The sequence below is a fragment of the Gobio gobio genome (assembly GCF_949357685.1).
Source record: "Gobio gobio genome assembly, chromosome: 9".
NCBI lineage: Eukaryota > Metazoa > Chordata > Actinopteri > Cypriniformes > Gobionidae > Gobio > Gobio gobio.
In genome coordinates this window covers 42983840-43103090 of record NC_137115.1, presented here as the reverse complement: position 1 = coordinate 43103090, position 119251 = coordinate 42983840, and the positions used below count along the sequence as shown (strand labels likewise).

Genomic DNA, 119251 nt, shown 5'->3' with positions numbered 1-119251 from the left:
ATACAGAACATTTATATAATATCCAGCGAGATGTTATTATTTAGATGATATACTATATTATAGTGTTTTAGAAGGATTTTTTTTTGTCCTGTGACATCTATGGTGGCCATTTCTATAAAACCAAAAAAGAACATTTAGCAGAATTCAGTGAAGCTTGGATAAAAACGGAAAAATAATCCCAAACCTCTACGCACTGATAGAAATAAACGTTTCCCTTTATATTTTTATAGCCTTTATTAGATAATTTTCCCCTTAAAATGATTTCCATGGGGTATTTTTTTAACCTATAAAAGGGTAACATTTCTAACCTTATTAAATGTAGAACTAGTATGCTTTTTATGCTCTTTCGTTCAAATTCCTAATTTTATTGCAATTAGAATAATAAGATACTATAGGGCTGATACCAATCACATACATTTCAGTATCAACAAAATCCATCTTTCCACTGCAGAAACGGCACAGCATCTGAAGTGGCATTTGGAAGTATTTACACTGACTGTTTAATGCCGCTGGGAGACAGAATAAATGCATTAACACTGCAGTTACAGTTGCATAATAATGTTATGAGATTATTGTTTTAAATATATTGGTAACACTTTTTAAGGTTTCATTTGAACTAAGAATGAACAATACTTCTACAGCATTGTTTTAAAAACTTAGTTGATGTTAATTTCAGCATTTACTAATACATTATTAAAAATTAATCTTTTATAATTTTTTCAAAATTATATTGTATTTGTTAACATTAGTTAAAGCTACACTATGTAACTTTTCCGTCCACTAGAGGTCGCCTGTTCAAAACAAAGGCGTAGTTTGATGACGCCACGTTTGAGCGCAGAATCTTGGGACATGTGGTCTTCACCTCACAGCCGGTGGAAAAGAGTCAGGATAGGACTCTGGCAGAAATCATGTTCATGGATGCGATTATTAACATTACTGTAATATGAAGCAGAGCAGGACCGAGTGTTGTGGAGCTGAGCAAGGCCGCAGGAGCGATTGAAGAGCGGGACTGTTATTATGGCATTGTCGCCACTTCCTCTTTTCCAGTCATGAGTATGAGGTAACGCAACACTGTTTATCGTATTAGATATATCTGAGTGTGTTGAAAAGGAAGTTATGATGTTCGCTCGGCGGCTGCTATGACACACTGCAGTGAGAGTACAGCGTTTCTTCTAAATAAAACCGGAAACTGAGGGTAACGCAGATATGGCGCAATCGACAGGCGACTCCCTCAAACGCATAGCTAGCTCACACGCCACGGTTCCTTGGTTAAAATAGCAATTTCTCACGATTTACAAACAGTTGGAAACATTTGGGATATTCTAAGTACTCAACTGAACAAAATATATAACACTGGCCTAGTGGTTTTTGGATATTTTACTGCAAAAATCTTATATAGTTCACCTTTAGTTAATGCACTGTGAACCACTAACATGGATAAACAATGAACAGTTGTATTTTGATTAACTAATGTTAACAAAGATGAAAAAAATACTGCAACAAATGTATTGGTCATCATTAGTAAATGTAAGTTAATACATTATTGTAAAGTGTTAGCAATTTACACAACAATGAAATAACACTTTAAATAATATGAAGCCGCCAGTAGGTGGCGTCAAATCACTTATAATGAAACAGTCATTGACTACGTTTACATGGACAGCAGTAATCTAATTATTGAGCTTATTCTGAATAAGAGAATAATTCTGATTAAGGCGTTTACATGAGATGCTTTTAGAATATTCCGTTCATGTTCCCATTTTACATGTTATAGAACATACCTCTATTAATGGTACGTCATTACGTCCCCATGCCACGCTACGCTGTCCGACGTCCAATCATACTTGGCGACTTTCGTGGGTCTGTTCAAATCAATAGGCTCAGGCAACCCGCTGTAACTTTACCTGCGGGTGTCGCTGTTGGACAGTGTTACTTTATAAAAACGAGTGATTTTTATACTTTTTAATGTAATTTATATATATATATATATATATATATATTTACGTTGTTTTATTTTTGTAATATTATATATTGTGTCTTTCAGGTTTTTGTTTTGAAGAGACACTACCCATCTTGCCTCCTTCTTGACAGCCTACATTTCGAATAATAGCTATGATTAATGATGAAAATTAAGGCTTCAAAATCGTGATTGTTTAGATTATTTTTTTCTGCCGTCGAATCATAGGCGTTCACTGAATGACCCTCGCGAGCCTAGAGGTTCCCGGCCGCTGTTGTAAGCAAACAATTATGAATCCGGGATTACAGATACAAACTTATTGTATTTTACTTTTACAATGAGCAGAATTATTACAACACAAAGAAAATAAATATAGAGGAGGCCGTGTCAGAATGAGCAGTCAAGCAACACACGCACCATTGCAACACGTCATGGCAACGACATTTCACAGAGACTGACAGATACGTAAAAGATAAATGGGAATTTGAGAATTTGAGCGCTTTGTTACTGTTTTGTACGCACTGTTATATTAATTATAATTCAAATTCTGTTTTATTTCTCACAATATTATTGATGATTGTTGAGAGGGACACTTTTGATACATTTTTAAAAAGGGCAGGGGCTTGAGCTCCCAAAGCCCTCCCCTCTGCACTTGCCTGGTCTGTGTGTGTGTGTGTGTCCTGTCACAAAATGCGGCGAAAACTCCTACACGACGTTAATAGTTAGATTAAGGTGTGTACATGTCTACAATGCTCTCCGATAATGCGACTAAAATAGGCATACTCCACATGTCTTAATTAGATTTTTGTTTAATTCGAGTATGGCTTTAACCGGATTAAGGTAATTAGAAATCGCTGTTTACATGGGAGCTTCTTAATCAGAGTATTGTCTTAATCAGATTAATATCGGAGTATTGTTGTCCATGTAAACATACTGAGTGATTGGTTTATTCAACCGAGTCATTCAAAACGGCTGATTCATTCAGGAATGAAACTGTAAACACCACTGTGTTAATCGGAAATGCTATGGTTCTGCTGTGGCTTTGGATAGGCCTTGTGTACAGTACATTTTTGTCCATAACAAATTGTTTTATTTGATTGTTAAACTGCCCATGTTTGTACTTAAAGGGGACATATTATGCAAAATTCACTTTATATTGTTTTTGAACAAATTTGTGACCGCAGTGTGTGCACAGAACCACTAGACTGGGTGAACCCAGCCTGATCTGCCGGCGATTTGATTTCGCCCTGCAACTCAATCTGGAAACCTGTACATTCATTTCTACTGCTTCTGTTACACTTTTGCGGGAACCAATCACAGAGACTGGCTTATCCACCTGGCGCGCTATTGGCGGGTTTAACACGATGACAGATAGAGAAGCGATGGGTCGTTGCCCGTTTATCACGCCTCTTGTGGTCTGATTGGTTGAAGGACTATCCAATTGCATACAGAGTCATTTAATTTATGCTCGTTTATCACACCTTTTGAGCAGTAGAAAATACTGTGCAGACTCCCCAGACCAATGTTCAATCTTAAATTGAGCTTGGTCTGGTGATAGCCAGACAATAGAACCACCCTATTGTGGTAAAAATGTGTTTTCAGACGGACCATTAAAGAACACAACACACACCTCTCGCGGACATTCTGTAGAATTCAACCAATCAGTTGACGAATCAGTTCAAACCTCCTGAAGTGTTTTCGGAAAAGTGTGCCATATGCATCAGGAATTTCAGCCAATGGTCCGTGGGCGTGATAATAACAGCATATAAAGCAGTAGCCTGGCTCCACCCTCCTATGTACTTCCGCTCAATTTTCATTTTCAGTTTTTAATGAGCTCTTAATCATACATTATGACTATTGAAGCTTGTTTACGCACCACAGAATAAAAAATAAAAAAGGTAATTGAGACTTTTTAATCGCGCTATTCTGACTTTTTTTCTAAAGTTATAAATTCAGAAGTGTGAGATATAAACTCGCAATTCTGAGAAAAAAAGTCAGCCTTTTTTTCCTCAGAATTGGACTCTATAACTCGCAATTGCGAGTTTATATCTCACACTTCTGAGAAAAGAAGCAATAATTGCAAGATATAGGCTAAACTCGCAATTGGTAGAAAAAAAGTCAGAATTCGCAACTTTGACTTTATTACACACAATTGCGAGTTTAAATCACGCAACTTTCCTTTTGGGCCAGTATTAAACTCTTTATTAACTTTTTAATCTTTTTTGTTTTTGTCCTGTTTTCCATGACATTTTACATTTTCTTTAATTTTACATGCGTTTTTGTAAATATGACATACATTTTCCAGGTTTTCCAGGACGAGTGGGAAACCTGGTGGTAGTGGAACTAAACTGAATAAAATTACAATTAAATGTCATTTCTTTAGTAGCAAAATACGTATTGTGATTCTGTAAACACATTTCATGCTCAATAAAAAAAACATTCGTCATTAAATTATTAAGACAGAATACTCTTCCTGTATGCAATATGCATTGCACTCCTTGCTTTGAAACACTTACATTATATAAAATAGTTAAAAAATAATTATTTAACGTCTGTCTTATATCATCCACTAACCTGCAGTCATTTTTGTATTATGCTCAGTTCATTTTTAGCCCCTTTTCTGCTGGGGACAGATGTTTATTTTTGCTGATATCTCTGTGAGGTATAAAACGGACTTTGGTCCTTGGAGAACCATCCAGTTCACCTTTTCAGCAAAAAAAAAAAAAAAAGGTTGTCAGAAGTGGGATTCGAACCCACGCCTCCAGAGGAGACTGCGACCTGAACGCAGCGCCTTAGACCGCTCGGCCATCCTGACACACAGACTTGTGGGTAATCTTTGGCCCTCTAGTGGTGGTGACTTTATTTTTCTTACTTATATTTTCAGTTTCCTTGATCTAAGTCAAAATCAACCATACAGAACATTTATATAATATCCAGCGAGATGTTATTATTTAGATGATATATTATAGTGTTTTAGAAGGATTTTTTTGTCCTGTGACATCTAGGGTGGCCATTTCTATAAAACCAAAAAAGAACATTTTGCAGAAGCTAGGATAAAAACGGAAAAATAATCCCAAACCTCTACGCACTGACAGAAATAAACTTTTCATTTTATATTTTTATAGCCTATATTAGATACTTTTCCCCTTAAAATTATTTCCTGGGGTATTTTTTACCTATAAAAGGGTAACTTTTGCTCTATGCTTTTTATGCTCTTTCGTTCAAATTCCTAATTTTATTGCAATTAGAATAATAAGATACTATAGGGCTGATACCAATCACATACTTTTCAGTATCAACAAAATCCATATTTGCACTGCAGAAACGGCACAGCATCTGAAGTGGCATTTGGAAGTATTTACACAGACTGTTTAATGCTGCTGAGAGGCAGATTAAATGCATTTACACTGCAGTTACAGTTGCATAATAATGTTATGAGATTAATGTTTTAAATATATTGGTAATATCTCCCGTGATTTCTATGGCCCAAACCTCATTATATGAGTACGTTAATCACATCAATGTATTATTCCAGCGGACACATTTTCTCTACACACACTGCAACGGTCAGAATATGACGTCACACTCTAATCGTATGCTTTAAAAAAACATAATGCTGCCTTCACATGCTTTCCTAATTCCCACTTTAGAAGTCGTGATTACGAGCTTGTTGCATTCAAGTGCTTTGTTGTCGGAGTGAACAGGAATCATGGTGGACACCAGGTTATTCTTGCCTATTTATTGGGGAAATCTTATTAAAACCAACATCATGTAGTCTCCCATGCACCGACAACCATATAAACATTCCAGATTGTCCGCTTTCTGCTGATTCTGTAATTTCAGTCAAATGCAGGTTATTTTCGCTGTGTACCAAACATACAATACGCTTCATATGATTACTCTTACATGAAAATATGTACTACATTAATGTCAAGACAAGACGACCTAGCTGTTTTGGGAAAAAAAATAAAAATAAAACCACACCTGCCACAGCTGTCTAGTTCTCCCCGCCACCATGTTTAAAGTTTATGACACGCCCATTTCGGGAATTGGGGTATCAATTATTTCCGAAGTCCGAACTTCCCAGTGGTAAACACGACATCAGAGGGCGTTCATGTGCAATTTTTACCTAGGAAACTCGTACTTACGATAATTCCGATAGCACGTGAAGGCAGCATTAATTCAACATATAAATAACGGTTTTATTACAAAATCAATTACTAAATGATAAAAATTAATAAATGTGAACGAAAAAAAACGGCACCCCAACTTCACGTGATTACTTTACTTGCGGTTTATGTTCGAATTACTTGCGGTTTATCTTAGAAAACATAACGTTAACAACTGTGTTTATGTGAACTTTGTGTGTTTTTGACAAAACCGTGTGTGTATTTGACAGTTTAACCGCGATAATACGTGAAAGAGAAATAATACTCACAGGACGCGTCGTCTTGCATCCAGCTTTCCGTGCAGTGTCCACGTGCTTCGTGTGCGCTAAGAAATCATATATCAGAAGTTTAGACGGATATGGCTTTAAAACGCATGAAGATAGTAAACTTTCTTGATGATGAAGAGCTGTAATGTCACCTGACCATGACCTCCATAGAGATGATAATCAAAACCAAATTTTATATATTTATGATATTTTGTTTTCGGCAGAATATCTGAAGCACAAAGCTTCGCCCTCTTCTGGAAAGCGGGATGGGGGAGCACCAGCTCATTTGCATTTAAAGATACATGCACGAACACAGCATGTGTTTTCTTTCACTCAAAAATTGGCATTTTTACAGCACGGTATAATAATAAAAGATATCTGGGGTATTTTGAGCTGAAATTTTACATACACATCCTGGAGACACCTAAAACTTATATTACATCTTGTAAAAAGGGGCATTTAGTTCACCTTTAATACTTATGAGTTTGTACTTATGCTGCCTTCACGTGCCATCGGAAATTTGGTCATTCCGACTTCTGAAGTCGTGGTTACGAGCTCATTTCATTCAAGTTTCAAAATGTGAGGGCGTTCATGTGCAATTTTTACCTCGGAAACTCATATTTACGATAATTCCGAGAGCATGTGAAGGCAGCACGAATACATCAAGAGTTATGCTTTAAAGATAAAACCCATTTAGAATTGAAAAATACAATTCTAATAGGAAAACTACAGAAAAAACATTCTTTAAAAAAACACGTCTTACGTCAATGGCAAAAGATAGTAGGTCTAATGACGTTTACTGTAAGTGGGACATTGCAGGAAGTTTTTTAAACAAGGTTTTAGCAATCATTTTTACATATATAAAAATATTTATCACTGTGTCTCACCTACTTTTCAGATCCGTTCCGATACGTCTGCAGTAAAAATGCTTCTGTAGACAAGAGGTCTGACAAATTACACTACCTAGCTAGACTATGCGAGTTGAACCTCTGAACTTTCCTCTCACTTTACATTCATTCATTTAGCAGACGCTTTTATCCAAAGAGTTACTAGTATGTTCCTCACTTGCATGACGATAACTCTTTGATGATAAATCGGAGAGTAATGTGAAAGTCAACAAAAATCGGTGTTCATGATCTGTGTGCTTGTTTTGTGGAAGAGGTGGTGTGGGTCTATTTCCTGAAAACTACCCTTTCCAGCATTCCTCATCTCAGTGTCACATGCACAAATAATGTTTTTTCTCCATGTGTAGGTGTGGCATGGTGTAGCTTCCCATCATATAAGCAAGACAGAGATCCTTCTGTGTGCCTGTGTGATCCAAAAGCACCGTAGTAATGTCACAGCATGGTGAGAAGCCACTGCCGGAGAGGTCATTGTTCTTCCAGACAATACAGCAGACACATGACTTTATTTTGGGAAAGAGAATTCTAATGATCTATGTGACTCCCAGTTGTTAAAAGTTTAATGCTGTCATAACATCAGTGAGGGAGCTTAATGGAATTTAATTAACTCCACAAATAGTAGGGAAATTTCTCACAAAATTATGTCAGAAGTTTTAGTTGCTTCCACAATATGACTCTTTGACCTCCATCTGACACCAGACATTTGAATGTGCATTACACTTTACACATTATAGATAATATATGGTCAACTGCTAAATCATGTGTTACTCAATGCATGTTTTACATTCAGTTGTACAGAGAAGTTTTGTAAAGGAAATACTTTATTTTGAGTACATTTAGTCTCTGAACATGCTGTTGAACTTGGAAAAAGAACTGAACAAAAGTCTAATGCCTGATTTTCATTTTTTTATGCCAGGAAAAAGTGTAGCCTTATAAAATCCAACATTTGAGGCCGAATTCACCTTACCCGGAACTTGTGTTAATTTGGTTTGTCTTTTCTCCCATTGCTTATAGGACACTTACAGAGAAATTAAAAATAGAAAATAACTGAGGGAAATAGAGGTGGAGTAGATCTAGGGAATAATATGTGTTACCCAACCATCAGAACCTCTCTTTTTTAACAAAGGGCCCTGTGTGTGACCCTGGCCCTTTTGCAAAAGAGAGCGTTTCCAGCAATGACGTGATTCAAAAAATTACGCAAGTTGTAGTAAATTCCCTAGCCTTGTTCCTTTTTCCACAGAGGCAGAGGTAGAGCTTACACACAGATCACTCTCTGTACACACTTAGCACTTCTGGCTGCTTGAGGATCTTGTATGTGTGTGTGTGATGTCAGAGGTCATAAAGGCCACGGAGAAGATGTGTGAGTCAGGGTGTGTCTTATGCAGAAAGGAGGACAGTCAACGATAGAGACGGTGGGGCGTCAAGGGGCGTGGGCGCCCTTCGCTATAAAACGGATCCTAAAAAAGCAAAGGTTACAGCGAAGACAGTTGTCTTGGACTGGACTACGGAAATTTACAGAAAACGTCAAGAGCAGGATTTTACAAAAGAAGTGTCAGGCTAAATCCATCAATGGCTAGGCATAATGGTAAGAAAGTCACTTTAATAATATAATATATTTATATTATTAAGCTCAAAGTCAGAATTAAGTGTATTCATATGATTGAGAGCTAAAATACAGTGTGCTATTTGGCATAAGCACCTGTTACACATACTTGCATTATAAATGAAGTATGTTTTGTTTACTAAATAATTTCTGTAAAGATTGTTTTGTAACGTATTGTGAAGTTTATAAATGTAAAGTTTGTAAGTGAATTCAAATATATTACATACACACAGAAAAAAAGGTGTCAAAATTGTACCTTTAGGAATACAACAGCTTGTCGCTGGGGCAGCACCCTTAAAAAGTCATCTTTGTACCTTTTTTACTCCTAAAAGGTGCATATTAGTACATTAGAGTACATGAACGTATCTTAAGGTACTACTATGAACCTTTTTGTGGTAAAAAAGGTACAAATATGTCCTTTTAAGTGTGCTGCCCCAGCGACAAGCTGTTGTATTCCTAAAGGTACAATTTTGACACCTTTTTTTCTCTCTGTGTAAAGCAGTCTGATGGAGTTTCGCCAAGAGGGCTGGCATGATACTTTTCCATTAGTGGAGAAAACTGCAGGTTTGCACTCCAAAGCACTTTTTAATTTATGTTCCACTAATGTGTTGTTCACCCTGGTTCAAATGAAAAATATATTACCCCTTTTCAATAAATTATTTTATTTCTCAAACAGCAAAATTATAAGATGCTAAAAGTCCAAGTGAAATATTTCTGGTGGTAAAACTTCAGTTGGCTGTGTTTCCTGTTATGCAGGTGGGTTAGAAATGCGCTGCATTGTTAAAATAAATATGGAAACGGACCACTGACTTGTTGGCAGACTGTGATATTTTATTTGGTCGATAATCGGATCGCTTTGTGAGGTCTGAGCTTTAGCCTCATCTTGGAAAGCAAAAAAGAAAGTAACATGCTTGTAACATTAAAAGTAAATGTAGCATCAAGAAGCAATAAGGAGGATCCAAAGTGATTAGATAGAAATGCGTTACCACACACATTAGACATGTGATGTTTTTTATGTTTTTTGAGAAAAACAGTTTACACCCTTGCAACCAAAAAATTTGAAACTTCACACACATCATCAGTTTATTGTCTTCCTTCCTAAAAACTGGCCTCATCTCATATGCAGACTAAACATTTTGAGAATAAGAAGGTTTGAAAATATCCATAACTTGTTCTTCAGTGGAAGCAAGAACATTTGACTTTCTGTAGAAGTTTTTGCTTGCCTTTGATTAGAGCCAATGAGAGCTTTAAATCTTTAAAAAAGTCTTATTTGTTTTATTTTGTCATAACTTTTCTGTCTCAGACTTTTAGACACCACTGTACGTATACAAAGATAATGTATGCAAATATAATGCAAGACAATACTGCAGTTAATAAGAAAATTATTTAAGATGATAGCTCACCCGAAAGACAAAGGAATAGGTCATGAAACACTTCTTGAGTGTGAAATTTCCAGTGCATATCTCAAACTTGTCAGCAAGACTGGAAAACAAAAGTTTCTATAGGCAACCACATCACTTATCTATCCCATAATTAAAATAAGTTTAGCCACCCCCAAAAATTGCATGCAATATTCATTAACAGAGCATTTAGAGGCTCAATACAAACAAATTATTATTTAAAATATTGGATATTTCTTTTGTGCCCAGCCATGCGGAGTGATATCGATCTGCAGTGTTCTGAGAATAACCATGCTCACCGCACAGAGGAGATGGACGTGGAGCGTCTGCTGGTGCGCAGAGGTCAGCCCTTCTCTGTAGTCCTGCAGTGTACTGAGCACATCTCACAGATCCCAGACCACCAGCTCAACCTCATACTACACCTGGGTGAGTAATTTGATGGAGAGAATAACATATTAAGCAGTGAGAAAGACAAATAGATGGCTTAAAGGTTTTGGACAGTAAACTTGAATATGTAATAATCTTAGATTGATCGGTATAGTTGGAGTATAAGACTTAGCTAAATTTAGTGGTCTTTTAACCACAGAACTTTTCAAGATAAAGAAACATGTTTTTAAATCTTATAAAGCCATATTTATCATCTAATGTATATGTTTGTGTGTTACAGGTAAGAATAATGAGGTGGTCTTGAAGGTTACTGACTCAGAGCAGGATCATGGGAAATGGTGGTTCAGTCAGCGTAATGCTCAGGGTGAGGTGATGCTAACTGTCCACAGCCCAGCTGATGCTCCTGTGGGTCTGTACAGCATGACTGTGGTTTTGCTCTCAGCTGATGGGCAGATCCTGGAGCAAACCAAGCCTCAGACCTTCCACCTGCTTTTCAATCCCTGGTGCAAAGGTGAGCATTTAAAGGGATCGCTCACCTGACTTTGTTTCTTCTTCCATACAACGTTTTTGGTTTATTTCTCACACAACGCTATTGTATAACCTGAAAGACTTGGAATATGGTGCTAAAATTGCATTGATCGCTGCTTTTTGTTATTTTGGAGCTTGACAGTAGGCTATATTGTTGGTGTACCTTGTAAGACAGAATGACAATTATATATATATATATATATATATATATATATATATATATATATATATATATATATATATATATATATATATATATATATATATATATATATATATATATATATATAATGATAATGAGACAGATAAATGGTATCATTGGAATTACATTCAGAATGTTTCCTTTCCAGTTGATGAACAATAAATTGACAGGCAATCAGAAGCCACCCGAGCTTGGGCATTTAAAGCGGAAGATATTAAACGCTGTTTTGGACTTCCCTATTCTCATAAAATAAGTATAGTTCTCATTATAATTATAACCCCCTTGATGTGAACTGGCCTTAAAATGCACCAGTTCTTTAAAGCCGGGTGGTACTTACAACAGTTAAAGGGTTAGTTCACCCAAAAATGAAATTTGACCGTTCGCAAAGACCCACCCCCTTTAGTTGCTGTTGCACACACGTTCTCATGTAAGTTAGAGAAAATATCGCTGACACTGACACCAGTGGCGTCGCACCCGAGGAGGATGTGGGTGTTTTAACACCCACTTTTCCCGGTGAGAACCTGTTCAACACCCACACTTTTTCTGCAGTTTTCCCGCAGTTTTGCACAAACGCTTTAAGGATGCCACAATTCTCATTATAATATTAAACCGTTTGGTACGGCATTCACGGTTCAATAAGCGCTTGCGAATTGCGTTGTTTTTTTTCCAGTGTGCCTGTGAGTCTATGCGCTGATATGAGCAAATATCCAATCACTATACAGTGCTAGACACGCTTGCAATGCTGGTGTCAGAGAGTTATACTCACAGAACACTATAGTTATTCGTAATCACGAAAGTTCATTATTTGCATGCGTTTTAAAGCCTTGCCGGTTATTCGCGTGCTTATGCACCGTTTTAACGCGCAGAGCGCGCGCACTAAACGCCTGTCAAACACGTGATTACTGGACTAAGTAGTCTTACTGCGCTAATACTGTCAAATACACACAAGTTTAACATAAACACAGTCGGTTATGTGTAAATTGAAAGTAAAATCGGTGTGTGTCAGTGTGGTCTGTATGCACAGATCACGTCTTAAATTGACAGCAGCAGTAGTGAACACGCTGTCCTTAAAGGGACAGTTCACCTCTAAAATTCTGTCATTATTTGCTCACTCTAATATTGTTCCAAACCTGTATTCATTTCATCTGTTGAACACAGACAGCTGATGGTAGCCATTGACTTCCATGTTATTTCCTACTATGGGGACTTTAATGTTAATACAACTACAAAAGACATAGAAAAGCACTCTCTGTTCTTGACTGAAAAATATTAATACAGTAGCTTTAATAAGAATCAATTTATTTTATAGTGAAGTCTATGTAGTGTTTCATTTTTACATGTATTCATTACATTTCATACTTAAATGCTGCTGTACAGCTGAGGTGCCAGTTTAAATCTTTATATATATATTTATTTTATATTATACTATATACTAGGAATGTGCACAAGGTTTTTTTAAGTAAAGTTTTAAGTTTAAGTAAGTTTTTTCAAGTCTTTTATTAGCATTTTTATGCTGCGTTCACACCAAACGCGAATTGAGCGTCAAAATCGCGTCTACCGCGTCTAGTTTCACGCGCGTACATTTTGAATGCATTCGCGCGTCAGCAGAGAATTGGACGCGCGTAGAAATCGAGCGCTGGAAGCGAAACTGACGCGCGTTCAAGGCACTCCAGGAGAAATATGTCATAAAACACCACTCTGCCTCTTTTCATTTTCATTAAACATATATATTAAACATTAATAGCCATACAAATGTGGTCCAGGCAACTCCTACATTATCTTCACTGCATGTATGTTTAAATATCCTTAAAATATAAAGTTAAGAAACTTCTCTTTGCCCTCAGTCAAAACGATTTGGCAGACAACAAATTATATATTCATGAGAGCAAAGATCGCCCGTTAGATCCACACAAGACGAACCACTACAGGACATCAGAGCCAGCGGCAGACGCCAGAAGGACTGGCCGAGGAAAGGCTGCCTTCGCTGGGGTTATGAGCAGTGATTGCCCGGTGATCGCCTGGATCTCACAACTCCAAAAACACAAGATTATTTTTTTTAAATAGGCGCTCTCTTTATAAATAAACCACAGATTTGAGCTTTAAACAACTACATTCCCACCTGAAAACGTCTTAAAACTACATTTTGTGACACAATAGTACTGTTTTTAATTTATGCAGGGTTTCTCATACACGTCACTTTACCACGTGACAGCAGCGAGCAGGCTCCTGATTGGTTAACGCGGCGCGAATTGACGCCAAAGTTCAAATTTTTCAACTCGGGCGTCAGACGCGAATTCGCTTCAAACGCGTGAATGCACAAAAGCACCATTCGCGTGTAACGCGCGTATCGCGCAAGACGCTCAATTCGCGTCCAATTCGCGCCATTCGCGCGAACTGGACGCGCGAATGAGGCGGATTCGCGTCCTTCGCGCCGCGCGTAACGCGCCTTCCGCGCCGCGGGACCTCCAGACGCGCGTCAACGCGCCTTTCCATTGACTTAACATTGAAATCACTCGCGCCTGACGCTCAATTCGCGTTTGGTGTGAACGCAGCATTAGAATAGAATAGCAAAAAACTGATGTGACTAGCCATCAGAACCCAACCGAACACCGTGGTTAAAAAAAACCGAGGTATGTATAATATATATATTATATATCTTGTATGTTACACATTTTGTACCCTTCTGTCATTGTATTCATCGTTTTTATTGTTAACAAACAAACCACATCCATCCCCCACACTTTTGAAAAGCTTGCTACGCCTCTCCTGACAACACGCCGACAGACAGGACAGAGCAAGTTACTTTTGATATGAAACAAAGTCTCAACTTTGAAATGGTATTTTTTTAAAGATATTTAAACAATAAATACCGTTTTGTGGCTCTTTAATGTGTCGTGATCGCTGTAGAGCCTCAGTTAAAGCTGCTCGTGAACCGATTATCTCTTCCTTCTAGTTCATTGATAAGCATGAAATAAACATGAATGAACACTAAAATAAATGTTGTTTCAACCGCGGAAAGACGTTAGTATACACCGTTTTTCCACGTTCAAGTCCACCGACGTTAATCTACTCTCCTGACTGAGCACTTTGTAGGACAAAACGGCAGATTCGGCGACGTGATTGGTCAGATTACCTGTCAATCAAACTTGCGGCGAAGGGGGAAAAACGCACCCTCATGTCGTTCCAAACTCGTAATACCTTTGTTCATCTTCAGAACACAACTGAAGATGTTTTTGATGAAATCCGAGAGTGTCAAGGCCCAGAAAGTTACCACTTTCAAGGCCCAGAAAGGTAATTTAGTAAAGATATTGTTGAAATAGTCCATGTGAATACAGTGGTTCAACCTTAGTTTTATGAAGCAACGAGAATACTTTTATTGTGCGCAAAACCCCCCCAAAAATAACGACTTTCTTCAACAATTTCCGTCAGTGCTTCCGGGACATTAAATCTGTATTTCGCATAGATTCTTTATGCACTAGCTACACAAATTGGGATTAAAAAGGTAATCTGAATGTTATCATGTTTTGTCAAAACAAGAATAGTTAAGTGAAAGGCTATTGAAAAAATAATAATAATTCACACCAGCGAGAGTGCTGTTATACCAAATTCAAAAGAATGTAACATGATCATTGTGGCCTTACACACAAAGCTCAATTCTATTTCTTCCTGTAGATGACTCTGTGTACCTTCCCAGTGAGGAACTGCTGCAGGAGTACATTATAAATGAAAACGGGATCTTGTACCAGGGCTCATGGGATGATATCACCACTGTGCCCTGGAACTTCGGACAGGTAACCTATAAATTATTTCACATGTGCTCACCAAAGATATAAGATCCAAATTTATACAGTCCCTATATATGTAGACAGTCTTGTGGTCAGTGCCCTCTCTGAGAAAGTGTCATGGCCTGAGATGACTGACACACAGTCAGGATTTATGGGTGATGTTGCATGGTGGTGGAATTCAGATGAGGCAGAGTGTGAATTGTGGCAGATCGGTGGCAGGAGAACCGCAAAGGGCTTGTCTGCTGGTTAATCACTTACTGTGGATGTCAAACATTTCGGCAACAATGTCTGTCTCACAAACTAGAGGCTGTCCCCTTTCAGACTGGGGGGGGGGGGGGGGGGTCAAGAAAGAAAAACTTGATTCACCAGATTAGGTGGGGTAACTATAAGTGCTTAGCTTTCTCTGTAAAATACAAGTCAGGCAGCATTTACCACAATAATCTCAATCATACAAACAAAATATGTGCTGTTATGTGTAACCGGTCCTACTGGACCCTCTCCGAGTGGGATTCGAAACTGGGATCTCCAGCGTGGGAGGCAACAAGGACACTAAAGACCGCAGCTGCTAGTGTACCTCTTGAGGCCAGGAGAGTGAGGTTTAAACGCACAGCTCTTACTGGCCTATGTCTGTTACACCCACCCCCCTAAACCTTACTCCCATCCGGGTCCAAGTGGGTTTCGAACCGGGGTCTCTAGCGTGGGAGGTGGGCTAACATGGAGACTAAGGACCGCAGCCTCTAGTGTCAGTCGCTAACACGCCTCTTGAGGCTAGGGGAGTGAGGTTTACACACACAGCTCTCTAGCCTACATCCGCTACACATTTTAAAGGGTTAGTTCAAGCAAAAATGAAAATAATGTAATTTATTTCTCACCCTCATGCTGTTCCACACCCGTAAGACATCCGTTCATCTTCAGAACACAAATTAAGATATTTTTGTTGAAATCCAAAGGCTTAGTGAGGCCTGCATAGCCAGCAATGACATTTCCTCTCTCAAGACCCATTAATGTACTAAAAATATATTTAAATCAGTTCATGTGAGTACAGTGGTTCAATATTAATATTATAAAGTGACGAGAATATTTTTGGTTCTATATATTGTTGGAAAGTCTTTGTTATTACTGAGTCAAAATTATGTTATGTGATAATCAACAGCATGTCACTGCTTACTTTAACAGTATTTAATTCTGAATATTAATCTAAGAAAAACTCTATACCCCTCCGTAAGCATACTTATACTAATGCAAGCAAAACAAGATGTTCAAATCCTTTGCATTCTCTTTTTCAAACAGTTTGAGAAAGATGTGGTGGATATTTGCTTTGAAGTGCTTGATAATTCGCCTGCCGCCATGAAAAACTCAGAGATGGACATTGTCAACAGAGCAAGCCCTGTTTATGTTAGCAGGACTATTACTGCCATGGTAAGGCATTTATTAACATGGCCATTCACTGTCTCCACCTCTTATTATAATGCTAGCCTAATCATATTTGCTCAGGCATACATTTAAATACACATAATCTGCGTTAACAGGTGAATGCTAATGATGACCGGGGGGTGATATCTGGGCGCTGGGATGGAAAGTACAGTGATGGGGTGGCACCCACACATTGGACTGGCAGTGTGCCCATCCTGAGGCGCTGGAGTGAGGGTGGAGCACAGAAAGTACGTTATGGACAGTGCTGGGTGTTCACAGGAGTGGCATGCACAGGTGAGAAAAAAATAATCTGTGTCATTGTTTCCTGTACCACTTTTCAGCCTGCATGCATACAGTGTGGCCAGTGTTGTCTGATTCACGAACAAATGACTCGCCGGTTCTTCACATTCACAGTGAACCAAAAGTGCCTAACGCGATCAGGGCAGCCCAATTTATGAATAGACTATGAGCTGGTTCTTTATAATGAATCAAATTATACACTACCAGTTCGATTCATGACTGTTATGAGACGGTTCTTTATGGTGAACCAAAACATACACGACCAGCAGTCCGATTCATGAAGTGACTCTTATGAGTCCTTTTAATGAATCAAAAACAGTGCAACCACTGTAGTCTGATTTCCGAATGAATGAGTAGTTTTAATGAATAGTTCGGGTTAGTTTGAAAAATTCTTCTCTGAACAGAACTACAAGAATACTCTACTAGGCTACTATTTTTTTTGTCTATGCCTCACACATGATCTGTAACGTTGCCTTTCCACAGTCCTCCGCTGCCTTGGCATTCCAACCAGATGCATCACTAATTACTCATCTGCTCATGACACCAATGCAAACATTTGTGTGGATTACCTTTTCAATGATCAACTTGAAAGTGTGTCTGAAGGCAGGAAGGACTCCATCTGGTAAGTTACGATATCCATATAAAATAACCCTTTCTGTATGACAACAGTTGTTTCATTTCTATCTAATTGTATTTCTCCTAAGCGTTTTTAGGAGACAGAGTTGATACTTAAGGCATATATACTCGAGTATATAGACATGATACTTAAAGTAGAACTCCATAAAGCTGTCTCTTTACTGAACTCAAACCCCCGTTGATCCACTCCCCTCATATACTGATAACTCTCCTACCTCACATCCGCCTTCACTTTGTTATTTGCACTACCGACTGTTTATTACAGTCACAACTGTTTACTTATTCATTTTGCACTACCATACCTTAACTGTATTATGCTCATTTGCACTGCTGACTGTTATTTACAGTACCTACTGTTTACATTTGCATTTTGCACTGTACTTCTAACTGTAATATGCAATCACTTTCCACTGCACTTTTACACTTTTTTTTTTTCGGATAGCTTCTGTCCATAATTTATTGCACTACCTTAATCCACTGCCATATTCCTCATTTTAGCCTAACATATCATTGTATACCTCTATCTGTAAAATTCTGTTTATAGTAATAGCCATCTGTATATTATATTACATATCCACCTGTAAATTCTGTTTATAGTAATAACCATCTGTATATTATTCACTGTACATATTCACCTGTAAATTCTGTTTATAGTAATAACCATCTCTCTATTTATAGATATATTTATATATACTCAGTACATATCCATGTCCTGCACTTATGCAAACGTTGTATATCCTGCACTTGCTGCTATTGTACTTCTGGTTAGACCTAAACTGCATTTCGTTGCCTTGTACTTGTACTAGTGTAATGACAATAAAGTTGAATCTAATCTAATCTAATAAAGTTATAAAAGTATAACTCTGAGCAAAAACATTCTCCACTGTAGTCCCTGATAGGCATCATCCTTTTTTTCAGGAATTACCACTGTTGGGTTGAGTCCTGGATGAAACGCGATGACCTCCCAGAAGGTTACAATGGATGGCAGGTGCTAGATCCAACACCTCAAGAAAGGAGTGATGGTAATCATTCTTATTAGTAAGCTGTATAGAAAACAAGAAAATCAAGACAACATCTTATTTCCCCCATCTCCTAGCATAAAGCTGGTATATTAGCTTGTTTGCCTACATCCTCTTCTTCCATGTTCTTACAGGAGTTTTCTGCTGTGGGCCTTGTCCAGTCCGCGCAGTCAAGGAAGGAGATGTGGGGTTGAAGTACGACACCCCATTTGTGTTTTCTGAGGTGAACGCAGATCTGATTTTCTGGATTGTTCATCCAGATGGGGAACGATCTCAAGTGTCCCAAAACAGTAAAATTATTGGACGGAGCATTAGCACTAAGAGTGTGTATGGAGATTTCAGAGAGGACATTACTGCTAATTACAAATATCCTGAAGGTAATGTTGAGTTTACACTTTATTGAAATACTTTATAATGAACTAAACAAATTTTTGATATGTGAAAGTTGTTCTGATATTAAATTCTGCATGAAACGGAAGTTGCAATAGTCGTTTCTTTCTCATTATGCCGTATCTCAGAGGGAAACGGCTTCTTGTACACGAAAAAATGTAGGGTGGGACTTGATTTTTGTCCACCGGGAATTGATTGGATCATTGTGGTTGGCTATTGCGGTGATGTCAAATGAGTGACAAGCTGTCCCGCTCTCGCGCCAGTAAACATGTTAGAGAAGAGAAGAGATGTCACTGCAAAAGGGAGGGGAAGTTATTTTGATTAAAGATTACGAGGTACATTAATAATAAATAAAAAAAAACAATGATGTGCATGGATAAATCATATTAAATACTGTAATTTTCAATAGAAAAACCGGAATTGTCCATTTTGATTTCATGGTGACTTTAAGTCTCATATTCTATTGTACCTGAAACATGTATTACTTTATTCATTTATATTATAAAATGTATTATAATAAATTTGATTAAAATTGTCTTGATGATGCTGGCATAAAATGGAAAGATATTTCACTGGTGAATTATTCACAATAAGACTTATTGTTAAGAAAATCATTTTATTTATGTCTATGGCAACTGATTCTGAAATTTTGGCATGTGATATTAATCAAATTCAAATGCTTTTCCCCACCACAGGTTCAATGAAGGAGCGAGAGGTTTATAAAAAGGCAGGAAGACAAGTGGGCCAAAAGAACGAAGTCCCAGGACAGCTTGAGCTTTTCATCAAGCATGCTCCAGCTATCCACGGGACAGACTTTGACGTGATTATAGAGGTGCATAATGCTGGTAGGGAGGATACAGATGCACAACTCACAGTCATGTCGAACGCAATAACCTACAATAGTATCCACCGTGGAGAGTGCCAGAGAAAGACAACCTCTCTCAAAGTGCCAGCTTACAAAGGTAAGACTGATTAGGTACCCTGAATTATGTTGCACATAGTGGCATCTGCAAACAAATTTCACCTCTCATTTAGGGCACTTTGACAATAATTACTAAAATATCTTTGCATATTTTTTTAGCTCATAAAGAAGTATTGCGACTTCAGTATGACCATTATGGGGCGTGTGTGTCTGAACATCACATGATAAGGGTCACAGCCCTTCTCCAACCCACTGATCAAGACAACATCATCCTGCAAGAAATCAACATCCCCTTGAAAATGCCAGCACTTCTTATCAAGGTAATAAAAGGGATAGCTTATACGCAAAAAAAAAAAAACTCGTGCCATCCCCGATGTATAAGACTTTCTATCTTCGTATTCAGATAAACATAATCAAAGATTTTTAGGAAAATAATCCATCTCTGTAAGTCAATATAATGCCAGTAAATGGGTGCTGCTCGACTTACATTTGAAAAAACACACAGCAGTCATGACGGTAATCCATAAGATCTGCTCATAACATAAACACAAGTGCATTATGAAGTTTGCATGAGAAGTAACGCGGAAGCACAGAGGACAGCACTTACATCACGTCATAACATCCCTCTCATGAACACCCAGCAGGCACACAATATCATAAGACGTTGATATTTGGTTGCGACGTCAGGTGACCAAAATTCAATGTCAGCTCAATGTCTAATGCCAACGCTATCTCGAAGTCCAAAACCGTTGACGTTGATATTTAGTTTTTTTTAGGTTGTGTTGTAAAGTAACCAAAATCCAACGTCGAGCCAACATCTCAAACCAACGTCGTAATGACGTCAGATACTGACATTTAGTCGTGAGGTATAGTGACCAAAACCCAACGTCTCCTTGACGTCATAATGGTAATGTCCACACAACGTCAAATTGTAACATCATTAGACATTGTTGGTTATAGGTTGTGTTGTTAACTAACCAAAATCCAACGTTGAGCCAACGTCTCAAGCCAACGTCATATTGGAGGATGACGTCAATATGATTTTGGGTTCTGACGTACACCCGATTTTCATTTTCAACCACAATGCAGTCTGTCCGACATTGGGGGTGTCATATTGACGTCCGGTGCCTGCTGGGCATATGACAGTAGAGCAGAGCAATGATTTATAAATAAAAAAGTTAAAAATCTTCGTATTTTTCTTACACACACCTATCATTTAGCTTCAGAAGACATTGATTCATCCACTGGGGTCGTAGGATCACTGTGTATGGGTTTTCAAGCGTCAACTGAGAGGCAACCATATGGATTCACAGAGATGGATTATTTTCCTAAAATGTTTTATTTGTGTTTATCTGAAGAAAGAAAGTTATATACATTGGGGATGGCATGAGTCAATGAGAGAGGCTCTACTGGCCACGTTTACTAATAACCGACATTTGTTCTACATTTCAGATTATTGGAAATGCGATTGTATCACGTAAACTGACAGCGCACATCTCCTTCACCAATCCTTTGCCGGTTAGTCTTCACCGAGGCGTGTTTACCGTGGAGGGAGCAGGACTAACAGAGGCCAGAGAAATAAAAACACAGTATGTACTAGTTTTAGAAAATACTCAAGTAAGAATTCAAGGATACAAGTGCATCAGATATGATCTTGACTGTTAATGTCTATACTGTATGTCTCTCTTTCTCTAGTGGTAAGATTGAACCTGGTCAGGCTGTGACAGTTAAATTCTCCTTTAAACCCACCCGTGCTGGCATGAGGAAACTGCTTGTCGACTTTGACTCAGACAGACTGAGAGATGTCAAGGGAGAAGCCTCGATCATTGTTCGGACAAAAATGCGTAATATGAATGCTGTCCCAGAAATCTAGGCAACATGTACAATTCAGAGAACCAAAAATCATTTAGTGTGCTGTAAATGATACAGTTAATGGGCTCATTATACTTGGCTTGCTGACAGCAGTTTTGCTTGTTACATTTTGTTTGCTATTTGTTTATATAAAGAGCATGCAACGTTTCCTTTATAACTGCTTTATGATTATAATGATATCTTTGTATGCTTTCAAACAGACATTGAATATAAGATATTTTTCTACACATAAAATGCCCAGAAACAATTGTTTATTGTACACTCTGTATTATGCTGTTGTTGTGTTTGAAATAAAAGTTATGTAATAATAATAAAATATATCTGCATGTAAAAATGACTGCTAGATATATATTTTATATTTGTCCATCTTTTTGTTTAGCACTGTTTATCAATGTTATTTTAGGTTTGGCTATATTATAATGTATGCTTGTTCACTTGAACTTGCATTTGTAGCATTTGACAAATGGAACTATAGACTTGAGAAGTAAATGTGACTTATACGATGATAGCTAAAGAGTAACCTTACCAGCGAGCAGGTGACATTTATTACAGGTACATTTCTGAGTAAATAATAACGCCATTATTGTTGTGTGAATAATCAACTCTCTCATATGGGATACGGCTTAACTCATATCTACACTATATTGCCAAAAGTTTTGAGAAAAGCAGCTGCTCAGCCATGGAAACCCATTCTATGAAGCTCTACGCACTGCTCTTGAGCTAATCTGAAGGCCACATGAAGTTTGGATGTCTGTAGCTATTGACTCTGAAGAAAGTTGGTGACTTTGCGCACTGTGCACCTCAGCATGCACTGACCCCGCTCTGTGATTTTACGTGGCCTTCCACTTCATGGCTGAGTTGCTGTTGTTCCCAATTGCTTCCACTTTGTTATAATACCACTAACAGTTGACCGTGGAATATTTAGTAGTGAGGAAATTTCAGGAATGGACTTATTGCACAGGTGGCAACCTATCACAATACCATTCTTGAATTCACTGAGCTCCTGAGAGCGACCCATTCTTTCACAAATGTTTGCAGAAGCGTCTGCATGCCTAGGTGCATGATTTTATACACCTTTGGCCCTGGGAAGTGATTGGAACATCTGAATTCAATGATTTGGAGGGGTGTCCCAATACTTTTAGCAATGTAGGCCCGGTTTCACAGACAGGGCTTAGACTAAGCCAGGATTAGGCCTTAGTTCAATTAGGACATTTAAGTAACTTTTATAAACGTGCCCAAGAAAAAAACATTACTGGTGTGCATCTTGAGACAAAACAACGCCACTGACATATTTTAAGATTTGTCAGTGCAAGATTCTTTCAGTTAAAACAGCTCAAACATGCATTTTAGTCTAGGACTAGCTTAAGCATTGTCTGTGAAACCGGGGGATAGTGTATTTCTTCCTACTAATCCTGACCCCTTAGCTTAGAAGAATATGGGGTTGTTTGTACATAAACAAGATCTTGATCGCCACCTGCTGTGAGGAAATACTTACTGTAATATACTTTTGGTTTTAACTTAATTTTATTTATTTTTTGCATTATTTACGTTAAACGTTTACATTGCAAACATTGTGAAAGATTGAAGGATCATAGTTTTTGGATAATTTTTGATCATAGATTATCATAGTTAATGCTGCATCTGTTAGAATGCTTGTACTATAGCCTAATAATAATAATAATTATAATAATAATAATACGAAGAAGAAGAAGAAGAAGAAGAAGAAGAAGAAGAAGAAGAAGAAGAAGAAGAAGAAGAAGAAATATACTATTAGATTACCATACATAATAATCTATTTAAACAAATAAAATATTGCATTATTCGAGCAATGGCGTACGCCATTGATTCTAGAAGAACCTAGCAGAAATTCCTATAAACCAGGAGAAAAAAAGCAGATTGTAAATCACGATTGTATGACAAAATAAAGATAATATGAACGCAAATATCACTGCACTGTTACTTTATCATTGCATCATCCAGTTCCGTCCTTTGCACAGTTGACATATCCAGTCCCGTCTTTGTCTTGATCGACAGCATCCTAAACCAATAGAAACCACGTACACTGAAACATTGCTCTTCCTGAACCAATCATCTATGTTGTGGGCGGTACTTCGCAGACTCTCTTTTGGTTTCACCCGGCGTGGGAAGTAGTGTGACTGGCTTCTGAAGCGGTTATACGATTATTATTCGTAAGTTTCATTAACTTTATATTTGTTTCATGACGTCATATGTAAATCGTTTTACTATATGTCTTTACGGACTGTATCATGAGACTATGAATCCAGTTATATGTTGTTTTAGTGAATGACTGGATTGTCAGCTTAGCTTTGTCTCGTGCTTAGAGGAAGCATGCTAGTGTAAAATGAATTTGAAAAGACTTTACTATTCACCGCGTTGTGTATGTTACCTTGACATAATGACTGGGTTACTTGTCTAATACAGAATCCCGGTAATGCAAATCATGATGGAGATGTTGATGGTGCATAAATCACACTAGCTTGCATCATACTGTGGTCTATAGGGGTTTGGCCTATGTCAGTGCACTGGTTAACCCAGCAAAAAATCTGATTAATTTATAAATGTCTGAAGACTACTATAATGTCATTTGCGTTTATATGGTTCTGTATTTATGTGAATGAGGTTTTGCAGATATTCTTATTGTAGTAAATTGGGTTATACTTCCTCTAGGATCATAGAGCATCATTATCTATGGCTCTTCATCTCACATTTTTATGTGCCAAAGCTTTCTTCTGTTGTCAGGTGAACCTCACTGTGTGTAGGTCATGGTTTGTTGACTTGTTTTGCTCACTAATGTTGGTGCATCATGTTATGTGCCTATTTCTCGTGTCCTTAACAAAGCATTGTTAGATGCATTTTACACTGTATTGTTAATTTTTTTTTTATCCAGGACTCAACAATAAGGATGTCCCACAAGGACAGTATTTTCTTCTGAATTTTTTTTTTTGCCAGGTCTTTTCTTTAAGATGCATTTAATCTCAGTAAGAATTGTATTAGTATATTAATAAAAGGCTACTTAATATGTTCCACTTCACAGCCCTGTGCTTTGTATCACCACTACATTTACATTTATTAGTTTTTAGCCGACACTCCTATTCAAAATAACTTGAGGGAGTAAAATAAAAGCCATTTATGTATTTACAGTATATGAATCTATAGGTGTCATTAAGTTACATTATTATTATTATTATTATTATTATTATTATTATAGTTAATATAGATTAAATTTTTCTAACAGTTGACGAATTATGGTATTCAAGGAAATGTTATAAATTGTGATGGTCTTGGAAGCATAATGATAATGATATATAAATATCAGTATTTATCCCCCAGGAAGTGTTCATCGGAATCTACAGCTAAAGTTTTATTTATTGTTATTTTGCAAAGAAAATTTAATTAAAACATAAAATATATATTCTGACACACATAAAAATATAATTTCACAATTGCAATGTGCCCATTAAAAACATTGACAGGACAAGTTAAAATGTGTTCCATATTGTTGAGCTCTTGTATAGATTGTAAATTAGGTTCTATATTTTAAAATAACTATTTTTAAGTCCACGTCACATAGCTAGGAAATTCTGCTTCTCAGTGTGCAGATGTTGAAGCAGTTTATTGTTCACAATGTATGCGGTTTCTGGCATGCATGGCTGGGGGGGATTATGTAATTGTCATTTGGAAAAAGATGTCTTTATGTTTTGGATAAGTTGTTATGGGAGTGGTGCTGTAATTACTTCAGGGATGTCTGTTGTTTGCTGCATACTGGCTCCACCTGCTGAGGAGCTTCCTTTAATAGTCCAGTGAGGAAGATTCAAGTCCACTATCTCGACATTCACATGCAATTGTCACATTTGGTAGTTGCACAGAACTTTCAAATTGGTTATGAAACAGCCGTTACCATCCACTTATTCACCATTGTAAAAATTAATGATTTTGAATGAAAATAATTCATGTAATAGCCTATATATTGCCAAAAGTATTGGGACACCCCTCCAAATCATTTAATCATTCAGGTGTTCCAATCACTTCCATGGCCACAGGTGTATAAAATCAAGCATCTAGTCATGCAGACGCTTCTACAAAAAATTGTGAAAGAATGGGTCGCTCTCAGGAGCTCAGTGAATTCAAGCGTGGTATTGTGATAGGTTGCCACCTGTGCAATAATTCCATTTGTGAAATTTCCTCACTACTAAATATTCCACGGTCAACTGTTAGTGGTATTATAACAAAGTGGAAGTAATTGACCCTTCGCTAAGCTCTGCCCTCCTTAGTTACTGTTGCTACGCCTGACAAGCTTTTGCGCCTGGCACGTCTATTTCAGTAGGTATACGCCGATGTCAGACATTCCCAAGGAGATAATTCGTAATTTTTGGCGAACAGGTAAAATATCTGAGAGAGCAAGACTAAAGGGACTGCAGTATGCATTCGAGGGATATATCCACAACATATTATGCGACCGATTAGAGAATAATTTAATCAAAATTTAAGCTAAAGCTTGTAGGTCCCAGCGCAAACAACAACCGCCTCATATGCTGACCATTCAAATGGGAAACACAAATTGAGGAACAGTTATGTTCATGCACAGCAAGGTAAGTGAAATTAGAAAATAATCTAATAATTATAAATCAAACAGCTTATCCATAAATCTTGTGGTATAAAAACAAGACATTAGCCTGACCACTTTGCAATGATAACATTCTCCCGCTTATATTTTATATATAAGTTATATATTCTCCACCACTGCTTGATCCACAACAATCTGATGGGGTATTTTGCACTGTAAAATCGTTTTCCCCAATAAGAATACTCATTAAAGTTACACTGAATTATTTCACAAGTCACAAGGATTTTTCGATGCGGTAGCATGGATCGATAGATATAGCTATAATTTTTGCGCTACGGTAGGAAAATCTGACAAGGTAGGACAAATCGACAAAAAAAAATTCCACCCCCATTACGCTTCTCTGTCTGGCAATCAGATGGACGAGTCTGGGCCAAGAGAACGGTACTTGCCTGACTGCATTGTGCCAAGTGTAAAGTTTGTTGGAGGGGGGATTATGGTGTGGGGGTTGTTTTTCAGGGGTTGGGCTTGGCCCCTTAGTTCCAGTGAAAGGAACTCTTAATGCTTCAGCATACCAAGACATTTTGGACAATTTCATGCTCCCAACTTTGTGCTGGGAACAGTTTGGGGATGGCCCCTTCCTGTTCCAACATGACTGCGCACCAGTGCACAAAGCAAGGTCCATAAAGACATGGATGAGCGAGTTTGGTGTGGAGGAACTTGACTGGCCTGCACAGAGTCCTGACCTCAACCCGATAGAACACCTTTAGGATGAATTAGAGCGGAGACTGAGCCAGGCCTTCTCGTCCAACATTAATGCTTGACTTCATTTATGCGCTTCTAAGAATGGTAAAAAATTCCCATTAACACACTCCTAAACCTTGTGGAAGGCCTTCCCAGAAGAGTTGAAGCTGTTATAGATGCAAAGGGTGGGCCAACTCCATATTAAACCCTACGGATAAAGAATGGGATGTCATTAAAGTTCATGTGCATGTAAAGGCAGACTTTCCAAAACTTTTGGCAATATAGAGTATATTCACAGATGACCCCAATACATCTGAAAGAAAAACATTAGTAGGTTTTTAAGGGCTAATCAACATAAATAATTATTAAATATGATTTAAAGGTAACTTCAGGTATGTGTTTTCCACTGGCATAATTTCTCTGCATGTCTTTGCCTAGCAAAGAGGATTTTGTCTGTTTGGCGGGTTTGCAAGCTTTGCTTCCTCATGAACTGGGTTCATCTTTTGAAAGTCCCGGTATGAATGCAGTGATTGTGAGGTGTGCAGATGTCCATAACAGATTCTTGATTGTAGACGGTTTACAGCACTACAAAGGAGCTGCATGTTTACTCCACCCACTGTTTTTGTAAAACTGGTTTCTGACTCACTCTGTATTTGTATATATACCCTAGTCCCCTGAGAAAAACACAACCAGCATGGACTCTTCGCTTACTGCTGCACAGATCCGTGAGAAGTTCATTGACTTCTTCCGCCGCCATGAGCACCAGTATGTCCACTCATCAGCCACCATTCCGCTAGATGACCCCACTCTGCTCTTTGCCAATGCCGGGATGAACCAGGTAAGGAGATTTTAACCTAGTTACATAAATGGGTGTCTAATTTGTTATAGAAAATTAATAGTCACCTCCATCTTCTTAATAGTTCAAGCCCATCTTCCTCAACACCATCGACCCATCCCACCCTATGGCCAGACTTCGGCGTGCTGCAAACACACAGAAGTGCATTCGTGCCGGCGGCAAACACAACGATCTTGATGATGTTGGCAAAGACGTGTACCATCACACTTTCTTTGAGATGTTGGGCTCTTGGTCCTTTGGAGATTATTTCAAAGTAAGAGATGGAGAGAAAGGTGTTGTGTATTGTAAAACCATGTTGTATCTCGTCATAGTACCGATGCTCTTTTTTTGTTGTTGTAATTATGTGCTGCAAAAATGATAATGGAATCCCTTATCCCTCTTTGCATCCCTTTATTTCTTTCTGGCCCATTCTATTTCTAGCACCTGGCCTGCAAGATGGCACTGGAGCTGCTGACGCAGGAGTTTGGCATACCTATTGAGCGCCTCTATGTGACTTATTTTGGTGGTCATGCTGATGCTGGCCTGGAGCCTGACCTGGAGTGCAAGCAGATCTGGTTGGATTTGGGGTGAGTACAAAATATGCACAAGGTGTAAAAGGTTTTTGATGTGAAATAGTAAGATATTTCTAATTTGTCTCAACTTGTCCTAGAATGGAGGAGAGCCGTATTCTGCCTGGCAGTATGAAAGATAATTTCTGGGAGATGGGTGACACTGGTCCATGTGGACCGTGCAGTGAGATCCACTATGATCGCATTGGAGGCAGAGATGCCTCCCACTTGGTCAACATGGATGACCCAAATGTGCTTGAAATCTGGAACCTGGTGTTCATCCAGTTTAACAGGTAAACTACTGCTCCTTGTTAACTACAACTAACAATAATAAACACTTTAACTTTTTATTATAAGTTCATACATGCTTATTAGAGATACTATTTTTAGAGACACTTCTTATGTAATACACATTTTTATTTATTTATCAGTATCAGCCTATATTGGATATTTAATATTAAGTAGATTAATCTTCCAAAAATTATTTGAATGTTTGATTCTTTCAATGAATATATGTTAAATGATTGTTTTTGGTTTAGTATGAATTTTATCCATTTGGTTCTCACTTGAAAAGTTATATCTAAATATAATTTATAAATAACATATCAGGGATGGAAATTAACTTTTTTGTCCACCGGCCACTGTGGCTGGTGGATTTCAAAATCTACCAGCCACTCAATGTTTTTACCAGCCACTTTCTTGTTTTTAACCGATTAGTAATTAATACTACAAGCTCTACAATACTTAAGCAGTTTATTTAATCTCAAGTCTCAATTAAATACTGACATTTTCTCTTCCTCTCTTATACACACACAAACCATGAACTGATATACATTTCATTAAATGAGTAGGGCAGATTAATGGATGTGGCATTTGGATGATTCGTGGTCTTTTATGGCTTCCAGTTTTAGGTTTTTAGTCCCAACAATGAAACTATTAGTTTTGGCATCTTCTGAAGCGTGTTGACGACACACTAGGGTTGCCACCTTCAGTGTGGCAAAATAAGGGACACCCATTCACGACAATATAAAATGTTATATTATTTTACATTTGATAATTTAATTTATTCAAAAAGAACTCTTTAGTAGCCTATTTGGTGCACTTTAAAGGGATAGTTCACCCAAAACTAAAACATTCTGTCATCATTTACTCTCCCTCATGAGGTTTCAAACCTGTATGAGTTTCTATGTTCTGCTGAACACAAAAGAAGATATTTTGCAGAAAGTTTGTACCCAGGCTGCTTTGGGGGCACCATTGACTTCCATAGTAATCTTCCTGTGTGTTCAACATAACAACGAAATGTATACATGTTTGGAACAACTTGAGGGTGAGTAAAATAATGACATCATTTTCATTTTTGAGTGAACTGTCCCTTTAAGCAGTCATTCTGAACCACTAATCACTTTTTTGACAATTCTGACAATTCTATTTTTTTATTAATTTACTTAAATTATGACTATATTATTATGCAATTATTTGTCCCACTTTTATCTAAATATTATTTTAATAAATGTCAAACTTTATATGGCAGGATTATTTATTATGTATGATTAAAATTATACATTAATAATAACATTAATTAGGCTATAATCTATTAATTTTAACAAGTCTAAAATATATATAATAATTCTGTCTGCCAAGCTCTGATAATGTATGGAATTAATATTATATAAATATATTATCCATTTAACATTAGGCCTATACCTTTAGAAGCACGGATGTGTCTGTCACATAGACCGGTCTGTCAGCGCTGCTGCTTTAAGTCAGACAGTCTGAGCTACTGAAATGCTTCACTGCAAAGTGTGTAGTTCGCCTGAGGTTCATCACGAGTTACTGGACAGACCCATTGATACCTTTTTTCTATTCAGGACGCGACGCGAGCTCGATATGTTTTTAAAAAACCGCGCAAGTTTACAGCTCATGTTCTCGAGACTCCGCCGCTATGGCAACAAAGCCGCTAAAACGCAACCACGCGCAAATTAACTTCTCTACTACTTATTGGGAATTTGATTTGTAACGCCGCATTTTTTTGAAGGTGTGCCTCCTCTAACAGTAGGCTATGCTATTTTTATTTACCCGCCACGGTGGCCGGTAGGTGAAGCGAGTTTACCCGCAACAACACAAAATCACCCGCATTTGGCTGGTGGCGGGTGCTAATTTCCATCCCTGTAACATATATAGATAACATATAATATATGTATTCATGGAATTGCATTAAATTGATTAAAATAGATGTTTAGGGAGGTTTTTGAGCACAAAATCAGCATATTAGAATCATCTCTGAAGGATCATGTGACACTGAAGACTGGAGTAATGTTGCTGAAAATTCAGCTTTGCCATCACAGGAATAAATTACATTTTAATATCTCATGCTTTTGGTCAAATAAATGCAGCCTTGTGCTCAGTGGTCTCTTATGCTCAATTATAACGTCCCTGAACTTTTGAACGGTAGTGTAATTTCATTATTGGCTAGAATTTTAACATTGGTGCTATAGTGCAACCTCTAATTCTATACACAGATACTGTAAGTATTCACATATTGTTCTAAACACATGGCTTGGCCTTTCCATCAAGGGAGTCGGAGACCGTGCTAAAGCCTCTGCCGAAGAAGAGCATTGACACTGGGATGGGATTGGAGCGCTTGGTGTCTGTACTGCAAAACAAGATGTCCAACTATGACACTGACCTGTTCATCCCTTATTTTGAAGCCATTCAGAAGGTACAAGCATAGAAAAGCATGTGAAGCATTACCAAACTCTCTCTTTGCATGTAATTGAAAAAAACGTCTTGGTTCTCAGGGCACAGGTGCCAGGGCATACACAGGAAAGGTTGGCGCAGAAGACACAGATGGTATTGACATGGCATACCGTGTCCTGGCTGATCATGCCCGAACCATTACTATTGCCTTGTCTGATGGCGGCAGACCTGACAACACAGGCAGAGGGTAAGATGATGGTGTTATTGTATGCCGTGTACTTGATGTATACTCAATGTATGTATATGTGACCCTGTTTTTGTGTTTGCAGCTACGTGCTGAGGAGAATTCTACGTCGTGCAGTGCGATACTCTCACGAGAAGCTGGGAGCACAGAGGGGCTTCTTCGCCTCCTTAGTAGATGTAGTGGTTGGGTCCCTGGTAAGGCTTCTACCCTCATTACTTTGTTCATTAGGAACCCCCTATTTGCTACTTTGACAGTTATTCTAAGTGGCAGCCGCTGCACTACTGAAATGCACTTTCATTAAATACAGTTTCAGTTCTATTTTTGATGGCATTTAATGGTTCATGGCTCTCTACAGGGTGATGCTTTCCCAGAGTTGCGGAAAGATCCTGATATGGTAAAGGACATTATCAATGAGGAAGAGACACAGTTCCTCAAAACCCTTAGCAGAGGACGCCGTATCCTGGACCGCAAGATTCAGAGTCTTGGAGACAGCAAGACTATACCAGGTAAAGCACACACTACCACAAAGAGTTTCTCTTAGGGCGTTTTCAGACCTGTAGATCATTTGCTTTGATCCGAAACAGGGACTTAATTTGTTACAATCTAGCTTTTTCTTCTTGGTTCAGTTCGCTTTTCAAAGCATTTCAAAGCGTACCAAAATGTGTTCATGTCAGTCATGTGAGTAAAACTGCCCTCTTATTGGTCAGATATTCTTATTGGCCCTCTGCGTTATCCTTCAAGATAGACTGATAAGTTTGCCCCGCAAGCTTATTGTGGTTTTATCTGTAGCTGTCATGCTGCTTTATTACCACTTGGTTCATTGGTCCTTTGGTTCGGATTGCTTTCTCACCTCAACCAAACCACCCCAGAGTTTGTTTTCAATCAGGCTGAGACCACCTCATTCAAGCAATCTTGGAGCAATCGTTTTTGTGCGGATCCGAGTCTGATTGCCATGTTCATACATGCCTAAACCAAACTAAGGATGGAAACACACCAGGTTCCCTAACCAATGCTTCAGATGAGCCAGGTGCCAAACCAAACACCCTTAGATGAGGTGCAGGGATGTCACCTTTTGGCGAAAATCAGTTTTAAATCAAGAATAGGTCATTTAAGTTTTTGAAATTGGAGGGAAGGAGTTTGGGTCATTCTCATTACAATTTTGGAAATGTTTATAAATTTGTTGTCAACAGAAGAGAGGCTTTAGGATTTGTGTTTTTCTGCATGTGGCCTGAGACTGAATTAGAGCGTTTTTTTTTTTTTTAACTCTAAAACTATGTGGAGTCTAGGATCTAGTGAACCCACCCATGTCATCGTGCTAAATCAACTGTAAATCCACATTCTAAAGCTGATATTTACATTTTTATTCATTCATAATAAATGTCATTGTTTTGTGTAGGTGACACAGCCTGGCTGCTGTACGACACATATGGTTTTCCTCTGGACCTCACGGCCCTGATCGCTGAGGAAAGGGGAATGGGGGTGGACAGGCATGCCTTTGAGGAGGAGAAGAAAGCTGCTCAGGTGGAAATCAGTTTATATTTTTATGCAGTGCAATTTCCATTAAGCACAGAATTATTTCATAGTTATAAAACACAGAGGACTGAAAACCCATGTTTTATACTTTCAATTGTAAAGTTTTGGCTCAAATTCACTTGTAGCATTTGATAGATTTGTTTATTTTCACTGTGTTTTATTCATAATGACAGCAAAGCTAATCTAAATGTAAAATAGACAGAAATGAGCATTCACAATTAAAAATCCTGTATTAGCGAAGATATATCCAATGTTAACTGATTAACAATAAGTGTTTTGTTTATGTAAATGGGTCTAATTAAAAACGTGTGTACACAGTTGAAGTCTCAGGGCAAAGGCTCCGGGGGCGAGGACCACATCATGCTGGACATCTACGCCATTGAAGAGCTCAGAAACAAAGGTGTCGCTGCCACTGACGACAGCCCCAAGTACAAGTACACTTCAAATGAGAAGGGCAACTATGGTATGAATTACACCTTAGCTATTCCTGTTGGGTTTTACGGTTTGATAATGTGTAGGTTTTCATGCCTGTGACATTGTGTGTCCCTCTCAGAGTTTGAACAGACAGTGGGCACAGTGTTGGGTCTCAGGAGGGAGCGTGCATTTGTTGATGAAGTGACCACAGGTCAAGAGTGTGGTGTGCTGCTCGACAAGACCTCTTTCTACGCCGAGCAGGGTGGGCAGAGCTTTGATGAAGGCTACATGCTCCGAGAAAACGACTCTGCTGAGGATGTAAGAAAGAGAGCTGTTGTGGAAAGAACACCTGAACTGTTTATTTATGCTTCATTTGCTGTCATGTTTTATTTTGCTGTTTCAGAGGATGGAGTTCACTGTGAAGAATACTCAGGTGCGTGGTGGATATGTGCTGCATATCGGTACAGTATACGGCACTCTAAAGGTTGGAGACCACCTAACTCTGCATGTGGATGAGGTATGTAAAATGTTTTTACAGCATTTGGTTCAGACAAAAAAATGATGGATAGGATGGAACATAATGTGGATTGAGAGAGCACAGAATGCAACTATTTTTTTCTTTTTCTTCTTTCTCAGGCTCGTCGTAGGCCCATCATGAGTAACCATACCGCCACACACATCCTTAACTTTGCTTTGCGTTCAGTTTTGGGAGAGGCAGATCAGCGGGGCTCTTTGGTTGCTCCGGACAGACTGCGCTTTGACTTCACAGCTAAAGGTGCAATGAGCACAGATGAAGTGCGGCGCACAGAAGAGATCGCCTCCAACGTGATTCGCGACGCTAAGGTCAGGGCCATTCAACAGACTTTTAAAGACACTTTTCAATGAAACATTCATATTCATACCACTTGAAACTTTCTCCACATGTATTCACAGTCTGGAAACAAAACGATAACCTATTGTAAGTTATCCTGTTGTAAGCAGAAATATAGTTTACGTGTCCCTGAGAACACTTGTATTCTTTTATATTTTCTCTTACAATTTGAAATGCTCTCTCTTTCTTCAGGCCGTCTACGCTCTGGATGCTCCCCTTGCAGCAGCTAAAGCCATCCAGGGTCTGCGGGCAGTTTTTGATGAGACGTATCCGGATCCTGTTAGAGTGGTGTCTATTGGCGTCTCAGTGGAGGAGCTGCTGGCCGATCCTAACAGCCCTGCAGGCTCACTCAGCTCCATTGAGTTCTGCGGTGGAACGTATGAACATCAGAATTTAATAATATAAACTTCAAATATTGCAGAAGTGGCCCACTCAGCTCCTCGCTTTCATTTATGTGCAGCACATCTAGGTTGTGTTTACACTGCAAATCTTAATGCACAGATCATATTTTTTGACCATATCCACACACCAAAAAAAAAAAACATTCACAGACACGACTGGTTTCCGATATCTGTGTTTGCATTAATTCCTGCTCAGTTATTGTCAGTTAACGCTTTACTATGCACATGGCAGACCTTCTGGTTTTGAATGGCTGTGCTATTAAAATTATTGACAGGGTTCCCACGTTTCTTGAAAGTACTTGAATTTCAGACACATGGATTCAAGGCATGTAAAGTACTTGAAAACAAACATAGGTCCTTGAAAGTGCTTGAATTAAGCATGAACTGCATTTTGTTAGAGTAGCATGGTGCTATTACAAAAATTGGCCTTCATGCGTTGGCAAAGCCAGAACTAAACCTCATTACGGGAGGAAGCTATTTCAATATATTTTTGCTGTTCTATAAGCGCCATCTACTGTCAAAAGCCCTATTCGGGTGATAATTGTTTCTCATGGGGTCATAAGGTATTTTCATCCTTGACAGGGGCTAGTCGGAGATTTTATTGCCGCCCGAATCCAGAATGTCAGTGTTTTTCTCCCACCACCCGCGAAAAAATCCACGGCCAAATTACCTATTGTTTTTAGACAAACACCAAGGACGTGTGGTCATTTAATTGCCGTTTGAATCCACATCTCTGAGTTTACAAGATGAGATCACTTCAAAATGCACTGTTTATATCCTTTTTGACCACTGCAGGCCACCGTACGGTTGCGCTTTGCTGCAATTTGGATGCATTTTAAAGATCCAGACTTCCATTACTGAAATGCTGGCAAGTATTTACAAGAGCAATATTTAATCACCGCTCGAAAAAGAAAAAGAAAAGCACGTAAACATTTGAAATGGGCCGTTATACCGACAGCGATTATATGTGTGCAGGTCTTAAAAGCCTTCAAATTGATTTTTTAAAAAGTACATACAGTTGATTTGATAAATAATTTTGCATATTTTTAATGCCTAACAATGAACTTGTCCATATCTTTTCATTTTATTGGAAAATTCATGTATACAATATTATCTCTATATTTTGATGTTTTAATTAAGTAATGATTTATAAAAAAGAAAGCTAAAACTAGTGTGAAATAAATGTTAAAAGCAGGAATAAGAGAGCTGCAAACAAACTGCATCTCTCGTTAAAACTCGCTCGCTCTTGTACACCAGCCTCTTTCCTCATTGGATTTTGTATAATTGCAAATTTTTCCTCATTGGAAATTGTATTTTAGTTGTCAGTATATGCCTTAGCGTTACTGCATTAATGATAGACACAGGTACAGTAGGTATTTGATATATTGGCAGTAACACACCCACCTTTATCGTATTTATTGTGCTTGATTTAAAATAAAAGGTACTTTAAAAAGTCCTTGAAAGTCCTTGAATCTGGTGTTCATGAAAGAGTGGGAACCCTGTATTGATATAATTTATGTCGGGTGGCCATGATAACAGCTGTCATGGATGTTTTGCAGCGCAAGAACTGACTGAACGGATATAGACCGGAAAATAACTGTAGTTTTTGCTTATTTTCTCTATGGCTCGTTAGATCTAGAATTCTTAAGTGTAATAAAGTTGCGCTGTAAAATAAAATAAAAATTAATGACGAGAGAGAGCGAGCATGTGAGTAGCCTAATAGTGAAACTTGTTGGTTTAATTACAGCAAAGTTATCACCTCATTTGCTTAGAAATATGATGTAGCTTTCAGTAGTGAAGCTGTTTTCTTTTTAAAACTCACATGGCAGAGGTTGAAAACCAGCTCATGAATGTTTCTGTGGGTGTGCAATTTCTTTCTTTCATAAAGTTCCCACCTCAATAAAAAAGCTGTGAGTAAGCGCATACAGACAAATCTGCTTCATAATACAACATTAAAAAGCTATCTTTGTGGGCAAACTTGTCGCCCTCGCTTTGTGGTGGCTCGAAATTCAAAAGGGTATCAGATATTTGTGTTTAGACATAAGTTGGATGTCTGGATATCGTATATGTATCTGATTTAAAACCACATTTGGAAGTGGCTCCGATCGGATGCGAAAAAATAGGATCTCGTGCGGATTTTTGTGTTTACACGTGTGCAACAAATTCCGATCTGTGTCAGATGTGATTAAAAAAATAAATCTGATTTTTGATGTCAGTGTAAACGCAGCTTTAGATTTGTGACTATGAACAAAAATGATCAACTTTATATGTAATATTCTGTTTTTTGTTCTGTCTTCTGTTTCATGAAAATTACTAGTAATAAAAAAGTACTGATGTTTTTATTAATGCAATCAAAATGTATTCGTATGGCTACTCAGTTTTCTTATTGATCATTTTTACCCATAGGCACCTGCAGAACTCTGGTCATGCTGCTCCATTTGTGATTGTATCAGAGGAGGCCATCGCTAAAGGAATCAGGAGGATTGTGGCAGTGACTGGAGCAGAGGCTCAGAAGGTATAAGACGACATGGCCAACATGATTATGCACACACACTTTTGGACTGATACTTTGTATAAAGTGATGTAGGGTAGGGGAAATCTAGAACCGGTTCTTGCTTGTCTGATTTGAATGTCATGTGAAAGGAAAACCTGAAATAATACAAGGATTAAATGTTCTTGCTGTTTGCACGCACCGTATGACCTCGGTGTAGTATGATTAAAAAAATAATAATCTTTTGAGCCAGTTCAGTCATGAAGACGTACTCACAAGACAAGACTTGTGAGAGTCAATATAATTACTGACTTATAATCACAATGTGTAAATACACATTCAGGTCAGTAATTTGTACAAAACATTACCAAAAATATATATATTTTTTAACATTTTAATACTTTAAGTACAGTATATTTCAGTAAATACTTCATATACAGTATACAGGACCAATTATTGGTGGGGGAATCATTTAGAATAATTCAGTTGATTCCCATTCCTAATAGTTCTTGACTGGTTGATGTTTTTGTTGTCAGGCCCAGAGGAAAGCTGATGCCCTGAAGCTGGGTCTAGATGCCATGGCAGAGAAAGTGAAGGCTCAGACCTCCCCGAATAAAGACGTTCAGAAGGAGATTGCTGATATGACAGAGGTGAGTTCAAATCAAAAATGTTCTGCTCTTGCTTGTCTGGTAGAAACTTTTCTTTTTTTTAAGTGTTCTGAATATGTGTATGCATATGTGTATTCAGTCCCTGGGTACTGCAGTGATCTCTCAGTGGCAGAAGGATGAGATGAGGGATTCCCTGAAGGGTCTCAAAAAGATCATGGATGACCTGGATCGTGCCAGCAAGGCTGATGTACAGAAGAGGGTAAGAAAACATGATTCAGATGTTTGATGGTCACAGAGATGTTTGGAAAGTCAAAGTGATCAAAAATGATCAAAGCTGTGAACACGCGTGGTTTTAATTTTAGGTCCTGGAAAAGACGAAGGAGATCATCGATAGCAAACCTAACCAACCTCTAATTGTGATGGAGATGGAGAGTGGCGCATCTGCAAAGGTAAATGTCCTTTCAAATTAGGACTCTATAGTTGAAATGCAGTTTTTAAATAGTCTTCAGTGAAAGTCTAAATGATTCCTCTGTGCTTCCACAGGCTTTGAATGAGTCTCTGAAGTTACTGAAGACAAATTCACCACAGACTGCTGCTATGCTTTTTGCTGTGGACAACGATGCAGGAAAAATTATCTGCTTGTGCCAAGTGCCTCAGGTAAATGGGGTCAGAGAGAAATTTCTGTAAGGTGGCTGAGGGGCTCTCTTTAAATATTTAGATTAAGATCTACCTTAAAGCTCAGGATTTCTATTTGTTTGAAAGAAATTCATATTTTTATTCAGCAATGACGCATTAAATTTAACATAAGTTACAATAAAGACTTTTACATACTTAAAAAAGTTTTCTATTTCAAATAAATGCTGTTCTTTTGAACTTTTGATTCATCAAATAGTCTTGAAAGAGTTTAGCAACACAACAGTTTTCAACATTGATGATAATAATAATAAGGAAAGCTTTTTGAGCACTTAGGGCACTTTCGTCCACACGGAGACTCGTATCACTTTATACATATACATTTTTTATCGTATTGGCGTTTCATCCACACGGATCTGGTGTTTTGGGAGACTGAAACCGCTATTTTTTGAAACCGGGTCCTAAAGTGGATAAATCTGAAACCGACACCCTTGCGGTTTCGTGTATACGGCCAATCCGTATATTTTGTGAAACGGTGATGTCATCACACCACGTCCTGCGCGGGGAAGACTTGAAGGAATACAACTACGGGCACTGGGCATGCGCACATCAATACTGCGTTGTTTAATTACTGTATTTGCATTATTGTAAGGGTATGTTTAGGGTTGGGGTAGGTGTATGCGTTAATAAAACACATCTTGTAAGTAGCAAATGTATTTATTGTTATTTTATTGTGAGATTTTACCTCACCTCCGACTGTAGCCATACCCCTTCTAGCCACAACTCTTCTTCTCCGTTTTTTGTGTATTTCTGGGGCAGAATTACAGTGCCACATACTGGCCTGGCATGTGTACTACATCGTTTTGAGCCGTTTTCATGCTCTCGTGTGTACGCAGATATTTCTTGAAACGAGGAAAAAAAATCGTATAGGGGAAGTTCTGGCTTCGTGTGGACATGGCCTAAATCAGCATATTAGAATGATTTCTGAAGGATCATGTGACACTCATGACTGGAGTAATGATGCAAAAAAATCAGCTTTGCCATCTCAGAAATAAATAACATTTTACAATATATTAACTCTTTCCCTGCCAAACCAAGAATTTTCCATTATTTGTGAGAAAACGCTTCCCCGCCAAACAGAATTTTTCACTGTTTTTTCACGGTTTCACAGTGTTTTCACGGTTGTACGATAGGGGGCGCTATTACGCATCTTCTGAATGAGTACAGAATCTCCTGATCAAAACAAAAAAACAAGTAAAATGTAAAATAACGTGATCATCAACATTAAACATCATATAAATCAAAACTGCCTAATGTTACTGAACGAAATGTCGAGTTATAGGACTGTGCAAGTATTGATGGACTCGATCTACTCCATCTGTGTATGATCATCTGATCTGGATGTTGGGCCTAGTCTTTGACGACAACGTGATTTTTTTTTGTTCAGCTTTTTCTTCAAAATTATGCTTTTTTTTATGAAACTTACACATATTTAAGTGTTGATTAAAAAAGGAATGCATGAAGCTAGAATAAAACGCTTTTTTTTTTTTGTTTAAAAGCAGAGGGTCTGCTCTTTCTTTTGATATATTGCATGCTGAGATATTCGTAAAACAAATATTCTATGGGCCATTACATTTTTGTGAAACTGATCAAAAACCCTGGCGGTGGCTGGTAACTTTTTTTTTTTTTTTAAACACTGGCGGGGAAAGAATATAAATACATTTGAAATTGTAATAATATTTCACAATATTACTGATTTTATGTATCTCTGGTTAGACTTTTCAAAACCATGAAAAAAATCTTACTGAACCCAAACTTTTGAATGGTAGTGTATTTAATACACATTCCTAACTTTATTGTGAAGGATTCATCAGTGTACATCATTATGTTCAGTGAAATGTAACCACTTGCTTTTCAGCTGACCTCAGAAGTAAAATTGGTTTAAACACCCTTTTGTGTTCACTTTGATGTTTAATGCTGGTTAAATATTACTTTGACTAGCATGATACTAGAGTAACATATTATTGCATATGTAAAGCATCAATTTAAAATCACCAATTTGCTCTTGGTGTGTTTCCAGGATGTTGCGAACCAGGGCCTGAAGGCCAGTGAGTGGGTTCAGGAAGTGTGCCCTCTGCTGGATGGAAAAGGAGGCGGTAAAGAGATGTCTGCCCAGGCCACGGGTAGAAACACGCACTGCATACAGGAGGCTCTGCAGCTGGCCAATGAGTTTGCCCGCCTCAAACTGGGTGAAAATTAAGGACAAAGAGAGCTAGATAGTTGTGTAGATGAGGTTTAATCTGGAAAAAGGTCCTTATTTCGGTCTTAACCCTCTTCCTGTCCTGTTCCAGCTATGCCTGCTAAATTTACAAACTGGACATTCCAGGCTGGTAAATGTAAAAAACTGTACAGAAATGTGTCATTTGTCAATTATGGATAGGAAGGGAAATAATTAGCGCCCTCTCTCACTTAACTAGGTCACCGCAGGACTACATGAGTATATATCAACTGATCCATCAAACCGTCCTGACTCTTTGATGCAAAGCACATGGGGCTATGCATGTTTTCTGATTGGATGATTACTTTTAGATTTACAGATTAATGTTGCTAGCTAAAATCGTCCTCATGGCCATTATCTTTCTGAACATATGAGGACCTAAAAAAATTATCATTCTATTAGAAGGTATCTTTTTATCATAAGATTTTCATTACATTTGTAGAATTGTTGGTCTGTCTCTATCAGGGTGGATGTGATGATATTCATGTCAACACTTAACCTTTCACTAGCTCTTGTAGCATCTGTTTTGGGGAAATGAGCCATTTATCACCTGTCACATGAAATGTATCGCTTGTTAACGATAATAAAAAAACTATGATTTCAAATGCATAAATGACTTTTCATTGTCCTGTGGAATGGTGTATATTTGAATGTGATCGTGATTAAAGCTACTGCTTATAATTATTTCAGCACACTTACTCCCCTTTGTCCCTAGTGGGACATAAAGCATCAACGATTTGCTTTCACTTAGCTTGATCGTTGTTTGCAGCGTGCCTCGCCCTATGTCAGACCCATCTTCAATTCTGCCATCGCTGTGAGTCTCCAAGACCTAATGCACGGATCCTATTGACACGCATCTCGGTTTCCCAACTGATATTGTTCACTTAAAGCATAACTAACTGTGTTTACATGAATATCAAGACAGCCATTTTGACATAACTGTGTGTGTATTTGACAGATCGATTGTGTAACCAGGCACGAAACTGAACGGAAGGGATCTCACACTTTCAGAGAGGCAGCTTGTGCGCACGTTTCGGTGTGTGGCAGACAGCGCAAGACTGCAAGGAGTTGTTTTTTGCAAGTTATTGCATTTAATAACTCATTTTAACGTCAAGCAAGTCACATAAGAAACAGTCGTGTACCCAGTCTTTTCTCTGTTATATGCGTCGACCTAAAACGTACACTTTTCACAATGTTGAAGTAGCCTATTAAAATCGTTCAGATATTGCGTGCGTTGTGATATTTCGATATATTGTGCAGCCCTAGTGTCCATCTCAGGGCAGTCTTTGGGATTTGGGCCTGGTCCATTCTGAGAATATGTCCAAGCCATCAGATGCGACTATGCTTGATCTCCATTTGTTCTCCTACAGTTCTTCATTGGTGATTTTCATAGGCCAGGCCGTTTTTCTTGCTGATGAGGCTTCTTAGGTAAAAGTGTTGACATATTCTAATGGATCATTATTGACAGTGATTGGTGGGTTAGGGATGGAATTAATGCACATAACTTTGGGCTTGGAATGACTGATGTTCAGGCCCACCTGCATGATGAAGCAATTTAGTCTTGCTCTTTTTTTGTGTGTGTCGAGTTTTTGTACTACAGCAAGGCCATCTGCAAAGTCAGCGTCTTCAAGCTGTGTAAAGGGGTTGATACAGCTCTGCCACACATCGGATTTTACAGGGAACCATTCTGACGCTGCATTTCTGTATAGAAGAACACTACTGATGACTTTTAATGGGACAGAGCAAATTGATACCACGCCAATTGTCTCCGCTCTGGAGATCGCCTTGTGGAGTTTCACAATACGGCCTTTGTTCCAGTCATCTAAATGTACCTACATTAATCAATAATTCATCAAATTCATTTTAACTAGATCCCTACTTGATATAATACCACTCGTGCACAGGTGCTGCTCAACCATCCAAACATATTTTGAAAACTAACCGATCATTCTTGTTATATAACACATTCTGAACTCTTACATTTGAAATGCAGAATATGCTTGTGTTGCAGTTTCTATAAATGGGTGTACAAGACTTTCAGACATATGCTCCAGTCAAGCTCAGACACAATAACTTTAAACAATGACAAAAGAATGAAAAGGGCTTAAGTTAGTCAATGGTGAAGGAGTCAATGTTAGCTTACACAGGGGCAACCTCTAACATGAAGTTCTTACAAAAGTTTGGGTAGGACTTGATTTTAGTCAGTCCTGTTCCCCAGGTACAAACTATGTACTTATTATGGTAATTACAATAACTGGGTTTTAACTACACTGTTAAACCTTGCTGCAAACAAACATACAAATTCTGACAGTAACATACTATTTTCCATTGAAACAGTAATATACTGTAGAAACAATGCATTCTGAGTAATATTTGTTGTTTTCAAGAAAATAGCCTACTGGAAAATACTGTGAGTTAACAGCGCTCAAAGTTGACACTCATAGGCTGTGTTCTTAATCACACCCTATACCCTCATTCACTATTCCCTACATTAGTTCACTAATAGTCCACTTGACAGAGTGAATGAAAAGAAGTGAATGAACATGAACACCTGACAAGCAGAATAACTGAAGGACAGAGAAACAAGAACAGAACGAGACGAGCAGAAACACAAATACAACTGACTTCAGCCACACTGAGTGTGAAAACAGTTTACAAACCAGTTTGACATTATTTCTTTCATACAAAAGTTTGTGCAAAAGTTCTTGTTGAGAATCAGTTGTGGAGTCACCATCATGGAGATCGGTATTTGCTTTAGTTGAACCCTTGACTCTTTAGTGTTAGTTTTTCTCTGGCTGCCATGACAGTGAGTTTGCAAGGCACATTTGTTATGGCAAGAAAAAGCCAAGAGGAAAGGTGATCAGGTGTTTTTTTTTTTGCTGTTGTGACGATGCAATAGTGGTCTTGGACTCGTCTGATTCATTGATGTCTTTCTGTGTCTAATCTTTCATTTTATGGTTCTTTTAATTTTATATTTATTGATTATCGTATCTCTGTGATTCTACAGCAATGTTTCATTCATCAGTTATTTTGAAGAATATTAAAATTATACTGTGCACAAACATTTTGAACTTCATCATCACTTATACACACACACACAGACATCAACAATCAGCATATGAATCTCAACAATGGTGACAATCAAAGGTTTCACGTCACAATCATGCTGGGCACCAGCACAGTTCAAAACTCCCAGCATGCACTGCAGTATGAAAAAATTATGCAGCTGAATTATCTTTTTTTATTGCCACCATTGAGATTCGTGTACTTTTTGATATCTGTGTTTGTCTAAATGATCCTGTAGCTCTCTTTTTTGTGCCTTTTTGTTTAAATCCTTATTTATAACTGATTACTGTTGTGTAAAGTAATAAGTCTGTTAATAATGTAACACTTTTGATAAAGGATTGAACACTGGATGAGATCAATGAATCAAGAGACTATTTGATGGTTGTATCATCATCAATGCATAACAATCAGCATTCAATTACCATATTTTTTTGCCATAACAAATGTGCTAGCTTACCACCAAAAAGTGTTGCTAGTAATTTACTGTTAATTGTACAGTTATTTACTGTAATCTACAGTATGTTACTGTAAAAATATCATGCATTAAATTAAAACTCGATTTAACTCATTTAATTTGCAGAAACCGAAATAGGCCAGTTGCCATACAAATTTATAGTATTTATATTGTGCTCCTAGACCGTAAAAAAAATATGGACGATGCCACTTCATTCTATTTTTACAGTAAATGTGAAGCCTCCGGAGGTCTGAATATGGCGCTGACATCTTGCGCAGTATTGGGGTCCGAGTCTGTACAGTAGTGAGCAGGAAGTAGAGCCGCGATATCAAAAGCCCGTCCACACTCTCGCAGATGCAGAACAATTCATTGTCTGTGTGAAATAAACAGTTATGGAAATGGAAAATCCTGTAGTGTCCACACTACAAAGAGTAACTTTGACACAGTATTGCAGTGAGATAATGAAGTGATTAATTAAGTGATGATTGAGTATTAATGATGATCACCTGCTGTTAACAAGAATCACTGAAAGAAAGAGGAACAACTAGAACAGAAAAAAGAGAAAAACAAGAACTACAACTGATGTCCAGCCATCACACATTATTACTCTTATTACTAACCAGTTTGAATTATATTTTGTCACAAATCTATAGAAGCTCTTATTGTGAATTAATTAAGCTGTTTAGATGTTGATTTTTTATTGAAAATATTTTTTAATGTCACCATGATGGTGATCAGTGTATGCTATAGTTGAGCTCTTGACCCTTGACTTTTTAACAATTGTTTTTAACAAGTGAAGTAATAAGTGAAGCTGGTAAAGATCTTGAGAGATTTAATGTATTTTATCTTCAGTTGATTTAATCTAAGGCTGTGGCTGGAAGTCACACAATAGCAGCATTTTCTTAGTGATGCTATTTACACTAAGTGAAAATAGTGATGTATTCTATTTACACCATGTAAAAGTAGCAGTTCTTTGCCATATGTGTAAATAGTAATTATATGCTATTTACACTTCATTTTGGCAGATACTTACCATTTGCACCTCAGTATCGTTGTACATTAACAGGATGCAATAATAAGTGTAAATTATATTTATTAAAATTATTAAATGGATGCTGCCTTAAATGGGACAATAAAAGCCATCCTTCCACTAACCCACCCTAATAAATACTTTTATAATTATTAAACATTTCGTTAGGCACTTTATTTCCACTTTTAGAACAAGTAAATGCCTTTCCGATGTGATATGTGATGGGAAAGGAAGAAGAGCTCGGCAAAAGGCGGATTTGAACCCAGGTCGATCGCATCAAAACCTAGATTCAGGAGCCTGTTAATGCTCTACTTACCACCCCATTCAAGACGATGGTTTATGTGTCTTTTTTAATCTTGTGTCACCCAACAGTTAGTGTAAAGGGCGCTTGACAAGATGCGCTATTTGCACTTAACCTTTACTTACCTTTATAATCCGAAATGTCCATTCAGTATAAACTCTTTAGTAGTCGGCAATACGAGGATGTACAATGCTTTTCACACTTTAAATAGTTAACCCTGGGTCATTATAAACCCTGGAAAAACGGCTCATAATTTCACACTGCTCAATTTACCCGGGGTTAACAATTGATCCTGGTTATTCATAAAATGACATTTCACATTCCTAAACCCTGGGTTAACGTTCTTATTTGCATATTTGCAGGGCCAGTGTCATTGATTGGATGAAAGCAGCACGCAACCTGTTTACATAAAAGCTCTAGCAATGAATGGATACTTCGGACTATAAATGTAAGAATGAAAGTCTCTTCTTCATTCAAATTGTCGCGTTTTCTTTCAGCATTTGACCTTTTCCCACTCAAACACTGAACTTACTGTTTATATACAATGTGCAGAGTTTCCTTCACTGTACAAGCACGCAAATATGTAAGCCTACATAGCATATAGTTCCCTTTCGAACGGTCAGTTTGTACTGCGTCTTAAGACGCTGTATGGGTAGGTTCTCCTACTCTCTCTTGTAAGGAGAACCTACCCATACAGCGTCTTGAGACGCAGTACTCCTTCCCTTATCTCAGGGAACCGAGGTTACGTTAAGTAACCGAGTACGATTTATCATAGTATCATTTGACAGTGGTAGTGAGCAGCTATGTATGGTTTTACCTGTGGTTACCAATTCTCTCTGTCAGAATACTGAAATAGCCTATAATTATAAATAAAATAATTCTTACCAATAGTTATATGAACAAGTATAATTCATACATTAGTTCTAAGGAAAAAAGCTGTACACAGTAAATTAGCAAGTATCTTCATACTATTAGGTACCACATTTCCAAGTAAATACAATACTTTTTTTAGGTTTACTTAAGCATATTTATTGAAACTGTTATGTCTAACCCCGGCCCACCTCAACTTTTGAATTTGACAATCCCGCCCTCGAATTAAGCTAATTGAATAGCCCTGATGTACACAATTGGTTGTCTGTTGCTAAGCGTCTAGCTGTAACATTCTAACACCCGTTTCACACTATACAAGATAGGTGCTAACTAACCCTGCTCCGGAGTACGGTTTCAAAACACATTGCTTTCATAAAAGCGGTGTTTAGAACGACGATAACCCAGGGTTAAGCGCTCTTTTACTGAACGCTTAAAAAGGTTATTTTACTGTCTATGGGTTAAGCTCAGTGTAAAAAAGCCCTAGCTTTTACATAAACAGGTCACGTGCTGCGTTCATCCATTCAATGACACTGACACGCGAAGAACCATTGTTTATTACGGATGTCTGTGCTGTTTTTTTATACAGCATTACAAAAGAATAACAGGAGGACAAATTGTTTACTTGTAAATAAATGCCCAAGCACACAAAGAGACAAATCATTTTGAAATGTGTTTATTTCTTACAGTAGCATAAAGATTAAAAACAGTCCATAATTACACAAAGACTGTGGTTGTGAAAGGAAAGAAAAAGCACTGACCAATAGTCACTATATCAACACTAATGAGAAGTTAATGAAAGCAAACACAGTGGCACAGTGAGGATATGTACAGTCTGTGTTGAAAGATTCAGAACGTTTCCTTCAAATGAAGAACAGGATTCAACATTATTTAAGTTGATAGTTTGTTCTACTCAAATGGACATATCTAAATACTGTAGCCTCATTTTCAACATCATCTCAGTTGCTGCCATTTAATTTATTTTTTAAATTATTACAAATCGAAAGGGGAATCTACCATAAAGCCTTTCAAAAAAGGTCGAGAAAAGAAAACATTTTAATTGCATCACTCACTCAACACTATCCTGGAGGCACAATCATGGGTTTGATTGTGGAAAACTCAGCAAAAGAATGATGAAAAGTGAAGCAGTCAAGTCTTTACAGGCTCTGTAATGTCCATCTCTATCAGTACTTTACAGTCTTACACTTTGCAAACAATTAAGCAAAAGATGCTACAAAGTCCTATAAAGCTCTCTCAATGCGACAGCACTAAATTATTGGTCTTTGTGGATCCTTGTTAAGAACATTGGCAAGAGCATAAAGAGAACAAGCCAATTTGGAATTGATCTTGTCATGCAATTTGGCCACAGAACATTTCAAATGGAGAAGGTGGACATAATGTAGTCTTTCATAAATTGTTTGAGTAGGTTTGCCTTAATATCAGAGTATATCCGGCAGGCTACGATCCTCCTGTGGCACAAAAACAAGAGGAGAAACATCCCTCATAGCCAACTAGTACAATCTAGGGATTACGGAATACGGTTAAGAGAAATTCAAGAATTTCAAGAGCCAAATGTTCTGAACAATACATAAACAGCTTTAAAAAATTAGGATTAGTAATTGGATGAAAGTCTTTGGTGACCAACTGCACGTCTCAATATGCTACCTATGAGATGGCAGCCATCCTACGTGTCCTTGATATTAGAATTTCACTGTGAAACGCCTAATAATAATCCCTCAGAATAGGTCTAATACAATAAAGCCACTGCAGCGCTGTGCATTTAATATTCCCCGGTATATAACCGTCAAAAGACTATTACGCTTTGACAATGTATAAAAGCACTTGTGTGCCACAAGTCTAGATTATCTAAAGGTTCGGGAGACTTTTCCGAAGTGACAGCGAATGCAGGTAGGTAGCTCTTAAAAATGAAGAGGGGAGAACGTTTTCAGGTGAGAGAGCTTTTCCCACACTGATCCCGAAGGCACGGCACACAGGTTAGCTTAAAAGTAGAACAGACAAGAGGATGAGATGGTGGCGCGCAGGAGAAGCCGTGAATCATGTGTGGGTGTAGGACAGCTGGTGGGTAGACGATCCGTGCCCAATTTTAGAGCCCAGATTTGTGCACATGTGCGAAAGTGTGTCAATAAATGCTCTGTAAGAAGACTAAAGCAACAATAACATGTGTTTATGCGTCTTATAATGAGGTTAGGGGTGCTCTGGAGAGAGGATGTGTCCAGAAGCGAGGACAAGGCACCCAAGCATGTAGCATATGTGCATTTGCACACTGAAATTGCTGATATGTCTACATTTTGAACTACTGCACCAAAAAGTCACAACTTGGACTAGACCAGAACAGAAAGCTACGGACTCCCAAAGGGAAATGGTGCTGAAAAAAATACAAGAGAGGGGAAGAAATATACATCATATTTCAGTGCTTTTGCGTTCTCTAGGAAATGTTTTACGTTCCTCTGAGAAACCTTGTATTCGCTTGCAAAATCTCTGCATCCCAGAGAGGCTTTGTGTTTGCTCACAAAGAACTAAAGCGTTTCCCAAGAGAACCAAACATTTTGCGAACTAACAAAAATTTATCGGAACGCAAACATTTTGCAAGCTAACGCAAAGTTTCTTGGAGACGGGCAAACATTTTCAAGCTCATTTTGTCCAGCGAACACAAAACATTTGCGATAGATCACAAAAGCATCAAAATAATTATCCTCCCATCTCATTTTTTCCCCAATCACCATTTTCTACCTCTGCAGAAAACACGTGGCGTTCACACAGCTTTCTTGTTATACTTTGTACGGTCTTAAAAATGTATAATGCAATAAATTATACAACAAAAACTATACAATTTTTTTTTAAAAAATCACCTATTTTTGATGGTAAATGACTGAACAGCAGCAAAGAGTGTCTACATGCTTTCAAGAAAACATTTAAATCAATGAGATCCATCAATTTCTGTCTGTCAGCTAGCCCTAAATTGTCTCGTAATACATCAGGCTTCATAAATGAAAGCTTATATTCTGCTTCTCTCAATCTAACACTTTTTGCAGTTGCTTTCCATCATATAACACTATTACAGTAGGTTAGATTTAAGATAGTGTGCTGTAAATCAACAACAAAGCTCTACTATTGTTCACAGTGCATCTCTAGAACAATCACCACAGATGTATTAGTGTTGGTTTCTAAATGTACTCCACATATTTTTTATATATTGGTCATATTGGACTGCGTCAGAGCTTTCAGCTCCTGTTAGAGTATGTCCATCCTCCTACTCAGACCGGAGGAACGTCAGAACTCAGTACTCAGTAATCAGTACTCAAACGCAATTAGTAATAAACGAACCAAAAAGACAAAGTTGTTCAGACTGATACAAGCACACAGTGATAGCAAACTGTTAGCAGGATCATTTCAAGCACAAACTACTAAATAAAATATATCTTATAAGACACAGTAAAGCTTGGTCTACACCTGGTGACGTGAGGAGTAGTGAAACGGCCTGCCACTATGTCCAAGCTTTTGGTTAAAGGGATAGTTCACCTAAAAAAAAAAAATTGAATTCTGTAATTTACCCACCCTCATGTCATTCCAAACCTGCAACTTTTTCTTCTGTGAAACACAAAAGATCTCAGTGTCTCAGTGGTATTTTTTCAATTCAACGAAAGTCAATGGTTCAAAACAACTTTGGACCCCATTGACTTTCACTGACATATTTTGAAGAATGTTTTTGAAAGAACTCTTTCGTGTTTTGCAGAAGAAAGTAAATCATACCGGTTTGGAATGACATGAAGGTGAGTAAATTATTTGTTCATAATTTTTGGGGGGTGAACTGTCCCTTCAATGAATCACAGAGAACTACTAGAGTACTACGATACACTATGGTGATTGTTGGTCTAACTCATCTATCTGGCCTCGGCGTGAGCACGCATAAGAGCTAGGCGGGAAAGAGTTCTCGTATCATCACTATTCAACAAAAGTCATAAATATGAGTTATTTCCATTCCCAGCACATATACCTAACATGCTGTTTAGTGGTGAGATATTAGTGTTCCTTGCCAAGTCAAGTTCCTTGTCCTAGTTGAGGTAGGCTTGCAAGGAAAAGCACATTTACTAGCGTCTCCTATCAAAACCACCACATCATGGGGAATACTGCCCACAATTCGGACCACTCAGGACAGCACAGAATGGTAATAAGATCATGAAACATTACTTCTTGATCACGTTTAACAGGCACACTAAGTGTGTCAAGTGGATAATGAGTGGTTTTGTTAAATGGTAGTCCATTTCTTTGCACCTGGTGCCCAGATTCACTTTCCAGGAAACACTGAGATCTTGCCAGCCTTGGCCAGCTTGTCGATGATCTGGGCCTCATAGTCTGCATCATGGACACCTGTTTTACGAAACTCTCCAGAATAGCGGTTCTGCTCCCAATAGTGGTGCCAGTTTCCCCGACTGTCCGCCCCAAAACCAAATACATTCACCTATGGAGTTAAAAACAGAAATTATTATTTTTTTGTTGCATATATACTTGAAATGCCTTCTTTAAAAACATACACTAGTCAAAAAAATATTAAGCAAACCCTCAATCATCATAGTATAACACCAAGTCAATTAGCCTTCAGGGATATCAATCTGTCCAATAAGGAAGCATAAGTGATTGTCAATCAGTTTCAACTGCTTTGGTGCAAATGAGTGACAACATGTGCACTGGAGAGGCAACAGCAAGACAACCCCCAAAAAGGAATGATTTTGCAGGATGAAGGATTAAGGCAGTTCTGAAGGCAAACGAGGGTCCAACCCGGTACTAGCAAGCAGTGTTGTAGTCAAGACCAGCTCATTCGAGTCCGAGTCAATACCGAGTTCAGAGAGGGTTGAGTCCAAGTCAAGACCAAGTTCAGAGAGGGTTGAGTCCAAGTCAAGACCAAGTTCAGAGAGGGTCGAGTCCGAGTCAATACAGAGTTCAGAGAGGGTTGAGTCCGAGTCAAGACCAAGTTCAGAGAGGGTTGAGTCGAGTCAAGACCAAGTTCAGAGAGGGTTGAGTCGGAGTCAAGACCAAGTTCAGAGAGGTTTGAGTCCGAGTCAAGACCAAGTTCAGAGAGGGTTGAGTCCGAGTCAAGACCGAGTTCAGAGAAGGTTGAGTCCGAGTCAAGACCGAGTTCAGAGAGGGTTGAGTCCGCGTCAAGACCGAGTTCAGAGAGGGTTGAGTCCAAGTCAAGACCGAGACCAGAGATGGCTGAGTCCGAGTCAAGACCGAGTTCAGAGAGGGTTGAGTCCGAGTCAAGACCGAGTTCAGAGAGGGTTGAGTCCGAGTCAAGACCGAGTTCAAAGAGGGTTGAGTCCAAGTCAAGACCGAGACCAGAAAGGGCTGAGTCTGAGTCAAGACGGAGTTCAAAGAGGGTTGAGTCCAAGTCAAGGCTGAGACCAGAGAGGGTTGAGTCCGAGTCAAGACCGAGTTCAGAGAGGGTTGAGTCCGAGTCAAGACCGAGTTCAGAGAGGGTTGAGTCCAAGTCAAGACCGAGACCAGAGAGGGTTGAGTCCGAGTCAAGACGAGACCGAGACCAGAGAGGGCTGAGTCCGAGTCAAGACTGAGTTCAAAGAGGGTTGAGTCCAAGTCAAGACCGAGACCAGAGAGGGTTGAGTCCGAGTCAAGACGATTTCAAAGAGAGAGTTGAGTCCGAGTCAAGACCGAGACCAGAGAGGGCTGAGTCCGAGTCAAGACGGAGTTCAAAGAGGGTTGAGTCCAAGTCAAGACCGAGACCAGAAAGGGCTGAGTCCGAGTCAAGACGGAGTTCAAAGAGGGTTGAGTCCAAGTCAAGACTGAGACCAGAGAGGGTTGAGTCCGAGTCAAGACCGAGTTCAGAGAGGGTTGAGTCCGAGTCAAGACCGAGTTCAGAGAGGGTTGAGTCCAAGTCAAGACCGAGACCAGAGAGGGTTGAGTCCGAGTCAAGACCGAGACCGAGACCAGAGAGGGCTGAGTCCGAGTCAAGACTGAGTTCAAAGAGGGTTGAGTCCAAGTCAAGACCGAGACCAGAGAGGGTTGAGTCCGAGTTAAGACGATTTCAAAGAGAGAGTTGAGTCCGAGTCAAGACCGAGACCAGAGAGGGCTGAGTCCGAGTCAAGACGGAGTTCAAAGAGGGTTGAGTCCAAGTCAAAACCGAGACCAGAGAGGGTTGAGTCCGAGTCAAGACGGAGTTCAAAGAGGGTTGAGTCCAAGTCAAAACCGAGACCAGAGAGGGTTGAGTCCGAGTCAAGACGGAGTTCAAAGAGGGTTGAGTCCAAGTCAAAACCGAGACCAGAGAGGGTTGAGTCCGAGTCAAGACGGAGTTCAAAGAGGGTTGAGTCCAAGTCAAAACCGAGACCAGAGAGGGCTGAGTCCGAGTCAAGACGGAGTTCAAAGAGGGTTGAGTCCAAGTCAAAACCGAGACCAGAGAGGGTTGAGTCCGAGTCAAGACCGAGACCAGAGAGGGCTGAGTCTGAGTCTAGACCGAGACCAGCAAAAATCCACAAACAACATTAGAACTTAATTTGATTAACTTTTTAGTTACAGAGGGCGTGCACAGAGTGGCTGCAGAAAAAATGCTGCCTTTTTAATGCAATGTGAATGTGGCAGAGGGAGAGAGGGTGGGCGGCCTTCTGTCAGACATTTTTGGGGGGAGATCCTTAGTGTTGAGACTGTCATCTGTCATCGTAACTATTCATTTTATTATTTCATTAAACAAGATAAGGTTTTTTCTGTGACATTTTTGTCTTAATTTGTAAACAGTAAATACATTAAAATGACACAGTTGAGAAATAATGTAGCAATGTGACTTCCTGGAAAGCGTGATCACTACAGGTTGATGGCAGGTGGACACAGCGTAAAATAGAAGCGAGAGCAGGTGGGTCACAGGTGTGGGAGAGAACCTGGTGGGAGTTAGTCTCAAGTCATGCACATTTGCGCACAAGAAAAATTACCAATCATTGGACGTGTAAATCAAACATCAATTTGAAGAATTATTAACACACATTAATATACATTAATAATCATGAAATATTTTGAATGGGACTCGAGTGGACTCGGGAATAAGTCCAAATCCCAATATGTTAGAGTACGACTCGATACCAAGTCCAAATGCACGCGAGTCCATGACAAGACCAAGACCATTAAAATATGGTCTCGAGACCAAGTTCAAGACCGAGTCCGAGTCTCGAGTAATACAACACTGCTAGCAAGGTGTTCCTAATAAAGTGGCCGGAGAGTGTGTGTGTATATTATGCCAACCCAGGGTCTTACCTCATCACATACATGTAGAGCGAAGAACAGGACGAGCATGCCAGTGGAGGGATAGCGCCCATGATGATGTGTCCAGCGGTCATGGATGTATTTAAAGAAAGCTGGGTTGAAGATCTGAACCTACAGGACATGATTTGATACATATGCAGATTTATAGCAGCCCAGAGAAAACAAATAAAGACTCAATGTGAGATTGATATTGTTCTATTGTTCAGGGTATAAAGAGTGTCTTAATTCAGAGAATATATATCTTTCAGAGACAGGATGGGAATATATTACCTTGTCTTTATCCACACGCAGAAACTGCTTCACTGGAGCGTAAGTACTGTGAGAGAGAGAGATTTGGAAAGATTAAGTTATAAGTCTTCCCACTTCTGACATCTCTTCATCTTTTCATTAAAACCTGTGAGTTGAACTGCTGCTAACTTTCTAGTGTTTTTCAGGGAAGTAGAGAAGATTGTTGATAAAGTGCGATGATGTGTGGCAGTGTGTGTGCTTTGAATGACACATTTCTGGGTACAGAACACTGCAGTGTGTTCATAGACAGAATATAATCAAGGTCTCATTGCAGATAGTAGCTACTACGGCAGGAATTCTACAACTAATTTTGAATGCAACTCAAAATACAGGAATTGACAACCAAATTTTCATTATATCCACCGAGTGTCTGTAAACTGAACTAAAATAGCCTACTAATTTACTGATGATGTCACACTCTTATGACTTTAAAAAAGAAAGAAAAAGAAAAATACCTTTTTACCACGTTAAAATTACATAAATAAAATGAAAAGGGAAAGAAAAATAAAATAAAAGAAAAATATTTTTTAAAGATTTAAATAAAATTGTGCAGCTATTTAGCTTTTTTCTTAATGTTCTTAAATGTCTGTGTTGTTGTGCTCACAAGCGGATCTGGCCGGTGGAGAGGGCACTTGTGATCCACAACAAGTCGAGAGTCTTGAAGGGCACCAGCACAAAGCTCACGTTGGCCGCCAGGTTTTTGGCACTCTCTGGGTACATGAAGTGGTGTGTGGTACGGCTGCCGGCATCCTCTTCGTACCCTACAGTGGGGGCCAGGTTCATCCTGGAACACACAGATCCAATTGAATTAGACCGTGAAAACCCTCTCTCACTTTCACTGAAACAAGCCGTATTACTTTGGCATTTCATTATTTTCCCCATGATAGAGTAAAATGAACAAACAGAAAGAGCATTCAGGTTGACAGCTAGCGGCAGAAAAAGCAGACAGCAGACAACCCTCGCCACTCATTGTAATTGCATAGAAAAGAGTAACCGGGACATTATTCAAAATTCTCTTTTTGTGTTCCACTGAAGAAGAAAAACATCTTAAGGGTTTGGAATGACATGACAGGGTATCTGCAGAGTTTAAGACTTAAGACCTGCATAAATAAAATGAATAATTCTTTTAATTAAACACGCTAGAGCACATATTTAACTTCAAAACAGGGTAAGAGTAAGTTCAAAATACTCAAGACACGTTTTACTAATATATAAATACATATGAATTAGAGATCAATCAATATTGGATTTTGCTGATACTATGATGCATTTAAAAAGATTTTTGCAGATACCAGTCAAATCTATATACTGAATTTAGTGTTGAAATTTGAAATGCCAGAAATGTGCCAATGAAATGCCCCCCAAAAAACCCCAAAAAAGTATTAATAATAGAGAAAGTATTTAATGCATAATCCAAGACTTAATTAATTACTAATACCACAAAATTCTTATTTTGAAATGTCTATGCTTTACCATTGCGGTCATGTCATCAAATTCAAAAAGATGTGGGAGATAAAATATGCATTCAACCATACAACGACAAATACCATAAGGTTAACATCGTCATAATTCATCAACAGTAGATCATAAGCAGTAATTGCATAAATCATATTGGCATAAATGAGTAATTTTCATTGAGAACTTCTCTAAAACCATAGACCTGAAGAATGTGCAATAGCACCACATTTTGACTTAGACTTTGACTTAAATGCGTGTAGCGCTCACATTTACTGTAATTAAATCATCACCTTTGAAGTTTAATAATCACATCAGGCCGTGTCGCTGTTCATCCCAAATTTAAGACCTCATGATAATTAAGGCATTGTTATACCATTTAGGACTTAAGACTTTTTATGGCCTTAAATTTGATCAAAAGTTCCCTTGTAGTCAATCATTGTATCCCTTAAAACTCATCTTTGATCACCAAAATGACATTTAAAAAAGATTTCCAGTGAAAAAAAATTCTTCATGCCTTAATATAGCTTGAATGTAACTCTACACCCTTGCTTCATTTAGTACACGTCAGTTACGTCGCTTCACTTCCATTCATAAATCCTGTCCCGTGGCCTCATGGGATAGTAAAGTGTCCATTGAACGCACACTTAAGAATCTCGCCGGAAGTAGTAGGTCATCCGGGTACTTTTGCCTACTGTGAATTTGGACATACTTTTGTTACATACTGTTTTTCGCCTACTATAAAGTAGGGAAGTATGCGATTTCGGATGCAGCCCATCTTCCCGTTCGCCATCTCAGAGTCAGACAGCTGCCTTCTATGGAAGCTTGTTTCTACCACAGAAGAAAAAATAAATAAGGTAATTGCGACTTTTTATCTCACAATTCAGACTTTTTTTTCCTCAAAATTGTGTGATATAAAGTCAGAATTGTGAGATATTAACTCACCATTCTGCGAAAGAAGTCAGAATTGCGAGATTTAAACTCGCAATTGTGAGAAAAAAAAAAGTCAGAATTGCACAGAGACGTGATTGGATACAAGGTAGTTTGTGATGTAAGAAACACCGGTGATTTCAAAACAATCTTTTTCATTGCAGTTTTAAGGAGAAAATACTCAGCAATGGTGTGGACTTATGAATGTGCACATCTGTCTTAAAGCATATTAAAAACACCACATAAACAACATTAAAAACTAGATTTACACTACAGGGGGACATTTTAAGACTTAAGAACCCGTGGGGAGTCTGCATGAGGATCAATAAATTACATTCATTTCTGGGTGAGCTATTCCTTTAAGAGAGACAGACTGCAAGAGACTAGCAAGATGATGGAGAGAGGGTGGATCAGACAGGAACGCAGACCGGGTCGGTGTCTATTCAGGAGGCATGTCTGTTGTGCCGATGGATTTCAGAGCTTCCATTTCACAGATCATGTCCTCTCAACAAAGTGCTCTGATTAGAAAAAAAAAAAAACCCTGCTACCATTTCTCATTCTCTATCTGTATCCTACATGTATTCACTCAAATTCAGAGAACTGCCTTACATCACCAAGACTTTGTAACATGTAGAATCTAAAGCGTGTATTCAGGCAGCAGGAATTTAAAAAGCTTTAGATGTAATAGTCCTGGAGATTTTAATGCAAAACAACAAATGTACATGTCCGCCTGTTTCTCTCTTTATCTTCTTAAGACTCAAAGCTTGTCTCAAAGCCAGGGAAATGATTTACCAATCAAATCTCAAGTGGGGTTTTTTCTTATATAATATACTAAACACAGGGCAAAGAACATGGCTTAAACTGGAAACCACAATACTCATTTAAAATGAAGATTTTTTTAATGAAACCACAAGGAGGTTTTATTATTCTACAGTTTGGTTGTGGCGTCTAGTAGTAGTACTGATTGTGATTTTTTTTAATTATTATAAAATTAAGTAAAAAATAACCAACCAGAAAATTCACATCAGTATGTAATATAGTACATACATAAAATGTGTGATACAAGGACGCTAAATCTATTTCAAGCAAAGTACTGTTTAAAAAAAAACCTCTCAGACAATGGAAACTTATATGAGCCAATAAACAGCAACAGCAAACTCATTCAACTGGAGAAAAAAAGCTCATATCATCTGTTAAACCATCTCTCAACAGTGTCCAAATGAGAGCAGACAGCAGTTGAACAAATAAAGAGATAGACAGCGGCTGTAGGGCAGAAGAAAGAGATGGATTCAGAGGAGGACGGGATTAATTTCAGACTTCACTGAAATAGCACCTCAATTTATACCTCCGTCTCTTTCAGCCTCTCCGTCTCTCTGATCTCCACTAAACATGCACTGTTCTGTCACCCCCGGGCCATTATTTTACTCTTTTCTTTAAGCAGCAATAGGCACATTCTGCCCTTTTCTATGTTCATTCGACTGAAACCTGCAATTGCAAATGTCAATCCACCATATCTGGCTGTGATCAGTGTCCCGGAAAACAGACTATTATTGCATACTACAACTAAGGCGAATACACCTGATTCAAAAACATTCCCATAAGCTATCAAATAAATAAAACTATAACTATATAGATACGGATCAAGATATAAATGTGGCTTTCTTTCATCTAAAGTCTCAAGAAAAGTCTCCATGAAATCAAAATGGAAGTTTTTTGCCTTTTAGTATGAATATGTCAGCCTTGCTGTTATCTATAAGCTAGTGTGCTCCAAAAAAATGACAAAACTCGTATTTTGAAGATATAAGCATTCAAACGTAGTCTCTCGCTTCCACCAATATCGATCAACGATTTTGATGGGATCACACTGCACTTCAGCTTCTCATCAGATTTTATGTCCAATCAAATGCTCTCTAGAATCTAAAGCATCCTGCCCCGTACATTATACGCTGAAGCTGTGGCTAAAATAGGTCACTTGCTCACACATAGTATTTTCTACATGGTGAATAGTGCACTATATAGGGGATAGGGAATCATTCAGACAGTGTAAATATGCTTTTTTTATTGGGGCGAATTAAGTCTGGTTTCACGTTAGTGTCACATGAACCGTCGCAGTGCGCACAGAGTCTGCTCCGGTCCAGAGATACGATAGCACAGAGCGGATGATATGCGCGAGTCGCACATACCAGAAAATGTATCGGACCCATTTGAATTCTGCACAGAATACTATATTTTAAAGCGATAGGGAGGAGAATCAGAGGAGAAACGATTAGTGATTAGGAGGAAACTGTGGCTTTAACAAGCTCAACTGCTCTGGTCGAGCTGTGATATAAACGAAACACTATTGGCTATTTTAAAAAGGGGAGGAGCTGTTCGATATGTCCCGACAGGTCTTCCTGTTTCAGTGGAAATTACATCAACACATTGAATAATGCTGCGTGTTAAGGCACTTAAGTGGGCCTTTAAAAGGTGATGTAATTTTTTCAATATTAAATTATTATAATAAATCCTATATAGTAAGTAGTAAAAATGTAAACCCTGTGGCAATGTGCTTTCAAAACATTGCTTTGTTTGTTTGCGTATCCTGACCAGCCTGAAATTAGCCAGACGAACTCAACCAATGTTCTAAATTTGCAACTGGACTATCGAATTGATCAACCAACGGAGAATGACGGGGTGTCAATGAAACCCGTTTGAATTTTTTTTTTTTATATTTGTAAATATAAATAAATAAATATAAGTAGAGATAAATTACATATTTCACCTTTAATTATTGAAAATAAAAATGTACAAAGCTATAACAACCTTGCTCGACAAAATCATTCTGAAATCTGAATACAAGGGCACAAATTACATTTGTATATCTTGTTTCAAAACCCAATAAAACCCTCATAATCTTGAATATGCATTTAAAATCCATTTTCAAAAGACTGTTTTCTCTCCCTTTCTTTTCCCAGTGGCATTTCAAGACTCACCTCATGATGAAGTCGTGGCCATCAATCATTGGACCGTAACCTGCCCCGCGGAGGTTGCCTGAATTCCCCACCACGGCACAGCGCAGACAGCGGGCAGGGTCCCACGAACCGTATGGGGAACGGCCTGGAATGACCTGGAACAGCCTCTGTAGAACTTGCTGGATGTTGTGGGGTTTGAATTGAGGCTGCAACATCTGTACAGGGCCCAGAGGGAAGAGAAGGGAGGGAGAGAGGAAGAAAGAAAGAAACTGACATAAGGTTGGGCAGTTATCTTTTAACTTCAAACCATCTGCACACCTGTCTGTGCACACATGCATAATAAAATAAACATCCAGGCAGCCAATTAGCCATTGAAGCCCTCTGCAGTGATGGGAGGGGGGCACGTTCAAGACCAGACCTAAAATCTTTCCTTTTGTATTTTACTGAAATCCCTTCATGACATGGCTTCCTTCCAAGCAACCCCCTTCTGTCTCTTTCCCCGTTTTCTCTCCCTCCTTTCTCCTCCTCACCGTCCCTTCTGCCAATAGTTGGCAGAGTTTATCAGGTCTCCATTGCACCTAATAATTCTTGGCAGATGTTCTCCGGGTACAGATGCCAGCCACTGATTTTACTCTGTGACCATCCATCTACATGATGGGAGCCATTGTGTTTAATATGAGACTCAACAGATTTTGTACTGTGATCAAATAAATCGAATCTTGGTGAGTAATAAAAAAATTTTTTTTTTAGTTTGTATTTTGTTTTTTTATTTTTATCTTACCGACTCCAACATTTTGACCAGTGGTGTATATATTAATTTAAGTAATATGTGCATCTTTAAATGTATAGTAGGTTTGGGCAAAAATCTGAATTTCAATTTCTGAGTTAGAATTTTATTTGAATAAGTCATAACACGACCTTTGAATTGGAATAACAGCAAGAGGAATTTAATGAACTGCAATTCAAAAATGTCATTAGTCCAACATAAATTTCACGACAAAAATTCATTTTGAGTCATTTTGCCCATTATACCCTAGTGAAAAAACCTATACCTAAATGGATTTACAATACATATAATTAATATAATTTATTGACATCACTTTTATCACTTACTGATATACATTTTATAATTAAACTTTATTTGGAGTACTTTTTATTGCACAATGCACATAATATTAAGCCTATATTTTGTGTTTCAATATCAATGTTAGTAAGGATAGTATGATCATGTATAATATCAATCTTTAAATAAGATATTTAAAGTGGACCTAAATTATACTAGTTCCATTTAACACAACCAAATATACTGAAGTACAAAATTTGTTGTTCCAATTTAGCAGACTTTAAGTATATCAATTTAGTATACCAAAAGTAAAATCACAGGGAATTTATTTTAAGTGTATTTGTAGCATACGTTGCATAAAATAAATGTATTTCAAATGCATGTTGGTATATTTATTTTTCACTAGGGTACTCTGATATGTAAAATAATTTTTTTCTGATTAGACATTTTCTTAAGTTCAATTAAGTCCAAAGCAAATAACAAAACAATTAACAATCCTTTTACATTTATTTGACCAGTAAGCAAAACACCTAGAACAGCATTGTGACGGCATGTTTTTGACATGCAAAATTCGGTATTTTCCTTAAACGCAAGCATTTTCCCAACCCCAATCCCCAAATCTTTCTGCTTCTTTTGCTTAATGCGGTCCAGCACCCTCCCTGCTTATAATATACCCAGCGCAAGTATTACAGACTAACATTTTTAGCTGACACACTTTTTTCAGACGTTACTCATGTTCTCTTGGCTTCGTGTTTCTTAAACATGATGCATAAGCACAATTGCAGAGCACTAACATCTCTCATTTGAAGGAAAGAAGCACAATAAAATGAGGTCTCTTTTAATTAAGGACAGTGGGAGTTTCCATGCAGTCATTTCATTTAGTTTTCCCCATTTAGTTAATGCATGAGGTCGAAAGCATTTCACGAAATCGAACTACAGCACAGTCTAACCACATCAAGGGAATTCCTAATGCTAAAAGCAGCAAATGAGGAACTGCAAGATCACTTACCACCCACCAGTAGTACACGTCTGAAGGCAGCTGGATATTGTCTCGAATCCACACAGGCGAGATGTCCGGGTCATAGTTCTCGTCAAACCAGTCGGAGACGCCTGGGTCGCCCACGCACCGAGAGCAGGCACATGTCTTCTGCTGAGTGCTCTCAGCTGGGATCACCCGGTGGGAACCAGCATAGCTGGGCACTAGCTTAACCCGGTGCGACTCTTCCCATCCCGGGGGTTCAAAGTAAGGCAGGCCGGTTCCTCCTCTCAGGGAGAAGGAGAAGAAGAGCGAGGTGAGGAACAGGAGGGCCAGGGATCCCAAGACCACGCAGAAGCGCAGGGAGCATCGCATTCCCCCACGTTCTCCAGCCACCACAGCTCCGACGGGCGCCCAGGGCCTCAGCTCACCCGTCCTCTGAGTTCGTGCCCATGCGGCCCATCCCCAACCCCAGCCCAAGCCCGAGCGTCCCTCTCTCTGCGGAGGCACAGACGGCATGCGCCCGCCCCACTGCCATGAACCAGCCCCTGCCACCGTGCCAAACCTGGACTCAGTACCACTCGGCGTACTGAGCGACACAGGCTTTAAACCCAAAAGTGTGTGAATCTCACAAAACTGTTCGCCTGTGAACTACCGCTGCTGATCTCCCGTCTGTCAGTCTTCTCTTTCAATCTGTCACTGCTGCCGTGGAGCCTTTTACCGCTCTTTATTCTCGCTCTCTTCCCCCTACACTATGGGATCTCCTCCAGCTCTCCCTTTCACGCTTCTGAACTGTCACGGTTCAAACACACACCAGTCTTTCGCCTCTAAAAATCAGTCTGCTTGTAGGCGTGTGTGTGATCTGCTCTATTCTCCTTGCAGTGACAGTTGGAAGAATAGCCCACTCTGCGGTTTTGACATCTCAGTGCCAGACAAGCTAGGCTGTCATCCGTGTCTGTTCCATTACAGTCCTCTATGAGTCCAAGTTTGTCACTGTAATCCGGTTTGTCTGCGTCCGTACGCTCCGTCTACCGAGCCGCCGTGCTGAACTTCACAGCCAGAGGAGGAAACGGGTGGAGTTTTCTCACAGATTTGTAATGAAGCTCTTTTGCAGACATCTTAGATAGCTTTATATCATACAACACTCCCTAAACTCTTTCCGTCTCATTCATTTCGCTGTAGTTGTGCATCCTGCGAGTTACTTTAAGTGCAGAGACATCCCACCGCACTTGTATCCTTGGTCTTAATGGGGTCTTCAATGAAAGCAGCTTGCAGATTCAACTATGAGGAACTTCTCTCTCTGCTGCTCTCCGTTCCCAACGGTTTCACTGTCTGGAAAAGAGCAAAGGGGTTTGAACATTCCAGTTTAGCACTTTAGTTCATAGCTTGATAAGATGAGCACTTTGACTCCCTCCAGGTCGGTGGATAAAAAAAAAAACAAAGAAACAAATTTTTAAAAAAATGGAGGAAAAGATGGCAACAAAGATGATTAAAAGAATTTAACGGCTTAAGCACAAAAAAAGGGATTTGAGTGCCAAGGAGCTGGATTATAGAAAAATGCTAATAAATAATGGCATCCCTCCATCAGATTTTCTTCTAACACTGCATTTGTTTAACGGCTAGAGGATGTGAGCAGTTGAGTGCATACAAGTGTGTTGTGTCGCAGGACGCGCCTGCCAATTTCACAATGACAGCTCTTAACGGAATTGGTGAGGTGGGGAACTCGGATTTCAACAAGGCAATGTGCCCTGACCTGCTGTTGTACTGTAATCTCCAAATCTATAATCTCTGGGATGCTGCTGGCACACCTGTGTGAGCTATCTTTCTCTCTGCCAGTTTGCTGCCGAGAAAACCTGTCAGTCCGAGCGGGAGCAGTGCATCAGGATCATAGTGGAATCCAGCTGCTGGTGTCTTCAGCTGCTCTTCTTGATTCAGGGTGACCTTCCAAACTACAGGGAGGGTAACAGACAGATGGACAAGTGCAGAATTACTTACTACCATATCAAGACATGGATGCAATAATATTATTATTAGCCATGGAGATTTTTTTTTTTTAGCTGGACAAATTCTAATTCAAATTTTCAGAAAACTGCCAAGAAAGCACAGATTATTGGCAAGCACAATTAAATAAAAATATATATTTCACACAGTTACATGCCAAAATATGTTTTGCTCCAGAGACATTTTTTCCACATTTAATACAAATACAACAATAGCCTATGACTTGTACACAGAAAAATAAAGCAGTGTTTTGAAAAACATTTAATGTATGTAAATGTACAGGGGGATTCTAAAGCCTGAGACACACTGAAAGGTTGTTTGGAAAAACATAAAACTATGGGAAAAGGACTAAATGAATACGAAAAATGTAAGATTCTGCACTATTCTTAAGGTCACCAATCAAATAAGCTAATTTCTGATGTTTCCATTGAATCACAAGATTAGATCAAAAGCTGCTGTCATTAAAGCAAAAGGGACACAAACCAAATCCTAAGAAATGCCATTCTCAATTCATGTTAATTTTTCTATCCAACGTCACTCAAATTGAATCCTGATCAAATAATTTGCAAAATAAAAATATTGCATCAAATTAGAAAACATATATTTTTTTAAATGCATCAAAAGCTGCTGCTCTTTTAATATTTGAGTTTCTCCCTCCATCTCGTATATTATTTTCCAATCCTTCTTTGCCCCACTCTTGTTCACTGACTTTTCATTTTCATCATCTTCACTGATATCTGTCCCTCACACACATTTGAAGTGTTTCTATCTTTGGGGCTCTCTTGTGACCGTTGATTTCTGTTGAATATTCTCTGTAGAACATCTGCTGAGCTAAATTACCAGAGCTGAATATGGAGCACAGACACCAGTTCAGGCACCATAGAAGGACATGAACTGCAATCACAAAAACACATCAGTTTGTTGCCAACAGTTCAACCGTGGATTTAGAAGAATATATTGACATCTATCAAACAAACAGGTGGCTCGTGCTGCTTTCACTGTGGCTGCAGATTAAATCACGTGATTGTGATTGCATGCGTGGGTGAGCCGCTCGAGATCACATTCAATTTGAGAATGAGGAGATACGTCATGGTCGTGGGCGGAGTCTGGCCCGTACACCATTCCGGGATCCGACGCTATCGGTTGCCAGGGGTAACATTGTAAGAGCGAAACAGAGATCAGAGCAGGAAAGACGGCTCGAGGAATTATCATCGCGGCGTTTAAGCGGAGAAATTACGAGAAAACTTGAAATGGAGAAGAAGAGGTCTCGTACAGGGAGAAACTTACTACCAGCGCCAAGCTGAGGTATTTAGAGAAGCTGATATCAAAAACGTTGACCCATACGAGCTGCCACGGCAGAACTCTTTACCACCTTGCACTGAAATGTTTCTATAAATATATTTCCTGTGCATTCTGAATAATAAATATATCTCCCCACTATCCTGCAGCAGTCCAGTGCTCGTCATCCTTAGCAGTGTTTTTCTCTTACTGATCATATTTTGTACCTGTTGAGTTTATATTTTTAAATTAATTTGACTAAAAATTTAAATGATCGTTTGTGTGCGCTGGTGCTTTTATTCCAGCCTTCTTGAGTAGAATGAATGCTCGGTACGTGCTTTAAATGGATGTAATGTTAACCATGTTAAATATTGAATTAATCTTAAACAGTGATGCACAGTAGAGGAAAATGACAGTCAACTAGGCCTACCTTGAATATTAATTAAGCGTTTTGGGCATAAACATGTTTATAGCATACAGTAAAATGACCGACAATGAAAAATGACAGAATAGTGATCAACATGTTTAATACAAATAAATAAAGGTTCGTATTGATCAAGTGTCTCACACTTCAGCATCGCGCTCACTAGTTAAGACCATGACTGACACCCTGTGGTGAAATAATGGCGTACGTTTACCAGCCGCTGCTTTCTCAGATCGGCTTGGGTGGATTAAAACTTAATGTTCAGTTGAGTTTGGAAAACTATGTACATAGTAATCATCAGAATATCTCTTCTCCAGTCTCTGTCCGAATTCATTACCTGGCGGGCAGACCCCCAAAATGGCGGAAGGGGGGCGGGGCGCTGTGTCGTGACGACATCTCCTCATTCTCAATACTCTCCCCTTCCACTCCAATTAGAAAAATGAATTTCAGATTTCATTTTCTCCGGCAGCAGTAAAAGACTACTTCTTTGATTGAGACGTTCTCATCTTTAAACCTGCTACTTCTTTTTAGACGCCCACAGAAGCAAGAACGGAGAGAAAAACAGCGAAAGAGGCGGCGTGCACATTCATTTAATGCTGCTACAGCAATTCCAGTTGAATAATGTTTAATTATGCCACAGCCTGCATGCTGCTGATTACTTACCAGTTATCAGGTGATGCGACGGAGCGCGATCAGGTTTGACGTTCTCAAATGCGTGAACGCGCCCAAGTTTCGACTTTTATTATGTGGGCTCACGCAAACTGTTTGTTCCGTTTATCTTTTCGATTTCGAACTATTTTAGTTTATGTACAATGTAGTCGTCGTTAGTGGGTGGATGAGTGAGTGTTGTTTGCGATTAATGGCATTTTACTTTTTTTTTAAATAATTATGTCAGCATCAGCTATGTTTTGCCCAGTTGGTTGTGGTTTGAGTTAACTTGCTATTAAACTAAACACATTTCTAATGCAATTAGAACAGCAATTCCAGTTTAATAATAATAATTTGTATTTATTCCAGGCGGCTGAGAGTTGGTTCGGAAAATGTGCGACGTCATTATGTTGTCGCTGGCGACCAGACAGGTGTTGTAGTAGAACCACCCCTTTCGCGTCAAAGAGCACAGACCCGCCCCAAATTATTGTTGTTTAAAATGAATTACTTGTTAAAACCTGATCATACACCGACACACTCTTACTTGATCTGCACAAAGGGTTAATCATGACTCATAAAGCATTCTTTTTATTTGTGTTCATAGGCTACATACAATATCCAGCATCTGCCAGGGCTCTTAGTCCATGTGTTAGTCCATTCATAATCACATGTTTGTAAAATACACCGACAATGTTCGAAGAGCTTTAAACCTCCAAATAGTGGCACAGAAAAGGAATACCCCATCAATGTTTCTCAGCTTGGATGCTGAGAAGGCTTTTGATCGGGTGGATTGGGGCTTCCTACAACAGGCATTGAGGGCTTTAATGAGACATTTATAAAGTGGGTCCAAACTTTCTATAAGAATCCAAAGTCACGAGTAAGGGTCAATGGGCACTGTTCAAAATCTTTCCCACTGGGACGCGGTACTAGGCAGGGTGAGGTTCTTTCACCCTCTCTATTTGCTATGAGTATAGAACCGTTAGCTGAACCATGCTGACGGGATCAGGTAGGTTCTGAAAGCCGTGAACGCGCCCAAGTAGGCCTATTTGACTTTTCTATGTGCTCACACAAACTTTTTGTTCCATTTAATCTATCTTTTCGATTTCGAACTCCTTTAGTTTGTACAAATAAGCTAAATTTAAAATGTAGTTCCCAGTGAGTGGATGAGTGTACATTATTCATTGACATTCGACTTTTTCTAAATAATTCTGTCAGGAGGCCTAATGTTCTGGGGTTTGTGTTTCGTGTTAGTTGTTAACTAAACAAAATATTAACGATTTTTAAAATATAGTTTGGACATGTAAATGTAGGCTATCATAACATGACAAATAATGACAGTAAAACTTTTAACAAACTAACTTTTAAAATTTTGTGGTAACTGAAAATTTGTTTGAAAATTCATAGCCAATCATAATTGGCTAATGGTTTATATATAATTTCCGATTTTCATTAATCGTTTCATTCTTCTATATTCATAATGTTCCACGTTAATTCCATTGCATTGATTGTAATTTGTTTAAATGAATATATGCTGCCTCTATACTTGTTTCAGACCCAATTTAAAAACAGCATGAGAGTTTTATGAAAAGCAAATAAATGTGATGCACTTCTATAGCACTGTCTAAAAAAGTATGGAAGTCAGTACACCATATAGCCTCGGATATAAAATCTCAAATGAAAGGCAAAATCCTCTTAAGGCAGAATTATGCTCCCAGTCTATTCAATTCATGTTTCATTTTCTCACCAAGCATCACATCCTCTTTACCCCCATCCAATATCTCAAAATGACAGTCTTCTCATTTATAAAGCCATCAGCACACGTTGCTAGGCTCACAACAGACTCAACAACAGGCAGCTGAGAACATGTAATCATTATGTTTCTCTTTTGGTCAGCACATCTAAACATGGACAGCTACAGATAGACTATTGCTTTCACAGTTGTGCTCAACATATTAACACTCATATTCTTGACTCCACACATAGGCTACTGACACATGCTTCTAATACGATCTCAATGATAAATTCAGGCAGAGAACATAAAATATAAAATTTTCCATTTTTCCTTTTTCAACCTCTGATACAGGTATTCCACACAAAACATCCACTGACCTTAGCTTACCCTTTCTTTCCCTCTCTCTTTTGTTGTTCAGTTGCTTTTAGTGAGTCTTGACCAATGTGCCTGATCAGCAAGGGTGAGCCCAACACTGTAGAGTGGGTGTCTGAGTTGCCTTGGCAACGAAACCTCACAGCTGGCTGCAATGGAAATGTAATTGAAAGAGAAGAGCAGACATTCACATACTGGGTGGGCTTGCATTCTCTCCGCCTCACTGCTGGACAGGTTGTTCTTACATATTCAACAGTCAACGCTCCAATTTTGTGCTATCTATGATCAGATTGGGAGGAAAAACGATGCCTGCGTGCCCAGTGACTCTAGTGGAATTGCCCGTACTGACAAAACGTGCACTCTCTCCCGGCTGAGGATTAATCTAATCATAAAATAGTAATTTTCAACGGCTTGGCCCTAAGGCTTAATCTAATTTCATGTTTAATGGATTAAACCTTTTTAAAGCTCGATACATTATTGCTTGTTAGACCTCTCTTGGGAAAAAAGTATGATTATCGTTTTTCTTTTTTCATTTAAAAATGTATTTCAATTTCAATCAACATTTTCTTCCATGGTGATCTGGTGTCAGTGGAATGTGTTTTCAGGAGCCTTTGTTCAGTCGACATTTTGAAACTATAACTGCTAGAGGAATAGCATTTCATTCCTGGGAATGTGGCCTAATATTAAATGGGGCGTCATGCTGTTAGTGCCAGTGTACGTCAATCACAAAGACATTCTTCAGATAAATGATCAAATGATAGTAATTTACAGAGTTCACAATACTGAACTTAATTCGAAGATGTGTTGTAAAATGAAACTTTTTTATCCAAAGTGCCTTAGGTTAATCTTAGTTTGCATCACAGCCATACTAATCACAAAAAACTATCACTTCAAGGCAGTGTAGGTGATTTTTTCCAGAAACATTTTTATTATGCTGGTTGAAAGTGTCTTCACATCCTAATAGCAATCACTAAGTTAAAGCTACACTGTGTAACTTTTTTAGTTTATTCTTAGCTAAAAACACTTAGTTCTTTCAAAAATATATGTGCACATTAATGTTAATCTTGGACTAAATCGGCCACCGTAGGAGTTAAAACGAAATCGGAATTGAGAGGAACAGAAAATAAAATTCACTGGATGGTCATATACCTTTTCACCACTAGATGAGGGAAAATATCACACAGTGTAGCTTTAAGTGGTCTAAATGTATGTATGCTGTGGAAAGGGGTAGTTCCAAAAATGTTCGTCCAATCATTGCATTCGGTCCTAATGCAACGGTACAACGTCCTTTCTGCCTGTTAACATATGTATTTTCATACCTCCATGCACCCTGCTCGCGCAGACATATATATACATATAGATATACATCATCAGCGCCTAATAAGTCACCGAGCACCTAAACAGCTGCCACCTTTAACAGTTCCTGAAACAAAATGAGCTTATGCTGCGTTCACGCCATAAATACTTTAATTTGGAAGAGATGAAAACCCGTGGGCCTCGGTTCATGACTCGAGTTTCAATGGCAACACTATCAATGGCGAAATTAATCGGTTCATGACTCAAGTTTCAATGGCAACACTATCAACGGCGAAATTAATCTGCAGCAGTCAGGTGGTACAGGTCAGTGCTCTTTAATTTGTTTATGTTCACTATTATTGTAATGTTATGTGCTTTGAGACATGAGGTAGTTTAAAGGAACACGCCAACTTTTTGGGACTTTACCTTATTCACCGTATCCCCCAGAGTTAAGTCCATACATACTATTCTCATCTCCGTGTGTGCCATAACTCTATCTGACGCACCCACCGCTAGCCAGCTTAGCACAAAGACTGGAGGTAAACGGATCCACAATAAGTGACAAAATAACGCCAACATTTTCCTATTTACATGTTGTGATGTGTATAGTAACATTGTGTACTAATGCTGCGTTCCAAGCAGGTTTTTGAGCCTGTAAGTTACAACTTCAAACCACGACTCACGACTTTGTAGCATTCCAGGCAAAGTCACGCCAAACTGCCTGAGCCCACAGAATTGTGGTAGCAAGATGTAAACAAAGCATGGTGGACCGTATGGGGCTTATGCTCATTTACAATCATTTCTATCGCCAAAAGTGCTTACTCCTTGCTTATTTGAGGTAAACAGAGGAGAAAAACAGCGTATATGGCAAGAGAAGCTGTTATACCTTTTATTTTACGTTATTTGTATATTTGTTTCATAAACACCGCATCCGTAGGGGCTGCCATGGTTGTTTTTTCGTGGGCTATGTGACGTCAGAGCTCGTAACTGGGAGTACATCGATCTAGTATGAGTTCACGGGTGGGAAGTCACAGGTTTGACTAACGTTCCAGTGCACTTTCACGGGTAGAAGGTTGAAAAAACACGGGTTACGGGTTGCCTGGAACGCGGCATAAGACCGGCGGAAAATAAAAAGTTGCGATTTTCTAGACCGATATGGCTAGGAACTATACTCTCATTCCTGCGTAGTCGTTTACCTCCAGTCTTTGTGCTAAGCTAGGCTAGCGGTGGGTATGTCAGACAGAGTTAAGGCACGCACGGAGATGAGAATGGTATGTATGGACTTATCTAACTCTGGGGTACACGGTGAATAAGCTAAAGTCCCAAAAAGTCAGCGTGTTCTTTTAACGTTGTCTCTAGTGGCTCTTTTGTTGGCTCCCTGCTGTACGTGTTGATGTGTTTTGAAGGATGCGTGGCTTTGGAGATTCTCTGAAGGGAGGGTCGGATCGCATTCTTTCAAATCTAGCTCGCTATTGCTAGCCTCTCCAAAAATTGCCTATACTCTACCTTTAACCCAAAGCCTTAAAAGGATAATTCACCTATGGTAGTCAATGGCTGCCGAGATCTGCTTGGTTTCAAACATTCTTCCAAATATCTTCCTTTGTGTTCAGCAGAAGAAAGAAATTCATACAGGTTTGGAACAACTTGAGGGTGAGTAAATGATGTCAGATACATTTTTTGGTTGAACTAGCCTATATCTTTAAACAAGGGGTGTCCAAACTCAGGCCACTGTCCAGTTTAGCTCCAACTTGCCTCAAGTTGCCTGGAAGTTTCTAGTATGCCAAGTAAGACCTTGATTAGCTTGAACACCCCAGGACCCTTAAACCAACTAAATGATGGAAAAACAAGTAAAAGATGCCACCATCTCTAATCAAATTCAAGTCTCAAATTCATTTTATGTAGCCTTCAGCTTCAGTCATGTTTATTTCCCATTCTGCCGCTCAGAATATACTGGCTCTTGTTTTTATTTCACTCTTCACAGTTTCGTCTTATTTTATACCCTCTCAAGGGAAAATTATTTTTGTCTTGTGCACCAAACATGAAAGTAGAACTAGATATAACCTTAGGTGCTATTTTGACTAATCTGAACAAGTTTCTGCCTGATTAACTTAATATCACAATTATCTTGGGCATAGATGAAAATGGTTAAGTTCTCATCTAAAAAACATCCGTACGCACTAAATTTATAACAATCTAACATAAACAAAAACATTTCATGCCATCTCCTTTGACAGAAATTAAATATCCCTTGCAAACACTTTCTTTCTTTTAACTCTGAGAATATATTTCATATGCTAAATGGGACATTGCCCTGAGGAGGCACTGGATCATTTAACAGCATACAGCAAAGCAATCCGTACCCATGAATTGTGTTTGTGCCAAGAGCAATGAGTTAACGTGCCCCCTTGAGTCACATTCTCCTGGAGCAACTGTTAACCCTACATCATGCCTCTCTTGACAAACGCGACTACAGTTATCCGCAGGGGATGCCACCAGTCAGGTCCTCTGCGTCCAGCCCGCAGAAGCTGGTCTATTATGATCAACCATGATAAGCCACACTGAAAACGGTCCTCATAGATCTCAAAGGCCTAGGAATAATACTGTAGATCTCAATCTTACCATCTAAATCAGAGTCTCAAAGAGGAAGCAAACAAATCGTAGGAGTTCAAAACGGTTGAACAGGACAGATCTGTTTGTCACAGCAGCAATGGACGGTACAGTCACTTTGTCTTATTCTCGCATAAACTGCCTCACCAGAAATTTGTGTTTGTGTGCCGTGGGAGCTCTTAACAGCTGCAGCTGCCCAAGTGTCTGACTCAGCACCCCATCCCTGCTTCAGGCTCTAAAACGCAGTATGTGTGCAAGTAAGCTCCTATTCAGGAACATTGACTTTGATTATTATATATATATGTACACCTACAGTGCTGCTTGAAAGTTTGTGAACCCCTTGCAGAATCTGTGAAAAATTTTAACAAAATAAGAGGGAATTTTTTTTTATATATATATTTTACATAAAAGATGTTTACATATAGTTCACAAGACAGAAAAATAGCTGAATTTATCAAAATGGCCCTGTTCAAAAGTTTATGTACCCTTGATTCTTAATACTCTGTGTCTTTACCTGGATGATCCACAGCTGTTTTTTTTTGTTTTGTGATGGTTGTTCTTGAGTCGCTTGTTTGTCCTGAGCAGTTAAACTGCCCAAAGTTCTTCAGAAAAATCCTCCAGATTCCGAAAATTCTTCAGTTTCCCAGCATCTTTCGCATATTTGAACCCTTTCCAGCAGTGACTGTGATTTTTGAGATCCATCTTTTCACACGGGGGGTGAAAACTATTGAACATGATGATGTCATCCACATTTTTCTTATTTTGTTATTTTTTCATTTAGTACATGACCTTCTGAAAGAACATGAAGCAAGCATGAAGATGCTTACATGTTTCCCAGGAGACATATTAAGTGCAATTTACCTTGATCTTAAAGGAACACGCCACTATTTTTGAAAATAGGCAAATTTTCCAACTCCCCTAGAGTTAAACAGTTGAGTTTTACCGTTTTCAAATCCATTCAGCCAATCTCCGGGTCTGGCAGTAGAACTAGCATTGAATCTGATTAGACCGTTAGCATCTCGCTCAAAAATGACCAAAGACTTTCGATATTTTACCTATTTAAAACTTGACTCTTCTGTAGTTACATCGTGTACTAAGACCACCTGAAAATGAAAAGTTGTGTTTTTCTAGGCTGATATGGCTAGGAACTATACTCTCATTCCTGCGTAATAATCAAGGAACTTTCCAGCCGTACCGTAGGTGCAGCAGGCACGATGATATTACACAGAGCCTGAAAATAGTCCCCAGCACACTCCCTGTGCAAGCAGGTTGTCATGTTGGTTATGTTGACAGAAGTTGGATGCGTAATATCATTGCACCTGCTGCACCCATGGTACGGCAGCAAAGTTCCTTGATAAACTTTTGAATGGGGTCATTTTTAATAAATTCAGCTATTTTTTGTCTTGTGGACTAAATGGAGACATCTTTCATGTAAAATAACTTATTCATGACAGCACTAAATAAAAAATAACATACATTTTGTATGATTCACATTTTCACAGATTCTGCAAAAGGGGTTCACAAACTTTCAAACAGCACTGTATATATAATCATTTTAACTGTCATTTTAACATCAGTGTAAACCAGGGGGGTTTATCAGGTATCAGGTAGGTCTACATTAGGTTTATTTAACAACAGAAATTGACAATGCAAAAATATACCACTGGTTCACTGTATGAATTAAATATATACTGATTCTTATTAGAGCAGTTATTCAGTAAGAGCAGTGAGTGATTTTCTCTTTGCCTTTTGTTGTTTGATCAACATTAAGCACACAGATGGAAGCAGGTTTATTAGGCTGCTGTCACTTTAAGAGCTGCACGGATCCAATACATTGTTACAGAAGCACTTTTTTTCAACTGTTTCATCCACTTAAGGCATAACTGCTACGTGAATACTCACCAAGATGGGCATTTTGACATAATTTTGTGAGAATTTGGCCATATAAGCTGTGAAAGAAAACTGAATTCGGGATAACCCTCTGTCCGCGAGGCGGCTTTCTTTCTGTGCGAGTGAGTACTTCGCTTAGCATGCCACACTCGTGTCTAGTGCCAGTCTACTCTTTTGTCTGCGTCTGACTAAAACTTGGAGTTATGTAATCTTGGAGTATTAAAATCACGCAGTTATTGTAAGCCCTTGTGATATGTACATTTGCGATATTTCAATATAACGTGCACTGTGCAGCCCTAAATAAAACCTTGATTAACTTTGAAATCATCCATAAAAGCTGACAAATGTATACAATATGTAGTCAACCTGACCTCAGTAACCCGCTCCTTACTGACCTTGTCTCCGTTGCTCTTTCACATCTCCTCACTGTTCCTCTGTAGCATATTCATGAATTACCCATGCATCTTTGGCTGTACCTCATATCTACTTCTCTATCTACAGTATCTCTTTCTATTTGGCAAGTACCGAAAAAGATGCACTTTCAACTTGTTCCCCTTTCTACAGCCTACCTCTCCATTCTCTCACTCGTTCTTTCTGTGCCATCCTCTTAACAATGTTTTCCTCCTTTTCTCTGCATGACAAAGTGTTTCTTCTCCTGTGCTCAGAAATGTCTCTCTCTCCCTCACTCATCCAGTAGAGATCCTCTCAGGCCACCTAGACTGGGGCCAGATGCCAAGGCCTGTCGCAGAGCCCATCGATCTAGAGGAAAACCAGGGACAACGCTGGCTCCGGAACACCACAGCAGAAGCCCTCATTGCTGGCACAGTTAACCCTTATCTCACCACCTGACTGGATGTTGCTCACATACTCTGAAGTCATGAAAGTGCTGCAATGACAGATAGTAAATTTGTGTACCAATTATACCTTTCCTTAATCTGTCAATTAGATGTTTACAACTATTCCAACTGGATGTCTACAACTCATCATATTAAAACTCAACTCAGCCAGGCGAATTTCTTTCCGGCCTGATATACATGGTGAGTTCCAAAATTAAAATAAACCCCACATCTATTTTGTTAACACATCATTTGGATTAATTTACGATTAGTAAATGAGGTAAGCTACAGTTCAGTGTGCTTGTTCAATGTCACACTGCAATAATCAATCTAATGTTTTTTAAATAGAGAGAGCTGAGAGTGTCATGTTCCCTTCCTATTAACTCAGAAGATATTTTTAATGAAATCTTGTTTCCACCGCACGTAAAAAAAATTAAATGCTAATTGCAACTTTTTGTCTTATAATTCCTTTTTTAGCGCAATTGTGAGTTTATATCTCACAATTCAGACTGTATAACGATTTTAAGTTTTACGAGGTCAGAGAAAAAAAAGTAATAATTGTGAGTTATAAAATGGGAAATGCGAGAGATAAACTTGGAATTGTGAGAAATAAAGTCTGAATTGTGAGACAAACGCAATTGTAAGTCAAAATTAAGTCAAAACACTCAAAATAATGCATTGGTTTAAGTAGAGACAGATCAAATTAAACCAATTAGTTCAAACAAACTTTTTTTCTTTTGAGGTCTCAAAACTGACACTAAGTAATCTGAATTGTTTCATTGTTTTGAGTTTCTTTTATTTAGAAACTCAATTTCCCAGCATGCTTTGCCATGACATGCGAAAGGGACAGTAAATGCCAATATTGTTATATTATATTTTATATATTAACGTTAAGTGGGAGTTGTTGTAGTGTTTAATGTTTTGTTATGCTAGTTTAGAATAGTTTTTTTGTAGGGTTAAATGTATTATGTTGCTGTTCTCATTCAGCAAGTGCTATGCTATGCTAATACTTCCAAAGCATTGTGTAACCAATTAGCAAGGTGGCATTTATTGAATTAAAGCTAGTCAAGGTTCCACTACTAAGCATTTTTAAGTTAAATGTATGAATTAGCTTACTCAAATATTTCAAGTTCAGAGCAATTCAAATATATGATTACAAATAAAAATCTGCTTACTTAAACTGACAACTGATTGCCTCAATTTCTTTTGAGTTTTGCCAACTTTTTCGGGTTTACAGTGCTTTAGTAAAAAACATTACATTTTCAGTGATCTGATATGATCCATCTGTTTGGGTTTGGGAGCAGGTCTCTCGGGGAAAGAGAAACCCAGAGAACTCATGCATGCACAAACACACGCGCACATACAAATATACGGAGAACTGTGTGTTCAGCAGCAAGTGCCCTATTTGTTATTTTCTGTACAATCCATGAAGAAGTGCAAACATAACTGTAAAATGTTGCAATATGTTGAGTTGAGCTATTTAAGTTGATGTCTAAGCTGGATTTCAGGTAACACTGCTGTCACAGCTCTGTGAATATTAGCCAATTTGAGCCCATGATAGAAAGAGGTTTCTTAGAGTAACCTATTTAAAAGCTTTCATATGTGACTCGTTGACAGCGTCCTCACTCTGTACGCAGTGTTAACCTAGTTAAGGCTAAGTCAGCAGGACTTTTGCTGGCTCCTAAAATTCCCCAGGTACTATGTTAGCCTAGTTACAGAAGATGATGAACATCTGTCAAATGGAAGTTGCTCAAACAAGACAAGTTTCCAGTCTATCATGTGGGATTGAAAATAATCAAAGATATTTGAAAATGAACAAAGACATTTGCTTTACTGTTTCAACCCTCATCTTTCGTACAACAAGGGCCATTTGGAATTCCTAAAGACAACGAGATGTTGAAAGGGCTGTAGGCCAAAATGTGTGTCACACCTTTACAGTGGGGTAAGTTGTAATTATCTGATTGGTCAGTTGAATATCTCACATTTGGGTTTCAGTCACATGGTCAAGGAAGGGATAAAAGAATATTGCAACTGTTGCTCTGGCTCTGTTAAGCTCTGGCTCTCTCTCTTCTTGGGGCCTGCTTTTTGGCTCTTCTCTTCTTTGCTCTCTTCTTTTCTTTGTCTCTCTCTCTCTTTCTACCCCTCAGGTAACATTCTATACATGCTGGGTACGATTAATGGTATACCTTTTTATAATCTCATACATCTATTTTGTAATTATTTTAAGTGTAACCATAACCAGATTTTGTCATTAAACTCTTTACAAATTACAAAATACTGTGCTAAATAGTTTTGATTCGGTATTAACTTTGAAGTGCTACCTATTGCAATACAATATCGTCACACTATAGCAACAGTCTTCCACATATTTTGCTATTGTAACTGCGCTTATTTTCGTCATTGGTATAGTTATTATTTTGTATCCTCTCTTTTACAACTTAAATGACATTTGAATAGTTCAGACTGCAATTCCAACTCAAGGACATGCATGTTTAAGAAACACATGGTCACAGTATCAGTGTGGCTTTACAACACACATGGCACAAGAGACTCACAACACCATTTCCAACTAAAAACAGAAAACTTTTTATGCGTTTTAGCAAAGACTTTATATATAGGAAGACGGTGCACTTGGTTGCTTATGAATGGGAGAAAGTGCAACGCCCAATATGGGGAATAAGCCCCGCCTTCTAAATGAAAGAGCCAATCGAGAGGCGTTTCAAATATGTCCCAAGTGAAATGACTTGTCTTGAAGGGACTTGGCCATCCATTTACACGACAACAGCGTTTTGGGCCGGGCCTGAAAACGCAAACTTTTAAAAACGGTTTCAAATTGCAAGTTTTTGAAAACTATACCGTCAGCGTAAACTACAAAAATGAGAAGTTTTGAAAATGGTGACGTCATGCGCATGTGTATTACGTGCACGTTGTTTTTCATTACAAAGTGACATCGCCATCTACTAGCATAATACACTGCAACCTTTTATAATAGTTTTCACGTTTCATTTTGACAACATTGTCCTCTGTACGTGAAAAACACAAAGGAAAAACGTTTCTGTTTTTAGTACATCGTTGTTGTGTAAATGTAAAATCTTTAATAAACTAAACAATCACTCAGGAACACTACAGGAGAAATAACAAGTCTTACCACACTTAAAACATAAAAGGCACCAAACCAAGAACTGAATGAATATAGGGATGATAATCAACAGAACATGGAACAGGTATGTAACTCATGACTCACTATAGATAAAGAACCCAGAACTATACAGAGCATAACTGTTATACACATCAGGTGATTGAAATATTTAATGCTATGATTTATTCATTATAGTTTCAGCTCTGAGTCACTGTGCAAATTTCAGAAGATTTAAAAAATAAATAGATGGTCCTCCATTATGCCTTGGGAAGCATTACACTGGATGCCTACAAATCGTCAAGCTAAACTCAACTCAGCCTGGCCATTTTCTTTCAGGACTGATATGCATGGTGAGCTGCAAAACAGATTTATTTTGACTGCATGCGTCCATGACACTGTAATAAACGAAAATAAGTTGGTAACACTTTACAATAAGGTTTCATTTGATAACATTAGTTAAAGTCAGGGTAGGTGAGAATTTTGTTGTTGTTGTGCTGGTTGAAAGTCTCTTCACATCCTGATAGCGATCACTAAGTTAGGTCTAAATGTATTTATGTGTTTATATATATATATATATATATATATATATATATATATATATATATATATATATATATATATATATATATATATATATATATATATATATATATATATATATATATATATATATATATATATACAGGGAGTGCAGAATTATTAGGCAAATGAGTATTTTGACCACATCATCCTCGTTATGCATGTTGTCTTACTCCAAGCTGTATAGGCTGGAAAGCCTACTACCAATTAAGCATATTAGGTGATGTGCATCTCTGTAATGAGAAGGGGTGTGGTCTAATGACATCAACACCCTATATCAGGTGTGCATAATTATTAGGCAACTTCCTTTCCTTTGGCAAAATGGGTCAAAAGAAGGACTTGACAGGCTCAGAAAAGTCAAAAATAGTGAGATATATTGCAGAGGGATGCAGCAGTCTTAAAATAGCCAAGCTTCTGAAGCGTGATCATCGAACAATCAAGCGTTTCATTCAAAATAGTCAACAGGGTCGCAAGAAGCGTGTGGAAAAACCAAGGCGCAAAATAACTGCCTGTGAACTGAGAAAAGTCAAGCGTGCAGCTGCCAAGATGCCACTTGCCACCAGTTTGGCCATATTTCAGAGCTGCAACATCACTGGAGTGCCCAAAAGCACAAGGTGTGCAATACTCAGAGACATGGCCAAGGTAAGAAAGGCAGAAAGTCGACCACCACTGAACAAGACACACAAGCTGAAACGTCAAGACTGGGCCAAGAAATATCTCAAGACTGATTTTACTAAGGTTTTATGGACTGATGAAATGAGAGTGAGTCTTGATGGGCCAGATGGATGGGCCCGTGGCTGGATTGGTAAAGGGCAGAGAGCTCCAGTCCGACTCAGACGCCAGCAAGGTGGAGGTGGAGTACTGGTTTGGACTGGTATCATCAAAGATGAGCTTGTGGGGCCTTTTCGGGTTGAGGATGGAGTCAAGCTCAACTCCCAGTCCTACTGCCGGTTTCTGGAAGACACCTTCAAGCAGTGGTACAGGAAGAAGTCTGCGTCCTTCAAGAAAAACATGATTTTCATGCAGGACAATGCTCCATCACACCCAATCACACTCCATCACACCCAAGTACTCCACAGCGTGGCTGGCAAGAAAGGGTATAAAAAAAGAAGAAAATCTAATGATATGGCCTCCTTGTTCACCTGATCTGAACCCCATTGAGAACCTGTGGTCCATCATCAAATGTGCGATTTACAAGGAGGGAAAACAGTACACCTCTCTGAACAGTGTCTGGGAGGCTGTGGTTGCTGCTGCACGCAATGTTGATGGTGAACAGATCAAAACACTGACAGAATCCATGGATGGCAGGCTTTTGAGTGTCCTTGCAAAGAAAGGTGGCTATATTGGTCACTGATTTGTTTTTGAATGTCAGAAATGTATATTTGTTAATGTTGAGATGTTATATTGGTTTCACTGGTAAAATAAATAATTGAAATGGGTATAAATTTGTTTTTTGTTAAGTTGCCTAATAATTATGCACAGTAATAGTCACCTGCACACACAGATATCCCCCTAAAATGGCTAAAACTAAAAACTACTTCCAAAAATATTCAGCTTTGATATTAATGAGTTTTTGGTGTTCATTGACAACATGGTTGTTGTTTAATTATTAATGTTGTAAAATTAATCCTCAAAAATACAACTTGCCTAATAATTCTGCACTCCCTATATATATACATATAATGTCTGTGGATTGTGTGGGACTATAAAATGTTCATCCAATCATTGCATTCAGTCCAAATGCAAGGTTACGATGTCCTACCTGCCTGTCAACATATGTATTTCCATATCCCTCCACACACCCTGCTCGCGCAGACATCACATGTCATCACTGTGTTGATGCAGACAGACGTCTGTCACCGAGCACCACAACCAAACCAGGAGCCAAAACAAAAAAAAACAGCTTATGCTGCTTTCACACCGTAACTACTGTCATTTGAAAGAGATGGAAAAATTTGACATTATACTCGATTGTACGCGTTTCAATGTCAACACTATCAATGCCGAAATGAATCTGCAGCAGTCAGGTGGTACATGTCAGTGCTCTTTAAGTTGTTTATGTTCAGTGTTGTAATGTGCTTTGAGACATGAGGTGGTAACTCTTTACAATATGGTTCATTAGTTAACATTAGTTCACTATAGCACATTAGTTAGCGGTGCTATATAGCACCTTAGTCAAAGAACGGTGAAGAACCTCTGAATAACCGCTGAAGAACCACTGAAGCACCAAAATTGGTGCTATATAGCACTTAAAAAGGTTCCCCTATGATTACGAGCCAAGAACCATTTTTGGTGCCATATAGAACCTTTTTTTAGAGTGTACATTGGTTAACATGAACTAATAATGAGCTGCACTTATAAAGCATTTATTTGTCTTTGTTAATGTTAATTTCCACATTTACTAATACATTATTAAAATCTTGTTAACATTAGTTAATGCACTGTGAACTAACATGAACAAACCATGGACAGCTGTATTTTTATGAACTAACGTTAACAAAGATAAACAAATACAGTAACAAATGTATTGCTCGTGGTTAGTTTGTTAGTTAATATATTAACTAATGTTAACAAACGATACCTTTTTGTAAAGTGTAACCCATGAGGTAATTTAACGCCATCTCTTGTCTTGTGACGCTTTGCAAACTCTGCTTTAATTCTCTTTTAATTCAATGTATTACTTGCCATTTCCTTGTTATTATTTGTTAGATTTACTAGCATTTTCAGAGTGAAAATTATTTTAATATAAATCCTATAGATACATTTTTTTGTAGTATGCAATGACATTTCTTCAAATAAACTCTAGGCTAAAAGAGAGCCCAATCACCAGTCACGCAATAAACCCAAACAGCAACTGTCCTCTCAAATTCTGTCACTGAAAAGGGACCAATTAGCAAAGGGCAAACTGAATGTCATGATAGAATAGGATATTAATTAATGGTGTTGCTGCAAAGGCGGTGTTTACTGTTTTTACAGTGAGATATTGTGTGATATAGCAGTTAAAGCACCATAAAATCGGCTTAATTAGTCTGAAATGTCATGATCTGCCAAAATTCTCATTTATTATCTGTCTACATAATTAAAATACTAATAAAAACTAACCTTAATCAGTTTAGATCAATACTTGAGTATAAATTGGTCATTTAGGGTCATATGTTATTATTCATATGTAATAGTTAAATAATTGGTGCAACTCGGTATGTTCAGAACAGAATTTTTACACAACAATAAACAAAACTGCATGCCATTTCTTTAAAATCTATATATCAAAATATCAAAACAGCAATGTTAAGCAAATCTAGTTTAATAACCACCAATGTATCTGTAATAACTGCTAAATGCACAGTTCTTTGGGGATAAGGGCATGGAAAATGCTGGTCTGCTAAAATCTACAAAATCTATGAAAATATTTAAAGCACAGAGTTTATTAATGCACAATTGATTTTGAAATTCCAATACAGTCATGTTCAGGTAGTGATTCTACTTGTCTGTAAATAATGGAAGGAAATCTTTCACTTTTCCCATAAGTTTCCCTGAGAAAAGAAAATGGATGTGTTATGGATCTTTAATAAATTTTTTGTTTCTTTCTGGACAGCATACTGCTTATTTGATTTCACTTTATTGAGTTTACATTCACATTTATGGAGTTCAGTTGTGTCTACTTTGAACAACTGCATAAGGATGAGACAAAGACTTGATTAGGTCACCCCATCACATCAAGAAAATCCTTTACTACCCTTCTTTCTTTCCTGTATCTAAGCAACGCTGGCAGATCGGTAAGGGTGGGTTCAGGGTGAAATGAGACCCTCACATAAATGAGATGGGCTCGGACACAAAAGGGCAAGCCACCGGTCCCTCTTGAGAGCCTCTATGCGTGATGCGGGTCAGGGACCACTCTAGCTACACATGCTACATAGCCACATCTGGGACTATCTGTTTAAAAAAAAAAAAAAAAAAAGGATGGGTGAGACATTAATGGACGGAAAACCACATAAGCATTGACCACAACAGGTTATCTCACACAATGGACACAAATAACGAATGCAATGATGCTCATGCTTTCCTTACCTTACAGTGCCTCTTAAGATGCATAATCCCTCATCATGATGTATTCTTAAAACTGGGGCAGCTTTTGGATGTAAAGACACTCACTTCTCCTCCTCTCTGGAATGTAAATTTCTGCAGGCTGTTGTAGATGTTGCACTAAATGAACAGCATTCAGCTTCCATATGATTATTCACATGAATTCTCTGTCGGTGGTCGTTGCAGCGTCCATATAGTATGATGATGCAGATGTGCACTGAGATGCTGTCCTGCTGTTCGTTATTTCAGCGTCTCTAAGCCCTTGGATCATGTGCAACAATGTAATTCTCACAACGCTGCGTGTAAACCGTGTGTGTTGCCCCCCCTCAACAAGACACCCTTACCCCACATTCTCCAATCGCGTTTTACAGTCTACTGGGATATGTAGTTCTTTAAATGATTTATCACTAAAATGTGTACCGTTATTTTGCTCATGCAGTGACTCAAGTGACTTACCCAATACATTATGTCTTATGTATTTATATATGTATATACACAACACCTAAAAAAGTAGTGTGAGGTGGCGGCATGTGTTGCTTTGGAATCCTGCGCCCTTTTTGTACTACATTTCCCACAATGCATTTGGAACAGATGGAATTCACAGCAGACCGCTAAGTGCTGTGATTGAGGATGCTCGGAGAATTTCCACAGCGTCCACATAAGTTATTTATTCCCTCCTTCTTTCTCTCTCTATATTATCGAATTCTATATATTTTCTCGTAGGTATATTTATATCTGTTGTTAAATGTAATCACTGTCCTGAAGAAAAAAAAAAACTTTTTACACAACCAACAGACACACAAATTACTTTTTTTTATTATCTTGAGGTGCGGTATCAGATGTATCCAGCATTCGGGCTGTTATTTTATCTCGTGTGTCGTTAATACGTGGCATCATATCGCCTATGGAATGAATTCACAATGTGCATTCCAGACAAGTCCCAGTCCACTGCTGCCGCCTTGTGGAAATGCTTCATGTCCACTTTGCACAGTGATTGCACCACTAAAAAGTGTAAACTTTCGAACATCACACACTTTTTAAACTAATTTTATTTGGTCATAAATGACAGACAAAATGAGATAAAATGTGATCAGGTCTACAAATGGTTGCCTCTGTTGGACGGGGCTTGAGTCAGGTCTCTTTTGCTTGAGCTAGTAGGGAGAGCGGGGTTGGTTGGCACACTTTTCACTCTCTGTCATATTTCTCATGCATGCTATATGTTAAAATAACCTAACCAGTAACAACTGAAAGGTTAAGATCTCAGCTAATCAACAGATATATTTAATGTTCACAAATGATTCCAAATGTTTTTTATTCATCATTAAAGTCATGTTGAGCGTTTGTGCCAACCAGCCCCAGTATGGGGGTTAGTTGGCACATGCAATGGGGTTGGTTGGCACAGATGCTATAGTTACAAAAAAATGAGGTGACAAATATAAAGAACTTGAGTATTTAATTCAAACATTCAAGCAAAGTATCTGCTTAATGTGCTGAATGGTATTTTTATGTCCTTTGCTGTGCTACTTCTGTTTTGAGTCGTCACCTGTCGGGCTGTCTCTAGTAATCTGTGCTGGTGTTTTTCCTCTGTCTATTGTTCTTAAATACTTTCTGACCATTTTGACTTCTAAAAGAAAATTATTTCATACATAAATTTATGTTCATGATAATTTAACATACAATCCTGATAAAAATGTAATGCATAAATATATTTATATACATGCAACATATATGTAATATTTATCATGTTGGTTGGCATGTGTGTCAACCATAGTGTCAACCAACCCCACCCACATTAGGACACACCTCTTTACTGACATGGGGGCATTTTTTTGTTTTGACACTGTAAAATAGAAAAATTGTTAGTGACAGTTTGATGATTTTAGTAAATGATTTTAGTGATTTTCAGGTCAAGTTGGCAGTCATTTTAATGTTATATTTTTTTGGCAACATCCTCTAGTACTGGAATTTAACTGTGTGCCAACCAACCCCTGACCCAACCAGCCCCACTCTCTCTATGTAACCTCACTTCATGTCGTATAATGATCATTTACAATTTTATTGCTAATGCTTACGTCATAAACACCTATGAAACTTTTAATTGGGTTAATATAATCCTCCTATATTTGTAACAATATATTGCAGTTGATCATGCTTGAGTCACACACAGACTTCAACATTAGGCATGCAAAACACAACAATGGTAACAACTATGGTACTAAGTCAAGAGTAAATCTAAAGTAAAAGATCAAGTACACTCAACAGTTCTATTTTAGTTACTAGAACTCTTGTGTAAGTGAACTACTAACTAAGCATTTGTTAGCACAACATACTATCCCTATTTTACTTTACTTGGTTTTTTAGGCAATCGGTTTGCATGCTTTTTTCAAGTAAGTCGAACTAATTTGATTTTACAGTGTAGGGATTAAGTGACCAGCTTCTAACTTTATTGGTTTTATTGGCTTGATTGTTTTACATATAATATTGCCAATGCAATGAGGGAAAAATAGGTGCCAGTGACAGTAATAATAATACAAAATATAAATAAAAAAATAAATCAAATTTTAAAAAGATAAATAAAATAAACATTAAACTTAAACATAATTGGCATGTATTACGCCTAAATGTTGCTGTAAATAGTTAAAAAGGGGTCTATTATTCAAACGCATTAACATTGTCAAAGGATTCTCTTGCAATTTAGGACCATAAATACTGGTAGTGATATAAATTTGGTCATCCTTTTATAGGCCGACTGTAATGGAAAGAATGAAACGCTTTGCCTTTAACGGTGTGTGGTTATTTTCTGGGATTTCCACGAACCACAGTGCGAAACGCTCACGCACACGCGCAAAGAGAGAGAGAGAGTTAAAACCTCGCTGCCCTTCTTTTCGGAAGTAACTTGTTCCGATTTAGAAGACTAAACAGATGTGTGTACTTAAACAGATTTGTGTCCTTTATTATAAACCCGATGGTTTACAATGGCTGCCAGTTTTCACCAAAAATATCATATAATTACAGGACCTCATTGAGACAGTCTCAAAAACCTTCCAGAATTGTTCGGTCACTTTGTTTGTTTCACTTTGACTTTGGTCAATACCACTATTATTGTTGTAACGCGACTGTAGTATGTTACTTCGGCGAAAAATATGATTACCATGGTAAATGCATGTTAGATTTCAAAATCTCGAAGTCATTCAAAGTCTCGATGATTCTACATACATAACATTACATTAATACATTAAATACAATGTATTTTAATAAATAAATGCGATATATATATATATATATATATATATATATATATATATATATATATATATATATATATATATATATATATATATATATATATATATATATATATATATATATATATATAAAAGAGAAATACACAAAAGTTGTTTTATACCGTTTCTACCAAATCTTTTTTGATGTCGATCTTTCCATTCAGGCATGTGTTCGGACAGCACTTTTATGCGCCACAGATGTAGGAGGCCCTCTGTCGTTCCAGCGCCGTTTGAAATAACGAGCGACCAGGCCAATGAAAAATATAAGTTTGTCATCTGATTGAAATCTACAACATCCTGGTTGCTATCTCGGTAAATATTTTTCATACAATTCCCGAATAACCCATATTGTTTAACCATACTGAAATCTGTGTTCAAAATGTCTAATTATAACCTTTGTTTTCACAATAAAGTTTGTTAGCCGATAGGCTAATGCTGAATGGACTGACTACGCTTGCAGTTTCAAGCGGCGTTAGCAGTGGAGGATTATGTGTTACACGAAGTGCAATTACAAGAACACTTATTTAGCGAATTGTTTTTGTAAAATGAAACTCTGAAACTTGATTTCACACAATTTTCAGTTTGTTTTCCATAAATTAGGTTTGACGTTAGTTTTACTGTCCTCAACTTTAATTTCTTTATGTACTTTGGTATTTATACATTCTCTTTGGAATTTGCTTGTAGGTGCTGGTTTAGCTCTTTGTCCTGAGCCTCAGGTCCAGTGACAGCAGCCATGTTTCTGTACAACCTGACCCTGCAGCGGGCCACTGGCATCTCCCATGCCATCCATGGCAACTTCTCAGGTAAGTTATATCACCGAGCAATAACACTGTCTTAGTCATGGGTAGTCTCTTAAAAACTGCGTGTTTCACTTATATTTTGTAGATTGAAGTAGTGTTTTGTTCTCAATTGTGATGTATGTCCAAGTGAAACGTCTTCTCATACATCAACAAATTTAGGGCGGGACTTGATTTTGTGCAGTGGAAATTGGTTGAACTGTTTGGTTTGCTATTGCTGTGATCTCATGTGAGTGACAGGTTGTCCTGCCAGTAAACAAGTCATTGCAATTTGAATGGGAAGTTTATTTGAATAAAGGGTTAGTTCATCCAAATATGAAAATCACCCCATGTTTTACTCGCCCTCAAGCCATCCTAGGTGTATATGACATTCTTTAAGAGGTAGGGCTGCTCGATTATGGAAAAAATCATAATCACGATTATTTTGGTCAATATTGAAATCACGATTATGTAACACGATTATTTCACATGACTTTGGGAATGTGTTGTATTTATTAAAAATACACCTTTCAACAATTCAATTGAAATTGTAACATTTGTTGTACTTTTTGAACTATTAAAATAAATAATATAACATATATTCAAATCAAAATATAAAAGTATTCACGTAAAAATGATAACCACAAATAAATAAGATCGACAATATGGTTCGGCTAGATATGCTTTTCAGGTACGTCTAACATTAGTTTTCAGGTACAGAAATGTATCAAATGTAAAATAACATTGCATATTTGAGTGCATAAATTAAAGATGAATCCTATTAAACTTACAAAAGCTATTCAATCCGGATCGGATATGCGTCGTCTTTATCGACTGTATAAAGTTCACTTAAGGCATATACAGACTATGTCTGCTAGGATACTCATCAAGATGGACGTTGACATACGTTTTGTGTGAGTTTGTCCGTTCAAGAGCAAGACTTGAAAGAGAACTCAATATTTGCGCGCTGTGAGACGTGTGCGCGCTCTCGGATGAGCGCACAGAGATGTATTTCCTCACAGCGCGCGCGGCTTCTCATTCGCGTCTTCTGGCACTAAACCCGGATGACGACGGTGAAAACGACTGGTCATATTCGAAAATACGGCAGCACTCGCATGCATTGAACAAAGTTTACAAAGAGAGAATTATTTGAAAAATATGAGGGGGAAAAAGGACGTTTACACGGCACCCCTGCTCTCGTCAGTTTTTGTTTCTTTATTAGATTGTCATAGGTCACTCTGTTTAATTTTCAAGTGGTTAAACAAATTCGTGATGTTCCCTTGCGTTGCAGCCACTACCATGTAGAAAATCTTGCACGTCGCATGTTTCTGCTCGTCGTCTGATTCCTCGAAGCCAAACTGTTCCCAGACAACGGAGTTGGTTTTGCCTTTTTTGCTCACCAAACGCTGCTGTAACTGCCCTCCTCCTGCCATCTTTACTCGCGCCGAGTTTTTAAATTCCAGCGGATGATATGCACACGAGTCACGACCATGGTCACGACCTGAGAGAGTTTGTGGCTTCGGGAGGGGCGGATGAACGCGTGCGCGTTTCATTCAGAACGCAAGACAAAATAAGAGTGTTCTTGCAAAACTGAACATGGCAAAATAATCGTTTTTTCTCGATTGTACTATTTTGGTGATCGTTGGGAGGCAAAATCGAAATCGAAATTCGATTAATTGCACAGCCCTATTAAGACGAATACAACTGTAGTTATATTAATAAAAATATGAAGCAAGGGGTACTTGTCTAAGAAAAATATCCACATTTAAAACTCTATAAAGTCAAATATCTAGTTTCCGCCAGACCGCCTTCCGAATTCAACTTACTAAGAAAGTGTAGCACCTCTCGCAGTTCAAAATGCTTGCGCTACGTCCAATGTCATCCGTCGCAAGCATAGACCGTAAAAAAATATGGACAATGCGACTTCATTGACTTCTGCTGACCATAGTTGAAGCTTTCGTAGGCCCGCTCACGGCGCTGACATCTTGCGACCGAGTCTGCGCAGTAGCGATCTCGGGATCGGAGTTGCGCAGTAGAGAACAGGAAGTAGAGGCGCGATTATCAAAAGCCCGCCCACACTCACAGATGCAGAACAATTCATTATGTTGGTGTGAAATAAACAGTTATAGAAATGTAGAAATTAAAGCTAAAGCTAAAATCCCGAAAAAAGTCCGTTAGTGCCTCAGTGACAACTTCACTCAGAGAAGACGTCAATCTCAGCTGTCAATCATGACGTCACACCCCCCCCCCCCCCCGTTTTTAAAGCATCAAATAACTAACTAAAACTAAGCTTATTTAAAAAGCAAACACTTGAAATGACATCATCGTAATAAAAACTGCCTACAATGACAGAAATCATCTTTAGGAAACAATTATTTGAAGTGTAATTGAATTGTTTAGTGTGTCTCGCTCTCCATTCAAATACATGGAGAGGCAGGGTTTAGGAGCTGTACTGGGACCGGCCACCGGGGGGCGATCAAGGCTCGGAAGCTTCAGTTTCTCACAGGAGCGCTGCAGGCTTGGTCGCAAGTTACGTTCTTTTTTCCGCAAGTTGAATATGGAAGGTCAGGGCTCCAGACTAACTTTTTTCACTAGGAGCACAGTGGCCCCAACTGAAAATTTTAGGGGCACAACCAGAAATTTTAGGGGCGCACACCATAAATCAACATGCTAACCAAATCTACAAATTTCCACTGTATTACTAATAGGGATCGGTATCGTTAAGGTTTTAATGGTATTACTACTCTTACCAATACTGCTTATCGATCCGGTACTTTAACAGTATTCTTACCGGTTCTTTTTATTATACTTAATTTATTTATTTATTTATATATATATATATAAAAAAAACATAGTTAAGAACATAATTAACATGGCTTTATAATCTGAAAAGTAAAATATCTATAGCAAAAGAAACAAAAATATAAAACATCTATTTGTAAATGGACCAGTGTGCAGGCATTCGGAAGGTCTGCTAACATTAATATTACAGTAAAGAACAAACCTACAAAGAAATCTAATAAAGTAATGAAATGTAAAATAACACTGCATAGTTTTCACTGTATAAATTGATAGATTAATGCTTATAAAAGCTAAAGTTATTAATTCAAGAGATGTGAATATTTTCTATTTGCCTTTTGTTCGTTTCGCATTAATGGCTCAATCGTCAGCAGGTTTATTAGACGCTGCCCCTTTAAGACCGATCGAATGTAGAACTAATAATATCATATTCTCCTATTTCTCCAAACTATTTACGCCCATTTAAGATATAAACTGTTAAAGTAACTACTCTCCAATCCGGTCATTTTGACACCGGCTATTTGTTGTTTATTTGATGGTTTAGACGCGCACACAAAGCCTAAAATATTAAGTGCAAGTCGGTCCATTTCGCAGCACACACACATGCCGCGTTGAAGTTGGAAACAGCGTCTATTGTGCGGATTATTGTGCATTTAATAGCTCTAAGTTATTATCAAACACATCACGCAGTTTAGCAACAGTAGAGACTGCAGTTAACAACAATCACTGATTCTGACCTTAAGTTTAGGTTTAGGGAGAAATGACGCGCAAGGCTGTGAAGGGAAGTCGCGCTCGACGGAACACGGCTATAGGAATAGTTTTACCTCATACCAGCATCTTTTTATAGTTCTTGGAAGCCAAAATCGAAAATAAAATTAGATTAATTTCACAGCACATCCCTAAAGTTTAAGCAGACTAAACTTTTGTTTAGTTCTTGGCCATCGTCACTCATTAAAGCTGACTGTGGTGTTGTGTGCGCTGGAGCTCCCCGTGAGAGAGCTCGCCCTCTTTCTCTCTCTTCTGGATTGCGAATGGCAAAAATGCATCACGGACAAATGGTTTAATATTATCTCATATAGAAACGGCTGGCAAAGACAGAATTTGCCAGACATAACGTCCATCAATTATAATTAGTAAGTGTATTTTTTTAATTTCTCCAGTACCGACAGCAGGCAAATTTACAGGTCGCACATGTGCGACTGGATGTAAAATTCAGTCGCACACTCTCAAATTTTAGTCGCAAAATGCGACCATTTAGTCGCACTCTGGAGCCCTGAAGGTGGTCTGGCGGAAGCTAGATGTTTTACTTTATAACATGTTAAGGGGGCATTTTCCTTACACAAACGCATCTCTTTGCTTCAGAAGGCCTTTATTAACCCCCAGAGCCATGTGGAGTACGTTTATGATGGATGGATAAATAAAAAAAAAATAAGATTGAGGGCACATGCATTTTTTATTTATATTGATGTTCTTGGAGAAATCCTTTATAATAAATACTGTAATAATCCATTAAACCAGGGCTCTACGCTAACATTTTTCTTGAGGAGCACTTGTGCTCCTAATTAAAAAAAATTAGGAGCACAGTCAAAAATTTAGGAACACTTTCTGATCAATAACACGTATTCCAATTATAATTTTCCCATTACAGGATGGTCTTTGTCCCTTTAAATTAATGTCCAGGGGCATTTTTACCATTATAAGAGCAATGTTTTCTAATCTTATTAAATGTATGCATCATCTTTTGTCAATTTCTTCATTTAAAATAGAAACGTTTTTTTTTTAAATGTTAATTTAAACAATAAATTCAGTTAGAGCAATAAGACACAACCAGACTGTTACCAATCAAATTAAATCAGCATCAAAAGTAGAAGTGGCACAGAAGCTCTATCTGAAATGGTGTTTAGATACATTTACATGCAGCTCATGGGTAAATAATGTTGTATAAATGTTTTAAATATAAGTTTTTGAATTTAGAAATAGGCTATGTACAAGTTAAACTTAAACTTAGTTAAAATATTTATATTTTAAATAAAAAGTCCATGCAAAGTATAAATATAAAAATAAAACAGCCATTAGGTTGCGTCAAGTCTATGTGGGAGTGATTCATTCGATCGAACCGCTTGGAGATGCGGTTGTTTTGATTTTCACGAAATAAACATTATTGTGGCTAAAACGTTGTTACTTAATATCAACTTGTCTATTGGACTTTTGTACAAGATCAGTATCACATTTGCAATCATGCCAATACTCGGAGCAATAGCAGTCCGTAACTTTTGGCGCACTGGCGCTAATAAACAGAACTGCGTGCATCTTGCGGAAGAACACTGCAGCCAGATCTACTTCTCTCTGTTTATGTCTATGGCGAGTCACACAGGGACTGTGCTCCTCCGCAGCGCCGCGACCCGAACTGGAATAGTCAGAATAGAAACACTTATTATATGTGTACCGTAGTGATTCAGGGTAAGATAAAAACACGTTTGGAAAATGGATTCATGATGTACTCACTCATATGCATCTAGTCATTTTTAAACACAGTAAATGTTATGGACTGCAGCTGATAAAGATTAAATCAAGAACTCATACAGGACAGCGTTTTTAAATTATTTTTTATTAATTCATTTTTGGTGGCATTTTTGCCCCAAGCCCCTGTTAATTTCCGACCTTGTTTATGATAATCCAAATGTGGTATTTCTAGTTAAGTTTGGCTGCAAACATGGCTGCAAAGAAACATCAGCGCGAGGCGTCTGGTAAGTGCATGGCCGCGTCACACCCGTTTCATTCATAGACCGTGGTTTCACCTTTTAATCTGTGAAGTGTAACGTTAGTCCGTCGCACACTTTTTTTTTTCACATGCTCCGCTGACAGAAGGCATGAAAAGCAGTTGATTGCAGCACGAAACGTAACAGTTGCTCAGTCAGTCAGTGTTTGTATTTTTTATTCCGATTGTATTATACATCTATTCATGAGAAGCGATCGGGTCACTCGCACCGGTGCGCCTAAATATTTTTTCGCAGTCGCACGCAGTAATTTTCAGGCGCAAATGCGCCCAAAATGGTCGCTATGTAGAGCCCTGCATTAAACGTTTCATGGTGACTTTAAGCATGAAGTTTGAATCCTAAGTGGTGTTTCTCTTTCACTAGGAACGAAGCAGCAGGAGATAGTTGTTTCCCGTGGGAAAATCCTGGAACTGCTGCGTCCTGATGCCAACACAGGAAAGGTCCACACACTGCTTACAATGGAGGTGTTTGGTGTCGTCCGATCCCTAATGGCCTTCAGGTTGACGGGTGGAACTAAAGGTGAGCATCTTGGTTATAATTGTTGTTTTGCATGGTTCATATGTAGAGATTTGAATTTATATGGATTTTACCCTGTAATTTTAGACTATGTGGTGGTGGGGAGTGACTCTGGCCGTATTGTGATCCTGGAGTACCATCCCTCCAAGAACATGTTTGAAAAAATACACCAGGAGACGTTTGGCAAGAGTGGCTGCAGACGTATCGTGCCAGGGCAGTTCCTCGCTGTGGACCCAAAGGGCAGAGCTGTTATGATAGGTAACTACAGAGGCTCTTTCTAGTAAAGGCTACAAGGTTGTAAATGCATGTTTGAAATGTATTAGGAAAGCTGATAATCAAAATATGCAGTGAAAAGCAACCGCAATAAAGCAGTATTTTCATATGTAACCCATTTTCTAATTTTAACTATCCACTTTTTATTTTCCCAGGTGCCATAGAAAAGCAGAAGTTGGTATACATCCTGAACAGAGATGCAGCTGCCCGCCTTACCATCTCCTCCCCTCTAGAGGCCCATAAGGCTAATACACTTGTCTACCATGTGGTTGGTGTGGATGTGGGCTTTGAGAACCCCATGTTTGCCTGCCTGGAGATGGACTATGAGGTCAGAGTCATTCTTGAAAGATCTTTTAGTGCAGGGGATCTCAAATCTGGCCCTCGAGATCCACTTTTCTGCAGAGTTTAGCTCCGACCTTAACTGACTCCCCTGCCTCTATCTCAATTGATTATCAATTGATTAGCTTGTTTGGGGTTTTTTTCGGGTTAGCACTAAAGGTGCGTTCACGTCATGTAGTAATTGACAGAGTAGGGCTGAACTTTTTGCTGAAGCATTTGCGATAATATGGCGATATGATAAAACGCGTTTTTTTAACCGCAAAGGCTGCGATTACACTATGGTCACGTGACACGTGAGAGTAAAGCAGTCCGCAGTAGAAGCATCAACTTGGCACGTTACGCCTACAGGTGGACAGGACAAACCACATCTTATATTTAAAAAGAGATCTGTGCATCAGTGTGAATGCAGATCTCCCGCTGTCTATGATGTCATCATTAATAATTAAGCAACAGTAAAGCTGAGAAAAAGAGAAATCACACTCGGCTCTTGAATGGAAAATGTTTAGATACTCTTAAATACTGAAAGCACTCTGTTCATTGCTTGTAATGTTTGTTTGTTGCTCTTTATGTACTAGCTTTTGTTTTGAAGCTATATTAGTTTATATATTTAAAATTATTAACATGCAATTGTTTTAATTAAAATGTTTAATGTGTAATTATTTTTAAAAGTACTTATTAAATGTATAATAAAAAATATTTTAAGTTTAATTAATAAGATTAATTTATAAGAAAATAGTTAAAGAATTGTTTTGGAATTGGATCATGACTCCCGGAATCAGATCACGAGGTGCCTTAAGATTCCCACCATTACTATAAAATGATTTATTGCTCATCTTTGTTGAATAATACAGAAGGTGATCTTAAAAAATAATCGCATATTAAATCACAATCGCAATATTGGTTAAAAAAAAAAAAATTGCAATTTCAATTTTCCAAAATCGTTCAGCCCTAATTATTAGATGTCAACTTGTAAAAAGGTGCTCACATCCTCGTAGAGCTTGTAATTACAACTTTAAAGATGGGAATTTTCTGAAAGCTCCTATTTGTATCACGTGACCACTGTAGATTAATTTTGTGTTGATAGTGTTGGCACAGAAACGCATAATTCCCAATCCGAGGACGTCACATGTTGTCATCTCGAAACTACGGTAATTATGCCATTGTGTGAACGCAGCATAAAATATGTAGGTAAGTTGACCTCGAGGGCCAGATTTAATAAAAAGTGCATCGAGTCAAGATGAAATTTGAAGAATATGCTGTTCTTAGCTTTTAGAATCACAAAATGAATTTTGTTAATTTTAATATCAATACTTGGTTTCTATAAAAATTATAATTGTGATAATTGCAGCATAAATATCTTTATAATAGTCTGTATGGGGGTTAGTGTTGTCACGATACTGGAATTTCCAAATTTGATACGATAACTTGAAAAATAATGATATTCTATACCATTTGATACCACGCAGAAAACTTTCATATATATACCACCATACAGATAATTTGTTATACAGATATATTGTTAATAATCTCATAATTTTGATGATTTTGGTATAAAAAAACATTTATAATAACTTAAAAACAGCACAGGGAGGATTTATGTGAAACATCAAACTACAAAAAAAGCATTAATAAAATAATTAATAAACAAATTGCAAACAATAGCACAAATAAATGCAATAGAATAAAGAGACAAATTAAATGAACATGGCTTTGTTTTTCAGGTGGGTCTAACAGTAGTATTCAGGTAAGAAATACTACAGAAATGAAAACAATCAAATGTAAAATAATACTGAGTATTATTAAAAAAGTTTTCATTGTATAAATTAACGGTCCCATGGCATGACATTTTAATTTTATGAGGTTTTTTAACATTAATATGAGTTCCCCTAGCCTGTATATGGTCCCCCAGTGGCTTGAAATGTCGATAGCTGTAAACCGAGTTCTGGGTGTACTGCTCTGCCTTTGAGAAAATGAGAGCTCAGACGAGCCGATCTGGAATCTTGCAGTATGTCGTCATACGGGGAACGGTTAACACTATGGTTACCTCCCCTTCCTCTGCTGTGCCCGCCCAGAGAATTTGGAGAAAATGGATTAAGTTTATTTTTAGTCGCAATGTCAGCACAGGCTTTACAAACACTTTTACGATATGGATTCGACAGCGCCGCAAACAGTGAGTAACAGTGTTCATTAATGCCTGATCTGTGATATTGATTTCTGATGTGTTGCTAATCATTCAAATTCACACACTTTCTTTCTAAATTGTTAAAAAAAAACGAAGTAAAAGTATTCGAGAGGGGTTCCACATGTTACAATGTTCGTAGAATAAGGAGGAAGACTGGGTCGGCGTGACTGGGATTCGTGTTTATTCAGAACTCTCAGATACAAACAAAATAAATTTGCGCTCTCAACTACTCTGTACAATATAACTTTCTCAACAATCTTTCTCCAGCTCTCCGTCTCTGGTCCACATGCAATCTGTCTCTCTCTCGCTTGCATGCAGACCTCGCTAAACCTAGCCCCCTCCGCAACATAATCTAATACTCATTTCAAATGCAAAGATGTCAGCCAATCACAACAGTGGGCGTTTCTGCAGTCTCACAGCAGACACGCCCCTTAAAACAGAGCATTCAAGCTAGAGGGCTGATATCAAGATAGCAAAAATGCCTTTTATTTCTAAATTATGATATTTTGTGATCTAAAATCTAGTATGATCTAAAAATCATACTAACAATATAAGTACACCTCAGGAAACATTATAAAATAATTTAAAAAAAATCCACGCCATGGGACCTTTAAATGCAGATTAATGCTTACAATTAAAATTACAAAAGTTATTCAGTCAAGAGCAGAAAGTGATTTTCTGTGTCTTTTGTTCTTGGAACATGACAAAGTAGCAGATTTATTAGGCTGCTGTCACTTTAAGAGCCTATGCACGGATCCAAGATTTTGTTACACATGTCTTATCGCAACTATTTTCTTAAGAAAACTGACTAGATTTAACCGAATACTCTGCAAGATGGGCATTTTGGCTCAATAAGCCACGGAAAAGTCAATTTGGTACCCGCAAGCAGTTTGAGAGGTGGCTTTATGCGAGCGCCACTTACATAGATCAGGTGTATGCGGTTTTGGTGTCAGCGCGAAACCTACGTGAATGACTAAAATGATGCACAATACAAGCACTATTCATCCAGAGAGAATGAATGAATGAGTGAGTGAGAGGAGGTGGGTTTGTCAGTTTGCCGTTAGAGAGAGCAAGTACGCACAGCTGGTATTGGAGCACAATTCTCACAGCGCTTATCCTGTGCAAAGAAGCCTGCGAATGTCATTGCAATTCGCGCCGTCGACCTTTCCGAACGTTATGAAATATTATTTTATGGTTCGTGCGTGATTGTGTGTATGTGTGTGAGAGAGAGAGATATAATGGAAGCAATCAGAATACGGGTGTTTCTAAAACACACGCAGCGCCACCGCGCACCTGCAGTCAAAATCTAAGCTCCGAATCGTTCCAGAATCATTGGAGAGATGATAGCCTATAGTATGAACAACACAATATTAGATAGATCAAACACAAACAGTTTTTTTTTCCCTTTTAGGCCAGGCATATGATATGTGTAACGTGCCAAGTTGATGCTTCTTCTGCAGACTTTACTCTCGCGTGTCACGTGACCAGACTGTAATCGCAGCCTTTGCGGTTAGGAAATCGCATTATATCATATCGCGATATTATCGCAAATGCAATTAATCGTTCAGCCCTATTAAGTAATGTTCTCCAGTCTGTTGAAATGATGAATCTTCATGTCTCTTCTCTGACTGTTTGATGAAGAGAATGTTTTGATATCTGATCTTCATGGACCTCTTTCAGGGGAGAAAAATCTAGTTTCTGTGTTAATCTGAGCTTTTCCCCGTCTGTCGCACAGCTGGTATTGGAGCACTGCAGAAAAGGAGTATTGGAACGGTTTCAGATATTTCAGTATCGATGCATATCGAAATATCGATATTTTTGACAACACTAATGGGGGTCCTTCCAATATTGTGTTGGACAATGAGGGTCTTTTAAGTTCAAAAGGTGTAGGTGTATTTGTGTGGTGCCAGTGTTCATGCTACTTTATTTGATCTTAGTTATTCATGGTTTTACAAAAACCATCAGTTGAAGGTGACTAGTGTCTCTAACCCATAGTTTTTAATGGTTTTGCAGGAGGCAGATAATGATCCCACCGGAGAAGCTGCAGCAAACACACAACAGACTCTGACCTTCTATGAGTTGGACTTGGGCCTCAACCATGTTGTGCGCAAGTACAGCGAGGCACTGGAGGAACACGGCAACTTCCTCATCACAGGTTCTGACCTTTCATAATGTCAAGATAGATTTAATTGCTAGATAAGGATACACAATGTGTTGCAACCCCTTCAGCAGAACACTTTTATCTTACACTTGTTTCAAATGTGTTGCAGGACATTAAGATTTACTACATTAATACATTTATAATGTATTAATGTTCAAGGAAATTACTTTATTAAATTACTTTACTCTTAATATAGAAAATATGTATTATTAAATTGATCCAAATTAACATTTTATAATTTTACAAGATATTTCTACTTCAAGTACATGCTATTCTTTTGAACTTTTGTATTCATCAAAGAATCTTAGAAAACACATTTCCACAAAAATATAAAGCAGTTCATGTTTTCAACCTTGATAAGAAATGTTTTTTTGAGCACCATATCAGCTTTTTTTTTATTATTTTTAATAATGATTTCTAAATAATGGAAGTTGAAATGGTGATATTTCACAATATTAGTGTTACTGTATATATATTTTTTTAGTTTAAGAGACTTCTTTCCAAAATATGAACAGAGTTTATGGACCCCAAGCTTCTGAATGGTTTTGTAGATTAAGTAATAGGGCTGAACGATTTTGGAAAAAAATCCAATTTTTTTTTTTTTTTTTTTTTTTTTTTAACCAATATTGCGATTGCGGTTTAATATGCGAGTATTTTTTAAACTCTTTATCCTCTGTAGGCTATTATTCAACAATACATCATTGTATAGTAATGGTGGAAATCTTTAATTGGTACCTCACAATCCGATTCTGGGAGTCACGATCCGATTCCAAAACAATTATTGAACTTTTTCCTTTTTAAGTTTTTAATAAATTAATAAGATTAATATTAATAATTAATATGTTTTTTATTATGATATATGTAATTATAAGCTTTTTAAAATAACTACACATTATAACATTTTAATTAAAACAATTGCATGTTAATAATTTTAAATATATAAACTAATATAGCTGCAAAACATAAAGTAGTAAATCATAAAGAGAAACAAAAAAACATATTACAAGCAATGAACAAAGAGTGCTTTCAGTATTTAAGAGTGTCTGAACTGTGAGTGATTTTTCTCTTTCTCAGCTTTACTGTTGTTTGATTATGACATCATAGACAGCGGGAGACCTGCATTCACACTAATGCACAGATCTCTTTTGAAATATAAGATGATTTTGAGACGCGCACAGACGCGTGCCCGCGAGCACTCTTCACAATGCGCCGCGTGAGCATTTGAAATGGAAAGCCTTCTGTCAGTGAGTTTCTAACGACATGAATGAAGCCTTCGTTGAGCATTTGTAAGGAAAATACCGGCGGACGAGAACACACACTGTAAGCGTGACATCAAGCAAAGTTTCTCATAGCGCTTATCCTGTGCAAAGAAGCCTGCGAATGTCATTGCAATTCGCGCCGTCGACCTTTCCGAACGTTATGAAATATTATTTTATGGTTCGTGCGTGATTGTGTGTATGTGTGTGAGAGAGAGAGATATAATGGAAGCAATCAGAATACGGGTGTTTCTAAAACACACGCAGCGCCACCGCGCACCTTCAGTCAAAATCTAAGCTCAGAATCGTTCCAGAATCATTGGAGAGATGATAGCCTATAGTATGAACAACACAATATTAGATAGATCAAACACAAACAGTTTTTTTTTCCTTTTAGGCCAGGCATATGATATGTGTAACGTGCCAAGTTGATGCTTCTTCTGCAGACTTTACTCTCGCGTGTCACGTGACCAGACTGTAATCGCAGCCTTTGCGGTTAGGAAATCGCGTTATATCATATCGCGATATTATCGCAAATGCGATTAATCGTTCAGCCCTATTAAGTAATGTTCTCCAGTCTGTTGAAATGATGAATCTTCATGTCTCTTCTCTGACTGTTTGATGAAGAGAATGTTTTGATATCTGATCTTCATGGACTTTTTCATGGACCTCTTTCAGGGGAGAAAAATCTAGTTTCTGTGTTAATCTGAGCTTTTCCCCGTCTGTCGTAGTTCCTGGAGGTTCGGATGGTCCCAGCGGTGTGCTCATTTGCTCTGAGAACTATATCACCTACAAAAACTTTGGTGACCAGCCGGACATCCGTTGCCCAATCCCGCGCAGGAGGGTGAGTTTGTGTTGTCTTCCACTTTGCATCCCTCCATTTGAGGACAATACTCTAAACATCGACTTGAGGTGTCTAAACAGCATCTTGATGGCTATTAGTATCGAAATGATGAGCTTTTCATGTCTCTTCTCTGACTATTAACCTGGAGACACATAAAGACCTCTGATCACAATATTAGGTTTGGACCTCATATGGTTGTTTAGTTCTCAGTCATTGTGTTTGCAGAATAGATTAAACACTGATGTGACTACAATGCCTTTCTTTTTCTCTGCATCTTACAGAATGACCTGGATGATCCTGAGAGAGGCATGATCTTTGTCTGCTCTGCCACCCACAAGACCAAATCCATGTTTTTCTTTCTAGCCCAGACAGAACAGGGCGACATCTTTAAGGTTACACTGGAAACTGATGAGGAGATGGTGAGCACATAGACATCTTTACCTTATGGACATTTAGAGGCTTTTCAAGCAAGCACTCAAATACTTGTGTTCCATTATACACGGAAAGTCAGAATTTCTAACTTCCTACTTGGAAAAGTGCATTAAAATCCCATTTGAAGGCGGACTTGGAAACTTTCAACCCAGGCTATGAAGAAATATTGGCATATGACATCACCCGAACACAGTTGCTGCTAAACATTTACTTTTAAGCAAATAGTATTCATTGAAGTGTCAATGTTCCTACATTATACTACGGCTGCAACTAACGATTATTTAGTCAAAAAATTTTTTGATTAACCGAATAAAAACAGCTCTTTTTTTTTTTTGCCACAACGCACTATTCCACATGCTGTCCTGCAAACAAACGTGTCAGCTGAGTGCTATGAAAACACATTATATTACATTGTAATATAATAAATAAATAAATAAATAGTGTTATTGTAGTTATTCCATGGTAACCACAAATTAACCATGGTTTCGCTTCAAATCCATTGTTTAACTGGTATTTGCGTGGTTCTACAAATGGTAATACATACACCAAAAACATGGTTTTAGTATAATAAAACATTTAGTATAATTTTTCGGAAGGGTATATCTGTGCTATATATTGTGCAAAAAAAGTTACTAAGCAAAAGGACAGTTTAAATCCCTACATTAAAATGATATAAAAAGAAACACAACACACAAACTCTGTTAACAGATAAAAGGAATGTTCTGCAGGAACACACACATTCGCTATGGACAAAGTAACCTTTTACTGAAATTTCTTTCTTTTAAATAGGCTATAAGAAACCTCTTACATTTATATTCAATTACACGCTGTTATCCCTTTACAGTTACTACACTCATAAAGTACTTGATTTACATGTTTCTTTTTTTTTTTATCTAAATTTAGCATCCAACAGCAGATGTTACAGCTAAATTAATGTTTGCACTGAATACTAATTGTCTCCCCCTCTACTGTGTGTGCGGGCCCGCCTCGCCGGCACTCGTTCAGTGAAGTTTGAAGACTGTCAGCAGGATGCACTATCATGCAAAATGGAAATACTTGTGTGAAATTAGTAACATTAACATATAAGGATATAACCTGTAAAATTTGCGCTGAGGATGCACATGCATCCGTCAAAGCATAGGAAAGGGTATGTTAAGCTCTAATGCATTAGATTAAATTTGCACACCTGCAAAGCAAATCCTATATCTGACTTTGAATTGAATGCAGCATAGCAGATTTATGAATGAAACTGACAAGTAACTGGAGTAAAGTGAATACTGTAATATAACGTTGAGTGTTTCCAATGAACTGAAGAGAGTATTCTGGTCTCAGAATACACACACGAGAGGTTGAAATGCTGGAAAGTGATATGCCATGTATTTGGATTACATATTATCTGTTCATATTTTAGGTGACCGAGATCAGGATGAAGTATTTTGATACCATCCCTGTGGCCACAGCCATGTGTGTTTTGAAGACTGGCTTTTTATTTGTTTCTTCAGAGTTTGGAAACCAGTGAGTCACTTTTCTATCTTGCACATTTTGTCATTCACCTAATAACTGAATACTTCTGTTTCGGTGGCATTTTACCAAGTTTCCGTGCAATAACTAGCGTTTCAGAAGCTGATAACGAGGGTGGGATGTGGGAGCAGTAGTTTGTTACCTGAAACCTATGTGCTTTGAATGTAACCATACTTAGCATTTTTGGTTTAACCTGAAGCTTTTCATTAATCTGCATTGTTGGACACATTGTGTTCTTTGGAAGTCTGAATCTAAAACATTGTTTTTTTTTAATAGCTACCTGTATCAGATTGCCCACTTGGGTGATGATGATGAGGAACCTGAGTTTTCTTCTGCCATGCCGCTGGAGGAGGGAGACACATTCTTTTTCCAACCTCGTCCCCTTAAGAACCTTGTGCTGGTGGACGAGCAAGAAAATCTTTCCCCCATCATGTCCTGCCAGGTGTGTGAAATGTGTATTTTGCATTGAAGTGTAATAAATTTGAAATCTGATGTTTATACTCAAGCTTGGAATTACTGATGGGAAGTGGGATTACAAGTTGGCATGAGAACAGATGTTTGGGAATGAATGACTGCTTGGATAACTGTGCCGTCTTGAACTGCTTATTTTTTAGTTTTCAAATTGCAAACTGTTTAGTCAGACATTAGTATTGGTAATTGAGCATGTGAATGCTTCAGACTTTATTTATCTTGTTGTTTTACATCAGTTCTCTTATGTAATGATGGAAACTGATGCCGCTGTAGGAAGTGTTAAACCCACAGACAGTTTATTTAAAGTTTTATTAATATTTTTTGCAGATTGCTGATTTGGCTAATGAAGACACCCCACAGTTGTATGTGGCATGTGGCAGAGGACCCCGATCTACACTGAGAGTTTTGAGACATGGACTGGAGGTTTGTGATGCTAGGAGTCACAATTCTGTGGCAGCTTTCACAAGACAGTTGCAAAATGGAAATTTGACACCCAGTGCATCAAAGCAAACCTACGCAATATATGCGGTTTTACAGTTCAGATTCTAGGTTTTTCCAGAGACTATTAATGTTTCAATGTGTTAAAGTTTTTTTCTTTTTTTTTCTCAGGTGTCAGAAATGGCTGTTTCCGAACTGCCTGGTAACCCCAATGCTGTGTGGACTGTCAGGAGACATGTAGAAGGTAAAATTCTTGTGCTTGCTCATGAACTATGTAAACTTGTTTGAAATGTTTTTCTAAAAATGTTTCTCTGGAAAAAAGGTGGTGATTTAGACACGTCACTTCCTTGACAGGAAGGAAATGTAGGAATTCATTTAAACCCTTTAACATTTTGACTGTTTACAACAAGAAATGTAATTGTGCCATAATGGCTTCCCAGAGTCCTGCAGGGCCACATAATGATTTCTGAGTGCTCAGTTCTTTTTGTAAGGGCTTGCATGCATGGACAAGTACATTCTAGGTTCTCCTCTTGAAACATAAAGTCAGTTTTTCAGCATGCTCTCACTTGTAAGAGCTTCTCACCAAGTCATATTCTGCTGGGTGGATCAACAACATACAAGGACATTTGCTTGGCATGCACAATGGGCCTTCAACTGTCACTGGGTGCCAGATATTTCTCTGAAATCATGTGATTTTTTTTTTTGCTTTTGCGTGCAGCCTGAGCTCTGCAAGGTTTATATTGTGGTCTGTGTATTTGAGTGTTTGAGGGGATAAGTTTCATTTTGACTACAGTCTTGTGAGAGGCAAGTAAGTAGTGCACAATGGTTTCATTATCAATAGGGCCTTGTTCACTTCATATTGTTTATACAGGGTGTCCGCGGGTTGTAAAAGGTAGTTAATGAAATTAGCCAAAATTAAGGGCATTAAAAAGTAGTAAACGTCATCTGTCGAGGTATTAAATTTTCGAGCCCAATTTTTTTTTTAGATACATTTTCAATTTGTGTTAAGTACAGGCCTTTTTTTCCCTAAAATTCGCGTGGATTTATTTATATGTTGAGAGTAGTACCTGCGCGATATGTGAGGTGGTGTTCATTCGCACGCACGCTGAAACAAACTGGGTACCCGGCTGGCTGGCTGCCAAGCACGTACGCGAGCTCGCTTCCATTCAGTAAGTAAAGCATGGGGAAATGCAGGTTTTCGGACCTCTGGCTGGAGGACTCACGATTTAAAGACTGGCTTAGGCCAGTAGTTTGCAACAGCCGCGAGGCTTATTGCCACGTTTGTAAGAAGACAATTAATATAACCTGGGTGGGGGTGAATGGCGTCAAATCGCATATGTAATCATATAGCAGCCACCAAGATAGGATGCGCGGAAGTAGCGAGCAGCTTCCCATATCAATGTTCTGCGCTACGGATGCATCAACGACCTCAACCTCCACTGCTTTGCCCTCAACCCCGACTGCTCTCCCGATTCAAACCACTGCCAGCAGTAGCCTAACGTTAGTCCTAGCAGCATCATCAACAGGTGCATGACAGACGTCAGACAGCAGACGCTATGCCCTATCACCACCGCTACATTGCGAGCTGTGGTGTTTAGACCTTGCAACTAAACACCACTCTTTATATTTGAGCGATGGCATTGAAGAGCTGTTTCGATATATACAAGTTGCTTAAAGCTGGGCATACACTGTGCGATTTCAGCAAGGTTATCTACTCACACTGTACGAGTAGATCGCATGCGATGTAAAGCCAAAGCTCACGATTTATGTGCTCACACCATGGTTCACACTGTGCGTTCCGATCGTCGAGCGCGACTTGTCTGCTCACACTGTACGAGTGAAATATGCTCGAAAAACATATAACAGAGAGATGGCCTATCAAATGCATCAGCTATCGATATCAAGAGCATTTAGTATTTACAATTTATGTATATAAATGAACATTATTATTATTAGGGTAGGCCTACTTTTATTATTAAATTTATATTACATTTAATGTGCCCCCCGTGATAATTTCATAATGCATAACCGACGCTGCATAAAAGAATAGATAGATTAGCTTACTCCTCATTATTTAAATACATTTTGCACAATTAAACAAGGAATTATAGGCCTATAATTAAAATGATTATCAGTCTATAATATGTCAGAACACTACCATAATATCAGTATTATCAGAAAGTAAGAGCAGCTTTATTTCAAAAACAACTTGTTTAACACGAAATGGGCCTATACTTCTCTTCTAATTTGTTTCACAATATGGGCCACAAGAGAAATATTAAGAATATAAATTCAGACAGTTATAGGCTATACGTTATCAGCAATGTTAAAGCAGATTTATATAAATAACGAGATAATCTCTTGTCTCTGTGAGAATATGCGCCGAAAGCTTGTCAGATTTTACTTTCACTTTCTGTAATGAATAATTGACTAGGTTTGAGACTTCACCGACTCTCGCGCACATTGTGTTTTTGTGTGATATCCACTGACTCGCCTTCATGTTATAAAATGAAAAAGAAAAAAAATCTATATTGCGCTGTGAAAATTTCTCTCGTTTCCCTCTGTACACTGCACGAACTATGAAGATGTCTCCTTCCTCTTCTGTCTTTATTTCTATTCTCATCTCTGTGGGCAGTTGATGTTAAGTTATAATGACCTCGTTACATTGTGATGCAATATGTTATTCCATTTGGAAAGATATTTCATTTACGCTACTATAGTTGCAGCTTGAAGTCGCGCTGGTATTAAAAAATATTTTTAAGGTATTAAAAAAGGTAGTAAAAGGTATTAAATTCAACTTAAGAAGTTCTGTATATACCCTGTTATATACACTTAAAAGAGATTTTAACATGAAATGAAAATTGTCATTGGCTCACACATGAACGAATGATTTGGATGCAGAACAAATAGACACAACTGACACATACAGTACATCTTTAAAGCAATAATAATAAGTTACAAAATACAAAAGTACATAAAATAAAAAATAATCTAAGAAATTCCTTTAGCTCTGTTTAACAATCGAATTGCACAAGTAACAAAGGTGTATTTATTATATTGGTTATTTTTCATCTTTGGTAAGCTATAATGATGACTTTTGTCACCTTGTAGTATTGGTTTGCATTTATGGTTAGTTTGCCCATATGTGGCTAAAGTTTCCAACCAAAGAATTGTTTGAACATTGTGGGTTTCCTGTTCACAGATGAGTTTGATGCCTACATCATTGTGTCATTCGTTAACGCCACCCTGGTGCTTTCGATTGGAGAGACTGTGGAAGAAGTGACAGACTCTGGCTTCTTGGGCACAACACCCACCCTATCCTGCTCGTTGCTTGGGGAAGATGCACTTGTGCAAGTGAGCGACGTCTCCCTGACCTATATGCATTCACAATATACAACTGCACCTTTTGTTTGCTTGTTAAATTATACTCTTATCTCTGTGTTTTTGCCTAACAAGTAGATTAAACAATTATGCTTATAAAATGTTCCATTTATTTTCTTGTTTGAATTGGGCTTGGTTTCATTTGTTGTGTAAAGGTCTATCCCGATGGGATCCGTCACATCCGTGCAGATAAGAGAGTAAATGAATGGAAGACTCCAGGGAAGAAGACAATTGTCCGATGTGCTGTCAATCAGAGGCAGGTGGTCATTGCTTTGACCGGAGGAGAACTGGTCTACTTTGAGATGGACCCGGTATGTTGGTGGTCATTTATGTATCTTGCGTTGTCACCTGAATTATCATCTTTTGTTTGATTGTCTTTCCATTATGATTTCTCTTTACAGTCTGGACAGTTGAATGAATACACCGAAAGGAAGGAGATGTCTGCAGATGTGGTGTGCATGAGTTTGGCAAATGTGCCCCCTGGTGAACAGCGCTCTCGTTTCCTTGCTGTCGGATTGGTGGACAATACTGTCCGTATCATCTCCCTGGATCCATCCGTAAGCTACTATTTGCTCATCCATTGTCAGCTGATTTGGGCATCAAACAACGATTCCAGTCACTGTGCCCACTGAGCACTTACTATAACAATCCATTGTGTGAAGTGTGTGATTTCTTTGTTGTGCAGGACTGTCTGCAGCCATTGAGTATGCAAGCTCTTCCGGCCCAGCCAGAGTCTCTTTGTATTGTGGAGATGGGTGGAGTGGAAAAACAAGATGAACTAGGAGAAAAAGGCACCATCGGTTTCCTATACCTAAACATTGGCCTGCAGGTAAGAAACTCTCTTGCTTGCTCTGGGTTGATGATAAAGTTTTCAGGTCCATTTCAGAAACAGGAAATGTATCACTTTTCCATGCATTTGTGTATTTGAGCAAGGTATGCACCCCTTTGCTTTGCCCTATTTTTTTTTTTTTTCACACAATCCACCCTCCTTATGATGCCTAATAAAGTAGTATTTATAAGTACAGCAAACATGCGTATTAGGCTGATATATTTTATAACTTTTTTTTTTGCCTATCTTGTATTTGAACTGTAAAATTGATTGATTTAGTTTAGTAATTTTACAGTTTAGAATGTTACTGTAAACATTCCAATTTCCTTTTTTTCTCGAGGCATTTTCCAATCATTTAGTCTGCTTAAACCCCTTTCTCTAAGATCTGCTTGCATCCAATCAACAGCGATAGATATAAGTACTACATTTCAGATGTGATTTGTAATACAAAAAAGGATTTGTCGCTGTTTCTGTTTCACCTTGACTTTAATTTAGTGTGAGCACCCCTCTACAACCTTAAAAGGCAGATGGGGCACTCCAATTTTCTTGTGCCTTATCTTTTCTCACCATAAACATCACAAGATCACTTCAAGTGTGCCATTTGAAAAAGTCTTTTGAAAGGAAACCAAAAAAAACTGCAATGTGACTCCCTTTCCGGTTACTTGATATGACTTTCCTGGACACTCCATTGCTCCTTACTATAATCACCTCTTTGTTTTAGAACGGAGTATTACTACGTACTGTTTTGGATCCAGTGACCGGGGATCTGTCTGATACTCGAACTCGGTATCTCGGCTCTCGTCCTGTCAAGCTTTTCAGAGTCCGAATGCAGGGCCAAGAAGCTGTGAGTCACATGTGCGTTTTATGTCTTTTGCAGTGTTGCACAGTTTGCCTATTTGCTGACTAGCATGTGACCTTTTAACTACACAGGTTCTGGCCATGTCCAGTCGTTCCTGGCTGAGTTACTCATACCAGTCTCGTTTCCACCTGACTCCACTGTCATATGAAACCTTAGAGTATGCTTCAGGGTTCGCTTCTGAACAGTGTCCTGAGGGTATCGTTGCCATTTCCACCAACACACTGAGGTAAACGCATGCACTCATACTGTGTATACAGTACATTATCTGAAATTTGTAAAAGTCACAGGTTTACAAGACCATTAATGTCAAGCATATTGTGGTTGGTTTCATAGATATCCGTTCCAGTTGTTGGTCCTTTTAATGTGTGATACTTATAATTTACTAATTGGCCACTGATCTGATCCTGCTTTTAAAAGTAAATGTTTCAATTAAGCAAATGTTGGTCATAAAAGTTCTGTCCTTCCTGTAAAATCGGTGAAACATTTCCTGTTCGTATTGGAGGTCTGTACTAGTTACCATTTTTAGCTAGATATGACCTTTTATATCTAAATGTTTTGAGCTTTATCACTGCCACCTTGGTCTACTTATATTTTATCAGCAGAAGTCTGATTCTGCCAAATTACAGCCAGGAAACGGGAGGTTTTGGCTTCCCGAAATGCTCTTAAATTGTCTTTTTTATTTTTATTTTTTGTTATTGACTGCATGCCTGTCTTACCTTCTCATCCCTCCCTCAGAATTTTGGCTCTTGAGAAACTGGGTGCCGTCTTCAACCAGGTGGCATTCCCACTGCAGTACACACCTCGCAAATTTGTCATCCACCCTGAAACGAACAACCTGATCCTGATTGAGACAGACCACAATGCCTACACTGAAGCCACCAAAGCCCAGCGCAAGCAGCAGATGGCTGAGGTTAGTGAACCTGACCTTCACAGGGCAACATTGAAGGGATAGTTTACCAAAAAAAAGAAAATAGTCATCTACTCACCCTCAAGTTGTTCCAAACCTGTATGAATTTCTTCTGCTGGAAAACAAAAGAAGAATATGGGTAACCAAACAGTTTGATGGGCCCCACTGACTTCCCAAAAAATACTATGGAAGTCAAACATCAAGTTCAAACATTTGGTTACCAGCATTCTTCAAAATATCATCTGATGTCATCAGCAGAAGAAAGAAATTCATACAGGTTTTGAACAACTTGAGGGTGAGTAAATGATGACAGAATTGTCATTTTAGGTGGAGTATCCCTTTAAGAAACAACGCTTTTGATTTTCTCCTCTGGAATTTTTTCCTTATCTCCATCTATCATTCCTTTCTTTTCCGTCTGACTCATACACTAATTTTCCCAATCTAATCACTTGTAGGAAGTTGTCAGTCATGTCTATGTTGCGGCTACCTCATCATGGCGTATGTTTGTAAGGGTAATTCCACGTTGCTGAGCCGTAAAAGTGACAAGTGCTGTAAAATGTGCAAAGCGTGGTTACTGTGGTGGTCCCTCAAAGATTAATCATATTGATGCAGTCCTGCCGCTGTTTAAGTATATCTTGTGAGAATAAACAGTCCGCAACTGTGGTGTAAAATGACTGCTTCTGAATGTATTGTAAAACATGAAGTTTTCCTTGTTTATCTGCAAATTTTCTCAAAAAGATTGTTATATACACTGTTGCCAAAAGTTTGTGGACGGCCCCTTATAATTAAGGGGTTTGGTTTGGCTCTTTAATTCCGGTGAAGATGAATCGTAATGCTACTACATAGAATGAAATTCTAGAGAATTGTGTGCTGCCAACCTTGTGGCAACAGTTCATGGAGGGCACTCGTCTATTTCAGCATGACAATGCCCCTGTGCACAAAATAATTTAGTGGTCTTGTGTGGAAGAACTTAACTGGCCTCCACAAGCCTAGGACTGAACCCCACAGAACTCCTTTGGGATGAATTTAAACTTGGTGACCTACACCAGAGCCTGAGCTCACTGGTGTTCATGTCTGAATGGGAGCAAATGCTCACATCCATTTTCCAAGTTTCCGGCTAATTAATTAATGCCAATTGTTTGAAAATTAAGTGCTAAACAGGAACTTAAGGGTGTACACTTATTTTTAGCCATATAATGTATCATGTAAATAAATATTTGTTCTGCTCTACAGGAAATGGTGGAGGCTGCGGGGGAGGATGAAAGAGAGTTGGCTGCAGAAATGGCAGCAGCATTCTTGAATGAGAACCTGCCAGAAGCCATCTTTGGGGCACCTAAAGCAGGTTCTGGGCAGTGGGCCTCACTAGTACGCATGATCAACCCTATCCAGGGCAATACACTGGACCTGGTGCAGCTGGAGCAGAACGAGGCAGCTTTCAGGTGAGGAAGCTGAATTATGGATTAAAGGGTACATATCGGACAAACGGTTTAACATGGACTTGTAAACAGACTTGCACTTAGGTTTACTCTGCAAAACTCCCTTGCTGTTCTATTATTTAATCAGCATTTATAAATTGTGATGATCACAAGCGACCAGCGTTAATCTAGTCTCCATGTCCCACCCATTTCTCTGATCTTAGTTCCTCTTCATGTGTGTCTTTTGCAGTGTGGCTGTATGCCGCTTTTCCGGTGGAGGCGATGACTGGTATGTGTTGGTGGGAGTTGCCAGAGATATGATACTAAATCCGCGCTCTGTTGGTGGAGGATATATTTATACCTATCGGCTAGGTGGAGGCGGGGACAAGCTGGAGTTTTTGCACAAGGTAAGTGGAACAGGAAATGACTTGGCACTGATTGGTCTCGTGTGTTAGCTGGGGCTCAAGAATGTGGAATTCCCCACAAATCATTAAATGTGCCCTAGGACTCCATTTAAGCTTAGCAAATCACAAAATGTAGCTTTATGGTGCAGGTGTATAGTCCACAGCCCAAGATTGCCATGTTTTTAATGTTTATGGTCCAGTTAAATGTTTAATGATGCTCTAATCAAGCTGCATATCAAAACCATATGTTAAAAGGTACATTTCTGATCAACTTCCTCCAAAACAAGTTTTGAAAATGAATTAAGATATGGGTTCTGATTGACAGACACCTGTGGAGGACGTGCCCCTGGCTATCGCTCCCTTTCAGGGACGAGTGTTGGTTGGAGTAGGCAAACTCTTGCGCATCTATGACTTGGGAAAGAAGAAACTTCTCCGCAAGTGTGAAAACAAGGTGAGGAGTCACAGAATCACCAAAACTTTTGTTTTCTGAGGAAATTAGGGCTGGTCCGAATACCACTTTTTGAGCTTCGAAGCTTTGGTAGTAATCAATATTGAATATTCGAAGCTTCGGAGGGAAGGGGCTGAACATATTCTTCTCTCTAATAAAAGCAGGAATCTCGAGAAGCGGCGCACCTCACACAAGCAGGGCTTTTATGTTCCGAGACACTGCACAAGTAGTGACACAAAACACACAGGTCTGTTACGTCCCAGTTTTGATATAGTAAAAATTTTGATCAGTTAGAGAACAGATGAACTCAAATTAAAAACTAAACGTGCCGCATGAGCCGAACGAGCGTCTCAGCACATCAGCAGCAGGAGTCAGATTTCATTCATCACGAGAGTGAGGAGCTGAATGACAAGATGATGGCGGAAGATTTGGTTTCAAAGCTAAATGTAAAAGCACCTATTTAAGTGAGTTTGTCATTGTACTGTTTTGTTGTTGTGTTTTTCCATTAAGAATAATAGGCTAATGAACCCAAAATTCAAGCAACCCGCCCCTGAATTGGCAAACCGAAAGTAAACTGTGCACGGCTGCATTTGTTCACAGCCGCTCAGTGCACAGGCACTACAATGTGACTGAGGGAAAATGTTCTCACCGTCTCATCCCTAACGGGTAAAAGGCTAATATATTTTGATTCTATTATTCTTTTACACAATGTCAAACCAACTTAACCCAAAATGCTAGCTCAAGCTTGTATGGAAGAAGCGCATGCCTATGCAGTTGTGCGCTGTAGACAGAGAATACTCTGTTGCAGGGAACACTAAGAAGCAAATGTATTTATTAAGGATAACAAGGTTGGGTTCCTATTCAACTGTCCATCCTATTAAAAACTGCTAGGCTATAAAATGATTGTAAAAAACAAAACGTATTGCATTTCGCCAGATTTTATAGTGTAAACGTATGCAAGCATGAATGAGAACCGTTTCGAGGGGGCCAGGTGTGCAAAAAAAACCCAAGTCAAATACCAACCCATCAAACAAATATTTGAATATTCAGGTACAGCCCTAGAGGAAATTAAGTAATGTAACCTACTTATATTCTTGCACTTGCTAGTGATGCATAACCACATGAAAAACATTGAGACAGAAGTTTAGACCACAAAGTTTGACAGTCATTATAGGGTACAGTTCGTCACTGCAGTGTTCAAGTTAAATGGTTAGTTCACTTCAAAATGAAAATTTCCTGATAATTTACTCACGTCATCCAAGATTGTACCTGGAATGTTTTCCTCAAACTTAATTTCTCTTGAAGTTGAAGAAAAACATGAACATCTTGGATGACATGGGGGTGGGTAAATTACCAGGACATTTTCATTTTGAAGTGAACTACACTGTGAAGCCTGAATTTATTTGAGAGAACCAAATACGGCTAAGTGGAGAAGCGGTCACAATTCCTTGATTTAAATTAGAGTACTCTATTTAAAAAAATCCCTTTTAATTTTAATCCTTGATTGCAGTGGTGTAATTAGGGATGCACTGATACCACTTTTTTTTTCAGACCAAGTACAAGTACTTACATTTGGGTACTTTTTCCGATACCGAGTACCGATACAAGTACTTAATACCATTACAGTTCTCCTAACAATGTTTTATTTTCATCAGATGTTTTTCGCTTTCTGACTGTAATAAAAAAAAAATATACAAATTGATGCTGTTGCTGACATTAACATTCAACTTGGTGTTTTCCTAAACAAACATGGCACTGCTGCCCATTTCACATAACTGTAACCTTTAACATTCAGTGGATTTCAGTACCACACAACATAGCTTGGAAAATACTAGTCATGTTATACAGTACGCTATGTTTTCATATCACTATAAAGTAATTTGTTTGACTAAATGCTGCATTAGTGGAGAACAGCAGTGTGTGCTGTCGAGGCTGAGAGGAACATTAGTAGCACCTCAAGCGGTTAAAACAATGTGACATAAAATAGCCTACAGGTATCTATTTTTAAAGTCCTCATGAAATCAAAATCAATCTTACTTTGTCAGCACACATTACAGGTCTTAGGGTGAACAATTAATCTGTGCAAGTTAATACACAGAAAAAAGTTGTTTGCCGTGGTTCTTTAAAAAAAAATCTGAAAAGTAACTTCCAGTCTGGAATGGTGTTCTCTTTATGTTGACAGCCACTCTCCTCCAACCGTTAGTAGTCTATGAGCGAGAGATGAAGAGGAGGAGCGCTGAAGTAAAACCCTGGCCTCTATTCAATATTCCATTGGAAATACGTCATAGCACTGAAATAAAATCAGTTGCAACTTCCGGATCACTGAGACTTCAACGCTTTGCATCGATGCATCGTGTTGTTAGACATTAGATCGTTGCATCAATCTATATCGATGTATTGTTGCACCACTCTCCGACACATTTTGCAGCTCACTGAAACCTGAAGTTTATCAGATCTTAGATAGCCGAACCACTTCCATGCCACTGAATTAGTCTTCCTCTCATCAACTATTTCTTCTGTTTTCTTCTTACTTGTGGAAGCTCTTTCAGTCACATCTGTATTGTGGTCAGGGGTACTCATTTTGTAGCTATAACTTGCCGCGTTGGATCTAGCCTACTACTGCTGAGCACTGGCTGCGTGTCTGTGATGTACGTAATCACACAAGTAGCCAATCGTGTTCTGCTCTTTCTGACGGCTGCGCCCCTGTCAGTGAGTCAATGTATATCGGAAATGTGTTTAAAAATTATATCACTGTTATTGAGAAATTATATTGCGATTTTATATTGATATTTCATTATTGTCCAGCCCAAGTATAGCCTATATTTTATGAATGAAGTGCAGTGTTATTTTACATTTGATTAGTTTCTTTACCTGAATTCCTGAGAATTTTTATTTCAATCATATCTTTGTTCAGCTGTATTTTTGATTATTTGTCTTTAATAATGCTTGAAAATTATATTAATGAGGCTAGTGTTTTTTGTTTTTTAAACACTAAGTGTTCTTAGACGATTTATTTTTAATTTTATATGGTATTCAGCTACAATTAAATGTTTTTTGCAACAAAACTTGCAGTAAATGGGAATATCTTAAGGTTTTTTTTTTTTTTTTTACCTTTTTGGAATCAATAAGAATAATCAGGAAATAACCAGAATCCGAACCGTTAAAATTCAAACAATACCCAACCCTAGTGACAAGGTATCCTATGTAACCACCAGTCTGTGTCTAGTGTATTTAGCTGTTGCAGTGACAACAAGTGGCAAACAGTGTAAAGTTAGAGACAGGTTTGAGAGACCTTTAAGCTGACTGTAAAGGTAGCTATTTAACTGACGGTACTCCAGTAAATTACTAATGTTGTGGGAGGTTCGGCTGAACACTGTGTGGGTTCAGGTTCAAATTCAAGGACCATAACTTTTCTCTGTAATGATGTGTAGAAGGTTGAGTGGAATTTTAATTACTGAATGAGACTGATCGGTATTAAAAGCACAGTGTTTTTATTTACAAAACTACAGAATGGCACTTATCGCCCTTACATTTTAAGACGTCCTGTTTTGTATTGCTAGAAATATCCATGTGTCACTCTTCACAGTTCCTGGTAGTAAATGGCTGATTCGGGTGTTTATTTACCTAAATAATTGTTAGTGACAGCACTATTAGAAACTTTTTATTTATTATATATTATTTGCATGTCTTTGACAGAAGTTTTAAGTTACAACTTTCTAAACTCCTTTTCTTATTCTTGCAGCATGTTCCTAACTTGGTGACTAGCATCCACACTATTGGGCAGCGTGTGATTGTGTCTGATGTTCAGGAGAGTCTATTCTGGGTGCGCTATAGACGCAATGAGAACCAGCTCATCATCTTTGCAGACGATACATATCCTCGCTGGGTCACAACCGCCTGCCTGCTCGATTATGACACCATGGCTGCTGCGGATAAGTTTGGAAATATCTGCGTTGTGAGTGTTGTCACTGGTTTACTTTTTGAGAGCTTTGAGACCAGTATCGCAGATTTACCAGATACTGTTTGCCAAGTCGATGTAAACAAGCTTTCATTTCAGTAAATATTTTAGTGTGGAGTTTTTTTTTATTTTTAACATCTAATATATTGACATGTTGTAATTTTATTAGCAGTTGCGATGAAGAAAATGCACTTGTAAATTCAGGAAAAAAAGATAAATTGAGGTGTCATCTGTATACATTTGCAACAGAAGTAAACTGCATACTAATTTCATACAAAAAAAAATGTCCAGGTCCGTCTACCCCCCAACACCAGTGACGATGTTGATGAGGACCCCACAGGGAACAAGGCATTGTGGGACAGAGGCTTGCTTAACGGAGCATCACAAAAGGTAGAAGTTTCTTCTAACCTCATTACTCAATGCCTCATGTCCCACAGGTCCCGGAAATTGCTTGCAAGACCTTTGGCACTGAGCTGTCCTAACCACTTGTTTCTCATTGTTTTTGTCTGCCTGGTTGGTTTTGCGGTTGCTGTTCTCCTTGCGCACACACACAGACCTGCACCCCAAAACATTTGGCGCGAGTCCATTCCCTGCTCTGGTTCTAAAACCTCAGCAGCAAATCTTGTCCTCTCGCCAGAGATCATTATGTGCAGATTAGTAGCATGGAAATGTTTAGGTGGACACAAGGGAAAGTCCCTATTTGCACACCAATGACTTGCGTCTAGCTTTGACGGACATACCTAAAGTATGTGTAATCAGGACGGGGTGGGTTGGTGTAAACATATTATTGTGGAATTTGTCTTGGGATGCACAATATATCATGACCATGTCAGTTATAAGCCAATAGTAGTTTTTTTTTTTTTCTTCTGTAATTTTAATTGTATTCATCCTATTAGCCATTTGTTGGCCAATGCTGGATATTTCTAATTTCCACCTGTTTAACATCAGATACAATTTTGCATACTGATTATTGATTATGGCTCATAGATTAAGATTTAACCTTTTAAGAGTGCTATCACTTTTTACATTTAAAACTGTATGTGTTTATACATTAATCAGGTTCATTACACAATTCATACACAAGATTCACACCAAGTAACCAAGTAATGGTTATTCATACCAAATGATCTGTTTATCTAATTCTGTTTCAGACCACACACACTCTTGTCTAATACTCCAAAATCCTTAAGATATAGCTGTCTAGTTCTTTGATTAGGAATGACTATCCATCCGTCTGTGTGTGGATAGATGGATGTGTGGAATATAATTGTTTTATGATGCATCGCGATGCTGATGTGAACGATTCTGCATCAATGCATACATTTGTGTTGTTGTTTTTGTGCCCATAGTACATCTTAATGTACTGTTTTATTGTAAATAAAATACTTCTATTATAGGAAATCTTGTGTAACATTATATTAGATCTGTACATTACGTTTTAATATAATAAACCTGCTGCAATTAATGTTAAACAACTAAAGAAAAAAGGTACTCATCCAGTGCTCTCGACTGAAAAACTTTTGTAGCTTTAATGGTCAATTTAGAATTAATACACCTAAACACTATGCAGTGACATTTAAGTTTTTTACATTTTATAAAAATGTTTGTATTTCTTGGTTGTTTCTGATAAATAGATATAAAATGAAGAAAAGTTTAATTTGTTCTGCTGTTTATCTGCTTTGTTCATATTTTACAATGTATTCTAAAATAAAAAGAACAATTGGGATTTATTAACATTATTATTAATAAACAAATTGAAGGAAGAGATGCATTGTGATGCATCGATAATCGCTTCATAATCTAATCGTTGCCCTCTGAATCGTAATCAAACGTTAAGCAAATGAATATCCACACCTCTAACATGATGTATGGAAATGAATTGCTTGCCTGTGACTCCAAACATGCTAACGAAGACCCATTTTAATCCATACCTGTTGTTTTTCTTCCCTGTCGTTCACAGGCTGAGGTGATTATTAACTATCACATAGGAGAGACTGTGCTGTCCCTCCAGAAAACCACCCTCATCCCTGGAGGGTCAGAGTCCCTGGTGTACACCACGCTATCAGGAGGCATTGGCATCCTGGTGCCATTTACTTCTCATGAGGTACAGTTCCTTAAAGTGTGAATAACCAGTAATTACATAAGAGGAGTGCTAACGTGCAATGGTCTTTCATTAGTCTAAAACCACTGAAGCAGAAGAGGTGAATGCCTTGCATTTAGGCCATCAGAGTAGAGATTTTTTTTTTTTATAAAACTGTTTTTCCGCATCACCATTGCCTGAATCACTACGGTACATTCCCTGGGCGCTGCAGCAATATGGCTGTCCACTGGTCTGGGTGTGTGCACTTGGATGGGTTAAATGCAGAGCACAAACTCCGTATGGGTATACTTGGCCACACGTCACTTTCACATCTATAATAAGTGTTTATATTCAGACCATTTTAGACCGTCAAGTCGACACTGCTGCGCAATAGCCCAGTACCTTTGTGACTCATCATCGATATAAGCAGAGAGATGTAGCTCCGGCTACAACGTTCTTTCGCAAGGCTCATGCAATTCTATTGATTAACTGTTAGAGCGTCAAAAGTTATGTCCTGCAGCTTTAAATAAAGGTTGGCTGTAATTTAATTATGATTGAATAAGTTTTTTTATTTGTGAAAATAAATAAAATGTATGTCTCATCTGTCTTTAGGATCATGACTTCTTCCAGCACTTGGAGATGCACATGCGCTCTGAGTTTCCCCCTCTGTGTGGTCGTGATCACCTCAGCTTCCGCTCATATTATTTCCCAGTGAAGGTAAGGACCAACACACAGTTAATAGATTACACAACTTTTTAAATCCGTTACTGTGACCTTGAGTTTCCTTCCTGTGAATGTGCATGTCACAATATTCCCCATTCAATGTATTCCCGCCCAAGGCATAGACAAAAAAGGGGGCACGGCCCGGTTGAGTTTTGTTGGTAGTGTTTAAACTCGTTGCTATGTTAAGGGCGTAACATTTCTGAAACATGCTTAAAGCGGTTGACCGATCATAACACACTGGTCCAGCCAACCAATCAGATTATGTTCTGCTTTTCGGAAGGAGGGGCTTCATAGAGAACTAAACAGAGCATCACAGACAGAAAGGTGCTCCAACAATGTAAAATTGTGTTTTTTGAACATTCAAGCATGGAAAACTATACTAGTAGACCCCAAAATCAAGACTTTGAAAAAGGACATAATAGGTGACCTTTTAAGGTTGCCGTATACGTCAACATTCTGAAAATGTTATGAACCATTTGTCATAGTTATTACTTCATGAATATACACATTATAAACAGCATTTCTTTGTAATGCATGGTGCAGATTACGGCACGAGTAGATAAGAACAGATATATAAAGAAAAACTATATTGTGTGCGCATAATATCTAATGTATTGCATCTCTTTAATGGTTTACTGAGCTTTTTTCATCAGGGTTTTTCATTCTAGTTAGTGTGTGAATGACGAGTTTCACTGTTCGCTTTTCTAGTACTCTCATCTAACAGACCCCCAGTAGAGATTAGGAATGGGTACCGAAACCCTGTATTAAATGAGCCCCGATGCTAAATTATGAAAGACCGCAGTATCGATAAACTCAGACGCTATCGGTTCTGCTGTCGGTACTGGAGAAATTAAGAAAATGCACTTACTATTCATAATTGATATATAGACGTTATTAGGGCTGAAACGATTCCTCGAGTTACTCTAATTAAAAAAATGATTTGCCTCAAAACTTTGTGTAGTGCATTTAACTACACATTGTCATGTCGCAGAAAGACTTTTTTGTGTGAGGACTAGCGCATACTGCATGGATTGCGGTTATATCCGCGGGTGAGGTGGGTAAAGTAATAAAAAGTAGGCTAACATTCTAAAAATTGTGGCTGGATGAAAGAAATCATTAATGTGTTGATTTTAATAAAGACGCGGAACTCTCATTTCACGGTAAAACGCAATAAATGTGTGTCATTAACTTTTCAGTTTCAGCTCACCTCAAGATCAGAGACTGCAATGTGAGAGAGCGGCATCAGCACTGCTAATACAATTTAGTCTCGCTATTTTTAAATGAAGACAACTGTTGAGCTTCAGGGTGTGACACTGACTCACGCACTCGAAACACATAGGCTAACCATCATGAATGGAGTTTGCACATGCATCACCGTTATTGTGATTTGTATGTGAAATGTTTAATGGGACTTTATATATACTTGATAAATGTTCTCAAAGCTAAGTGCAACAAATAGCAGAACGTGCGTGATGCGCAGCGCTCGTGCTTTCAGAGCTGCATGCTTTCATTGATTTGCGTAATTTAAATCTCACACTTTAATCACAGGCTATTCATAGCTCATAACTTAGTAAAACAAGCTGTGTTACTATGATGAATGATGAGCTCAAAATGTAGATCTGTATGTGCGATAAACTTTATCTGAATTAAACACAAACTCTCGTGTTTCCTCATGCTCCAGCGGTTACTCCTCCGTGTGCTGCATAGGTTCTCTACCCTAGTTTAAGTTATTTAAGAAATGTAATTTGCTAATTTAAAACGACCCACTTCATTGATGTTCATGTTACGATAGCATTGCGTTTAACACTGAGAATGTGAATAATTGTAATGTGACGATCGGGTGCGGATATCTAAATCAGAGATGATCATGTGTGGCTGATGGTTTGTTTTTAACAGCGAATTTGGTGACGTTAGAGCTGATCCGCGCATCTAGTATGCCCATCTCTGCTCTTGTTCTTGTTCCAAGTTACCTTCTGTCCA

At 38.3% G+C, this 119251-nt stretch overlaps 4 protein-coding genes across 5 annotated transcripts in view; 3 read left to right on the top strand and 1 right to left on the bottom strand.

Moving 5' to 3' along the window:
* The first annotated feature begins 8530 nt into the window (after nucleotides 1-8530).
* On the top strand, nucleotides 8531-22080 carry LOC307131306 (protein-glutamine gamma-glutamyltransferase 2-like). The gene is made up of 13 exons (XM_079824883.1): nucleotides 8531-8879; nucleotides 10547-10723; nucleotides 10965-11195; nucleotides 15087-15205; nucleotides 16490-16618; nucleotides 16729-16906; nucleotides 17396-17534; nucleotides 18467-18570; nucleotides 18702-18944; nucleotides 19653-19919; nucleotides 20039-20199; nucleotides 21332-21468; nucleotides 21575-22080. Exons 1-13 carry the CDS (start codon nucleotides 8864-8866, stop codon nucleotides 21750-21752), a joined length of 2079 nt encoding a protein of 692 aa, XP_079681009.1. The 5' UTR covers nucleotides 8531-8863; the 3' UTR covers nucleotides 21753-22080.
* A 1776-nt stretch (nucleotides 22081-23856) lies between these two features.
* On the top strand, nucleotides 23857-41879 carry LOC307131605 (alanine--tRNA ligase, cytoplasmic-like). 2 transcript variants are annotated; one of them, XM_079825325.1, is made up of 22 exons: nucleotides 23868-23940; nucleotides 24440-24511; nucleotides 27748-27915; nucleotides 27998-28186; nucleotides 28354-28499; nucleotides 28583-28774; nucleotides 31056-31200; nucleotides 31280-31425; nucleotides 31508-31616; nucleotides 31778-31928; nucleotides 32819-32943; nucleotides 33274-33418; nucleotides 33509-33687; nucleotides 33773-33886; nucleotides 34006-34212; nucleotides 34433-34617; nucleotides 37048-37156; nucleotides 37669-37782; nucleotides 37880-37999; nucleotides 38103-38189; nucleotides 38284-38397; nucleotides 40454-41879. In XM_079825325.1, exons 2-22 carry the CDS (start codon nucleotides 24461-24463, stop codon nucleotides 40631-40633), a joined length of 2976 nt encoding a protein of 991 aa, XP_079681451.1. In that variant the 5' UTR covers nucleotides 23868-23940; nucleotides 24440-24460; the 3' UTR covers nucleotides 40634-41879. The 2 variants fall into 2 exon arrangements, with proteins under 2 accessions (XP_079681452.1, XP_079681451.1); XM_079825326.1 differs by lacking the exon at nucleotides 24440-24511 and having other exon boundaries at nucleotides 23857-23940.
* Nucleotides 41880-49499: 7620 nt separating this feature from the next.
* On the bottom strand, nucleotides 49500-82567 carry st3gal2 (ST3 beta-galactoside alpha-2,3-sialyltransferase 2). The gene is made up of 8 exons (XM_079824653.1): nucleotides 82184-82567; nucleotides 63122-63262; nucleotides 61347-62645; nucleotides 59296-59489; nucleotides 54543-54722; nucleotides 53921-53966; nucleotides 53642-53761; nucleotides 49500-50849 (listed from the first exon to the last, which is right to left on the bottom strand). The coding sequence occupies exons 3-8, from the start codon at nucleotides 61830-61832 to the stop codon at nucleotides 50676-50678; spliced, it is 1200 nt and encodes a 399-aa protein (XP_079680779.1). The 5' UTR covers nucleotides 61833-62645; nucleotides 63122-63262; nucleotides 82184-82567; the 3' UTR covers nucleotides 49500-50675.
* Nucleotides 82568-85702: 3135 nt separating this feature from the next.
* Nucleotides 85703-119251, top strand: part of sf3b3 (splicing factor 3b, subunit 3) — a 36560-nt gene continuing 3011 nt past the window's right edge. The window contains exons 1-26 of the mRNA XM_079825736.1: nucleotides 85703-85794; nucleotides 86167-86285; nucleotides 92198-92353; nucleotides 92438-92608; nucleotides 92779-92951; nucleotides 97158-97299; nucleotides 99293-99405; nucleotides 99687-99824; nucleotides 101249-101352; nucleotides 101635-101800; nucleotides 102157-102252; nucleotides 102439-102511; nucleotides 105470-105621; nucleotides 105804-105959; nucleotides 106050-106205; nucleotides 106334-106477; nucleotides 107199-107321; nucleotides 107408-107562; nucleotides 108072-108246; nucleotides 109477-109682; nucleotides 109909-110065; nucleotides 110388-110513; nucleotides 114253-114465; nucleotides 114760-114858; nucleotides 116429-116572; nucleotides 117161-117265. Of these exons, the coding sequence (XP_079681862.1) occupies nucleotides 86216-86285; nucleotides 92198-92353; nucleotides 92438-92608; nucleotides 92779-92951; nucleotides 97158-97299; nucleotides 99293-99405; nucleotides 99687-99824; nucleotides 101249-101352; nucleotides 101635-101800; nucleotides 102157-102252; nucleotides 102439-102511; nucleotides 105470-105621; nucleotides 105804-105959; nucleotides 106050-106205; nucleotides 106334-106477; nucleotides 107199-107321; nucleotides 107408-107562; nucleotides 108072-108246; nucleotides 109477-109682; nucleotides 109909-110065; nucleotides 110388-110513; nucleotides 114253-114465; nucleotides 114760-114858; nucleotides 116429-116572; nucleotides 117161-117265 (3513 nt within the window). The 5' untranslated portion in view covers nucleotides 85703-85794; nucleotides 86167-86215. The remainder of the gene's footprint in view (nucleotides 85795-86166; nucleotides 86286-92197; nucleotides 92354-92437; nucleotides 92609-92778; nucleotides 92952-97157; nucleotides 97300-99292; nucleotides 99406-99686; nucleotides 99825-101248; nucleotides 101353-101634; nucleotides 101801-102156; nucleotides 102253-102438; nucleotides 102512-105469; nucleotides 105622-105803; nucleotides 105960-106049; nucleotides 106206-106333; nucleotides 106478-107198; nucleotides 107322-107407; nucleotides 107563-108071; nucleotides 108247-109476; nucleotides 109683-109908; nucleotides 110066-110387; nucleotides 110514-114252; nucleotides 114466-114759; nucleotides 114859-116428; nucleotides 116573-117160; nucleotides 117266-119251) is intronic.

Coding starts and splice junctions, on each gene's coding strand:
- LOC307131306 (XM_079824883.1), top strand. Junction 16,619..16,728: donor GCAGGACTATTACTGCCATG/GTAAGGCATTTA, acceptor CTGCGTTAACAG/GTGAATGCTAATGATGACCG. Junction 17,535..18,466: donor GGCAGGAAGGACTCCATCTG/GTAAGTTACGAT, acceptor CCTTTTTTTCAG/GAATTACCACTGTTGGGTTG.
- st3gal2 (XM_079824653.1), bottom strand. CDS start 61,832: ATGCCGTCTGTGCCTCCGCAGAGAGAGGGACGCTCGGGCTTGGGCTGG. Junction 53,967..54,542: donor TCCACCGGCCAGATCCGCTT/GTGAGCACAACA, acceptor TCTCTCTCACAG/TACTTACGCTCCAGTGAAGC. Junction 53,762..53,920: donor TGCGTGTGGATAAAGACAAG/GTAATATATTCC, acceptor CATGTCCTGTAG/GTTCAGATCTTCAACCCAGC.
- LOC307131605 (XM_079825325.1), top strand. CDS start 24,461: ATGGCTCTTCATCTCACATTTTTATGTGCCAAAGCTTTCTTCTGTTGT. Junction 31,201..31,279: donor ATTTTGAAGCCATTCAGAAG/GTACAAGCATAG, acceptor CTTGGTTCTCAG/GGCACAGGTGCCAGGGCATA. Junction 32,944..33,273: donor AGGAGAAGAAAGCTGCTCAG/GTGGAAATCAGT, acceptor GTGTGTACACAG/TTGAAGTCTCAGGGCAAAGG.